This window comes from Thermobia domestica, chromosome 8 (assembly GCF_964235325.1).
Source record: "Thermobia domestica chromosome 8, izTheDome1.hap1.1, whole genome shotgun sequence".
Lineage (NCBI taxonomy): Eukaryota > Metazoa > Arthropoda > Insecta > Zygentoma > Lepismatidae > Thermobia > Thermobia domestica.
Window position 1 is genome coordinate 76,393,281 of NC_137461.1, and position 144,179 is coordinate 76,537,459.

At 34.3% G+C, this 144,179-nt stretch overlaps 1 protein-coding gene across 1 annotated transcript; it reads right to left on the reverse strand.

The window, feature by feature from the left end:
- Positions 1 to 25,514: 25,514 nt before the first annotated feature.
- LOC145692178 (methyl farnesoate epoxidase-like) lies at positions 25,515 to 92,190 on the reverse strand. The gene is made up of 7 exons (XM_081767477.1): positions 92,160 to 92,190; positions 82,979 to 83,397; positions 45,146 to 45,248; positions 41,314 to 41,497; positions 41,061 to 41,175; positions 33,860 to 33,998; positions 25,515 to 25,711 (listed from the first exon to the last, which is right to left on the reverse strand). The coding sequence occupies exons 1-7, from the start codon at positions 92,188 to 92,190 to the stop codon at positions 25,515 to 25,517; spliced, it is 1,188 nt and encodes a 395-aa protein (XP_081623603.1).
- Positions 92,191 to 144,179: the final 51,989 nt, after the last annotated feature.

Sequence of the window (144,179 nt, forward strand, 5' to 3'; positions counted from 1 at the left end):
ATCCATAAGTTAATGATTAACTCTCTTCAATGCAGTTATAAATGAACTCTTGACTCGTGGCAACTGTTCCCAGCTTGTCTGTTTATTTGAGAACATTAACTATCGCATATATTGAAGATTGCTAATATTAAATATTGATTAAATATAAACTAATTATTTGCTGAGCAGAACTATAAATTTTCATTAAAATTCAACACGTATTACAGTTTCGCCAACTAACACTTGGCTTCATCAGACACTATGTGATACAGGGTAAATGTACAATCGTATGTACAGATAATATATATATATATATATATATATATATATATATATATATATATATATATATATATATATTCGCCATAAATATATAATGGTGAAACTGTAACATATATTGAATTTTAATGAAAATATATAGTTTTGCTCAGCAAATAATTACTTTATATTTAATTATAACAAAGCAAAGCTTCTACTTATAGAAAATATCACCTTGGTTGGTAGAATTGACAGCTGATTTTTCTCTATGGCTATTATCACTTCATCAGAAATAAAATCTTGATTGCCTAGTGAAGAAAGTGCTGATAGCATATCGTCTGATGCGGAACAGAAAACTTTCTAATATGAAATCATCTATTTTACTGACAAAATGCCTTTGCTTTCACATCCGCAAAGGGAATGGAATACTGGAGGTGCAGAAGCTTTTAATGCACCTAGAACATTGAATATATGTCTAATCGAAATTATGTCTTAAATTGGGCACAAAGCATGACAACACTAGAAGTTCAGGATATCTTCGTATGCTAAGAACCAAAATATCTGTATCTTGTGCAAAAATAAACAAATTTACGCACCCCTCATTTTTACCCGTCGAAAGAGTGGAGAACTACTTCATATCTGATTCTTCTTGGGAGCTACGTTGATTGTCCAATAAGCAATGTGTAGAAGAAAATTTAATAAGAAAACGCCATGCAACTACATACTTTTTCTTCTTCATGTTTGCACAGTAAAGCATTTTCTGGGCCAAATATTCTGTCAGATCATCTTTTTACCAACATGCGAAAGTATTTTCTGCATCGTAACATTTACTATGTTTGTGGTGTGGGTGATTTTGTATTGAGTAGATATAGTTGTGTTACTTCTCTTTTGCCTTGTAGTATTCTTTATGGAATTTTCTTGATAAGTGTCGAAACAAAATGAACCTCATCGTAGCTCCAGTACTTCGTTTCAATATTTTTCATGAATACTAATGCCAGATCTTCGCAATTTTGATACCTTTGCCTTTACTTATGTCAAGTGATTGAAGTTCTGGTATATACCGTCAACCATTGCAACTGAAAACGGGATTTTATCAGCTGAACCTGCCTCAGAATGGAGTTGATTTTGTTCCGACACAGCTGTTTGGTGTGATAGATTTCAAAATCTAAATCAGCTTACTTTTCCCTAAACACAGGGTCATTGTACCGTCGCAGTTAAAAAGTGATCTCGGGACAGATGACAACTTGTAGATTCCAATCATTTCATTTAAGTCGATATCACACTCTGGCGAGCGTATCAGAAGTAGTTTAGAAAATAGTTATCTGGCTGCCTTCAGTTCTTTTGATGTTGTCGGCCTGTCTTTACTTTTATTTTTCTTAGCATTACAACATATTTTCATTTATTCTTTTTGATTGGATCCCATAAATTTATGGTACAAGTTTCAGATATCAATCTTCGATTTTTAAATCTTTGTATAGTTTATTTAGAAGGGAATGAATGTTAATGAAACCTGCTTTTATATTTTCTGAGAAAAGACTTACTTCCAATGTTTACTAAATCAGAACTATCATATCAAAAAGGATTTCCTATTCTTTTGAGCTAAATGCGTAGTTAGTTTAAGACAATATCTTCCGTGAGCATTACTGGCTTTGAATCGTAGTTATGCAGGTCCAGCTCTGCTTGCTCCACACACTCAGCAAAATGCAAAGTCTTGTTAGAAATTCGCTTAATTTCTGGTATTGTTAGGAAATACCGTTTATGTTTACTAAACCACGTCTAATCTTCAAAGCTCTATTTTCTTGTGCAAGTGCTTGATCAGCGGCTAGAGCACAACTTGAGACGTTAGTTTTATTTACAACCCAATATCCGTTTCTAAAATCTGACCATAATTCCAGATAGGATTGCTTCAATACACGTATTTCTGTAACGTAATATGCCAACATAGCGGAGTAGTTATGCAAATCCAAGGCTAAAAAGTAACCAATGATTAATTCTACACATCTAAGATGCTCTTTCCAGTCACCCATTTTTATTTATCATATTAACCCTAAAAGTGTTCAACCATAGTCATATATTCTTGTACCAATTTAAATGTTGTGTTGTTTTGTTCCTGTATACTATCAAATTTCTTAATTTTTTCATATAAATTGCTTCTTCGAACAGTATGTAATAAATTATCACAGTACTTGCCTTGACTCTTTAACCTTGTTGACAATCTCTGGGTATGGATACTTCTTCAATAACACCTTCAGATAAAAGCCATACAAAACGACAATAGTACGCTTGTATGCTCCCTTTGTTCGTCTAACATTTTGGACCTGATGATTTGCTGCACAGTATTCCCATTATACCAGTCTTCTAACATTTCTGGAAAGTCAGATCCAGATATAAATGTGCCACTAGCATGTAACAGTGTCATACATATGTGTAACTCTCCAGGTCGTAGAAAAGGAGTCGGCTAATAAACAATGAAAATAATGTTTATTTGGCTATCACTGTCACCCATTGACCATTCCACCATACAAACATATTCTTATATCTCAGATATTTTTCTGCGATCTAATTTTGTTATAACACATAATATAACGTATTTAATAAATACTTGTTCAATAATTAGTTAAATTATTAAATATCTTCTATACCCTCAGTTTTAGAGAAAATACCTACATAACAGTTTTTATAGGAATTCCTTTAAAATGAGCTACGAAGAAAAGAAAATCGGTTCATAAATAACGGAGATAATTCTTGTTTCTTGAATTGAGTTCTCCGCAATTTTGATGACGTCATCATATCTAAACGCCACGCACCAGTGAGTGACATCATCGAAATTATTCACCAGAAGGCACCTCTAAATTAAAAAAAGCACCCTCTCGTCTTATCGGCACTAAAGCTGCTACGAAGCATGTTTTTCGTACATATGCTTCCTTACTATCTATATGATCTAAGATTCTTTCTTTTTGCTGGAATATAAGCTTCAGATTCATGTGAGTATAGCTGGAAATATTGGCAAATCCAGACTACTTAAATTTTAAACCCGAATCTCAAGTGCCCTCAGAATAGTTTAGAGAATAATATAGATACCCGCCTGGTGATAGTTGCTTCATACTCGAATTTTCCAAAATAATGTATATGATAATCATTAATAAAGCAATGCACCATAACCACATTGTTGCTTCTGTGTGTATAATCTGGAATTTAAAAATCAGAAAAATAATTTTGGTGTATTTCTTATATTGTATAAAACGATATCTCATATGTGAATTCCACGGTAGAGGACAATCGTGAATGTCAGTTCTGGTGAAATTGAGTTAGTAGATGAAATAAATTTTGGGATTGGCCACGGATAGTACGTAGGTAGTTCAATTTCGGAAATATGCATCTAGTTGCCAGGGAAATGTTTGTCTTTTATGCGTCATTGCATTTCATAGAAATGCTGATTTTTTGAATTTACTCGAAAGTTAGAAAATATGACTTACAATTGTCACTCCCTGAGCTGCTACTAAAGACATCCAATACTTTAGTGCGAATGGTGAAGGTCAAATGACAATAAATGTCCAATAGTATAACGGAGAAACTTATCATTTGTAACACACACACTGACCACAAGAATGGCAAATAATTCGTGTTGTGTCGTATCGCTCAAAACCTCTTTATTAGACGGTATGAATGTCCTTAACCTCTGTTGTGTGTCACATTTTGTGTATAACAATAATGAAAACTATCTGAAAATTAAGAAAGAAATGGAACTACCTGCATTCGCTTCTTACATACAAACTAATAGACTCAATAGTGCATTTGCATATTAAACCACTAATAATATTCCAGTTACATCATTGTTCTCTTTTCTCGAAATCAAGAAGAGATAACGAGTATTTAAATTCCTATTAAATATGTTGCTTCGCAACGTCATTATCAGTCTGCTATCTTATGTCTTTTTTTCTGTTTCAAGAATAAACAGAACTAATATTAATCGAATTTAAGTGTATATGTTTATTTCTAAAGTCATTATAGGTGTGGCAGTGGCATAATTGTTCTCTATCATAAGACATAATTGTTCTCTTTCTTGAGAATGAATTGAAATAACGAGAAATTGAATTCAGATCCCTACGTTTTTGTTTCAAGAAATTATCCATCTGCCAGTACCATTATTTTTTATGTAAAAGTCAAAAGAGCTAACAAGAAATAGGATTTAGAACCTGAAAGTGATTTGTTTCCAATACCATGACCTTACAGTGAGTTGCGTTCCTTGAAACATGTGGAGAGATAAAATGAAATTGAATCTTTCGTTTAACATCACACGAATATGCCCTTTAGGGGAAGGAAGATGGACCAATAAAGCAAGTGAATTATGATAAAAATATTGGAATGAGAATGTGGGAAAAACTGGAGTACCGGGGAAAACCCATAGACACAACGTTTTCCACCACAAACTTACTTGGACAATGATCGAGCAAGAAAGCTCTCACACCAGAGGTAAAGCGCCCTATCACAAATCTGCTGTGGTGTTCATTAAAATGTTTTCCGTCATCTGAAGGTATGTGATAAGCCCTTTCAACGCTGATCAACACCATTGTTCACGTGGGTGGAATGGGCAATATTCATAATGTCGTAGAACTAAGAGAATTGAGCAAATTCTTTTGTTTAAAGTTAACTGTTACTTGTTTCATTCTTAATATATTTTAAGGTAAAAGTAGGTCATACTAGAGTAGTAAATAATTTCTAAAATTGAAATTTCCAAAAGAACCTCTCGTTGGGGTGGAAATTGTTGTAAAATTGTATTTACTGCTTTTCTGTTTTGCAAAATACATCAAATTGATAACCCACTGTTCTATGAAGATTTGCTAGATTTCAATAAATTGACATAAATAATAGATAGTGCAATATAATAATGTATTTTTAGAGGAGATTGCAAATTATAAAACACTGTATCTATTTTACAGCATGCAAAAAATATATAAAATATAATAATTTAAATCATACCTGAACGTACCTGAGTCCTTCCGTTTATTCAATAACGTGTTCATGTGTTGAGGGAGACTTAAATATACTTTCCAAGAGGAAAATTGAAACGAAGAAAACGAAGACGAGTAGTATTCCCAGTTATTAAATCGACCAGGAAAAGTCACAACTGTATACAAGACTGTTCTCGAAAATGTCAAGGACAGAATATACGAAGTTATATTATTAGTTTTTATATGTTTTAAAATAACATGCTTATTAAAAGATCCGATTGACAATGATATGATATTTTCTTTCTTATGTATGATGTGATCAATGCAGTCATTGATGCTTTTATACATCAAAAAACAACATTGTTAGAGATTTAAAAATATCGTATCTTCGTAAAAATAAAGTTTTTTTTATATAGAAACTTTCACATAATTGCAATGCACTCCTGTACTTATGGTCACGGACTCAATACCAGGTTGGATTATTTCCATCAGATACAAATAAATGTAGTGCTTGCTGAAAGTTTGATTGATAGCATTTAGATATATACGCTTGACCCTATCACCTATAATCTATATGCTGAAAATGATTCAAAGAATAAACTATAAATCATCAACTAAATACATTTGTGACTATTGAAGAGAGCTTACCAAGCTTTTAGCATTCGACTTGATTAGTGTTTGTGTGTCTGTCCTTCCGTTTACCTCCTATAACTTTATAAAACTGATCCGATTTTAATTTAAATTAATTTATTCTTTCCCTCAGCTGCACGAAATAAGTTAAAATTGTTTATGGTTGATTAAGGCCAAATCCATTCATATTATAAATTAGTGTACATTCACACAAACCATTTTCAAATATAAACTGCATACAAATATTGTGTTTTAATAAAATAGTGTATATTTTTAGATGATTTACTAAAAATCCCCACTGCTTGGAATTAGAATTCTGCATGATTTCAAAGAGGAAATTGATCACACTTCGAGGTTTACAAAATATACAATCCATGCAATATATATATAAACAAATATCTATCTTAATTCAGGATTTCGTATATTTTGAATCAGACTTACTAAAAGTCCTCTCTGTAGAAACTTATTCTTATGGAAGAATAAAGGGATGGACTAACCCTTCCCGATTAAATCACACGCAATAACATTCATAAAATCTATTTGATTTTGATAAAATATACTATAACTTATACATACTTTTTTACAAACTTTAGACCTTGAGTAAAAACGCACCAACAATGAGCAGTGAATTTAGCCCTCCTTAGGTTTTATGAAAGTTAGTACGTTAAAACAATACCTTTTTGAACAGTATAGTACGGTTTTTGTTGTTTTAGAAAAATAGGTTCCACGATACTTTTTGTAAAGTTTTCCTACTTTCATACAATTTCCTGTATTTTTCACACAATTTCTATGGCTTGGAGCTAATGACTGTAACAAATATGGTCTTACTCAAGCTTCCCTCCTACCTATGATCTAAAAAAATATATTTTCGGACAACGTTCATTTAAAAACATGATTTTTTTTTGGAATATAGAGTAAGGATTATCAATTACCTCTAGAGGATATTGGAGTGAGTCCGTGAAGATAGAATGGATGCTTCCCTGTCCTTTATTTTAAAGAAAATATCTTCCGTGAAAATTTTCTAAATATTATGTGTGCCTTCTTGATGAGAAAGAACGTGGTCATATGGTTTAGAATTTAAATTTGTAATAAAGTAAGACAGAAGGTGTGGTTCTGGAATTCACAGAATCCTGACTGTTTAGAATATTGAATATAATGAACAAATACTGCATTAATATTTCGTGACTTTTAAGTTAAAATGAAAAGGTCACTAACGAGTTTCCTCCAGATGATTCGCAGAAAGAACACGTACAAGGCATACACGAGCCAGGACGTTAATATCAAACTCCTAACAGTGTTTCCACGTTTAGAGGAAACTAAAATACACGGTTATCTACGTTTCATGGATTCTGTAAAGCTAATAATGAAATTATTCTTTGCTGGCTTATATAAAGATAACCTATGAGTATTTGTTGATTATAACGTAATTTACTTCAATGAAAGAAAGCAAAATTAGAAAATTCATTACATTACATTCATTACATTTGTACTTTCAATGAAGGACAGTTCAGTTGTTCTAAATGTCAGGGACTCAGTACCAGCAGTGGAGTCTATATTGTTCATTATCTAACTAAAAATAGACAATTATATGGGAAAGCAATGCACGACATTCAGGAAGTTGTTTTCAGTACATGTTTTGTAAACAGTAATTTACTCATTGCGTAAACAGCCATAACTTACATGCGTGTCGAGAAGCGTGATTATTATTTAAGAATAGAGTATACTCGCCAATGCTAAAAATAGTCGGAATATTCATTTTCCTTTCTCGCATTCCACAAAAGTTGGATTTTATATGAAATTTATATCTATTAAATCTGAGTACGCGTTTCATTCAGTTTCTTTTCAAAAAAATAATGGAAAATCAAAGTGTTAGTGAGCTGCATTAGAACACTATTTCTTCAAGAACCTGCCTGAACGAGAGTGCCATTCAATCCCAATAATATTTACCTTAGCTCTGGGGTGGCGTAAATTATTTAAATGCAGATAGAAACCCCTCTGAGCAACGAAATAGTTTTGAAATTGAATAGATAAAATGATGTAATTTTTTCAAATAATATTCATTAATAAATTAATTAATACTACAATAATGCTAAAGAACCCACAGAATTATATTCTAACTCCAAGTTTATTTAATTCCTTAACAACGACTAACAATGAAGAAGTTTATGATGATAACAGTGTTTGCCACAAAAAGTATTGGGAGTTTCTCGATTTCCAAGCAAGATGGATCTTTGCAATTGTCACAATATTTCCTATTTTGCCATTCATCGCTATTGAGAAAGTGTGACATAAAGGGTACCATATTTCTTACATGGGTGAATTTTAAAATTTATAAAGAGCTAAGGAAGAATGAAGGAAAGCTAGGGCCTATATAATTTATTTTTCTCTGTGTGCGTGACGCTGATCCAATATTACAAATTTGAAATGAGCGTAATTTAGGCATTTATTGTAAGTTTCGGTAACTAATAGATCGTCAAACTCTAAACCGTCTTCCACACAAAACTGCTGTAAGCGGTTGTAATATTTTTCTTCCGTTGTAGTAACATAATTCATTCTATGCAATTTACTCAAAGTGGAAATAACAGGTAGTAATACTACTTAAGCAGTGATTTTTATGAAACTGGTGAGGAAACATCTACAAGTCTTGACTAAGGGGTGCATCGTTTGGAAATCACATCCCGAATGTTCTCCACAGATAACTCACTGGAAAAAGTCACGTGAAAGGAAACAGGAAAGGAACGTTAACGTGAAAGGAACGTTAACAGAAAGCAGTATTAACAGGTTTGCATCACGATCATAAAGCTACTATCAAGAGAGAAACCTGGCATGGAGAACAAAGGTCAACGTAGTGTTGCCAGTCTGCAGCAAAAGAATAACTTTCATCTGTGTGAATTTTCACCTGTTTCCTTTCATTGGTTAAATGAGTGTCATGCAATGACAATTAATTACAAGATTTAAGAGGATTTCTAGGTAATCACATAGCAATAATGATCAAAATGTGTATGATTCGACATGGCTTACAAATCTGAGGTAAGTATTTTTTGCTTTATATCATTTTGTTTCGTCTCCTGAACTTGTTAATTCCTACATTGGATTTGAATGCTATATCACGTTTTTCCTAACCTTTACATTCAGAAGCCACTTTAACCCTTAACAGGAATGTTATTTTTTTCGCTTACAGAAAATGTGTGTCTGTGGGAGACGGACATGTATAAAGCAACATCTTTTTTTTTAAAAAAAAAAAGCATATGTGTAATGTAGATTAATTAAACTTTATATTTTGTACTTCGAGGAAAATATGATAAACAAGAATTACATATATTAATTCGGTTCTATTGGCATATAAATTAAGAAAATATTTCAATATCTACATAAAATAGTACATAAATTTAAAAAGTACAAATTTTAAGTTAGTATAATTCTACACATTACTACCATGCAAATATGCTATTTGTCCACATGTAGATACCCATCCCAAATGTGCTATTTGTCCAAAAGAGCCTGGAAATGTTTGACGGACATAGTAGCTCTAAATAGATGTGTCCGAAAGTGTCTTGAAAATGTTGAATACAAATCTTCTTATCCTGATTTACAAATAGAACAGAACATTATGAGAGCAATAAGGGCCTTTTTTTTCAGATAGGTCAGTAGATCTGTAGTTTGACTTTATTCTACTTCAATTTTCTTTTGACCTTCATCCAACTTCATTTTGAAATCTCTTGAATTATATCATCACATAAGGTAGACCAAATATCAACTTTGCTAGGACTTTTCCCCCAGATTTTTTTACATGGGTGCCTATACCAGAAATCCCTCTTACTATGTTTTGATGAAGAGCCCTTCGGTTTCTTAGTTGTTCATCTGAATTCCAATCAAACCTGTTTTTACCTCTGTATCTAAGGCTTTCATTATCACATGAAACTTGAGTAGGGCTGCTCACCATGACACTTCTGTTACTACTTGAACTCACACCTTGCACTGTATCAAAATTAGTATCGCCCTCTTTGTCAGTAGGTAATTCATGACTTTGAGGAAAAAATGAGGGGTCTTAGTAAGAATCTACTGAAGACAGTAACATAAATTCCTCCTCCACTTTCATCATGTTTGGAATTTTTGCGTGGATCTGATGTATTTACAGTTTCTTTCTTACATTTGTTTCTCGAAGTTCTATATTGTGCAAATACATAAAATCTCATACAAACAAAATAGTATTATGAAAGAGTTTTATAGCTTCTTTTTCATGGTAAAAAGTCAACCACAAAACCTTTCGAAAAAAAACTGTCTCTTCAGGAAATGTGTGTCCAATAAACACGCAAAAATATAGACGATAACGGAAATGTGTGCCTCTCAGACACCGTAGGTTTTCTAAAATCATCTATAAATGTTCACTCAGACATTATCGCCAACAATGAACTACTGCAACACACGTACAACTAAATAATAGGAAGGTACTGAGAAAACCGATACATTGAGTGAATCAGTGTTGCCAATGTAATACAAAGAAAAACCATAGGTGTCTGCCAGACACACATTTCCTGTTAAGGGTTAAAGGTATGGTTTGTTTTTTGAGAGAAGAAAACAATCAATGCGTTAATGTTGACGAAAAGCATTAGTTGGGGTAATTAGTTCTACCGTTCCATTTACTACGTTGAGTAAAAAAACTGTCAAACGTTTATATAGATGATGCGTTAACTATAATATAATTATGCAACAAGCCTTATGTCTTTTGTTAATTATGTTTATATCTTATTATGGACAGATAATGTTCTAGCAAGTTTAGGAATTTTCCTATATTCTGTGTGGTAACTTTGCTATATGCTAGTTATAGTTTTCTTTTCTTCGTGTTTGAAACAAGAAATTTGTTGGTCTATATAACAAGTATTATTCCATATGCAGTATATATAGAATGTACTGTAAATACAAGAAATATTGAGCTACATAGTGCTAGCTTAATATTTGTGAAATGTATAATTTTACATTGAATGTTGAAACCTTGCCGCATGAATATGTGTATCACCTCATCTTAAAGTGAATTGAAAATTGCACTCACCTATCTTGTATTAATACGATAAGAATAACTTCCCCATTTTCAATTAAGTAGTGTTCATATTCATTGAACGTGGACCATGTGGCTTGTAAAGTCTAGCAACTAATAACTTCAATCAGTGGCCTGGAATGTTAGTCCAGGTGTATTAGAAGTGAGATATCGTGGTGGGAATGACCTTTACTGTATGTGAGTAGAAGGCCGGCTGGATAACTGGATTTGACCATTGACCGTTAGGTCCGACCTGAGAAAGTTCCCATGGCCTAAACCGGCCTAAAGTAGTATATTGGTAGGTGTTATGACACATTCATGCTCCTGGACGACTGGTCACTGCATGGGAAAATATTGATGTGAAACGTTGTCAGTTACTAGTCGTATATGTCGGTATACACGTGTTTGAATAGTGTCATGCTCTGAGGTACTTGTATAAACAAGATGAAACATGAGGTTTCTTCTTTTTCTCGTAAAAATTGGTCGTCAAAGCTTCCCATAGTATTGTATACTTATTTATTGATTAGCCTTGTGTCCCATGTACTATAGTATAAGGTACGTGAAAATGTGGTTGAGATATCGAAACTCCTCATTTCGAATTAACATAATGTTTTTAAGTGTTTAATGCTTTCTTTCTCATCGACAATTGAATCCGGATCCTCATGTAAGAATGAAAGGCATATGCGGTAATAAGAATAGTATCGGAGTATTCTGTAGATGGTCGAGAGAAAGAGAGAGATTTCATTCATTTAATCGTAGGACGTAAAACTTATATATTTCATTTCATTTCAAATGTTGTGAATAACGATTTAAGTATATACTGTAGTTCTTTTCACCAAGTCTGAGATCTGCATGGTCAAATTTTTTAGCCAAAGCAGAAGCCTAACCCTGGTAGTGATGTCAATCGGTTTTGCTTAACTTTTGAATCGAGTTCAAAAACTTGATCATGCGAAAACTCAAACCCAGAACCTCGTGAATGCTCTCCTTGCCTAATGAAAAATTCTTGACGACCGAAATCTGCTGTCAGGTAGAGTTAGTACTCAGATACGAATCGCCTATCTTTTATGATTATACATGCTGTTGTACCAATAAGATGTTCACTACAAATTTACCCATTCGAAGATCGAACCAGGGACCCTAAACACCATAGATAAGCACACTTTATTATTGAGACACAGTGCCCCGTAAGAGAGAGAGAGAGACAGATGAAATCTTTCACTTTAAAATAACACAAATATGTTTTTCCTTTACGCTAAAGGGACGCATGATTAAGGCAAGTGAATGATGATGGAATAAAATGTGGAGCGAGAGTACATTGAGAAAACTCACGCATATCATGTTGTACACCACACATTTACTCGTACGGAGATTGAACCAGGGACAGTAACGACCAGAGATAAGCACACTTTCTCATTGAGGCACTGTGCTACAACAATATAATTATTCTGTGTTTAATATCGTTACAGTACTCAGAAAGGATCTCTAATTTTCAATCTAAGCAAACAATTGTGTCTTTCTCTTACAACATTTCTTAAGCATTATTTTACTTCAATACCAAGGCTATAATCCTGAACGAATTTTCTTCATTTCAAGCAGACAAATACCAGAATGAATCCTAGCATATACTCATCTGAGTTTCTCATGTCAAAGGGGCATATAAGCTCGTAATTACATTCCCATTAGGTGTATCGAATCTTGTATCATTCAAATCCTCTGGCATCATTGTCACCTTTAGCTAAAGAACATACTCATAGGACGTTACATCAGCATAATCTTACTTGCGAGAGATTGAACTACTTACACCATGCAATAGATATAAACGTTTTGATCTATCTTTGAGTCACCGTGCCATTCAGCTAAGAAATAAACTTGACCTACATTGGTTCCCTGCCTTCTTCTGTGAAACTCAATGGCAATGGAAATGATGCTATTCGCAAGTATATATTACATATTATATAACATTATTGCCTTTCCCCTGAATGCCGTCATTGTATTTGTCTCTTTAGCGTAAAGGGTATATTTGTTGGACGTTAAACTGAAAGATTTCAGCTCTCTCCTACGGGGCACTGTGTGTGAATGATCGAGTGTGCTTAACTCTGGTCTTTAGGGTCCTGTGTTCTATCTACTAGCGAGTAAATTTGTGGTCAACAACATCGTATCCATGAGTTTTCTCGAGGGTCTCATAACATATTTTATTACATCATCTCTCACTTGTCATAATCATGCGTCTCCTTAGCGTAAGAGGGGCATATTATTGAGCGTTATACTGAAATATTTCATTTCTCTATTAGGGGGTGCACGGTGTCTCAATGATAAAGTGTGCTTATCTCTGCTGATTATGGTCCCTGGTTCTATCTTCGAACGCGTAAATTTGTGGTGGAAAACATTGTATCCATGAGTTTTCTGGATGTACTCCCGTTTCACATTTTATTCTATCGTCATTCACTTGCTTTAATCATGTATTCTCCTTAGCGTAACGGGAAGACATATTTGTGGTATTTTTACCTGAAATATTTTATCTTTCTCTCACTCTCTTAAGGGAGCACTCTGTCTCAATAATAAAGTGTTCTATCTATGGTGTTTAAAGTCCCCGGTTCGATCTCCGAGCGAGTAAATTTGTGGTGGACAACATGGTATCCGTACAACGCCGTGTATATCCATGAAAGATAGGCGATTTTTATCTGATACTAAAAACTAGTTGACTGTGGATCTCGGTTGTCAAGAAGTCTTCAGGAGGCCAGGATAGCATTCATGAGGTTCTGGGTTTGATTTTTCGCAGGATCAAGTATTTCAACTCGATTCAAAAGTTCAGCAAAACAGATTGACATCACTACCAGGGTTAGGCTTCTGCTTTGACTCAAAAAATTGACCTTGCAGATCTCAGACTTGGTGCAAAGAACTACAGTATATACTTATATCGGTATTCACAACATTTGAAACGAAATAAAATATTTCAGTCTTACGTCCTACGTTATGCCGGCTAGGCTAAAGGAGAAGGGGATGATGAGAAATGAACGAAGTGGTTGACTCAAGAAAGTGGGTGGAAACGGAAGAATCCCAAGGAAACTCACGCATACACGGTGTTTGTACACCGGAAAATTCACTTGACGAGAGCTGGGGATGAGCCCGAGACCTTACACATCATTTAACGCTGACTCGTTATACAGAAGTTTATTTCGTATCACATTGGACATGATAATGAAAGTTTCTTTGGAGAAATTTTATTTATTTATTTCTTTATTTATTTATTGGTCACCTTTTACAGGAAAAGAATATTCCTATTTACAATAGACTTTCATAATTACAAGCTTTATAAATACTGAAACACTTAACAAAAAGGAAAAATAAAATAAACATGCAATTAGAATCACAAACATGAGAAAATACAAGTAAGATATATATATTTCTATTAATTCCTCCAATAATAAATGCAAATATACTAGTAGAACTTAGTAAAGAATATAAACCCAGCCCTTCATGAAAGAATGAACGAAAACAAATAGAGCATAACAAGAATATAAATATCCAAAATATAAATGTTGATTTCTGTCTAAAATATAAATGTTGATTAAATGTTGTATAATAAGATTTCTGTCTAAAAGCAAAAATGTTTTCATTTAATAGAAATAATCTTTTAATTTCAAAATACCATAATCAATGTCAGGTTCGAATTAAAAGTTTCTTATAATCAAAAGTTATATTTAAGAGTTTTTACATAGACTTAATAAGGCATAGCAAAATCTAAGTCGTCATTCTCCTATATCAGCTTGTCGTATAATCGACAAACTCTCGTAATAAGACAGTTTAAATGTGCCATAGTTTGAGACATGTACGAGATAAAATTTCTTAATTTTTTGATTTTATATTATAATTCACTGAACTGTCGACAATTCCGTTCATTAATTTATAGAGGAACGTTAGTTGAGAGCGCTCGTGTCTAGTTGCCAATGAATACAACCAAGAATACTCTGAAGAGTTCTGTACGATACCGTTGCTTCATAAGAATTAATATTAAAACCTTATAATACAGATATTTTAAAAATTTGGATACGTTCAACCTTGTTAATATAGATTTGTAATAAGGAGCGCAGACTATAGAAGTATAATCAAGTCTACTTCTATCAATGGTAATAAATACAGTTATTAAAGCATGAACATTGTGGAAGTCTCTGGTGTTCCTCATTACAAATTCTAAAAGCTTAAAAGCCTCATTACATACTTTCTCAATATGTACATTAAAATACATCCTATTATTGACTAAAATTCCTAAATCATTTACCTCTTAGCATCTTTCGATATTTAAGTTATTAATCTTATAGTGAAAATAAGTGGGATTTTTTTTCTTGAAAAGGTTATTACAATATATTTATTGATATTGAAATGCAGTTTATTTTAAGACTCCAGTTTTAACAGCTACTTAAATCATCTTAAAGCTTCCAAACATCATTAGATTATCTTATTTGTCTATACAGTTTTATATCATCGGTGTGCAATAAGCAATTTGAATTTTTGAGAACATATGTAAATCATTGATAAATAATACACGAAATAAAGGACCTACGTTATATCCTTGTGGCACACTTGAGTAAACATAAAATAAAGTAGATCTTTGGTTATTGAACACAACGTATTGTTTTCTCTTTAGGTAAAAGTAAATCAATAGAAGCAATTGTTCTGAAAATCTAAAACTAGACAACTTCATATTTAATATATCGTGATCTAATTCGTCGAAAGCTTTTGACAAATCTGTATCAATTGTATCAACTGAATGATTATTATTGAGAGAATCTGGTATATACTGAACGAAAGTAACACGATTTGTAACTGTTGATCTCCTGGGATAAAACCCATGCTGATAAATTGATATATATGGTTTAACATGGTTAAAAAGTTTGTTATAAAGGATGTGTTCAAAAACGTTTGCTATTGTAGGAATTAATAAGATTTTTCTATAATTTTCTATTGTTGTTTTATTTTCCTTCTTTAATATAGGGAGACTTTACTAATTTTCCAAACATCAGGATAGAGAGAAGTTTTTAATATGAGATTATGGATATAACATAGAGGTATCTTCACTACTTCCTCACATCCCTTAACAATGAACGAAGGAACTAATTTAGGACCATAGTATATAGACGATTTTAAGTTTGTAATGGCATTCACATATCTTGTTCAGTAATGGAATTGATCAATAGAAAGTAAGAAACATTTAAAATGGGAGAATAAGAAACATTATAATTTGGACGACATGAAGAGTAAACGCTTTTGTAAATTTGAGCAAAATTATAGGCAACGGCAGAATCAGAAGTAAGTATTTGATTTTTATATACCATATGACTGACTTATAAATTATTACTTTTTTGCTCTTAAGGTAATTCCAAATGCATTTAGGATTTCTCTCTAACTCGTTTTCTGATTTCTTATATAAAGTTCGTAAGTTCTTTTAATAATAGTTTTATCTCGTTTTCGTAGCCCCTTAAATTTATTCAAATTATAAACTGAAACATGCATATGTTTTCTATAGTAATTCATTCGGTCATGTCATTAGTAAAACAAAGCTCAATTTAAGCTAATTCTTATTCTTAGTTTGCTGTGGTGAAAAAGTGTGTCCAGGGTCCGAACCTATTCAATGGAGTCCGGGTTCGATTTTCGGTACTAACATAAATCTCTCTCTATCTCTTTACAAGATTATATCTTCTCCAAAAACAAAAGGGGGGTTGTTCTACGACCATCTACAGAATACTCCAATACTATTCTAATTACCGCATAGGCCGTTCATACTTAAATGAGGGTCCGGGCTCAATTCTCGATGAGAAAGAGAACATTAAACACTTAAAAACATTATGTTAATTCGCAATGAGGAGCTTCGATCAATAAATATCTCAACCACCTATCATCTACCATAGTACATAGGAATCAATGCTAATCAATATATAAGTATGCAACACTAGGGGAAGCTTCGGAGACCAATTTTTACATCATGTTTAATGTTTATACAGGCACCTAAGAGAATGATACTATTGAATACACGTCTATACCAAAACATACGCTTAGTAACTGCCAATGTTTCACATCAACATTTTTCCTTGCAGTCAACAGCTATGCAAGAGCATGAATGGGTCCTATTACCTACCAATGTTCTATTTTAGGCCGGTTCACGCCATAGAAACTTTCCCAGGCCGAGACTAAGGGTCAAAGATCAAATCCAGGTATCTGGTAGGCCTTCTACTGGAATACTTTTTCTGCTTCTATCCATGTGCTAATAAGATTAAAAATAAAATGAAAAGATATGAGCTCAGTGGTGATAGGTTGCACTAACCACCAATATTCCTTTTAGTTAAATGTAAGTTAGAACACTCATGTGTCATCATATGAGTAAAGTTTACATATATTTGTAAAACAAAATTAAAGGAAAGAAAACAACAGTTCCTGATATAAAATCCATTAGAACAAACCCATAAAAACCTATATCCAAATACCTACAGCTACCGTGAGAGATAGATGTACTTTTTGTTGGAGAAAACATTAGGGACACATTGGTAGTAACTACGTTATTGTTAAGCTATATTAAGGAATAATTTGCATTTGCTCCGAAGTTCACAACAAACATATAAAATGAATGGTTTCGTTACGTATTGTGTGTTAAATTCAGTAAAGAACACTCTTTTTAGACAGATATATTATGTTCATATCGATTTACTAATAAGCGTATTACTTAAAGTTATGCAGACTGTTGACTCACAGTGTTTTGTTCTTAAAAACGAGATCAACACATGGTTCTTAATATACTTTCTAATTGTTTACGAAACGTAGGAATATATAAAATCCAAACTTGTGATGACGCAGATGAAATGGCTGTATCTACAGCATTAAGCGTTTATGTATATTATGTAAACATAAAAGTGACAGTTGTAGGAAATAACACATATATTCTGATCATGCTTATTGTCCGATATATTAATCCGCATCCATAACCATACAATACATGGACCAGAATATATCCCAGTAGGCATCTAACCATAATGGTAATGATCATACCAAAATTGCGCCTGAATTTTGGAAAGATGATTCAAGCCTTCCTTTGTCACGTTGTTTCTGATTGCGACACCACCTCAGATATATACAGAAAACGAATATAAAAAAATACAGTTTGCTAAAAACAAAACAATAAAAAAAACAATATGAGATGCAGTGAGTGTTTCCAAGTATGCAAATGGAAAAGCGCAAGAGATTATAGCTGCAGCAGAATTATTTTCCTTGGCACGTTTTAATGTACGAGGATCACACAATTTGAACAAACTAAGCAATCATTTTTTTCCTAATGTTACAGCGCGTAAGACTCTTGGTGACAAGTGTGAATCTATTCCGTGAAACAAATGGAGAACATAAGCATGTTTTTAGTATTTATCACTAGGTACAACAGTTTCTTTATAACAAGCTTAAGGCCGGGTCTAACGTTTTGAGCTGAGATCATCAATCCCTATATAATAACACGGTGAACTTCTTTCCAAAATATTATGAAAACTATTTGTCTTATGCAGTTCAAACTTTCTCCAGATGTTAACCTAACCCAATACTACATGTTCACTTTTTTATTTTTAATCTAGCTCTTATAGTTCATTAATATTACATTTTAAAAATAAATCTGAAAACGCTGGAAATATTATAAAAATAAACACAAATTCAGGTATTGAAGAATCGCCAAGGTTTCTTTTCCTGCTCGTAAATTTGCTGATACAATCTCTCCTGATTCATTCACACCATTGTTCCTCACTGATCTTCAAAAAGTTGGTAGGGGAGGATAACAAGTTGTGAAATGAGAAAAGATTGTTCATCTAATAATGTGGAGAGTCTATATCTTCGAAGTTATGTTAGTTGACAATCTGATCATATGGTTCCGAAGAAGAAAGGGTTGCGGAAGGCAAGACTAGCTGCTGTCAGAAATGAGACAACCTTATCTCCCTACACATCTTTTTACTTGTATTTTATAACAAGCCTTGTCAAAAAGAATACACTTTCTCTATTTTCATTTTTCGACCATTTGTCTTGATTTTTGCGCGGTAAAAACGATGAGACACAATAGAGAAAACCCAAAACTAAAAGCATTATTATCTATATTTTGCTTTTCAAAATAAGGAATGTAACTTTAAAAAATAAAACTTGTAACTTTGAAAGAAATATCTGAGAAGATGAAAGAACAAATCATGGAATTTCAGGCGTGTGCCTAACAGTAATATACAAAATAAATAAATAAATATTACAATATTTCTGTGGATCTAGATCATTTGGACCCGACATTGGCATTCCAAGGATAAGCAAGTGAAATATTTTATTCACTTGATTTTGACTGAAAACCTGATTTACAGAATTGATTGAAAAGTTCGGAGGAAAAAAAACGATAACTCTAATTTTAAAACTGCGTGAGTTGGTTACAGGGTTACAGAAAACAATAATAACACTCATGTGAGCTGAATTGCTGAAAGAATTCAAGATTAAAAAGAAAAAGCATACTGAATATGCTGTTGTTTCAAACTTGAACTCTTTCGACGCTCATATGAATATTATCATAGTTTTCCCCAAATTCTTCAATTTTTAATCTATCTATCTATCTATCTATCTATCTATCTATCTATCTATATATATATATATATATATATATATATATATATATATATATGTGTGTGTGTGTGTGTGTGTGTACAGGGTGATTCAATAAGAACGTACCAGGTCTATATCGCAGCTAATACTGCACGTAGAGCATTCAAACCAAAAATTGCATTACCAAATCGTATGTGTAGAATGCAATAAAAATAGTAGCGAGACCAGTGGCGTTTCGTGAAGACCTTCAACGGGGGGCAACTTCAAAATTTGAAATAGAAAATGGTATAACTGTTGGAATCGTTCGAAAGGACATTAAATGTCATGCAACTTTTAGAGGACAAACTTTGTCATATCCTTTCCCAGTTAGCCCATAAAATATTCACTTGGAAAATAATAATATTTATAATAAATAAATGACTAGGCAGAACATAATAAGTGATTTTATTAATTTTGAAAGAGGAAAAGAAAAAATCTTTAAGCAGTTAGTTTCCGGCTTATTAAATATAACACTTGCGTCGAAGAGAGATGTTCACAGTTTGCTCATCATATAATTTAATTAGATAAAAGTGCAGAACAAGAATGGAGTACCACTTTGTTTATTTATTGGAAAATTTATGTGTAAAATCTCTTAATTCAGAAACGAAGAATTTATTTATGTAGGCGAATAACGTGTAACTCATGTAACTGAGATACAGCGCTAAACGGTTTGCCCCATCACCATGATATTGTTCTATCTAAACAATGCAATGAACATAAGTATTTAGTAATATTATGAAGGTTAATTTACATTTATGCACTAATAATTATAACAAATATATTCTGATCAGTGGCATATTTAGGGAGGCTATCGAACTCGAAGCCCCTCCGAAATAATTTCGTTATTATTTTTTGCATTATATGCGCAACCCAAATGCATCATACTGATTCTCAAGCCCCCCCCCCCGAAACAAGATAATAAATTTGCCACCGGTTTTGATAATATTTGAATAGGTATTATAAGCAGTAATACTATATAGGAAGTTCAAACATGAATTATCACAGAAATAAGAACACGTAAGATCTTAATAACTGTAGTCGAACGAAGTTTCAAAAAGTTGACCTCTTGAATGAAAATGTCATAGATACTTGTTAATTGCATTTGAAACTAACATCTCTACATGTGCATTGGCAGTTTACACTGGAAAATATTCCACTGTGGCGCAAGAAAATAAAAACTGGATATTGTATATTTTTACTTTTTTAAATTCGAGACGAGGCAAGAAACACAATTATCGTATCGTTTTCGAGACGAGAAATTCCTCCAATCCTGTGGGCAACAATAATTCACCCAAGTCTTGGATCTCAAACACTGTTTTAGTGTCACATGATTCATTTGTAAAAAAAATTATAAAATAATGGTACGAAAACAATGAAGAGCATTTATCTACGTTTAAAATATACAAGTCATTACACAATTTACTCCAATAATAAGTAAGGTTAAATGTTGTTATATCACAGTATTCGTGGACCAATCCTGATGCAGGACGGTTGTGATAACTTCCAGTTGAAATTAAGAAAAACAATTAAGGTTTTTTTTTTACATAAATTAACAAAATGGAAGAACAAAGTTTTGATACACGAGCGAAAGAAGCCTTCGAGGATCGGGACAAGACAAGACCTATTAAATTTAGTAGACGAAACGAGAAAACCTTGTTTCTCGCCTCGTTTCATAGAGAACACTATTTGAACGAAATATATATCACTCTTTCTTGTAGCGTCTACCTGGCAGATGTTGGTACATTTCTTTGCATGAATAATACATGTTATAGCATATCAATCTGCAAGCATATAATCAATCTTTACGCTATTATTGGGAAATAGAACACTGTAGAATGCATTAGGTTATTATTTAGAAATGAAATGAAATCTTTGAGTTTTACGTCCCACACTTATGTCGGCCAGGCTAAAGGACACTATCAGAATGAATGAAATGGTTGAATGAAGAAAGTTTGAGCAAACAGAAAATCAACGAGAAAATCCATACACATGGTGTTTGGCCACCACAGTTTTCGAAAATCGATTGAGCATCTGAAGAAAAATACCATCTTCACCTGCATCTCACTATTGAAACAGGAAATGGTAAAACAATTTCACTCTTCCGGTTTCCAGCTCCATATAGCCAATCGGGGCTATGCGGATAATGTATGTGTTTTGTTTCGGGAGACCCGAGTTGAATTCCCGGCGGGAGCTCATATGGTTAGGCTTTCACGTTAAGCTGTAGGTCCATGCCTTATATAGCCTTGTTGCTGAATAAGACGCTAAATTGAAATCAAACCAAAACCAAATCCATAGCTCCATAGAGCAAAATCGGTAAGTGATACCAAGTTCTTTTATATATATATGTTCTCTCACGATTTTCTTCTGTCCCATCAGGAGAATATCAGCAGCATGATGTACTCTCCACATATGGTCTACCCGACTTCCACATTTCCTTGCCTTTCTTTTGGTATAAAATGGCCTTTCCGCTCCATCTGACATTTCGTTTTCTAAAATAAGTATTAATTAATACATTTAAACTGTATTCGTCAGTTAATCTGTGTGTGTCAAACACAGCAGCGGTCTATTTCTCAAACCCACTAGTCTTGTAATGTTTTTTGACAGCCCATCAAACATCATGAAGTAGAAATACTAGAATAATAGTAACATTTATTTCTAAGTACGATTGCTGACACCTATAATTTGCCGTGTATAAGCAAGTATAAAATATTTGATTTTGATTAGTGTCACACGTGTATTACAAGACTAACTAGTTGTTTTCGAACGTAGGCCCCTGTAGTCTCGTTTGATTAAAAAGAAAAATGGGTTCTAAATGCCACTCAAAATGCAGATACATAAATAAAATATATGTAGTAAAAGAATAGTAGAGATTTACTCATTTCAAGATTTGTTAGACAATTTTGATACGAATATACCTAACACATAGTAAGTACTAGCATTTAGTATATCGTCCGTTTTTTCTAACAATAAGACTTCTTATTATGTTATATAACTAAGATATAATTAATTGAAACTATTTATTATTGAAATTATTTTGCAGTTCGCTATTTATCATAATATAGTATATCTTCTAATTTCTATGCAAACTTTTGTCAGTCAAATAAGCGAGTTTGCTATTCAGTTCACTATACAGTTCAAAACAATTTTTACAAGCTGAACACTTCCTTCACTTGAAAGCAACACAGAGAGCTCTTCTGAAACTTCCATACGTCGTTCGTTCCAATATGCCTTTACAGGTAACGATTCGCCGAGATGTTTACGCAGAATCAATGAAATCTTTATGATCTATGAAGAGAAAGAAAACTGACTTTGCTCTTATCTGCTGTCAATCTGCATTCCATTGGAGCTCACGCACGTGACCTAGCGGGGGGCAGAGAATGAAAGAAACTACCTGCTTAGCCTCCTATCTGCTATTCTGCGTTGTTGCCACATAAAGACCGTAAGTTAAACAGCTTTTAAATCCAAGAAAATTAATATTTAAATAGCGCGCTTTAATATTACCCAACCAAAAAAGTAAAAGTGAACATGCAATATTAATACTAACAAACATTTGGACGAATTTTGAAATGTATAAAATAAATAGTTTTCATAATATTTTGGAAAGAAATATGCCATGTTATTATATAGGGAAATCCCATCGCATTTCGAGTGTTGGACACATCCTTAATCCTAATGACCAGAAGAGGTAAATGTTCCGAACACTTCATTGCCAAAGGCTATGACTCCACCCTCTATGTTAGAATAGTTGTACTTATAATGACTCGAGGGCGTGAGTGCACGAGGGAGAGGACAATCTTCGAGGGCGAGGAGCAATTTCCAGCACAAGGGCGAGATCGAACGACGACGATGGACAACTTAATTCGGTAGGGCGAAAGCCAAATGTCACTGCGAGGGCGAGGGTGAACGAGGGCGAAGGGTAAACTGTCACTGCGAGGGCGAGGGTGCAGAAGACCGAGGACTAATTCCCAACATGAGGGTGATCGCGAGCGAGCATTATAGACAACTGCCTTCGTGAGGGCGAGGGTGAACGAGGGCGAGGACCAACTGTCACTTCGAGGGCGAGTAATAATTTCCTTCGCGAGAACGAGTGTACACGAGGGAGCAGGACAAGCATCCTTAACAACAACTATTTTAAATTTTTCTGTTTGAGCATTTTTGGAGGAATATAATATTTAAAATAAAATTTACCATGTCCCCTAGGTGAAAAGTTGATGTCATAGCATGGTTACAGATTGGTCATATTCTCACTTTTATTTAATTGCAGTAGACAATTGAGGAGTTTGAAGCAATATTAGCGTAAGTCTGTAACAAACATTTGGAGAAAAACGACGTTGAAAATTTAAGTAGTGTTTTTTCCTTACATAAAACAATGTAATATGCAGCATTTTATTCCGATATTGAATTGATGCTACCCAAAGTCAAGTATTACATGATCAAATACATCCATCCATGCATACACACGGGTACATATATGGGGCAATATAGTATAGGAAATATATATGCAAGTTAGTTGCAAAATTGGGGTCCCGCCATAGTTTATAGTTTTCTCAAACGGGCCCTGCACCTTCTAAGTCAATTAGATTACCTTTTTCCCTTACTTTGAAGCAAGGACAAGTTTCCTGTACGAGGGCAAGGGTGAGGAGGAGCCGATGGCCAACAGTCACTTTCAGGGCGAGAGTGAGTAAGATCGGAGTAAAATGAACATCTAGGGTCTCATCTGCTAACTGATTTGTCTTCATTAAATATGTACAGCGAGTAGAAAGGTGCTATTTATTTCTAATGATGATGATGATGAATAACATACATATCACAGCTAGCAGATTATGAATAATAAGGACTATAATATATATCACGTATCGCAGAGAATATAATTGCTTACGTAATGGCACATCATTACGCCAAAGGTATTACATTTGTACTTGTAAATTATTAATTGTAGCTTTGGAAAATTCAAGATTACGAATAAAACTCCAACTGATCAAAGTAGTATATATATTTTAAGATTATATATACTGCTTTGGTCAGTTGGAGTTTTATTAATTACCTCTGTATCGTATCAAAGAGCAACTAGCATGAAAATAGTGTTTGCCACTGTATTTCACTATGGCGGTTAAAGCTGCCTCAGGAAACTACATTTTTCACTCAACAATTTGTAGTTGTAAAAGTGTGTTAGGAGATGTTGATAAAAGTGTGTTGTAGATATAAGCAGGACACTAATATATCTTCATTACGCTGAATGCCTAATAGATCTTCATTACTCTACTATATTGTACGAACAAGAGAAGAGAACTGGTATTGCTTTGTAGTTAATTAAACGACCCGTACCTCTTATCTTGGCATAGGATTAGACATTTTACATATTTTGTACATTATTTTCACACTAACATTCTAATACTCCATATACAAAAGAAATATTTCAATTTCTAGTTTCTGTAATTCTCGGCATCAGTGGTATACGAACAGTAACTGTTATTACGTATATTCTGCAAGCAATTATCAAAATTTTAACGTATTAATATGTGGGGTCTATCTTTGCTGTGAGAGAATATCAGAATGTTGAAAGGTAACGCTATAATTTTCGGCGGCGGCTATTTAATAGCATCGAAACTACGAACTTATCTACAGTCTTTTTGGAAGTTGTAAGGGATGGATCAACGAATGGACAACCGCAGTAATTTTCAGCTTTATATAAATTATTTCAACATTTGGTCCAAATTAAAGCTTATTTCATTGAGTTCTTAACTTAAAAGCTCTGAGACTTACAAATACATTAGCATAGCTCTTAACTACGATACAACGCAGTTTTTTAGTATTTATCAACGTATTTCTGTGGATTTGTTGCAATGAATGTTACACTAAACTATCAGGAAATAAAACATAAATACGTGAAAATTATATATTGAAATGTATATGTTGTTATTACAAATTTTTTGATTATTTCAAATATAAAATCATATTATTACAAAGTTTTGTAACGTCACCATTTTGCTAAGAATAACTGCACCTATGTTCTTAGTACTCAATTAAAGTTTTGTAGCATATTTATTTTCTTCAATAATTACAGAAAATGGTTTCGGTTTAAGAGTAATTCCATAAATGGGTTCTGTTGAATGTGGAGTTTGTTTTGGTGGAAATGAGAAAGAAAATTTCTGTAGCATCGCTGTAGTAAATTGGAAGAGAATCATCTTCGCTACCTGTTCGCCCAAGCATCGCCTTCGTCCTGAAAATAAAATACAACACATTAGGAAGAATGTTAATTCTTCCTCAGGTGACCTTAACATGATTTTCTTACAATTGTAGTACATTTACATTGGAAGGAATTTGTGGTTAATTGTATTGGAGGACAACATTATTTAGAATTCCATGTGATGGCGGGAGTTAAATCTTTCTAGTAAGACACTTTAATATTAAATAATAACTGTAATCTTGACGATAGGCAATAATTGATTTTTATTAGTTGTGGTTGAATATAGGCTGGACCCTTTAATATTTTTATTGAAACGCGGGATTAACTTCAAACGTTTATCACTAATATCTAAATAACTGCATAATTCTAGTTTTTCAAATTTTAATCATAACAGTGACCTTCATTCATTTATACAGTTCTTAGTCGCGATTTGCATATGGGTAATTGCTTTTTCTTAACCAGTTATGCACTAACATGACCATATGTTGACAGTAAGCAGAATTCAATCTTTCAAAGTCAAGGTACTATTCATATGTTGTTATTGTTCTCTTACCTACTTATCTTCCGAGGACATAAGCGTTTCACACTGCACATTGTGCAGAGTCACCTAGTAGCAATAGTTAGAAGTTTTAATTATTTTTTCCTCACCCAAAATATAAGTGCCTAACAAATATATTATATTATTCTTACCTCTCAACATTCGTAGTTATATCTTACGTTGGAAACAAAATTTTTAATCCACTATGCCTAATTAATTATTTCATTCATATTACTGTAACATAAACCTTTTTACTTAACGTGACAATGCAGTTTCGCTAGGCATTTACAAGTGCATTTATTTAGTACGCTAGCCTTTGTTACACTCGTGTTTCTAAAGCTTCACAGTGCCTCATGAACATTTTATCAAACCAGTATACCCAGTATACCTTTATTTGGTTTCATTAGAAATCTTCTATAATGAGTACACACACACACACACATTATATATATATATATATATATATATATATATATATATATATATATATATATATATATATATATATATATATATATCGGGGAAACCATATAGTCGTTGGCACTCTGACAATTATTGGCACTTTCCTTAGTTTTTTCTCTTCACTAAGGAAAAATGGATACGTGTTGGTAAAAAATTCCTATAGCTGGCAGCTCTGATTTTCTCTGCCCGCGTTCCCTTTGTTTGTTTTGCCGGGAACCTTTCAGTTGGAGTCAAGCTCTAGTCGACAGTGGAAGCTATTTGGATTTTTCAATTTTGCAGGTAATTCTTATACTTTTTGTTAAGGATATCTATCAGCTTAAGAGAAATGTAATTAGTTTGCTATTGTTTAAAATGTTTTAATATTTTTTGCACGAGAGGAATTGGGTCTACTAATCATTCCAGTGGTACATTTTCAACCGATTTGTTTTTCCTTCGAATGAATGCATGGGGTGCCAATAACTGTACGAATGAAAATATAAAATGTCAGTTATTGACACTAGAGTGCCAATCACTGTCTCTGATGCTGAAGAATAAAATAGCTTGAAAACTGTCCGATAATGCTTTCCATCTCCACATCTATTCTTGGTCAAAATTTTGGTTTCCTACTCTAATAAGTAACAGTTATTGGCACAGTGCCAAGAACTGTAATAAATGATCATGTCAATGACTGTAGGGATTTGCAGCAGAATAGGTTCTGGTAATGAAATATGTCTAATATGCCTATTGAAATTATTTCTTCGTGTAGTCTAGTTCAGGGGCGGACTGGCAAAGTTTGGCCCACTCGGCTGAGTTACAGAGTTAGCCCACCATCAAAATTTATTATAATAGTTTGAACTTTGAGTTACAGCAAGAAAGTATTTTTCAAAACCCAGCTAGTCGGCCATGAAGTGCGCGTGGTCAGACACAAGCATAGTTATTAACAATGGCGAGCTAGCCTAAGTCAATGTGAATAACGGAGTAAAGAAACTCCGGTAAAGGAAAGTCTGCTGTAAGATTCAAAACGTTAGTCCCAAACGTCTGGACGGTTATGGACATTGTTGGTTTTAGTAACATGGGCATTTAGTTTCTACTTTTTTTAATGGTAGGGCCTAGATCAATGTCAAATTATTTCATATAAAATTAATTACAAAACGTTTTCTTATTGTTGCAAAAATCGGCACACAATGCCATGAATTGGAAGAAAAAGATATGCACTGTAACTGAGAAGTGCTTCCCCTAAGTAATATCAAAAGGTGTAGGAATAAAGACAGCATCGAAGGTATGACGTTCCTCGGTCTACATTACAATTCCATCTGAGAAATCAAGATGTGAAATCATCTTCCGGACCACTACCCATTTTAGAATAGGAAGAACCATTGTTCGTGAAATTGTTAATAAAATGTGCTGAAAAGAGTTTTCCCAGACAGAAACATGATATTGTTAAAAATGTTCAAGACTTTCTCGTGAAACATCCTCGTCCTAATCCGTTTCCAAATAACATGCCAGGAAATGCATGGTATAGATCGTTCTTTCAAAGAAATCGTAAGGTTGCGGAAAGAACGTGCGAATCTGTTACAAGTGCGAGTGCTTGTGTAACAGAAAACGACATAAGGTCATGGTTTCATAATATACAGAAGTATTTTGAAGCCAATAACCTAACAGATGTTCTGCAGGATGCAACATGTGTTTACAACGGTGATGAAACTAACTTTTTGCTTTGGCCGAAAACTGGGAAGGTGTTAGCGGAAAGCGAAGTAAGTAATGTGTACGATGCAGACACGCAGAAATGCAAAATAGTCTTTAATAGTTATATTTACTTTCAGTGCTGCAGGTGACGTAACACCCCCAATGATAGTTTTCCCTTATGTTCGTGTGCCTAATGATGTGGCTCTATCTGTGCCTACAGGATAGGGTATCGGTCGCCGTGAGAATGGGTGAATGAAAGCCGAAGTATTTTATGGATATATAGGTAATGTGTTGTATCCGTAATTAAAATCGAAAAATGTCAAGTTCACGATTATATATTTTGTAGACGGTCATAAAACTCATCTTACTTACCAACTTAGCGAACTTTGCTGCAAGCTTCAAATTGAACTCATTGCTCTGTACCCCAATTCTACAAGAATATTGCAACCTGCTGACGTTGCCGTATTTACACCATTGAAGGATGGGTGGAAGCAAGTGGTACGAGAGTGGCAACTTTATAATCAAATGCAGTCTCTGACGAAAGCTAAATTTGCTCCTCTGTTGAAACAATCAGTTGACACTTATATTTCGCCATCTATTATACAAAATGGATTTAGGGCATGCGGTTTACACCCGTTTGATCCCAACGACACAGATTACACTAGATGCGTTTCAAAACCAATACAAACAGTTCAAGAAATACGCGGTGGTAATGAGCAAACTAAAGATGTAGTATTAACGAGAACCGAGTTTGAAAGTATAGTAGGAACTGATGTAATGAGAAGACTTCAGGAAGTTGACAATGAACAAATCCTTTTAAATAAGAACGAAGAATTCCATGTACTGTATCGCTTATTTCAACATTTTATAGATAATAGTAGGTCTAAGTCTTCAGTAGAGAGATGTATTAATCTTCAGTCGGGGCAGGCGAACAATCAGCAAGGTTCACCTGTATCATCTGCATGTATCCAACTCAATGATTTCAACCACTGAGATACTGCTAGTGATGCTCGTACTCTTTGTGAAGTAAACCCTAGTACACCCACCAATGGTAGTACTACAGATGCAAATGCTTTACAAAAAGGTTCCGGCTCAACTCCAAAAAAGTTAAAGACCGAACACCCGCTGCTGCAAGATGTTTTAGTATGGCCAAAAACTCCTAAGAGAAAGGGGAAACGAAATGTAGAAAGACTGCCGTTTGTAACAACGTCTCATAAATATCAAGCATTTTGCACGACAAAAATGAAGAAAGCAATGAGCTGAACAAGAAAAGATCAGAAAGCAAACAAGGAAGATGTCTGAGAGAAAGGAATAAGAGTTAAAACGCAGAGGAAAAGCATCTACAAAGAAATCAAAGCATGAGGTCTATCTCGATTGTTCAACTCAGATAAGCGGTCCTTCAACTTCTAACCTTGACCAAGTCAAAGGACTGACTGAATCATTACAAAATGGAACGCTCACAAGGATGCTGAACTTCGATTCGTCATCAGCTGCGAGAATCAACGTAATATCCAGCAAACACTGTTTTCAGCCATTCTTTTCGGGAAGGATGGATCTTGAATGCGAGTTCTGCCACAGCAAATATCACAGTCGTTCCATTCCATAGTACCATAAGGAACACACACCAGAAGACATAGAAGATGGATTTGTGTGTCACGGGTGCTATGTTCTACAGGATGACAGTGAATGTGGTCTTATATGAGGACGAGATTAATGGAACGGATTGACATAAATCATTGAAACATACAATTTTGCTTGTACATTTCCCATTTTTTTAAATTTTAAAAATATGTTGTGCATTCCCCGGTTTCAATTTGCTTTTACTTCATAATGTTCAAGGTCTAAAATGTCTATTTCTTGTCTATTAATACATATAATAATTGATATTACTTCCAGTCAGGCCTACAAGCCTTATTTCTGTCAATCGTATCTTCTACTGTATGCTTTATAATGGTGCCAACAACTGTCGTCATTGGGTGCCAATAACTGTTTTTGAGTGCCAATAACTGTAAGATCATTGTCACATTACAAAATATATTTTTATTGCCAAACTTTACATTTGTATTGTAATTTCACAACATATTATTCAATTAGAGATTCCCAGAAAGTATATATTAAAAAATCGCCAGTACATGTTATAAAATAAGTCTGTTATAAAGTTATGAATGAAAACAAATCATTAAAGTGCCAATAACTGTATGGTTTCCCCTATATATATATATATATATATAGATAGATAGGTATCTTTTGAATGCATTTTTTATAATTTGTTTACCACCATACGTAATTTACTATTTCATTTGAATATCATTGAGAATGATGCAATTGCTATATCACGAGAAAAGTGTCTTCTGAATCGGACTTTAGGGTTGTACAAAATGTAATAAAATAAAGGAACCTCGACGAACTCATCACAACAAATGATGGCAATGGCGAAAGTTTAGCAGTAATAAATGGAAATGTTAGTAGTAACTATTTCTACGACTGTCCATTGAGTAATTTTCTCTCCAAAATTCATCATCTATAACAATACATGGGTATACAGTGCAAACTTCTAAAGGTAATGCGGGTAAGGGCAGTTGTAGAATACAATAAATTTATGAGCGGAACCGGTTAAATGGACTCAAATATTGTACACTACAGAATTGATACGTGTGGGAAGAGTAGTGCTTGCCAACATTTACGTCACTTACATACTCCACTGTAAAGAATGTTTGGGACTGTCATAAAATTGTTAGATAGATTCATCGCAGAACTAACTATGCGATGAGACATTAACCAACTTAATATGCAAAATACCTCATCTTAGCAAAGAGCTCTGACTTCCGAAATTGATATCCATGTATTAAGTGATGCTAGATACGATGGAATATTCGATTTTTCAGAGGCTATTAAAGATTGAAAAAGAAAATGTGCTACAAGGATTTCTCCCAATGTTGACCGAGCACGATGAAAACATGCTAAATTGGTTCTGTGTTCCGTGTTCTCTTTCCTATCATACATCATGAAGCATTTTGAAAGTAAGAAATATTTAGAAAAATACACTTAGAAAAATGTTTCTACTTATGAAATAAGTATCACTGGTGAGATAAATCACAAAATGTGGCAGTACATCTTACATTATAATAAAGAATAAAGCAGAATTTAAATACCCGATGAAAAATATTTCTATACTTGTAGTCATAAATGACAAACGTGACCATAGGTCACATATTGTTACACCAAAAGTAATGTCAGTCACAGATTTAAGTTTAAAAACAGTGTTCTTTAAAACAAAAATCCAGATAAATTTATGCTTGCCTTAAAGTGTATCACTTAGCTACTTCCTGAATATTAGTATATTCTTCAATACACATATAATATGTATGTAAGCATTCTATTAAATCGTACTACCATATCAAAGAAAAGATTTTCAAACTATTATATTTGTCAATTTATCAGTATTTGTACTATTTAATGATAAAATATTTCATAAACGTATTGTAAACAAGGAGAATTCCTTTTCGTACTAAGTTAACTTCAATTACAGTAGAAATTATTATAAGAAGGTAGTTATAATATTTTCTCACAAGTGCTCCATCTAATAAATGTATATCCAGGAACCATCTGATACTAGATAAATATATGAAAATTTAAAGCCCAATGCATTCTCGATAGAAGTTTGAAAGTAACTTACTGCTTGTCAGAAAGACATGATTATTAAGTTTAGCATCTTATAAACTTATATTGTGAATAGCAATAATTCTCGCGTGCGCTTGTATTTCTTACAGGCATTTTTCTTCAAATGGTTAAAGAATAATTAAGGACAACCTTTAACTACAAATCCACTAAACTTAGTAACGAAAACAGTTTTTACGTGAAATATTGAGGTGTAATATAATCATAAGCACATTACCGCAAGTAAGCCAATATTTTTCGTCCAATTCATAAAAATCTCTAGTCCATTTTTTCTTAAATGTGATTTTTTCATTGCTTGTGATTCGTTAATGCCTCCTAACTTTAAACTTTCTAATTTAAAATACATAGGAAGGTAAGCACACATTTCCAGAATGTCACTTCTCTACCTGAATAACTCCAATATGGTGGATTAACATTAAACAGAAACAAAACATCCTCTTTTCAGTTTGAAACATACACATGAAAAGTTCTTCCGTTCCAAAGCTCCTAGTTTTCGTATGCTCAATTTAAATTGTACAATTTTCTATAAAGCAAAGCTTTCTTAATTATGTTTCTAGGAACAACAATTTCTGGCAACCTTGATGAACATTTTGTATATAAACTTGTCTTACGTTAACACAGGATTGCTGGGAAAATATAACAAACACAATTTCTTCCTGTGAACGTGGTATATAACACGTAACCGTATTAAAAAGTGAAATTCTCTTTTCGAATACTAGTTTTCACCTCCTATCCTATTGATATATTGAAAATGGAAATTTCTACTTAGTATTGCAAACCAAAAAAAGTGTAATGGAGAAAGAAGAGAGTGACGTACGGTATGGAAAGGGAGTCCACCTAGCTCCAGAAAGTACGACAAGAAAGTGTGAGGAATCCTAAAAAATGGAAAATGAATTTGGCTAGGAAAGCAAGATATTCTTCCAAAGCTTTATCTCCATAAATTTTAAGTGTAGAAATTAGGATTGTAGAAAAAGCTTGATTTCCCCAAATTCATGTAAATTGGACGAGAGTGTACTTGTAATTATGTAACACATGTAACAGCTGACTTTTGTCAAAAGTGACAAGCAACATAAAAGGAGACACTGCATAACTACATAATTCTTATTTATATTCAGTATCTTTCTTAGAATTTCGGGCTTTTACATGCTTCGATTCTGTAGTTACAATAGGTTAGGAAAAGTAAGCATTAGCGCATAAAACGCTGTTCGACATATGTATGCTGTACTAATTTTCCATCTTAAATTTCGACTGATAATATGTTAATCGAAATATATTAAGGACTTCAGTGGTTAGATTCATATAAAATTAATAAATAATAATTATATCTATCTGGTTCGGGTTAGTTTTCTTTGACTTAATCAAAACAGAAATAGCGCACACTACGGAGCAAAGCTTAATGTTCCAATCAGAATATCGATGTGTAAAAGTTTCATCACATTGCTTAACTCTTATTGTCAAACGACGCATTGTAATATAGGTTAGAGTTCCATATCATTATATACAAAGATCTTAGGATAGGATTGAACCTGAGTAGGTCCCTACATCATATGACGAGACATTTTGCTTTAAACTAACCTTATATTATTAAATTGAAATTATTCTATTACATACACATACCAAAATTCCTTTCTTTAGTTTACTTCTATAGTATTAATACTATTAAATCCGTCGCTCTTATTGGGACACCCTATATCAGCCAGGTACATACATTTCTTGACAAAAGTTTAATATTGTTTTAATATTATTAGTTTATTTCTTAGAGTAACAATTAGTAGCACGTTTGTTTAGTACTATGTCTTCAATTATTTCCGTTTTTTTAAATAAAATCACTACTTTACCTCCACCATATGGTAAACCACAGTCAGAATTGATAAGTTCACCATCGTGAAGAAATCGTTCTGGTTTAAAATCATCTGGATTGGTCCACGTTTCTTCGTCTCTATTTACTGCAAACATATTGAGCCAGATAGTTGTTCCCTGAAATTGATAATGGTTCTGTTTAAAATAACGCTACATTATGTTGCAATGTATAAGGGTTGATACGTATGATCCTTAGTCAACGCTAGGCTTTTCAAAATTAAGCCAAGAAAAGTTCTCTAGTTTGCCATTTAACTTCACTTTCAGCACCGAAGATACATCAGACGTTCACTTATAATTTAAAGGGTAATCCGAACTCCATGCATTCTCCTTTGAAATATAACCCTGGATAACCCTGGTATTTTGCGCTGTGGATCGCTTACTAAATATGTTGCTACAATGAAGCTTAACGTTCGATATAGTGCCGTGCGGAACTAGCGATAATTTTAGTTTTGTGCACTATTACTGTGTTGAAACCAAATAAAGTTACAACAAGTATCACGAGCTATATACCCATTGCTACTGCTATGCTGATACGAAAGATTGTTGAACCAATGATAAATGATCCCAGTATGATATTTGGAAATTTTTAATCTTTAGAGCAATTAATAATGTTGATTTCATCATTTCACGTATACTTACATACTTGTTTACCTTGCTAACCTGATTGAAAAAGTTTTTTTCTTTTCTTTTCTTTTTCTTTTTTTTTACAGTCAATACTTTATTATATTCTTCGATCAGAATATTTTTTTGTGACACAGCCTTATATTAAACATTTTAAAAATCTTGATAACTTAGGTTTTGGTGCACATTGCACATTTCATAAAGAACATTTGGTCAAACTTTTTAGCGGTGCATGTGAACTCTAGTGTCTTCAAGTTATTTTCTGAAGAATACTATGTCTCCCAAGTCTGTGTTTAGTTTCACATTGGCTGCTGTAATTGCGAACAATGTTCTGTCTGAAAAGAGAGATCCTCTCTGTATCTCGAATTGTGTATATGATCTTGTTATTTATTTCCTCTCCAGATAATGTGGTGTACTACTCGAGTGCTTTAGCTGACATTATATCGTATTTTTCGCTGATCCTATTAAACAGATTTACTGTATTATGGTAAAAATACTATGTTTATATACTTGAGCCGCTAATTAATTTGACTCATTGATCCGAACATTTCTCTTTGTCGCACTTGTCTCTTATTAATTGGCAAGGTTTGATTTATGAGTTTGCGTTTCGATTATTGCTTCAGTAAAACGTACTTTTAACTCAAAGCTTTAAATTTAATTCGTGTATTTTGCCTGAAGTAAGAACCTAAATATTTCTGTACAGCTTGTTATACGGGAGAGCCAGGAAATGGCTTTACCATTGTTTTATTTTCGGTGTTGCTTAGGCCTCCTGGCGGGAAAGTCTCTACATTTATTACATTTAGAGTCAGCACTTCCTTTGATTAGTTGTAAATTAAGGGAAAATTTGATGACAGTTATGATTCCTACTACTGGAGGTACCAGAGGCTTTATGTTTGGTGGGGGCCGCAGTGGCTCAGTAGTTGAGCTTTCACCTCTGGTGCATGGGGTCCCAGATTCAAACCCTGCTCCCACGAAGAGAACTTTGTGGTGATCAAACATCGTGTACATGGGTTACCCCGGGGTTCTATCGTTTCCTCCCACTTTCCCGTTCCACCATTCCTTTCTCAGCATCACCGTCTCTTTTAGCCTAGCCGGCATAAACGTTGAGGGTAAAACTCAAATTTTTCTTTTTTAGTTTTTATGTTTGCTGGATCACATTACGAACTGCTGGATTCTTGAGTCTCCACAGTCTATCTATATACAGAATCGAATCATTAGCCATATCCAGTACCTGTGATCGTCTTTATGACCAGTTATAGCTAGGCGGGATATAATGTATTCTTGCATACCTTCCCATTAGTTGTTCAGACAGAGAAATCTTCTCTAACTATTGATATCCTATATTTCAATAGAAAAACATTCTAGTCAAATGTAGGTGAAGGGAGGTGGTTTTATTTCGTGTAATAAATTTGAGCGCAGAATTCAAGTTTTTACAATTTTACTACAGTTGCTGGATATTCTCACAGAATGCTCTATAACACCAACCAGTGTCTAATGCTCTCCTGAGCTGCCTTTCTTTGTTACTTGTTCAGGCAATACTCCACAAAAATCTTAATATAAATTTCAGACATAAAACTATAATGTCAGGAACGGCTTTATCTTGCTTCAGTATGCAATATTATTTACTCTGGTCGATACCAGGAGACTAGTAGTTAAGATGTGAGATATAGTAAACTGTGTTACTTCAAACATCAAATCGTAATTTCACTCAAAAATAAAAAATAAACATAAGACTGCAACCACTCGTTTATGAGTAGTGTTTCAGTGGGAAATCTATTACTTTTTTTTTAGTTTTATGCAATTTTAGAATGAACTATTACTGTAATGTCAGTAAACCTGGTACGGCATGTTCTCACTGAACATACTGGCTATCGTTAACGCCATTTGCCATGAACTGCTTTGGCCTTTGTAGGTACATTGCCATTACCCCTGAACGATATCCAACTATGAGTTGTCGGACACCGGGCTATTATTGTCCGAGAGTACTGTGTTTCTGCGTTTTCCATGAATCATCCGTACCTACTGCGTGCCTAAAGTTTTACTCGTGCATTTTCACAACAACTATTCTCTTGGATAAAACTTATCTACGGACACAACTCTCTCTGTCATGTTCATAACACTTAATGAAGACGGTAACTCTCCGAGACAGCACCTTGGCCGTGTATGCGCATTGAGGCCCTTGAAGGACTATCTGTTTTTTTTTTTTAAAAAAAAAGAAATTAAGTTCCAGTCGTTGTCACGTAACTCCAGTGTGATGCTCAGTTTTCTATATAGCTCCACGTCTTTTGCACTTATATTCTGTGATGTTTGACCCTGTTTCGGTCAGAGATATGACTTTCTTTCCCAGGACTTTCTGTCAGCAGGAAGTACCAATGTTCTTTAATTGCTGTTTAGCATCTTCTTTCATCGTTGTTCTTGGTTTTGTTTAACTAACTAATGGACTTCAGATTCACAGACACTTCCATATGACTCGAAGCTCCTACATTTCCAGCGTTATTTTTAAAATACTGCTTCTTTTGTTCTTCACTGGTTGAAGAGATCATCTTCATCATAGGTATTCTGCCTTTATTGGCAGGTCACTTGCCGCAGCTGAGAAGCTTCCATGCTCCACGATCCTCCGCTAACCTTTTCGTCTTCGCGTATGATCTTTCTGTTTTAATATCATCCATTAATTGTAGTCTCTTTCGCCCCCTCCCTCTCTTTCCCGCCACCATACCCTCTAGGACGTCCCTCATGATACAATCTCTTCTTAGGCAATGTCCCAACCAGTTTCTCTTCCTCTTCCTAATAATATCTAAAAGTGTTCTTTTCTCATCCACCATTTCTAACACTCTCTCATTCGTTTTCCGCTCGACCCATTTAACTCTTTCCATTCTTCTCCACACCCACATTTCGAAGGCTTCCAGTCGATTTTCGTCACCCTTACGCAATGTCCACGTTTCCGCCCCATACAGCACAACACTCCACACGAAGCATTTTATGAATCTTTTTCTCAACTCTTTGTTCAAGGTCTCACAAAACAGACTTTTCTTTCTTTTAAAGGCTTCTTTCGCCATTCCTATTCCTGCTTTTATTTCACGTTCGCATTTCATGTCATTACTAAGAACACTACCCAGGTATCGAAAACTATTCACTTGTTCTATTTTCTCCCCTCCTACTTTTATATTTGACACAGACCCCTTCGTTCCAATCACCATGGCTTTTGTCTTTCTAACATTTATTTTCATCCCATATTCTTCAAAGCCTCTTCTCATTTTTTCTAACATTTTATTGATTTTCTTTTCAGATTCTGCAGCAAGGGCCATATCGTCTGCAAATCTTATGCATCTAATCATTCTACCTCCTACCGAAATGCCATCATCATCATGTAGGCTCTTTTTTACTATCTCTTCTAGATAGACATTAAATAGTGTTGGCGAGAGGCAGCATCCTGGTCGAACTCCCCTTCCAATTGTACTCTCTTCCGTCAGTTCTTCCTCTATTCTAACACTTACTTGTTGGTTCATGTATAAGTTTCTTATGAGTCTTCTATCTTTCCATTCCAACCCTATCTTTGTTAGAACTCCCAACAAAAATTCCCAATTCACGCGGTCAAAAGTCTTTTCTAGATCAATAAATACAACATACACCTCTTTCCCTTTTCCTATAAATCTTTCACAGATCACCCTTAATAATCCAATAGCATCTCTTGTGCCCTTGCCTCTTCTGAACCCGAACTGCTCTTCCTCAGCATATGTATTTGTTCTTCCATATAACCTTCTGTTCAGTATTCGGAGCAGAATTTTAGCTGCATGAGATATGAGACTAATAGTTCTATAATCCTCACATCTCTTTGGGTTCGATTTCTTAGCCATCGGTATCATGATCGATTTCAGAAAGTCTCTTGGCCATTCTCCTGTTTCATATATTTCATTGCATAGTCGCCACAATTCTTTCTTTCCCTTGTCTCCTATATTTTTAATGAATTCAATTGGTATGGTATCTATTCCTGTTGCCTTTCCATTCCTAATCTCAGATATAGCCTTTTCAAACTCATCCCGAAGAATACTAAATCCTTTATCATCCTCGCCTACTTCATTTTCCACTTCAACATTTAGGCTACACGGTCTATCCCTACTCTCATATAAGTCTTCAACGTATTCTTTCCACCTTCCTATGACCTCATTTCTCTCGCTGACTATCTTCCCATTCTTATTTTCTACTGCCATCATGATACTCCCTTGTTTCCTCCGAAATTCCATAGATTTCACCTCCTTGTACATTTCCTCATATTTCCCAACTCTTTCTAATTCTTCTATGTCCTCGCATTTTATTTTGTAAAACTCTTCCCTCGCTTTGTCTGTTCCTATTCGTAATTCATTATTTAACTTTCTGTACATATTTCTGCCCTCTTCTGTATCAACCTGTTTCCACATATTCCTCTCCCTCATTTTCTGCAACATCTGCTCTTTAACCCATGATTTCTTAGCAGTTTTGTGTTCGCGGTAGCCTACTGCTTCTTCTGCAGCCTGTTGTAAGCAACGTTTAATATGTTCCCACCGTGCGTTACTACCTGCGCCTATCCTTTCCTCGTTTGAACATTTTTTTCCGAACAGTTGAAGAGAAGGGGAATTCAAAATTAGTTCTTTTTCACACTTGGTTTCAGTTCAATTCATGCACCGTTTTATTTCGCCGATGTCCATTACAGCAATGCACATTCTGTGTTGTTTGGCTGTCTTCTTTGATCTTAAATCATTTTGTTTCTTATGCATTCTGTTTCATTTTATACAGAGTTTTATTATTTGTTCCGTTCACTGTCTATGCAGACGTAATGGCTAACCGATGGACGTGTATTATATTCGTCACCAGGAATTCAGCTGCAATCCATCCATCCATCCAATTGTAAATTCCATAATGCCACATTGTTGCTATTGTTTTCATTGTTTCACCATGATGTACCACTTGCACGTATTCCCATTTGCAAACCGAAAATTTAATGGAAGATGGTGGCTGGGATGGATAACATGTGTCAGAGAAACAGTACTTGATCCAACATGTTTTTCATATGCTCACATTCATGTTCACTTACACCTAAAGAAACTAAAGCAATTGTATGCCCGAGCGTTACGGTAGTGCGTGATTGAATTCCGGGTATATGAAGGCCCATAACCATGCAAATTACCTATAGGAACCGCTAAAATTAGTACAGTGCACAATGGACCGCGGAAAACTTTGATTTTCAATTTTACACCTATCTCGAAGAAGCACTTCGTGTATGTACACTCATGTCCAATATGGTTGTCGCATATCTATAACTGTCTTCTTGTAAGAATATAATTTGATAAGGAATTTGCAAGGTACTTTCAATACCGATATTATGTGTATAATCGGGAAATATATATTTGTGGTAAATTTCACAGAAAAAGAATTATAAATACGAAAATTAGAATTAGTAAAACAAAAGTTTGCTAAATGAAAGTTTTATTTTTGTTTTATTGTTATTATTTACTACTCTTTTAACATGAAATTTGCCACATACGTGTCTTTGCCGATTATACACATACTAACATTACAAGAAATATCGGGAAATTCGTTATCAAATTATATTCCTACAATAACATATTTGTAGACATTCGCCAATAATTTTGGACATGAGTGTACCTTTTCAGTATCATTTGTTATTAAACAGAATGTAAATATGGAAAAATCTGATTTCCAAGTTCAAATTTCCAAGAAATTTATGTTTTTTTTTTAAATCTCAATATATTTTCAGTTCTACTGTGTGGTTATGGAAGTCACAGCTTCAATTGCAGACCCTACTGCCATAATACTCTAAGACACTACTGCCTGTCAGTCAGTACGCACAAGAAAATGAGCAAGTGCTCTCTGCGGGCAGAGAATAATGATTCTGCTAAGCAGACGCCAATTAGAGGTCACATTGAGGACACTAAATTTTAGCAGACGTCATCGAAACGTGGACCCAGCGTCAAAATAACATTGTGCAATTACGCCTGCGTGTTGAGTTTGGTTTCGATCTGGTGGTGTTATTGCGTGGATTGCCATTTTATTATCGGGCTGTACGGTTGCATAGTATCTGTAATTACAACACACTTATTATAGTGAGCAATCATACAATATTAGATCCCGGTTTTTATATTTGCAACAAACAACTTTCTTTCAGGCTAAAATAGAGGGCCAGATAGAATACTGTTCTCGCTTTATATTTTTTGATGTTATAATGCGACAATTATATATTTTGTGACAATTTTGTTATTAGTTTCTCCACGCTCCTCTATCTGTTTGTAACATTTCTTCCCTCGTAACACTACATAGCTAACAGGTCCGATGTTACTAAAGTTCACACATAAGCTACCTAAATGAAATTGCATACATTCCTACATCACTTTCTGCAATAGAAATACAGTGATTATGACTTACTTTCTCCAGTATTTGTAGCTGTTTTCTGAACTTCTACAATCAGTTGTACATTCCGTCTACTGAAGTTTATGTCGCGTAGTTATGTATATCCTAGCACTACCCGATTATTCCTAACTCTTACGAAAGTAATTAATCACTTACTTTCGGTATTTTGTAGCTTTCCAATACAAAATCCTCCAGAACCGTTCTTGGAAGAATTGGTATCACGGGCATTATTCTCTGTACTTCAAGGATAGTAGCAGCTGTATAAGGCATCCTAAGATAAACAGAAAAGATTATTAGTATAGATTTAAGAATATGTTGCAATTAATAAATAGCCAATATGAATAATGAATTGACTTTTATTCGTTCAGCATTTATTGGAGATAAATATTGAAATGAATATGTTGGTTACCTCTTGGCATGAAGATCAAAAGATGGTGCATTATTCATTCCAATGACATCAGATATTTCTTTCTGCACAATTCTCTGAACCTCAGGATGCAATGTTAGATAAAACACAATGAAGCTTAAGGTATTACTAGCAGTGTCCAAACCAGCCAGCACCAAAGATTTAATCATATCACTGGAGCCATCCACTGTAAAAATGACAATTCGAGTTCAAGTAGTAAAAGGTAATAAAAACTCAATTATTTTGTTTGTCCAATTGTCAACACTTTGTCAAACTATCAACTATCAATATTAGTGGTTTTAGCTGTTCACATTGTAAACTTGAGAAAAAGAAATACTTTTAGGTCTTAATTTTGATCTACATAGAGGCACAATTTTTAAATACCTAATTTGTAAGTGAAATATATTAGTGAGCATATGTTCTTTATAAAAGTGAAATATTCAACAGACAGCATAAAATATTACAAAGAAATGGATATAATTGTTGATATGTGATGAAATTTCACTTACTAAGTATTTATTAAATATACAGAATGCTATTCGTATGACACTACATTACCGTAATTGTTTAACAAAATTTTAATGTCTTTGGAGGGCTCGTTTTATCTCAAAAAACATGGGAGCAAACCAGAAAGTGGGAAAGGCTATTTTAAATCAAGTTTCCCCGGTTATATAATTTTAATAATTTTCTAACCAAAACTGAAAATTAAATTTTAGGAGGGTGGAATGCACTTAGAATGGCATTGCACTAGAGTAATAGGACCTAATTATCAAAATAATTTTGGCAATATACATTGACTCTCACTTATAGAATTACATTTTTCCTCGGAGAGTGTGTCGGCTTGGCACAGCAACAGTACAATACATTTAAAATTCCGGAGACCTCCAAAATTTTGCCTTGTTTGAATAAAACTATCAAGTAAAATAGAAGCTTCGTTCTGTATTAAGTTAATAATTGGTTATAATTATATTCTCTTTGACGAATAAAATATACAAAATAATTTACAGACATTTTGTCTGTTAAAAGATTTCTTATAATCATATAATCTACGCTTTTGAACAACTTAGCATTTTATTCAAAGGAAATGAATCATTTGCTAACCTATGTTCGTCTTTCAGAGATGTGAATGTCACTATACTTTTCTCTACTGATACGGACATATTATGTAACTGAATGATGTTTCACTTCACTTTCTCATATCTGCCATTGGTTTTGCTGTTTTACTAGACTTTATCATAAGTCCCATTGGTTTTCCTGGCAAGTCTAGTTCTTTACTCGTAACTCAATGTGATTACTTCTAGTTTACGTTACTCGAGAAACATAATAAATTCATTTTCCCTTTTAATTGTCTAATATGTGTTAATTGAAAATCTCTGATAAAAAGGAAGGTCTCTCTCATAGAGATTCATTTCAGTTTGTTGTGTTCTTGATTGTTGAAAGAACAGCGTTTATTTCGAAATCATTATATTAGTGGAAAATGAATATTAATATGAATGCAGAAATTGTAAAATAATATACCGGTATTACAATGTACCATTATTACAAATTACCTTCATCAACACTTTTTCTCACAACAAGATACTTAATTTGATAGAAAATTAATTTATTATAATCATTCAAATTATCACTTTATTCATCTTCATCGTTGAATAGAATTAAAGATAAACGTCAAAATCAATTTGCTAGACATTATATCACGTATTAACATTTAAAGTACATATTTTTAATAACAGGTTAGGAGGAGAGCTTCTATATACAACGTAAAATTGTGTTATTGTGAACAGAAGTGCATTCATAATTTCAATTTCCCAATGTTTCCGTAAGTACTATTTTCTTTCAACGATATTCCTTGTAAGAGTCTTAACAATGAAAGAAAATAGCTATTGTAATTTAGATATTTTACTTCTTTATTGACCATAAATATTGAAGTTCAATATTTCAGTATTCTTTCCACAAATTGAAATTTTCAATTATTTCGAATATTAAACTGAACAGATGCATTTTTGATAACACATAATTTAAAATATATACATTTTCCTGCACAAACTGATTTATATTAACTAACTTGTTGAATTAGAAATGTGATAAAAGATATAATTTATCATTATGTAAGAAATATTCTTTGTCATTAACCTCCACGTCAAGTGTGAATATTTTTTATACTATTAATGAACCTTCAGCATTTTATTATGTACGTTCCGCTGTTCCTACCGAAGAGGGAGTCTCATAGATGCAACTACTGGCGCAATCACCAGCGTTCTTGCGCTGGCTGCGATTCCGATAAATAAAAGTGATTCTCAGTATTTGAATTATAAGTCCTTTCATTTGTTAGGTACGTAAGACATGGAATTAACTGATGCTAATATGTATTCAATAAACCACTTTGCATCCTTACATACGTTTTATTTTTAACTTAAAAAATTACTGATTAGGTAAATTCATTCTTCAAAGAGCTACAATGGCTGTAAATGCAATAATGATCTAAATTGCACTACGCCTTTATTTTTTGTTAGGTGATTTCCATGATAGGAACACAGTATCAGCTGCCAATGACTATTTTTTAAGTCCTCGCTATTGATCTACTTATTGCTCGAAATCATTCATAATTTCAACTTGTGATTGGAAAGCTTTTCCAACCTCAGTGTGTGAGTCGAAACTCAGTAGCGTCTTTCAAACAACAAGTTTATAATTTACTGATATCAGAACAGAGTTGATTATCATCACACGAAAAAGAGCTAATAGAGAAGCTTCATATAATTATACAAAATTTAAAGTACGTTTTGTAACACGTATGCATGTATATATTATGCTTATATATCAAAGTGTAGCACAGTAAATAATGTTATATATTTAATATTCACGTGTGTGTGTGCGTTTATGACTAAGTGAGCGTTAGTTTCTATAAAACATTTTATTTACTATCTAACTTTTCTTATCGTAAAGTATTTCCCCAGAATTTTACATAATGTTATTTTGGTAGACAATGCTCCTTATTGACCTAATCTCAACATGTAAAACAAATACAAATAAAAAATAATGAATTGCTATTTTTAAATTCAAATCATTGTATTTCGTTTCATTCAGATGTTAAACTTTGGAAGCAATTTGCTAATTTAAAAGTATTCTGACTAGTTAATTCATAATTAAACTGCACTGATACGAATTTATATCAAAATGTATAATGTTAGGGATTTTAGAATAAGCACGGTTTTGTAGTCTACTGGAGAGAAGTCTAACGTTTTAATCGAATAACTAGTTTGAGATAATGAAAAAATAATGAAATATTTCAGATAATTTAGAACCAGTACTCTTACAACAACTTTCAATTTCCAAAATGTGAGTAAAAGAAGGACTCTTTCTAATCATGATAATATAAGTATTATCATATAATTAAGATATTTATTAAGTTTTAAACTTATATTTACTCTCAATTAAACAATCAATATTTTGGAAATGGTCGTGAACTTATACAGTTTTGCTTAGCAACTTTGGGGAATTTCTGGCTCAGAAAATATTTACGTTAGAAGGTGGTAAGAAACAAAATATGTGGTTACTCTGCATTCAATTTTCATGGCGTATTTAAACTAAAGAATGTTTCCAATTAGCTTCTTAATTTCGTAAAACTGACGGACGATTAAGATTTTCGTTGTGCAATACTTTTAGAACGAAAATAGTTGTCTAATAAATGAAATCATAAAACTTTGTCAGAAATTCATTCGGAAGACTGCTAATGATTACTTACATTTAATAGAAATATGCCAATTACCAGCTCGTCATTAAAATACCTAAGTAATATATCATTTTTTTCTCTAAAATCACCCACGTAGACACTTACTGGTTAGACTAGAATCCTCCTTTTGCATTTCCTGTAGTAAATAATCAATAAGATCTTGCAACCTATTGCTATCGTGGTTCCCAGTATGTTTTTGAAACAAATCCTGTAATTAAAAATGTTTATTTTACAATATGACTCTAGAGGTTGTGTGATTTGTATCTTTTACATTTTCAAACTTGTGCTATTGGGAAACATAAAAACCGACTAGGACGTTCATACTTTCTTAACGTTAGAAGTCATAGCCATTTTATTATATCGTGCGTCACATATAATGTTTATGAATATATTTAGAGCCGTTAGCAGTTAGTTCAATGAATTTGTAAATTAAGTATTCCAAATTATTTCCCATGTATACGTAACACTTATAAGTGAGTTAATATTTTTGTATATGCAAAATAAGTTAACTATCATGTATATTAATGTTAAGATTAATGTCACTAAAAGTAAATTATGGTTGTCAGAAATAATAGCTTTGTACTATAATTAAGCATGTGGGCTCCGAAGATGATGAAGTGGAGTTCCTTTACATGAATATAACATTATTAGTTCATATAAAACCGGGATATTTACATCTCAATAAAATATGTACGAGGAAATAACACTACTTTTGGGGTGGGGGAAAGATGAGCAAAATATTCCCTCATATGAAGCTAATAAACGTAGAGTGCTAAGTTCAAAACTAATAAAATAATAATATTCTATTCATCTACAGGGTCTTCACTTTTAGTTTATCATCATATGAAAGTGGGATATGTATATCTCAATAAAATGTGTACGAAGTATGAACACTAATTTTTCGGATAATGATGAGCAAAATTTTCCCTTATATCAGGCTAAAAAACGTACAGTGCCAAGTTCAAAACTAATAAACTGATAATTTTATATTCGTCTACTGGGTTTTCACTTTCAGTTTATCACCATGCAAAAGTGAGATAAGAATATCTCATTAAAATGTGTACGAGGAAAGAACACTAGTTTTTTGGATGATGATAAACAAAATATTCCCTCATATCAAGCAGAAAAACGTACATTGCCAAGTTCCAAACTAATAAACTAATAATTCTGAATTTATCTACAGGGTCCCCATTTTCAGTTTTTCATCATATAAAAGTGGGATATGTATATGTCATTAAGCTATATGCAAGGAAAAAACATTAATTTTTCTGGGAAAGATGATCAAAATGTTCCGTCATATAAAGATAATAACCTTACAGTGCCAAGTTCAAAACTAATAAGCTGATAATTTTAGATTCATCTACAGGCTAGCAACTTTCAGTTTTTCACTATATACAAGTGAGATATGCATATCTCATTAAAATATATGCGAGGGAAAAATACTAATTTTCCTGGGAAAGATCATCAATTTATTCCCTCAGATAAAGCCAAAAAAATCCAGTGCCGAGTTCAAAATTTATCAATTAATAATTTTACGTTCATCTACACATACCCCACTTTCAGTTTATTACCATATAGAAGTGGGATATGCATATCTCATTAACATATGTACGAGCAAATAAGATTAATTTTTCAGATAATGAAGTGCAAGATACCCACTCACATCAAGCTGAAAAACGTACAGTACCAAGTTCAAAACTAAAAAACTACAAGTTCAATATATAATGATAATTTAATATTCATCTACGCGGTCCCAACTTTCAGTTTATCACCATATAAAAGTGGGCTATGTACATCTCAATAAAATATGTACGACGAATAAACACTAGTTTTGGGGGAAAACATCAGCAAAATATTCCTTCATATGAAGCTAAAAAAAGTAGAGTGTCAAGTTCAAGACTAATAAAATAATAGTTTTCTATTCATATACATGGTCAAGTTCGTCGACATATAAAAGTAGGCTATACATATCTCATTAAAATATATACGAGAAAAGGAGACTAATTTTGGAGAAAAAGATCAGGATAAAAATTCCTCATATCTAACTAATAAGCGTACAGTGCCAAGTTCAAAACTAATAAACTAATAATTGTATATTCATTTACACAGACACCACTTTCAGTTTATCACCATACAAAAGTAGGATATGTATATCTCATTAAAATATGAACGAGGAAAAATATTAATTTTTCGCAAACGATAAGGAAAATAAACCTTCATACCAAGCTGAAAGACGTACAGTGCCAAGTTCAAAACTAATAAACTGATAGTATTATATTCATCTACAGGGTCTCCACTTTTGGGCTATCACCATATGAGAGTGGAATATGTATATCTCATTAAATTATGTACGAGAAAATAACCAACATTTGACGAATAATGATGAGCAAAATATTCCCTTATATCTTGCTAAGAAACATACAGTGACAAAATCAAAACTAATGAACTAATAATTTTATATTCGCCTAAAGGGATTCAACTTTCAGTTTATCACAATATAAAAGTGAGCTATGTATATATAATTAAAATATATACGAGGAAAGAGACTAATTTTCTAAAAAAAAGCAGGAAAATATTACCTCATATCCAACTAATAGACGTACAGGGGCAAGTTAAAAACTAACAAACTAATAATTTTATATTCATCTATAGGGTCTTCACTTTTAGTTTATCATCATATGAAAGTGGGATATGTATATCTCAATAATTTGTGTACGAGGTATGAACACTAATTTTTCGGACAATGATGAGCAAAATATTCCCTCATATCAAGCTAAAGAACGTACAATGCCAAGTTCAAAACTAATAAGTTAACAGTTTAAATTCATCCACAGGGTCCCCAATTTCAGTGTATCATCATATAGTAAAACTTTGTATATTTTTTGTCTCATATATAATAATGAGGTAGAGCTGTTAATAAAAAGAGCGTTCGGTATCGACTCCCACTACCAGTATTTTATTATAAAAAGTTCCTCTATCAAAATATTTTTACAAAATACTATACCAATTGATTTCTCTATATTAGGGTGAGTAAAGGTGGTCTTTGACTGTAAAGTCGCAGACAGGATCTCCAACAGAGCCCCGTAGGAGGCTAAGAGGAGTGGAATTAAGGAACCAATGCTCCGTAGCAAGCAGAGGCAGGTTAAGTTGCCAATAGAGCCCCGTAGCAGGCTAAGCGGCTGAGGTTTGGATTCCCAGACTGAGCTCCATAGCACGCTAAGCCAGGAGATAGGATAGGCATAGTCCCGTAGCAGACTAGAGGCCTGGGCTTAGGTTACTTCAAGAGTCCCGTAACAGACTAAAGGAAGGTAACCAGAAAACCGGTACTGAGCTGGATTCTTCTGTCCAATTTAAGCGTCCCTTGGGTGGCGGTGGCGCTGCTGCTTCAATTTCGTCTTCTGCTCTGTGGGAGGGGCTAAACGTCGTCTGCAGGTGATTGCAGGTCCCCCTGGTGGAAGTTCTTCTTGATGATGCACGTTGGGGTGTTTACAAACATTTGATGTGTGGATTCGTTTGTAAACAACTTCACAGGGGATATTACACCCCCTGGCTTGTTTAGAAATAAGCGGAAGGGTGGTTCTTGTTTATGTGATAGTTAGCAATACTGAGAAATCACTCACAAAAAATCACTAAGCACTAAACACTTGTGGTACTGAAATAAATGAAAATCACTTTTCGGAGCAGTAATGTGGTAGGAGAATAAAGCACTTAAAAGGTGGTCCCTATATACAGGCAGGATCCGTATATGGTACATGATACTTCATTTCCCTCGAGATAGGGCTGTTTTTGGCTTGGCGTTAATAAATATATACTAATTGACTTATAGTAACTGGAGTTGGAGTCTGTCTTAGCGGTTGCTCCTTAGTTGTATTATTGGTATTAAATGTTTCCAATGGAATAGGAGATGAAATTTATATGCGGGTCGTTCGAGATTTGTTTAGTAACGAGCAAAGACGACGATATAATATGTATAAAATAATAAAAGTTAGAAGTACTAAAAAAGCTACTATTGGCACTGAGATATAAAGGTAATTTATATTAGAAAGTTCGTGATTCGAACGGCGTGATTTCTTGGTCACCCTGTATAAGGTGCAAAAGTTTATAAAATATATGCACTAAAGATATGTATTTCAATAAAATAATCTAATTTTAAATGCCAATGACGATGATAATGATAGTCCTGAATTCCAGATCACCCTGTATAACGTAATTGTGGTCCTGGCTTTTGGAACTTCCTGTATAATATTCAAGTTGCATAATGTCGGTGACAATATGTAGTTCATAGTGGAAAAAGGAAATATATATAAAAGAATTGTAATATATAGATTAGTTGTCCTTGTAAAGATCATTTGCCTTTTAAATGCGGAAATGCAGATGTCAGCATTCTTTTCTTCAGCCTTTAAATAAACGAATCAGCTTTTTATGAAGTGAAGAGGAAATGGATGTTTGTACCGTTATGAAAAGTGTCTTTATCTGCTGAAGTCGTATCTTTGTATTTCTTTTTTCCTAGTGGTGAGTACTATATTTTTTTCGCTCGTGTAGAAAATAACAAAGAGGTTATTTATTCTTGTTCTATATAATGTCTGTCTTCATAAAATGGCTTAATAGGGTCTACTGAAATTTCTTGTATTTTCTTCCGAAAATAATTTGGAAACTCTATCTTATAAAGGTTAGGATTGAGTCTATCCAGGATTTGAACGGGTCGCATGTAGGAAGCTAAAAAAATTTCCGGCACTCCGATTTGCCGATTAGGAAAGTAGACCATTACTTTTTCTCCCTTTTCAAATTCAGTTTGTCGGTATCTTCTGTCGAAATACATTTTTTTCTTATTATAGCTAGCAATCAAGTTATTCTGTACACTCTCTCGTATTTTATTCAAATGTCCCTTGTTGACACATAATTTTGGAGATGACGCTAACGCAATATCAGAGACGGTCTTAGGTTCATATCCATACATGAGGGAAAAAGGAGAATATTTAGTTCCGGCTTGCACAAATGTATTAATGCCGAATGTAATATATGGTATCAGCTTCTGCCAAAGATTTTGGTTTTCTTGCACGAAAAATTTAAGTGCATTCTGTATTGTCTTGTGGAATGTTTCCACTATGCATAGTTATTTATGGTCGTATGCGGGGCAAAATTTAAATTCAAAGTTATAGCATTTTGCCAAATTTTCCAGCCTCTTGGCGCTATGTACTGGATGTCTATCCAGGTATAAATATGAAAAAGGTCCAAATTTATGTATGATGTCATATATGAGAAATTGTTCAATTTCTTCCGCTGTTATGTTGTCCACAACCTTGGTCACACAATATCTTGTGGACATTTCTATAGCCACTAATATGTGTTTAAATTGTCCATTTCCCACTGTTATTTTTCCAATAGAATCATAGTGCCAAGCTGTTGCGATCGGGTTAGGTGGGCGATGAAGTAATTGACCCGCTGGTTTAACTGGTAATTTCTTGAATTTCTGACATAAAATGCATGTCTTAATTCTTTTGGCAATGTAAGCTTTCATATTAGGAAAGTAGTATTTCCAAAGCGCCGAATGATATGTTTTAGTATATCCAAAGTGTGGTGCCATGGGGTATTGTGTAAGGCATGAAACCACTTACTTAATAAAGATTTCGGCACACAAATTAAATATAGTAGTCCTAGTTGGGGATGCTTCTTTGTTCTGTATAATATCCCGTCTTCTAAAGAAAAATATTTTGCGGCCCGAAGAGTAGACAACTTATTAGGTTCCTTATTTTCCAAAACAGTGATAATGTCAGAGAATGAAGGATCTTTCCTTTGTTCTTCTGCTAAATTTGGTAGTATTATAGGTTGTTCAATTTGGTGAGTAGTGTCTAAAGAATGGGATGCAAATACTTTAGCATCTTCTGTGTCCGAGAAGTTGTCAACTTCTTGCTTTTCTTCCTGTTTAATTTCTTGTTTATCTTCTAAACGACTAAAGATGTCCGCTGGGAGTAATTGACTTTTAATGTGTTGTATTTTGAAATTGTAGTCTGCTAAGAATATTCGGTAGCGACTAAATTTTCCAACTTTTCCAACTTTCCGCCTGTGTTGTGAGAGATGTCAAGCATTTGGTGTCTATAAATAATTTAAATCTATTTAGTAGGAAGTATCTAAATTTTCTCAAAACATAAATTAAGGCGTACAGCTTTTTTTGCCAAGTGGATGTTTTCCTTTCACTTGGTGTAAAACGAGTTCTTGTTTCGTTTTATGGTTATAACATGCTAATAAGCCTCCTGCGGAGATAGAGGGAGCGTCAGTATACACGCCTACTTCCAATGTGGGATCGAAGTGAAACAAATATGGCGCGTGTATGATGTCCATCTTAAGTTTCTCAAATAATTCGTCATGCTGAGAGGTCCATTGAAATTTTGAATTCTTGTCTAAAAGGCACTGAAATGTTGCTATTTTTTCCGAAAAATTTTTTATATGTGCTTTTAAATAAGAACATAATCCTAAAAAGCTTTTCAGAGTTCTTTTAGTAGTTTGTTTCTTAAAGTTTCGAATCTTGTTAGCGATATTGGGTGATATCTTGATTTCTTTCCCACTAACTGTGAAGCCTAAAACGTCCAATTTTGTGTATAACAAGTGGGTCTCTTTGGACTGGCACAAAAATCATGCTTTCGTAATCTTTTAAAAAGTAATTCTAAATTCAATAAGTGTTGTTTCCAATTTTTACTTCCTATGACAAAATCATCAGCAAAGGCAGTTATACGGGGTGGTAGGCCCTCTAAAAGCATGCGTACAGCTATACTGAGTCCGGCGGCGAAACTTGAGTGACCCGTTGTACAGCTCTGGAATTTATATGCCTTTCTAGTATGGTTGACCTCAAAAGTCATGTATTTTTGGCTTTTGGGATGCAACAATAGCTGAAAATACGAAGATTTTATGTCAATGGTGGATATACAGGCTTTTCCTCTTAAAACGTGTAGAATATCCTCCGTATATTGAAATGGAATACTTAGGTAATGTGGGAACTTATTGCAAGCTTGGAGGTTCATAACTAGCCGGAATTCCGAAGTCCCGGGCTTTTTCACAATGATCAATGGTGATGAAAACGAACTATCGTTAGTTTCCTTGATAATATAAGCGTCTAAGAGTTGCTTAATTTGTAAATCAATTTGACGTCTTACTGCTAATGAAACCGGAGGAGATCTTTGATGAAGGATGCTCTTTTGTCTATCCTTATTTTATGTATATAACCTCGGAAATATCCAATATCTGTTGGTTTGTACTAAAAAACATCTCTATATTTAAAGAGTAAATCTTGTACGGCTTTATTTTTTCTTCTGATAAATCCGGGTTAATGTCAAACAAATTAATAAAAAATAATTTTCTTTCTTCTAATCGATCCTGAATTTCTTTTTCTGATCTGTAAGAAGCTTCGTCATCATGGTCACTACCTGGACAATTACCCTGTAAATCTGTTTCTTGATGGTTCTCTTCTACGTATGCTACAGGTGTGTTCTTTGCAAGTGTTACCAGCCTGTTTCTAGGATTCGATATTAATAGAGTGAAGTTATTTTTAGGTACTTTGGTAGGCAATGTTTGCAGACCATGCCTGTCAAATAAATTCTCTAATGGAAAAATGAAAAATGTTTGCGTTTCTTCTGCTGATTTTTAATACTAATAGGTAAAAATAAATGTGTCCTGGCAGGTAGAGTGACTTTTCTGGTTGTAAAAACATCAGACGATTTGCATTGCCTAATCGTATTCATGGCACTAGACGATAGTTTTTCCTGAGTATTAATCTCCCTTGGATACTGTGGAGGTCTAGGTTTTTTGTACACTGAGAGTGTATGATTTTGCAAATCGATCTTTGCTTGCAATCGGTTTAAAATATCCTCGCCTAATAAAGGTAGAAAATCTCCATGTTGTAAGATTCTGAAGTAATGTGAGAATGTCGTTAAGCCCAATCTAAATTTAATTAAAGCTATGTATCGTAGATTTATAATAGAATTCTCAATTCCTCTCAAATTATTTGTGAAAGGGATTAATTTTGTATTAGGAGGAATGGCTAATCTAGGCCAGAGAGACAACTAACTTCCAGTATCAATAATTACAGGATATTTTTCTCTATTGACCGATACATTAACTAATAATCTATGGTCTTGATTTAACATGTTAACACTTCCTCTTCTTTCCGACAAAAGAGGCACTGCATATAACGATTCGTTCCCTATCATCTGATGTTCATCTTATATATGTTTTCGGCTCCCAGAACATTTTCTTGTTGGGGTCTGTCCTGGGGCCCGTATATACGTTTGCCTGTTGTTGTATATTTTTAAAACATACGCTGGAGGTATGTCCTCTCTTATAGCACGTTCCATATACCGTGATAGTTTCCGGTCTAGGAATATCATTATTGTTAATATTATTGTTTTTAGGACCATTCTTTCTCCCATTTTTCTGATGGTTCTGATTATTATTTGTGTTTTTCGATTTATGATTATTACGGCCGCCTTTTCTAAATTGTGAGGCTTTCATAGCATTCTGGGCCACCAAAAAGATAGTACGACCATCTGGTTTACTAATTTAGAAAAGTCTAACGATTTAGTTGTATTAGAATTACCAGAAGTGCTAGGCGCCGGGGGGTCAGGCGGGGGATTCTGGTTCACGGTTTGGTGGGAGGAACTTGTAGGTATTTGATTTTGTGGTGTAGCTTGTAATTGAGGTACAGAAGGTGCGGAGAACATAGGAGGAGGTTGTTAATATTGACTCCAATTATACGCTGGATTATATAACGGAAATGTGATTTTTTGTTGTTGCTGGTGAACAGGAAAGGAAGCGCCAGCGATCGGTCTCGAATGTAAATTGCTGATTGGTGTATTTTGTTCGCACAACGAGTAAATGGCATGTTGTAGTTCAAAATGATCACGCTTCTTCATGAAGTCATTCGCTTTTTCTAAATTATGTAAGTGAGTCTGTAGAGCCTGAACGGTTGTAAAGGATTCTAATGCTATTTTTATAACAAATTTTTCTACAAACCTAACGATAAATAATTGATTTTCTGTTCCTCGGTGGACTGAGGTAAAATTTGCCTAATTACTCTTAATTTCCTAAGAAAGTAAGCATCTATTGGTTCACTTTCCCCTTGCTGAACCTGGAAAATTTCAAATTCTGTCTTATACGCTGGAAGTTTCGCCCTGCTCAAATCTATTAATTTGTCTTTTAATTGATCATAATTTACTGTGTCCAATTGATTCTGAGCTTTTAATTGCAAAACCAAATCCAGAGCGACATCCTGCAAATACATAGGTAACAGCTCTTTCTTCTTCTGTTCGTTCCACGAATGTAATAGTGCAGGATGGTCAATGAGCATAAAGAACATATCGGGATCCTCCGTCACGTGACCCGAGTAGTTAGTAAGATCACGAATTCTGCTCCATATTAAAAATGTTTTCTGGAAAAGTGTTTTTACTAGTTCTAATTTGAGGCATAAACAAATTCAGTTCACTAAAAAAATAACACTTAAAAATTCACATACCTTCCAAAGAAAAAAGTCCACTTTCAGTTAATAAAAATACTGTTTGGTAGGGGGTATTCAGAGCTCATTCTGAGCAGGTCAAGCCCCTACCTTGTAAAACTTTGTATATTTTTGTCTCATATATAAGGAAGAGGTAGAGCTGTTAATAAAAACTTCACATGGGATATTACAATATAAATGTGGTCTATGTACATATCAATAAAATATGTAGAAGGAAAGAACACTAGTTTTTCTAGGAAGATGAACAAAATATTCCTTATATAAAGCTACTAAACGTAAAGTGCCAAGTTCAAAACTAATAAAATAATATTTTTATATTCATCTATAGGGACCAAAGTTTCAGTTTGACACCATATTAAAGCGAACTATGTACATTTCTTAAAATATGTACGAGAAAAAATCTAATTTTTAGGATAATGATGAGCAAAATATTCCCTCATATCAAGCTGAAAAACGTACAGTGCCAAGTTCAAAATTAATGAGGTGATAATTTTATATTCATCTACAGTGTCCCAATTTTCATTTTTTCATTTTATAGAAGTGCGCTATGGATATGTGATTAAAATATATACGAGGAAAGAACACTGATTTTTCAGGCAAAGATGATCAAAATATTCCCTCATATAAAGTTAAAAAACTTACAGAGTCAAGTTCAAAATTAATAAACTAATACTTTTACATTGATCTACACGTATCCCACTTTGAGTTTATCGCCATATATATGTTATATATGTGTATCTTACTAAGATATGTACGAGGAAAGAACAAGAATTTTTGGGATAATGGGGTTATTCCCTCATATAAAGATAATAACCCTATAGTGCCAGTTACAAAAGTAAAAAAATGATAATGTTCTATTCATATACATGGTCCCCACTTTCAGTTTGTCAACATATAAATGTGGGCTATGCATATCATATTAAAATATATACAAGTAATGGAGGCAAATTTTCCCGAAAAATAAACAAGAAAATATTTCCTCATAGCCAACTAATAAACGTACAGTGCCAAGTTAAAAACTAATAAAATAATATTATTTTATATTCATCTACAGCGTACCCACATTCAGTTTATCACTCTAAAAAAGTGGGCTATGTATATCTTAACAAAATATGTACGAAGAAAGAACATTAGTTTATGGGGAAAGTTGCGCAAAATATTCCGTTATATGAAGCTAATAAACGTACAGTACAAAGTTCAAAAGTAATAAAACAATCATTTTACATTTATCTACGGACTCACATTCAGTTTGTCGACATATAAACGTGGGTTATGTATTTTGATTATAATATATACGAGGAAAAGAGACTAATTTTCCCGAAAAAAAAATCATCAAAATATTCCCTCATATCCAACTAATAAACGTACAGTGTCAAGTTCAAAACTAATAAACTAGTAATTTTATATTCATCTACAGGGACTCCAATTTCAGTTTATCTTATTATAAAAGTGGGCTACGTGCATCTCATTAAACAATGTACGACCAAAGAATAATAATTATTCGGATAATGATGAGCAAAATATTCCCTTATATAAAGATAATAAACGTACTCTCCAAGTTCAAAACTAATAAACTGATAATTTTATGTTCATCTACAATGTTCCCACTTTCTCTTTTTCACCATATAAAGGTGGGATATGTATATCTCATTAAAATATATACGAGAAAAGAATACTAAGTTTCCTGTGAAAGATGATCAAAATATTCTCTCATATAAACTTACTAAACGTAGAGTGCCAAGTTCAAAACTAATAAACTAATAATTTTATATTCATCTGCATGGTCTCCAATTTCATTTGATTACCATATAAAAGTGGGATATGTATATCTTAATAAAATATGTACCAGGAAAGAAGACATTTTTTTCTCGAAAAAACTCAGCAAAACATTCCCTCATATCCAACTAATAAACGTACAGAGCCAAGTTAAAAACTAAAAAAATAATGATATTTTTATATTCATCTACACCGTACCCATATGCTGTTTATCACTATGTCAAAGTGGGCTATGCATATCTTAATAAAATATGTAGAAAAAAAGAACAAAAGTTTATAGGGGAAAATTGCGCAAAATATCCCTTTATATGAAGCTAATAAATGTACAGTCCAAAGTTCAAAAGTAACAAAAATTATTTTATATATATCTACATTGTCCCCACATTCAGTTTGTCACCTTATTAAAATGGGCTATGTATATCTTATTAAAATATATACGACTAAAATAATTTCATCTCATTAAAATATAACACTAATTTTCTCGAAAAAAATCAACAAAATATTCCCTCTTATCTAACTAGTTAACGTACAGTGTCAAGTTCAAGAATAATAAACTGATAATTTTATATTCATCCATAGTGTCCCCACTTGTAGTTTTTCACCATATAAAAGTGTTATATGTATATTTCATGTAGATATATATTAGGAAAAAACAATAATTTTTCGGACAGTGATCAGCAAAATATTCCCTCATATCAAGCTAAAAAGAGTAGAGTGCGAAGCTCAAAACTAATAAACTGATAATTTTATATTCGTCTGCAGTGGCCCACTTTCAGTTTCTCACCATATTAAAGTGGAATATGTATACCTCATTAACATATGCACGACGAAAGAACAATATTTTTTTTTGTTTAATGATGAGCAAAATATTCCTTCACATCAAGGTAAAAAAGCGTACAGTGCCAAGTTATAAACTAATAAACTAACAATTTTATATTCATCTACAACGTCCGCACCTTTAGTTTATTACCATATAAAAGTGGCGTATGCGTATCTCATTAATATATGAAAGAGATAAGAACACTAATTTTTCGGATAATGATGAGCGAAATATTTACTCTTATAAATATAATAAACGTACAGTGCCGACTTCAAAACTAATAAACTGATAATTTTATATTCATCTAGAGGGACCCCACTTTTCGTTGATAACCACAGTGACGTTGGATAGGTAAATAATTTTAAAATATGTACGAGGAGAGAACGCTAATTTTTCGGATAATGATGAGCAAAATATTCCCTCATATCAAGCTAAAAAAACGTACAGTGCCAAGTTCAAAACTAACGAGATAATAATTTTTTATTCATATACAGTTATCCCACTTGCAGTTTATTACCATATAAAAGTCGGATATATATATCTCATTAAAATATGTACGAGTAAAGAACAGTATTTTTTCGGATAATGATGAGCAAATTATTCCCTCATATAAAGATAATAAATGTATAGTGCCAAGTTGAAAACTAATAAACTAATAATTTTATGTTCAACTACAGGGACACCACTTTCAGTTGATCACAGTATAAATGTGGGATATGTATATAATTCAAATGTTTACGAGGAAAGAAGGCTAATTTTCCCGAAAAAAATCAGAAATATTCCCTCATATTCAGCTAATAATCGTACAGTGCTAAGCTCAAAACTAGTAAACTAATAATTTTATATTCATCTACAGGGTCCCCACGTTCAGTTTGTCACCATGTAGAGGTGGGCTTTTTATGTCCTGTTAAAATATGTACGAAGAAAGAACACTAATTTTTCGGGGAAAGATGAGCAGAATATTCCCTCATATAAATCTAATGAACGTATTCTGTTGTGTTTTTTTTTGTGTTCTCAACAACTCTCAGATTTTGTCGTACATGAGAGTATGTTGAAAATGCAATCTGGGTTACATTGGTTTGTATATTATGAAAAACGCCATTTAAATACTTGAAATTTAAAGTTCATGATTTTTTTTTCATATACTGGATTTTGAGGTAGGCTATTTAAAAATGATTGAATTACATTTTGTTTTGTCTTATTAATGTTATTATTATTATTATTATTGTTAAATACTCTGCCTGTCGTTATTTTCTGGGACTATTAGGAGTTTTGTGTTTCTCTGTGCGTGTTTCTGGATGTGTGTGTGTGTTTCCTCAGGTACGAGTCTTGAAATGTTTTCTTCTCCTTTGTTGATCTTTAGCTACCTCTTTCAACTCCCAATACTTTCTTCCGTTTTTCAAATCATCGACCAGTGGCAATCTTCTTTCTATTCTTCTCATTTCTATAACAATTTGTTTTAAAACGAATTTTTCTTTGTTGATCTGATAACAACAAAATAAAAGGTTTTCTGTACCTTTTTAATTATAAAAACATGCACAAAATGCTCAAATGAAGCTAAAAATTAATGACAATCGGGACTGGTAAAGTACTGGTACACAGTTATAATATGGTAAAATTGAGTCATTAGGTTTTAGCTATTAACTTAAACACGTCCAAGAATCAGATTCATCGCATATTACTATTGACAGCCACATACAGGTAGTATCATGGTTAGTAATTCTTTACTTTTGTTAGTATTACCAACACTATCGTTAGTCCATCATTTCTACGCTTGAAATTGAGTTTTGCTGATTGACAAGGTTAACCTACAATTTCGAATTTTCGACAAAAAAAGGAAATGAGAATTTACCTATAAGAAAAGAAATCCAAAATGGAAACATTTATAATAATAATAATAATAATAATAATAATAATATTTATTATTATTATTATTATTATTATTATTATTATTATTATTATTATTATCATTGTTCTAGTGACCAACAATTCTGTTCTGGAAAATGATATTCCTATCAGAACAAAATGTCCAAACTCAAAATATTCAGTTTCTCCGTGGCAATGCGGTTAGCGTTGATAAAGACAATGAAAGATATTTGGGGCATCTAGCGAGAAACATGATTTTACACAGAAATGAGTACAATTTGTAAAGTTGAATTTAATTTCTTAAATATAATCGGAAGAATTTAATTGGTTTTGAGTCTGAAAATTCTCTTCAGCATCACTTTTAAAGTGGAAGAAAAATAATTTTTGTGGGGCAGTGCCACCTTCTAGCCCTTCTGTTTCTACAGGCCTGTTTCAAACAACCCGAGACTCAAGAACATTTCGAGAGTATCGAACACTTAGAGAGTTTCAAATATTTCTATAGTCTCGAACACTTCTAGTGTCTCGAACAGTTTGAGTCGAGAACAATTCAAGTGTATTGAAATATTTCGAGAATATCAAACACTTCAAATGTATTGAAAATTTTGAAAGTCTCGAACACTTAGAGAGTGTCAAATATTTCCAATATCTAACACCTAAGTGTCTCGAATATGTAAAATCCTGAATATTTCAAGTTTATTGAAAATTTCGCGATTCTCGAGCACTTAGTGTTTAAAACATTTACATAGAGTCGAATACTTCAAGTATCTCGAACATTTCGAGTCTCGAACACTTCAAGTATCTCCAACATTTCAATAATCTCGTACACTTAGAGTGTCTCGAACATTTCGATAGTCTCGAACTATTAGAGTGTCTAAAAGATTTTCATAATCTCGAACAGTTCAAGTGTCTCCAACATTTCGAGTCTCGGACACTTCTAGTGTATTAAGAATTCGAGAATCCCGAACACTTCGAGTGTCTCGAACATATCGAGAGTCTCGAACACTTTGAGTGTCTCAAACATTTCCAGGGTATTGCAAATTTCTAGAATCTGGAGCACTTCAAGTGTCTCCAACATTTACAGAGTCTCGAACACTTAGAGTGTCTCAAATATTTCCAATATCGAACACTTCAAGTGTCTCGAATATGTAGAATCCTGAACATTTCAAGTGTATTTAACCTTTCTAGAGTCTAGAACACTTAGTGTCTAAAACATTAACATAGTATCGAATACTTAAAGAATCTCGAACACTTCAAATGTCTCCAACCGTAATACGCTGCTATTGTATAGGTACACCTCAGCGCATTATTTAGTATCTGTATAAGAGAAATTTGGACACTAGTCTGTATCCTCAGATACTAAAATTAAAATATACATGAAATCTAAATTTTTCAAATCGTTATTTGGTAAACTGATATAAACTATATAGTAAAGAGTTAATATGGATTATAGTAAAATGTGTCGTTAAAATATATTTACCAAATGAAATTCAACTTTTGAATTCTACTCATTTCTGTGTAAAATCATATGTTTCTCGTTAGACGCCCCAAATATCTTTGATTGCCTTTATCAATTTGAAGACTTTCAAAGAGTAACCTATTATTGCTACCATGACAAGCATCCAATGATACCAGGTGCACTTGAAAACAACAGTATAATAGTCCATAATATTAGTTGTAAATATTAATAAACTGCAGTGTCCCGCATATTTTGGAAGGTAGAAAATTTAGTGCAAAAGTTGAATAAAACATATATTTCTTTTTTGAATTGATATAACCTAAAATTGATTTAATATAATTTTGTTGTAATGCTAAAAAATAGATACTTCCATTTTCAATATTAATATGAAACAAAGTATCTCGCAAAGAGCTTGTATTACGCTCCCAAAAATGAAACAAAAAATTACAGTCGCGATAATTTAAAAGTAAACACATATTCTGTAAATAATAAATAAATGTACAATTTTATGGAGTTCTTTGATGTCTCTGTCATTGCCCCTCAGTCTTCATTTCTTCACTCCCTAATATAGCATGCTGGCAACGTTCCCGGTTTGAAAGCAGCAAATACTATAAGCGTCAAGTTAGTCGGAACACATTCAGAATTTTTCAATCTAACTATGTGAATCATTCCTGCAGGGGAGTAGCCAGCAGGTTTATGTAGGAGGGGCCCGCCGATTTTGAAGAGGGCAGCTACAATGTACAAAAAGAACGTGTTGCAGTTCGTATTTTTGAGGCCTGAAAAAAACGGAAAACATTTGTTTCCTTTTGGAAAAATGAAAACACTGCTTTTTACCTTTTTCTCCTCCTCCTTCTTCTTCTTCTTCTTATTATTATTATTATTTATTTATTTATTTATTTATTTTTACTTTTTCTCCATAAATTTTATTCAAGGGAGTGTTTATCATGTTTAACCATGAAATACTGCTTCAGACAAAACATTATATCTTTGTGGATAACTATTTCAATTTAAGCCCTTGTAAACAAAACCTATTTATAAAGGTAACCAAGGAAGTTATATCGCTTTCTCATCCACCACCTTCGTACATCGATATGTCACCTAAGGGCTAAGACTCATCTAAAAGATAAAAAATAGTCCCCATCAGCATCGATGCTCTTCTGCTAACGATCTGGGAGGCCATGGATCTCATCGCGGTAGAATTTTGTGGTTCGTGAAGCGAAGGTATCAAGTGCATTTTGCATCTCTACTAGGGATTTGAACTGACGTCCTTTAGGGTGACTGTCCAAAGAATGGAAGAAGTAATAAACGGACCTTACAATGTCCGTGAAGTATGGCGAATACATTACTGTTTCCCATCCAAAGCGTAGAATGATGTCCCGGGTCATCCTAGCTACGTGGGGCTTAGCGTTGTCCTGTAACAGGAGGATCCAGATCAGCCGTGATGGCTTCAGATTTGGAGTTTTTCTTGAACACGGCTCAACTGCTGACAGAACACAGGTGCATTGATGCTTTTACCATCTGGTAGCAGCTCCCGATGCACGATGCCGCGAGCAGTTCACCAAATAGAGAGGAGGAACTTCTGGTGCGGTCAGGACAGTGCGGCAGGAGGGCAGTACTAGTTTCGGCTGTTTTGGAAGCTGTTCATTGGGCGCTAACTAATGATGACAGTACGATGGAGGTTCTTACAGGACCCACTTCTTATCACATGTGAAACCTTGTCCACAAAAAGCTCCTTCTTCAGACGAAAGAGCAAAGAAACACAGGTGTCTGCTCGCTTTGCCTTCTGGCCCGGAGTTAAAACTTGTCACAACCATCGACAAAACTTGTAGTGTTTCCCAAGTTGATGGAGGTGCTGCCGAATTTTTTCTCCACTCATCCTGAGTTGTAGTCCCAATTCCTCACATGTCTGAGCATTGTTAGTTTCAATTGGTGTCTGGAGATCTTAATTTTGCACATGTGTTGGTCTTCCGCCGCGCGGTGCGTCTTCGACTGTTTCGTCACCATCTTTAAACTTCTTAAGCCACCACTGCACTGTATACGTAGTCACGACACCCTCGCCAAAGGCCTGGCATATCTTCCGCCCCGCTGCACAGTGTGTGATCCCAGTTTGAACTCGTACAGCATACACGCCCTTATGACGCTCTTGTTTACCTTTATATTTACCTTATTAAAACGTTTGTCTTCAAACTGTCAAATATAAAGCGCAGTGAATTGTGTAATCTGCAGTCACAAAAAAGTATACTATACAATTTTCCGATCGGTATAGGGAAAATATATACTATACTATTTTTCGATCGGTGTATTAAAATAGTATTTTTCCATACTTTTTACCGTAAATTATTAATTATATGTAGACTTCGTTTTTTCTAAATTGCTGAAGCTAGGTAATCTTACGATGATGTTTCAAAAGTTGTTCATTTGGGGGGGGGGGGGGCAGGAAACCATTTGGTGGGGCTTCACCCCCGCTGCTAGGTAATTAACACCGTTATTAATGTTTCAAATGTACCGGCCATTATGACGTGGAGTTGGCTCGGATAAAATCTTAAAATTTCCTAATCTGACTACAAAAACCGTTCCTACTGAAAACTGCCCAAACATAAACGTTACTGCTAAATAAATAACGCCTGTTATTGATGTTCCAAATGTTCCGGTCAACTTGATGTGAAGTTGGTCGGAACTTAATCTTTACCTTTTAAAGTTTCGTTATCTGAATGTGTGAATCGTTTGAGTTGAGTTATTTTGAGTTTAACGCCCCGTTCAGCAGCGAGGCAATACCAGACCTGGACCTACTGATTAACGTGAAATCCGAACCACATGAGCTCGCGCCAAGAATCGAACCCGGGCCTCCCACGCCAAAGGCGTCTACGCTATCCGTATAGCCACGGAGGACCTGTGTGAATACTTTGAGTTTGGATATTTTGTTCTGATAGGAATAGCATATTCCACCAGAACAGAATTGTTGGTCACTACAATAATAATAATAATAGTAATAATAATAATAATAATAATAATAATAATAATAATAATAATAATAATAATAATATATGTTCCACTATGGCTTTCTTTTCTTATAGGTTAATTATCATTTGCTTCTTTTTTTCGAAAATTTGAAATTGTGGGTTAACCTTGTCTTTCAACACCACTCAACTTCAATGAAGCACTAACGTTACGATTTGTAATACTAAGAAAAAGTAAAGTACTACTAACCATGATACTATCTGCAAGTTATTGTTAATACTAATATGCGATGAATCTGCTTCTTGGACGTGTTTAAGTAAATTTCTAAAATCTAATGTCTCAATTTTCTCATATTATAACTGTGTCCATACCAGTACTTTAACAGTCTCTATTGTCATTAGTTGTTAGTTTCATTTGAGCGTTTCGTACATTTTTTTATATTTTTAACACATACAAAAACCGTTTTATTTCTGTTGTTATCAGATAAACAAAGAAAAATTCGATTTAAAACAAATTGTTAGGAAGAGAAGACGCTTTTAATCTACATCCTTTGTAGGGAGACTAATTAGATTAGACACATCTAGCGAAGAAACTGTCTCCTTAACGCCATATAGGGAAAGATGGAAGGAATGAGAGGAATAGGAAGAAGATTGCCACTGGTTGATGATTTCAGAAACGGAAGAATGTGTTGGGAGTTGAAAGAGGTAGCTGAAGATCAACAAAGGAAGAGGAAATATTTCAAGACCCGTAACTGAGGAAACACACACACACATCAAGAAAGACACACAGAGAAACACAAAATTCCTACTAGTCCCAGAAAATAACGAAAGGCAGAATATTTAACAATAATAATAATAATAACATTAATAAAACAAAATAAAGTGTAATTCATTCACTTTTAAATAGCCTACTTTAAAATACAGTATATGAAAAAAAGTTTCATGAACCTTAAATTTCACGTATTTAAATGGCGTTTTTCTTAATATACCAACCAGTGTAACCCAGATTGCATATTCAACATATTTTAATGTACGACAAAATGTAAGAGTGTTTAGAGCACGACACAATTAAAACTATTAGACTTCCAAACTATGCTACACATAAGTGTCTGAGGTGTTCTAGAACGGCTATGTCCGTACGTCTGTCAACAGGTATCAAAGCAGAAACGGTAATGCCTATCATCTATAGAAATAACTTTAGGGTTTACAGACAATATATCACCTCCATCTCTATGTTTTTAGGAAAACCGGAAGTGGATACAAGTTCCTAACTACTTCCGATTTCAATATTTATTTTCACAGAACAAAAACGGTAAGAGACCTACTAAAGCTCGAAGTTGCAGATGTCACTTAGTCTAATGTCGTATAGGTCTTGTGCCGCGTTCCCTAGTTAGTTGGCACAGTCGAAAGTTATGTAACTTGGTTGAGAAGCAAAACCACAACCATACGCATAGACCCCAAGATTAGTCGGTATAGTATCAAAGTATTGACTATTTCAAAGTCTAGCATATCATGAAAGCTATAGAAATAGTTTTTGGATATATTAAAACATGTCTGAACCAACATCAATATAGTTTGTATATAGTGCTTTGCAACATTAACTTACTTATATATGTCGTATCTTAAATGAAGGTTGTACACTTGTGACGCGTGTATGCCGTATCTACATTATTTTAGTTCTTCATTGAAATTCAGCTGTGTGAAGACACGTACATAGTCTACATAGCCCACTCTTATATTGCTGATAAACTGAAAGACCTGTAGATGAATATAAAATTATTAGTTTATTAGTTTGAAACTTGGCACTGAACATTTTAGCTTTATATGAGGGAATATTTTGCTCATCTTTCCCCGAAAAAATGTGTTATTTGTCGTACATAATTTAATGATATTTAAACAGCCCATATTTATATGGTGAAAAACTGCGAGTGGCGACTCTGTAGATGAATATAAAATTATTAGTTTATTACTTTTCAACTTGGCACTGTACGTTTTTTTTTCTTGATATGATGGAATATTTTGCTCATTATTATCCGAAAAATTATTGTTCTTTCCTCGTACATATCTTAAAGAGATACACATACCCCACATTTTTATGGTGAAAAACTGAAAGTGGAGACCATGCACATGAATATAAAATTACCAGCTTAATACTTTTGATTTGGCACTGTACGTTTTTAGCTTAATATGAGGGGATGTTTTGCTCATCATTATCCGAGAAATTATTGTTCTTTAGTCATATATATCTAAATGAGGTATACATATCCGACTTTAACATGGTGAAAAACTGAAATTAAATAAAAACTCAGTAGATGAATATAAAATTATCAGTTTATTAGTTTTGTACTTGTCACTCTATATTTCAGCTTGATATGAGGGAATATTTTGCTAATCATAATCCGAAAAATTACTTTTTTTCTCGTACATATTATAACGAGATATAAGTATCCCATTCTTGTACTGCAATAAACTGAAGATGGGTTCCCTGAAAATCGATATATAATTATTAGTTTATTAGTTTTGAACTTTGCACTATACGTTTATTAGCTGGATATGAGGAAATATTTTGCTGATTTTTTCGGGAATATTAGTGTTATTTCCTCGTATATATTTTAAAAAGATATACACAGCCCACTCTTGTATGGTGATCAACTGAAAGTGTGGACGCTGCAGATGAATATAAAATTATTAGTTTATTAGTTTTGAACATGTCACTGTACGTTTTTTTAGCTTGATATGAGGGAATATTTTGCTCATATTTATCCAATAATTTAGTGTTCTTTCCTCGTACATATCTAAATGAGATATTCATATCCCAGTTTTATATGGTGATGAACTGAAAGTGCAGACCCTGCAAATGAATACAAAATTATCAGTTTATTAGTTTTGAACTTGCCACTGTGCGGTTTTTAGCTTGATATGAGGGAATATTTTCTAACCATTATCCGAAAAATTAATGTTGTTTCCTCGTTGATATCTAAATTTCATATACATATCCCAGTTTTATATGGCAATAAAGAGAAATTGTGGTTCCCCTAGATGAATATAAAATTATTAGTTTATTAATTTTGAACTTTACCCTGTACGTTTATTAGCTGAATACGAGGGAATATTTTGCTCTTTTTTTTCGAGAAAATTATTGTTCTTTCCGTGAACATATTTTAATGAAACAGCCCAATTTTATATGTTGACAAACTGAAAGTGGGGACATTGTAGATAATATAAAATTATTATTTTATTAGTTTTGAACTTTCCACTTTACGTTTATTAGCTTCATATGAGGGAATATTTTGCACATCTTTCTCCCCAAAAGTAGTGTTTTTTCGTCTTACATATTTTATTGAGATATACATAGCCCCTTTTAAGATGGTGATAAACTGAATGACGGGTCCCTGTAGATGAAAACAATATTATTAATTTATTAGTTTTTACCTAGGCACTGTACGTTTATTAGCTTTTTATGATGGAATATTTTGATCATCTTTCCCAGAAAAATTACTGTTCCTTTCTCGTATATATCTTAATGAGATATACATATTACACTTGTATATGGTGAAAAACTGAAAGTGGGTACCCTGTAGAAGGATATAAATTTAGTAGTTTATTAGCTTTTAATTATCACTGTTCGTTTTTCAGCTTGATATGAACTAATATTTTGCACATCATTATCCAAAAGATTAGTGTTCTTTATACGTATATATTTTAATGAAATATACATATCCCACTTTTACATGCTGATAAATTTTAAGTGGATTCTCTATAGATGAATATAAAATTATTAGTTTATTAGTTTTGAACTTGGCACTGTAGTTTCTTAGTTGGATATGAGAGAATATTTTGCTGATTTTTTCGAGAAAATTACTCTCATTTCCTCATATATATTTTTATGAGATATACATAGCAAACTTTTATATGTTGACAAACTAAGAGTAGATGAATATAAAATGATTATTTTATTAGTTTTGAACTTGTCACTCTGCGTTTATTAGCTTCATATGAGCAAATACTTTGCTCAACTTTCCCTGAAAAAAATAGTGTTATTTCCTCGTATATATTTTAATGAGATATTTTAATGAGATGAGCCCACTTTTATAAGGTGAAAGTTGGGACCCTGTTGATGAATGAAAATTATCACTTTATTAGTTTTGAACTTGAAACTGTACGTTTTTCACCTTAATATGAAGGAATACTTTGTTTATCACTATGCAAGAAATTAGTGTTCTTCCTCGTACATATTTTAATGCGATATACATATTTCACTTTTGTACGATGATAAACTTAATGTGGGTTCTAAGTAAATGAATATAAAATGTTTATTTTATTAGTTTTGAACTTAGCACTGTACGTTTATTAGTTGGATAAGAGAGAGAATATATTGCTGTTTTTTTTTTCGGGAAAATTAGTCAAATTTCCTCGTATATATTTTAATGATATATACATAGCCCACTTTTATAATGTGATAAGCTGAAAATGGGAACCCTGTATATGCATATAAAATTATTAGTTCATTAGTTTTGAACTTGGCATTGTTCGTTTTTTAGCTTGATATGAGAAAATATTTTGCTCGTCATTATCCGAAAAATTATTATTCTTTCCTCGTACATATCATAATGAGATATACATATCCCAAATGTATATGGTGATAAACCTAAAGTGGGGTTCCTGAAGATCAATATAAAATTATTAGTTTATTAGTTTTGAACTTGGCACTGTTCGTTTAAAAGCTTTATATGAGGGAATAATTTGATCATCTTTCGCTCAAAAATTAGTATTTTTTCCCCGTATATGTTTTAATTAGATATACATAGCCCACTTTTATATGTTGAAAAACTGAAAGTTGGTACCCTGTAGATCAACATAAAATAATCAGTTTATTAGTTTTGGACTTCGCATTGTGCGTTTATTATCTTTATATGAGGGAATATTTTGCTGATCATTATCTGGAAATTATTGTTCTTTCCTCTTAAATACCTTAATGAGATATACATACCTTACAATTATGTTGAAAAACTGAAAGTGGGGCCCCTGTAGATGAATATAAAATTATTAGTTTATTATGTTTCAACTTGACACTGTACGTTTCTTAGTTGCATATGAGGGAATATTTTGCATTTTTTTTCGAGGAAATTAGTCTCTTTGACTCGTATATATCTTAATGAGATATACACAGCCCTCTTTTATATGTTGAGAAACTGGAAGTGGGGACCCTGTAGATGAATATAAAATTATTATTTTATTAGTTTTCATCTTGGCACTGTGTGTTTATTAGCTTCATATAAGGTTATATTTTGCTCATCTTTCCCCCCAAAATTAGTGTTCTTTTCTCGTACATATTTTATTGAGATATACATAGCCCACTTTTATATGGCGATAAACTGAGAGTGGGGACCCAGTAGATGAATATATAAAGTTATTCGTTCATTAGATTTGAATTTGCACTGTACGTTTTTTAGGTTGATATGAGGGAATATTTGCTCATCATTATCTAAAAAATTATTGTTGTTTCCTCGTACATATCTTAATGAGATATAAATATCCAATTTTTATGCGGTGAAAAACTGACAGTGGGGACCCTGTAAATGAATATAAAATTATCAGTTAATTAGTTTTGAACTTGGCACTTTACGTTTATTAGCTTTATATGAGGGAATATTTTGATCATCTTTCCCAGAAAAAGTAGTGTTGTTTCCTCGTATATATTTTAATAAGATATACATATCCCACTTTTATATGGTGATTAACTGAAAGTGGGGTGCCTGTAGATGAACATAAAATTATTATTGATTAGTTTTTTTACCTTTTTCTGAAGGCAGTATTTTGCTGTTAATTTCTGAAAAAATAGTCGCTTTTCTCATATATATATATATATATATATATATATATATATATATATAAATTAAATTATATAGTTCACATGTGTGCATATTATGTACATATAAACTTAAAAACATAAGTCGACTTTGCACTAGAAATAGCGTGATTGTTTTTGATAATATAAATTTAAAATATATAGTGGCAACCTTGTGAATTTGCGTTTTCTCTGCGGACAAATGTCTGTTAAAATCACCGGGGTAAACTCGTGCATGTTGCGAAACTATACAAAGCTACCAAGAAACAGGCAATGGTTCAAGTTCCGTCGCGTCAATTAATTTTCATCAAGAAATTTTATTACTTCAGTAATTCTTATTGTAATTTAATTGTTGCTGCTGATTATCATTATTACTATTATTTAGTGTTGTTTAAATCGTCCCAAACAATCCTTAGTTAACATATTCTGTTTACGTAAGTTATTGTGACGTAAAATAAAACGGGACTTGTGGCAAAATGTCATCTACCCTTGAAAGAGCAGTTAACACCCAATTATTGGACTCGACCTCACACGGGAATCTCCCATAAGTTGTCGCCAAAATCTAATTGCCGCATAACCCATCAGATAGAGCATCATGAGATATGAACATAAGCAAAATTTAAGGTGCTATGGACCAGAAGGATAGGAGCTAGAGGGCTTCAAAATTTGAGTATCCAAAAGAATTATGTCTTAAATTTATGTTTAAAGTAAGTATCTTGAAAACCATTAAAGCAATCAAAACACAATTTGCACAATATAAAAATAACAAAATGTCGTTTCAAAGACCAGAAGCAGTGTTGCCATAGATGAAGCAGTGTTGCCAAGTCAGCATATATATTTTGTTTGAAATAGCACCATACACAAGTGTACACATATTTAAAATGTAATATTATCACTAAGCATAATAGTGAAGTGTAGTGGTACTGTGTTGCGCACAATTGGAGCTACATGTACTCAAATGTACAATATAGATATCTGATATGTGGGATCAAGCTTTTGATTAATGGCATCAAGCTTGACAATATCAAATTTTTTCAGATATTTTTATGCAATTAGAAATGTTAGAAACCCCCTTGGTGTTGCTAGGGTTAATGGCAACACTTGTTAAAGTGCCTTAGAAAATGATGGTTCATCATCTCTAAATATATATTTTTTTTTATTTTGAAGAATGTACTCGAAATGGCAAATTGATAATTTTCGTAGTAACATTTTATCTGGAGGAAATGTCCGCCTTAGTCCACATACGGAATGGCACTGATTATTCTAATAACAATATCCGGACCTATAAAACACTATTTACAGAATCAACTAATCCAATATTTCAGATAGAGATTCCTTTAGTGTCAATCTAGAAGTCAAATAAATTAGATTCTTACTGACATGTGAGTCTCCAGTTAGTGTATCAAGAATACCGGCGAACTTGGTAGATGCACTAATATTTTACAGCTGAGCGAAAGTAAGAACATAGATCTACTTTTTGCATGACCGTGTTAGTTTGGTTGAACTTTTTAAACATAAGCCAACGCCAATTATTTTCAACAAAGTCGGGTGTCAAAGTACTAATTATGATTTTATAATTACATCATTAAATAATTCGCGGAGTCTACTGAAACCTGTCAACAACACCAAGTTCGCGAACTACTGACTTAAACTGAATCAAAGGCAGGACCAATAACTGTTGGGTTGAAACGTGAAAGCGAACGAGAGAAAGATGAAAATCTCACTGGACTTTTAACTATTTGAAATAAAGTCTGTGCACTTAAGAGAAAGACTGAGAAACACTGTAAAAATTGAATACTTTTCCCATGGAGGATGAATCTATCCATATACACGAGACCATAATCTATTATACAGTATACATGCCATTACAAACTACCCCTTTGCGTTCTGTGTACGGGCAACCATTACAATATAATATGGGTGTACTTAGTTCGACAGAAAAAAATATCATTCACAAATTTTTCGATCTATAACACTATACAGTGACACGTCTACATCAAGTGAAGAATGCTTTGTGTGGCTTGGCATTTTATTAATTAATATTGAAACCTGAAGAGGTAGTAGATATCACCATGTCCGGTTGTAGTAGGGAGACTGGAGTTCAGACGAAATATATTTTTGGACCATTTTTACTTTATAGGACCACCGTTAAAACCGAAAATTGTCGATCTTCTGTCACAGGAAATCGCTTTTTGCTATCTAATGCGGTTATCATTCTATCATTATCAATGTTAAACAAAACAATATGGTGTATATCTGAACCTTTCAGCTTAAATAGGTGGTTAAACAGAAGTAATTTACTATTGCCAAAGCACTAAATCGATTAAAAGATTCTTCTTGCTATCTCTTTCACTTTTGTTCTGTGTAGTTCAATACTGAAACTTAAAGTGGTATTGGCAGTGGCAGATTAAGCTTCGTCGGCGCCCTAGGCACAAACTTAATGTGCACCCTTCTCAAAAGAAAAAATAATATTTGCAGTATTTTCAGGATACTATAAAACTAGTGAACATACTGAAATAAAAAGCGAAGGATAAAAATCAATAATAAAAGTAATAGGCATAGTACAAACAATTCGTTTTATATATATATGTGCTATACCTAAAATTACGTAGTGTATTGAGAAATGAAATTCATAAATGAAGCTGATTTCGCCTCACTTTGGTTGCTGGAAGCTTGTGTATAATTTCTTCAAAGCTGATGTGTCCATCACTCAAGATGTCTGCTTCGATGTGGAGAATAGATAACCCGTTCAGTATTTTATTACACATGGTTGAACAGAGATAAGTCTTCAGTCTTTTTAGATCCGAAAGCGAACGTTCATCTGGAAAGTTTGTTACAGCAGTACACAAAAATATTCTTAATGCAATATCCACATTTGGAAACAGACTGCAACTTTTGTTTCCGTATAAATACTAACATTTCTGCTGGTGAGTCACAGATTCCTCTTGTTTTCAGAAGTCCCGCAAAATATACACATTCATTTGGACATGTTGATTCTAGATCTATTTCATATGCAGCCTGGAGGTTAACTGCGCGTTCAGAAATGACCCAAAGAAGAACTTCCAGAAACCATGAAGTTGTCAGACTTTATTTTATAGCTTTCCTTTCTTCGAATTAATTCAACGTGCAATTTGCCAAAAATAGAAAGAAACATCTCAACTTTAAAGTTTGCTTTTCCTGTTGGAACAACCTCAGTGTCTCTTACTTCATCGGCTTGAATGTTACGTTTTCTAAACCTTTTATAACTCGTAATCTCTATCAGTTTTCTCCATGAATTTTTTGCTCACAAGAGTCGAACATGTCACGAAGAGAACTTATAAAGTTCAAAAGTGATTCAAATAAATCATGTACTATTGTCAAATTTATGTTGACACTTCGTAATTTCACGGTGACACTCTGGGATCTTTGCAGTATATTATTCCAAAAAGTGATCATGAAAACTGTTTCCAGAATGTATAGTTGATTCAAGAGGGATAAGGCATCAATTAGAAATAGAGGTTTCGCAAAAAGATCATCGCTTACATGAGTAAGGGTCTGAATTACACTATCCCCGTTTTCATATATACATGTACAAGCTTCCTCTCGTGCTGACCAACGTGCCTGTGATCAAGAGTTTAGTGTCTTCGTTCCTGGATACATGAAAGAAGCCAGTAAATTCCAGCGTTTTCTTGAACTAAAAAAATGTAAATATTTTGAAGCATAGTGAAAAACGAACATGCTTCCCTGCAACTGTTTGCTGCACTACTTCCGACCAAATTCAAAGAATGAGCTGCGCAGGGCACATTATGCGCTTTAGAATTTATTCCTTTAATTCGAGTCTGTAAACATGTATATGCCCCAGACATATCGCTGGCATTGTCGTACACTGATCCCTGCAATTCGTAAGGTCAATAGAATGTCTGGTGAAAATATCTATTACAGCTTCGGCTATGTTTTCGGACTTGTGACTTCGATTTACAAACACGTTTACCCTCTTCATTCAGTTAACACAAAAGCTAACTGATCAGTATCCGAAATATCTGGAGTTGAATCAACTATTATGGAGAAATATTTGCTTTGTTTTGTCATAAATAAATTCTTTTCTCACTCTATCAGCAAGCAGTTCAATCACTTCATCACAAATTATAGAAGACAAGTATGATCTTTCCCCGGCTTTCCATTAGGGTTCAATGTGTTACACAAGGAATGCAACTAACTCGGCAATACGCTCTAAAAACATCATGTATTGCCCGCTGTGCAGATAATTGAATTTTTTTCGTGATCACGTAAGGGAAGCCCACGACTTGTCACCTTCTTTATGACACACAAAACTCTTCTTGAGACACTGACCCAGTAAATATGTTCTGTCTCAATATGTGATTGAAAATTATTCTCCAAGTTCCCAACAGATTTCTGCCTTATTAAGAGTGCCACTCGCAGTTTTTGTGTTCTTCAGATTTTGTGTGATGCTAGAATATTTGAAACGCTTTTTCCAGTCTGATATGCCGTGAGTTGCGATGATTGTCTTGCCTTTGAACAACCTACATGATGCAGTATAAACGGTGGGTGCTACACGAAATACCAAATAATTCCACAAAATTGATTAGCCATTTACAAGAAATAAAGCACTCTTATTTAAAAATTTTGTCTTACCTGCTATGAATCTCTGCGACTTAGAAAAGTCGTTTTCAGTATTCTCATTAATTCCACGTCTTAGAAGAATGTTAATTGTAGACTCATTCAGACACTACTCGGCAGGATCGTCACTAACGAAATTTGCAATTTCATTCTCACAATCACTATCTTCTAGGAACTTAGGAGACAGTAATGTAAGTGCACTTTCTTCCTCCGCTAAACCCACAATATTATCAACACTTTTTGCTTCACAGTTCACCGTATGTAACCGCTTTCACTTCAGTTACTGAACTGCTTCCGGAAATCACTTGTTCATTTTGCCTAAAAAATGTATCCACTGTACCAAGCTTTCTCTGTAAGGTTTCTCTTTTGCGCTTTTCGTTTGCAAGTTTAGGATAAGCCGCCCCACTTAATTTTGTTAACTTCATGCTGCTGGATTAACAAAAAAATACCAAATCGCAAACGCACTAGCAACCAACTGAATGCACCAGAAAATACAGTAAGACAAAAACTAGTTGCATTGAATTAGATATCTGCGTTATTATTTATTGCAAAGCACAAATACTACCCCCGTGAAGTTGGCGACCAAAAGTTAAATAAATCGATATTCTTTTAGAGTTCTGAGTAGCACTCAAAGAGTTCTAGAGTTCTTGCTAGGTTAGACCAATAGTTCTGGGTAAATAAAGATTTTATAGCGATTTTAATATTTCGGTGCTAATTTCAAGCAACACCAAAAATCTGAAAATGTCTTTATTTTTTTAGAGTTCTCAGTAGCACTCAAAGAGTTCTAGAGTTCTTGCTAGGTTAGATCAATAGTTCTGGGTAAAGAAAGATTTTTTAGCGATTTCAAAGTTTCGGTGCTAACTTCAAGCAACACCAAAAATCTTAAAATCTATATATATTTTTTTAGAGTTCTGACTAAACTCAAACAGTTCTAGAGTTCCTGATAGGTTAGACCAATAGTTCTGGGTAAATAAAGATTTTATAGCGATTTTAAAGTTTCGGTACTAACTTCACTCAACGCCAAAAAATCATAAAATGTCTATATTTTTTAGAGTTCTGAGTAGCACTCAAAGAGTTCTAGAGTTCTTGCTAGGTTAGATCAATAGTTCTGGGTAAATAAAGATTTTATAGTTATTTTAAAGTTTCGGTACTACCTTCCCGCAAAACCAAAAATCATAAAATGTCTATTTTTTAGAGTTCTGAGTAGCACTCAAAGAGTTCTAGAGTTCCTGATAGATTACACCAATAGTTCTGGGTAAATAGAGATTTTTGTTGCGATTTTAAAGTTTCAGTGCTAAATTCACGTAAAACTAAAAATTTCAAAATGTCTATATTTTTTAGAGTTCTGAGTAGCACTCAAAGAGTTCTAGGGTTCTTGCTACGTTAGACCAATAGTTCTAGGAAAATAAAGATTTTATCGCGACTTTAAAGTTTCGCTGCTAACTTCACGTAAAACCAAAAATTTTAAAATATCTATATTTTTTAGAGTTCTGAGTAGCACTCAAAGAGTTCCAGAGATCTTGCTAGGTTAGACCACTAGTTCTGGGCAAATAAAGATTTTATAATGATTTGAAGTTTCGCTGCTACCTTCACGCAACCCCAAAAATTTCAAAATGTCTATATTTTTTAGAGTTCTGAGTAGCGGTCAAAGAATTCTAGAATTGCTGCTAGGTTAGACCAATAGTTCTGGGTAAAGAAAGATTTTATATCGATTTTAAAGTTTAGGTGCTACCTTCACGCAAAACCAATAATCATAAAATATCTATATTTTTTAGAGTTCTGAGTAGCACTAAAAGAGTTCTAGAGTTCCTGCTAGGTTAGACCAATAGTTCTGGGTAAATAAAGATTTTTAAAGATTTTAAAGTTTCCGTGCTATCTTCACGCAAAACAAAAATCATAAAATGTCTATAGTTCTTAGAGTTCTCAGTAGCACTCAAATAGTTCTAGAGTTCCAGCAAGGTTAGACCAATAGCTCTGGGTAAATGAAGATTCTATATCGATTTTAATGTTTCGGTGCTATCTTCACGCTAAACCAAAAATCTTAAAATGGTTATATTTTCTTAGACCTCTGAATATCACTCAAAGATTTCTAGAGTTCCTCCTAGGTTAGACCAATAGATCTGGGTAAATAAATATTTTATAATGATTTAAAGTTTCGCTGCTACCTTCACGCAAAACCAAAAATCATAAAATGTTTATATTTTTTAGAGTTCTGAGTAGCAGACCAATAGTTCTGGGTAAATAAAGATTTTATAGCGATTTTAAAGTTTCGGTGCTAACTTCACGCAAATCCAAAAAACTTAAAATCTCTATAATTTTTAGAGTTCTGACTAGCACTCAAAGAGTTCTAGACTTCTTGATAGGTTAGACCAATAGTTCTGGGTAAATAAAGATTTTATAGCGATTTTAAAGTTTCGGTGCTAACTTCACGCAAATCCAAAAAACTTAAAATCTCTATAATTTTTAGAGTTCTGACTAGCACTCAAAGAGTTCTAGACTTCTTGATAGGTTAGACCAATAGTTCTAAGTAAATAAAGGTTTTATAGCGATTTTAAAGTTTCGGTGCTACATTCACGCAAAACCAAAAATCATAACATGTCTATATTTTTTACATTTCTGAGTAGCCCTCAAAGAGTTCTAGAGTTCCTGAGAGATTACACCAATAGTTCTAGGTAAATAGAGATTTTATAGCGATTTTACTCGTCTGCGTATAACAAAAGTAGCTCCGAATAGATTAATAACACAGATCAAAAACAATCACTATTGCAGCCCATGCGAAAGATACACTGACTCACCTAACAACAGTCTCAAAAATGACCATCTGTATTTTCTTTCGCTCTGTCTTATTTATGTTTTTTAAAAGACTGACATTGTACAGGAAATGCGACTATGCGAGTTTCAAACAAACAGTCTAATTTGTCGTCTGGCCATTGGTTTCACAAGGGTGGTGAGAGATCGACGAAGAAACCAGCGAGGTTGCTTGGACGGCTTGCATTATTGTCATTGTAGACGATAATAGTTACAGCACGGATTAAAAAGCAAAGTGATTGACGCCTCAATCCGAATCTGAAGAAGGTAGAGCAGACGAAACATTTCTCGATAACTTATAAATACAATACACCAAGGTTTCTTTCGTATGAAGCAAAAGTGTTGCAAAGCATTGATTTGAAACATTGATTTCAAAGGTCTAAATTGTTACTGTGTACGTAAGACATTTTTTTTATATTCTGTAGAAAAGATTTGTCACCCCAAGGCACGTGCCTACTGGGGCTATTAGGTAACCCGCCACTGGGTAGTGGACTACTACTGCTTCTGCTTTTAATACAAAGGTAAGTGTATAGATGAAACATACTCTTGGTATGGTTAATCGAATACAGAATACAGCTTCTCCATATAAATAAATTACCATTTTGCTTTAAAGTGATGAATGCAAAATGTGATAATTGCTTATTTCTAATTCTGACGGATTGGATATTGCATTTGTAACCGGATTCTATTCCTAACTTTTGATCCCCTAACATACTAAACGAATTTCGTGAAGATCCATTAAGTAATTCTGGAGATATTTTCCAGGTGAACTGACACAGGACGAGGAAAATATGTAATGGAGTTTGGGGAAACCAATCTTAGGAGCAATATTTTTCCTCACTTGTAGTACTTTGGTCTACAAAACAAAAAGTGTTTTCTGTTTCTACCCTGATAACGATTAAACAATTTAGAGAGGGAGTTATCCGTGTTTTCGGTAAATCGTTGGATACCAAGGCAATAAGTTGGCTACTTTCAATAGCATGACTTTCTTCTGACGAAAGAAACCCTCAAATGAATCATAAAACCGAAACTGTAAATTAAGAGCAGCGGATTTTTAAAAAATAAATATGACACCGACTCTAACTTGGAGAAGGGTCAAGTTTAAAGTCCCACCAAAAAGAGAAAAAAGGGACGGCTATCTTTAAAAAATAAGAGTATCACCGTACATGACTTTAACACTTACCAGAATCGAAACAGACACGAACGCAAACGTATACGGAACGCTCTACAGAATCCCTACGGCTTGCGCCTCATGATCCGAAGCCGAACGCCCGAGACCATTTGGTTACTGCCACCAGGATGTGGAAACAAAGTGTGGAGATATGTTTCATTTGTATTAATTGCAATTAATAGCGCGGGAAATCCATAAAATAATATCTTTTTCCCATGATTTTCATGAGTTGAAAAGCCAGTGTTTGTTGTTTGAGTAAAGGAAATTTTCTGTATTTGCAAAGATATTAATATGCTTTGCAACAAGCACTACATTAAATAATGGAATTGGACCTGAATATTTCAAAATGCAAACAACAAATTGTGTTGTGAATGCTTCACTACTTTTTTCCTTCTAATAAATTTGGTTTCTAGTCTTTCGAGATCTCTGTAGCTAAACTCACAATTTTAATGGACTTAGAAAAATGTAGGTGTGCAATTTTATTTGAAGAAGTGTATAGTAGAATAGATCGAAAAAAATCAAAGTTGTGCAATCAAATAGCACTAGTTGCCAAAGTTGTGTATTGACTAGTATAACACTCGTGCATTTTTTTCATAATTTTTGAACTTCATCTTCATTACCCGCAAGAACCTTAAATGTTTTCAATTTTTATTGTATATTCTAAGTCATATTCAAGGACATTTAGATGGCCCAACAGTGGGTCCTCAAAAATTGTAGAGAACTATAGAGAAATGTTTAATCAATTGTGGGGACTGTCCCCTCTAATAATATGGTTTGAGATGTGTTTATTGGGGAGAAATGTGATAAGAGGTGTCCGATTCCCACCAAGGACAGTGACATGCAATTGATGTTCCCCAGAATAAGTCTCAAATATGCCCACTTTCCAATGTAGAAGGAAATTCTGCTCCCCTGATTCTCCAGAGCATCGTTTTTCACCTTCATAAATATTTTGAACATCGCTAAAAAAAAAGGTGGATATTACTCGTCAGTCCTAAGGTTGAAGCCAGATATGCGCCGGTGATTGTAGGGATTTACCAATCGTTAATTTTCAAGCGATGTAAAAAGACGTCAGGAACCTTATCACAGACCAAAACTTAGCACCATGTGGGATATTTGCAAAGCAATCTCTGCTGGTGAGTTTACACCGAACTTTGTATGAAGAAGTTCGGGAAATTTATTCTATGCCAGATGGATAACTACTGCCAACCAGGGCCATAACTTGTAGGGGGCAAGGGGCAACTACCCACCAGGGAAGCTCATAGTTCTTCGAGGGGGGCCCATTTTAAGACAAATTTTCTTACTCCATATACGACACGAACGTGAAATTATAAACAAAGCTTCAAACAGGTTCACTACTTTAGACCTACATAAACAAAACATCACACAAAAGATACATAAATCAAAAATGCGTCGTGGGCCCATTTCAGTAAAAATATCTACTATTAGGGGCTCTAGAAATAATCTTTATTTTTATGGCTCTGAAATTTGTCAATATTGTCCTCTTAATTAATTTCTTTCTTAATTAATTTCTAGCTATGCGTACAATCCTTGACACAAGGTCGAGAATCTCAAACCAAACACCTCCTGTACGTAAATTCAATATTCCAGCAATACACTTTAGTGCTCAGGATTACACTTACCTAATCAACTGAAAAGAAATCGAAGTAACCGAGCCACCCCTGACTTGCTATTTGTTGGAGGAGGATCTGCAGAAATATGTAACGGAATTTTCATCTGTCCTCCTGTCTATTTTCCATTTGCCATGTCATACCCAACTAATCGAGAAGTGCGTTAAAACTGTTACGAAGCTTCGTCTGAAGTGTATAACCTTCGCGTGAAGGGTGTTTTAGCTCGGGATGGATTTATCAGAGTAATACTTTTGGATAGGTCAATTATGCCTACATTCGAAACAAAATCGGGATATAAACCAAAGAGTTACAGAGATAATTTCCAAAGGTTAGGTGGATGGGCGGTACTCTACATGCAGCCACCTCCTCGAGATGAGTTCTGGGAAGCAGCAAAAAGCTGCATTTTAAAAATAAATTCAATGCAAAATTGTTCAGTTTACGTAATATATCTTAATATTATGCTCAATGTATTTTTAGATATTAGTGTGAAACCTAATTTTAAAACTTGTTGGAGGTAACGAAGACAAACAAAAATTATTTTTAAAATCAACGAAATTATACTAGTCACGCGCAAGGCTTAACGTCTAGCTTATATTATCTGTCAATTCTCGAACATTGTCAGTGTCTTCAATGAATTTTGAGATTTACCGTATACATTCCAAACCTTTAAGGTCCTGTAGGCAATAAGATAAAGGACGAAAATTATTTTAATACCATTGGTGTTATGGTAGTAAACAGAACTCTTCTTTAAAATAGTGTGAGGCGATTTGGCGGATTTTAAAACTTTTATAATATTTTAAGTAAAATTTCGAACGTTACTATAACAACTGCAAAATTTCAGGCTCTTGCGGGGTATGAAGATGCAAATTATTTTTAAAATCATGAACCGTGTAGTTAATCTAGTCATTATGCAACTTTTGTCACCTAGTTCGATTTCATTGGACAGCTGTAAAAAGAATAATATTTTCAAACAAATATGAAATTTTAATAGAAAGTGCAAAATTTTAAGGCTTTTTCGGGGAATGAAGATGAAGTTAAAAAATTATTTTAAAAATCATGAATGTTATAGTAGTCAATACACAACTTTTGACGTCTAGTGCTATTTTGTTGGACTACTTTTGATAATCGACCTCCTCCTTAGTGTATAGTAATTATGTACGTTTAACAACAACGTCATAAAAGATAATTTCTGAAACAAAAGTACACTTTGAAGTGCCAATATCTAAACGTTTTGCTCATATTTAAAACAATGTGTTTTAATAAACTGAATAAGAAAAAGAATTCAGCTAATTAACAAATTGTCAATGCATTTACTTTAATAACGAAATCGAATATATGTATATTTATTGCGATAAAGAAATCATTTGTTTACTTTTGTTGCCTAAATATATATTAATATACTATATAAGCAGCATAGACCTAACCAGAGATGGTCATCCTCCCTCATTTTGCCCACATGAGGGCCGCCCTCACCCTCACCTCACCCTCATTTTAGTAGTTGATGGTGAGGGCGTTGGAGGGTGAGGGTGATAGTAATTGAAGGTGAGTGTGAGAGCGTCAATGGAGGGTGAGTGTGAGGGCGTCCATAGAGTGTATGTCTGAGGGAGGGTGAGTGTGAGGGTGTCAATGGAGGGTGAGTGTGAGGGAGGGTAAGGGTGTCAGTTGAGGATGAGTGTGAGGGAGATGAGGGTGAGGGAGGTGAGGATGAGGGAGGTGAGGGCGTCAATTTCTTTATATTCAAGTGTGCAACCGGGACATAGAGCCCGGTTCCTTCATTTTCACCAAGCATCCTTTTCCTTTGCTCACTAGAGCTCGGTTTCTCCTTTACACCAACGTTTGTGTGAAAAGATTTATATATACATTCATATATATATATATATATATATATATATATATATATATATATATATATATATATATATATATATCGTCCTTTTTTCTTTCCCTTTTTCCTTCTGTTTTTCGTTATTATTGTTATTTTACGCTTATTCTTATTATTGTTATTGTTATTCTTTGAATAGTTTGGTTTATGTCGGTCTGGCCACGCGTGTGGTTGTTTCCGTATAAATGTGGTTATTGTTTCTTTCTTTCGTTATTTTGTTGTTGTTCTTTTCGTTTTCTTTATTATTTTTCGTTTTTCCTGTCTCGGTACTTTTTTCAGTTGTTATTGTTGTTTCACTTGCTTTTAATTCTTGAACCCTCTTTGGTGAAATACTTCGAACGTCACTACGAATGCGTCACTGCGATATGTAGTTGGACTGCTTGTCAATGGCAGAGAGTGTCATCCTCCCTCATTTTGCCCTCATGAAGGCCGACCTCACCCTTACCTCACCCTCATTTTAGTAGTTGAGGGTGACTGCGTTGGAGGGTGAGGGCGATAAAGTAATTGAAGGTGAGTGTGCGGACGTCAATGGAGGGTGAGTGTGAGGGAAGGTGAGGGGAGTGTGTCAATGGAGGGTGAATGTGAGGGAGGATGAGGGGATGCCGTCAATGGAGGGTGTGTGTGAGGGAGGGTGAAGGGAGGGCGTCAATCGAGGGTGAGTGTGATGAATGGTGAGGGTGAGGGGCGTCATTTGAGGGTGAGGGTGAGAGAGGGTTAGGAAAAATGACCATCTCTGGACCTAACTTCTATTCCTGATGATTGCTCATATACTTTTCCAGTTAATTGCCCTACGTAAGTAACATAGTATAACCAGGGGCGTCATTTCAGACTTCGCTGGAGGGGGTAAGAGCACCACCATCGTAAGACTTTCGCGTTTTGGGACTTTTAAGTGGCATTTTGTTTGATCATAGATTATCTCACCTGTGTCCGTTATAATGTCAAAGCCTATCAGCCTACGGGACTCCTGATTCTCCCTTTCACTAAGTATTCTTGAGCAACAATAGAAAAAATGCATCTTTATATAGTTTAACGCACCCTCGATTTTCCGTAAAGGTTTAATTGAAAGTAACATATTGATGATTATCAATAATAGAAGTGAGCTGTTTTATACACCAAAGAAGCATTATATCGTTAAAATATTCAAATGAATAGCTGGAAAAGACAGAAACTGCAATTAAAATCACCAAAAGAATGGCTGTCCCACTTTAACTTATTCCTTTTACTTAGTCATTGTAAATCAGTTTAGTCATTGTAAATAAGAATGATTAAAATTTCCTAAAAAGATTCTTTGGAAAACCGCAGTAAACTATCCAATTTATAGAAATTCAGTAAAATCCACGTAAATTAAGTATATAGCAAACGCTAATTAAAAGAATATACGCTAGAACTTATTTTCCTATTCTAATTCTATTACGTGTGTGTGTGATGACACCAGAAATTTTAACTAGCAGGAGAATTTATTATTCACATTAAACATTATAGACAATAAGGTATTATAGGAACTGAATGTGAGTGTAACAGTACTTAAGATACGTTTGTAATATATTAAAATGAAAGCCAACTAGAGATATGCAAAAATGAAAACTAGAAACCTTGTAAGCATTTACCTGAATATAGCTATTAAGTAGCTGTTTAATTTGTATTTGATGAGTGTAGGAAGTAAATTCAGGTGCAACAAACCGAACTGATGGAAATGCATTAAGAATGAATACTGATTTCAAAAGTGCTGTTTCATATTCTTCAAGCAAATGTAATATCTTCAGTAAAAGTGGATCATTGTAACTAAACGTATGCCCTGCTATAATATTCCACAGACAATTGATAACTGGTGCCTTAAATATGCGATCCATCGATACTCCTTTGCAGTCTGATTCCAGAATTGTTTGCTCTAACATTGCCGTTAAACGGTAACATTCATCCGTAATAGCTGAGTTCATAGCATTCTTTCCGAACCCCAAATTCCTCAGCGATCTCAAACATAATCTTCTCTGTTCCAACCATGAAGACCAACTTCCAAGCATTATTCCTGAAATGAAGAAAAATATTTAATAATTGCTGAAAAATGTTAGAAAATTCATTTATACGGACAATATGATTGAACTTAGGTGTGAAGAAATTGTGAACAAAGTGTTGAAAATATATACCTTAACATTATATATACACTTCTACACACCGTAGATATATTCTTATCTTTCAGCTTTGGCTTCTACTTCTGATGCATGATGCCATTGTTTCGATCCCAGCACAACAACAAATGAACTTCGCAGTGGACAAACAATGTGTGCGGGGGTTTTCTCGAGGTTCTCCCGTTTCGTCTTGCTCTCTTCATTCCAACATTTCCTTCATTTCTCATCATCACCGTATCCTTGAGCCTAGCCGACGTAAACGTAGGACGTAAAAGAATTTCATTGAATTATTTCAACTTGCCTCTTATGGCCTTTATGTGTCCATCGCCATAAATTGATTCTTTACCAAAGTAATTCATGGGAAGAATTACTTCAATTGAATATTATTAAATTTAGCCTGAAGCGACCTCAAATTTGGATGCATTTACAATATGAAATATGAGATAAAATTACTTTAAAGATTAAAAATACAATTGTATGTTAATAACGTACTTACTAAGATGGTAGTAACTACCAAATGGTCAACGATATGATAGAACTAGAGTCAGATGTATGCTTATGTTGAACTTTTACCGCAAAACGATACCTACAATTATCCTTTTCCTATCACAAGTCTTGAATCTATAACCAAGACGTTCTCCGTGATCACAGTATACAGTAGTAGAAGCAGTTCTCCCTTATTTTCATGCAAGGTAAGATATCACTACTTTTAGCCTTTCATATCTTACAAGGAATCCTTGCCACATACTTTACACTGTAAGTGTATTCAAAGTTCGAAGGCGCTTGGGGACTATGTAATATTGTTAAATAGACACAACATTTCTCGTGGGCGTTTTTGGTCTTATATTGCAGGTTTAAGATCAAAATTTATAACGGAAATCTAAAAATAAGGAACATTATAATATACAAGGTGTTTGAAAACAACACCAACAACATTTGGGAGTTGATTCCTGACACCAAGATAAGGCAAAGAGTATAGACATACCTGAGTGTAAAAATGCTTCCTTTGGGACTTCTATGCTGCTGAAAACTTGAAAAAAGGAACATTAAAGGTCCATAGCTCCAAAACTATGAGCCCACCGTTGTCGGGTCAAGACTTCACTTAGGAACTAATATGTGATCTATCCAAATATCCATGTTTCATAACCCTTTGGTACTTCCGCAACAATTTTTACAGGAGTAGTTGGTGTGTACTTTAAATTATATGCCCGTAGCCAAACTCCCTTTAGAGTGTGAAACTTGAATTTTTGGATAGCGCACGTAATAGTTTCCTCAGGGTAGGTTTGACCCGATTGCTGTAGATTCAATAGTTTTGGGCTTTGGACCTTTCGATTTTGTCACTTTTTCATGTTTTCGGCAACTTATAAAGCCGAGAGGAAGCATTTGTTCACCTAGATTGGTCTATACTTTCTGTCTTATCTTGGTGTCATGAATTACCTCCAAAACTTTGTCGGTGTTGTTTTGAAACACCCTGTGTGTGTATATAAAGGGTGTTAATGAACTATATCAAGAAAGTGCAAGGGGTGAGTCCTCACATCAAAATAATTCAAAGACTTCCTATGGACCCTTAGGCGAAAGTGCATAGATAGTTTCAGAGGCTCTCCAAACTCGCGTGAAAGTTAAATTTAAAGAGACCCTATTTCGAATTTTATAAATCGTAGAGCGGTGGTCCTTATCAGAGTGAAAGAAGTCACGAAAACACAATCCAAAAATGCATATCTAATTAATGTTCAATGGGTGTGCAGAATATTCCCTGCAGGGTGAAATTACCAGGCATGTAATCAACTGAATTTTAAGATATGCTCTGACCTTACGTTTGGTCCAAGGTAGGCAAACGATAATCCTTGACAGCACCGACACGAAATAATTTGCCGCGGAAGTGTTAAGAATCATCAACAGAACGGTCTCTCATTCTCGGGGAAAAGTATGCTGCGATGCTCCGTTTCACATATATGAGTGGACAAAACGTGAAATATATCGTGACGAAATACATTGCATCATATGTTATTCCGAACACAAAAACACATGGAGCTGCCGGTGCCTAAAATTTCCGACTTCCGTCCAAAGCACTGGAAGTCGATTTTTGTCAGGGCTTACCTCCTGGTTACTTTGGACCTTCCTTGAACTCAGGGTATATCTGAATACTTTTTTGACAGCATCTTTGAGAATTATACAATGTACAGAATACCCAGCACACCGATTAAAAATTGATGTAATCTGCATTTTTGGATTATGTATGCGTCACTTCCAGCTAAGGAACACCATCCATAGTTACTGCGATTCGAAATAGGACATGTTTAAATTAAGCTTTCTGTCGATGTTGGACAGCCCTCGCTCTGACACTCTGCATTTTTCGCAATAGGTCCATATGAACATTTTCTCTTTGTTTTGATGTGAGAAATCACCTCTTACAGTTTGCCGGTATAATTCATTAACATAAACACACAAACACACACACACACACAGACACAAACATATATATATATATATATATATATATATATATATATATATATATATATATATATATATATATATATTGTCAATAGCTTTCGAATAGGCCTACCTCAAAGCGCTTTGGAATTTTCTCTTGGTTAGTACGTTCAATTTACTGTTAGATTTTGAAACATGCCGTGTTATCTATTTCGTAACTTGGTTCAAAGAGAATGTGATGACTTATTAAGTTCAAATGCCAGATCACTGCTGCTTGCAACAGTATAGATGAATGCCCAAAAAATTATTTTATAATATCTAATTTTCATTTACCAACTTCAGTAGTAATAAATGGGCTTATAATGATATCTTATATATGCATATAACCAGCTCCACCCAAATTCCCATTCAATTGTCAAAAGCCTTGAGCCATACAACATTCGAAAATTTGGGAAGCCAGGTCTCGTTTGTGTAACATGTGTGTTCTTTGCATTGCATTTGTAGGATACAAAGATAAATTTTAGAAAGTAAAAATCCACCATATTCATCGTAAAAATATAAGCAGCCATGAAACATAATTTTGCCTCATACAATAAATATGGAAACAAAAAGCACTATGACCTGTTAGAATATTCCAGCTCTATTATTGGTGGTACATATTATTGTTGTGGGTAATTTTGAGTACGTGATAGAGGTGGTTAAAAATGAAACTTGCACTTATTTATTAAAAATGTTATGTACCGTGTGCGAATATATAACACTTCAGGTATTCTATATATGTTTTTCTCTTTTGCTTTATTTCACAGAACGTTCTAGTTTGGAAACAATGACCTAATGCGTGCTGTTTTAATAAGTTCTATGTGACGTTACCATTATTTTTTGTGACCATAACAGTAAGGGTTCTGAGACACAGTTGTATAATGAAATGAAATCTTTGAGTTGTACGTCCCATGGTTATGCCGGTTAGGCTAAAGAACACGGTGATGATGAGCAACGAGTGAAATGGTGGAATAAAGAAAGTGGGAGGTAACGGGAGAACGGCTAGGAAACCCACGCACACGCTCTTTGTCCAAAGCAAACTTCATTCGGCGGGGGCTGGGATCAAACCATGGACCCCAAGTACCAGAGATGAACGCTCTACCACTTCATAGGACATTACAATGCCCAAAGATAGGCATTGGGTACGGCGTGACCTTCATTCGTGCTTTCTCCCTTTCAGATTAAATTTTACCGGTGCCTCTAAATTAAATCCTGTTTATTTAAAACCTTTAATTGTTTACCTTTTTAGCAATATTTTTAACCCACTAATCAATTCAAACTCTATTCCATATTAATCCATTCTAACTCTAATTAACTAACTCTAGGGCCTACGGAACCCAGAGGTACAATGCCGCGTTCACAAAAGCTCTCCACGGATTTCTATCCTTAGTCAACTTGTCAGAGTTTCCACTTTCTATTCCTATCTCTGCGAGATCCATCTTAATATTGTCCTCCCATCTGCGCCTAGGTCTTCCTAATGGTCGTTTTCCGATTGCTCTTTCAGTCAAGACTTTGAAAGCGTTTCTACTTTCTTCCATTCTAGCTATATGACCCGCCCATCTAAGCCTCTTAGACTTGACGATCCTAACAATGCAGGGTAAACCATATAAATTATGTAGTTTCCCGTTATGAAGTTTCAGCCATTCTCCATCCCCGTTCCTCTTGGGTCCGAATATTCGTCTCAGGATCTTGTTCTCAAATACTTTCAGTCTATGTTCTTCCCTCAGAGTAAGCGACCATGTTTCGAAACCATATAGAGCAACATGCATTATTATCGCTTTATATATTTTAAGCTCTACATTCCTTGACAGAATACGCGACGACAAAAGATTTTGAATTGAATAATAACATGAATTCAATGTTTTTAGTCAACATTTAATTTATTCGTGAATACGATTTTTATCTGTTTATATTGATTTTAGTTATTTGGAAATATCCGCTCTACCGTAAGTATTATTTAATATTATAACGCACCGAACGTACTTAAATGTATTTCGTTTTCTCTGCATTAACTTCTAAATATATTTCTCTGCAAGCGTTTAATAAGACTCTGTATTTCTTTCTATTGCTCTCATATCATCTCCTATTAAAGTTGCATCGTCAGCGTATGCCATAACCTGGTGAAGACCGTTCAACTCAACCCGTCCTTGAATTTCTTTCAAAGTTGAATAATAATAACGACAACGCATCTCCTCATACTGCCAACTCACGCATTATCAGACAATATTAAAAATTAGAGTGTATGAAGAGGATTAAAGCTAGTAATAGTGCTTGTATAGTAAGCAGGGTTGTAGGACTCCTGTGAAAAGCTTTCTCAGGAAAAGGCAACAAGACAAGAAAAAAATTTTATAAACTATTTCAATTTAACGTCCTGCAAATGTATTGCTTGGACTTAAATTGTGGTAGGTAATGGGACTACATTCAGAAAACCCATTGACACCATGTTTTCCACCACAAACTTACTTGGGCCGGGATCGAAGCATGAATATCACGTACCACAGGTAAGTGGACTACTACTAAGAAAAAAGAAATAATATATATTCATTATAATAGAATTAACGAGATTGGTATACACTGTTTTAAATGTCTAAATCCCACTCGGTTAATGGGATATAGATTATACGATTTAAGGTGGTCGTCCGCACAGTCGACTTTTTTTATTCCAAGAGTTGCATAATTAACTTGTAAGATGAACGGAATGACAGATTTAGATAACTTACGGAAGTTCCTTACATATTAAAGAGAAGAATATAACAGAATTTACAGCCGAAGAAGTTTTTTATTCGCAGAAAAGAACATATTTGTTGTAGAGATAGGTAAACAAACGTGTTGAATATTGGTTAAGTAATAAAAAAAGTAGAACAGTTTTGCTTTAACCATTTAATATGTGATGAAAACTGCTTGATAGGATAGGAATGGTAAAAATAGGTTTATGGTTCCAAAATGTATTTACCAGATGATCGAGGGCAATCAGAAGTTTAACTTTTACGTCAGTTTCTTGGGAGTTGGAGGCAAGCTAGTAGAAAGCCTAGCAAGGATGTAAAATGTCTTGAAAATATGAAAGAAACCTATTCTCTTTGTTTCAACGAAACTTGTTTAGTTATTGCGAAACGGATTACAAAGTAAGGGAAAATGTTCTCGTGAGTTGAAGGACATTAGTCGACGAAAGTCAGCAAAGCTTTGTCTTTCGCGCTGAGAACGTTTACTGAATTTTATGTTGGCCGTTATAATGAAATATCTTAAAGTAAAGCCACGTATCGAAAGGAGTAACTGATAGTTTTGACTGTACAAAAGTACAATATACGATGAAGCCAGAGCAAACTAGGCAAGAAATAGCCACACTACCTTTGTAGAGTTGAAACCTAAACCCAACTGTATCTTTACGACCACAGAGGAGATCGTGCCGTATGTAGTTGTGCCTTCATTAACATACCAGTCCAACGAATTATTGTTGCAGAACAAGTGATAATATGGAATAAAATAAGAAATTAGGCTTGAGGTACGCATCGTTAAATCCAAACGTTGGAATATGGTACTTTGAAGGAGTCGTGTTAAAAAAGTACCAGAACGTTAATAGTGATTGCATATTAAGAATAATTCACGTGAACATAATAACACCTTGTAGATATATTTTGTAAAATTAACTATATTAAACATTGGCATTGAGTGACCGTTTTTAAAAATAGATTAATACACAAAATTTACAGACAAAATTTACAAACAAAATTATTGTTTAGATATTTATGTGACTATATACCTATTCCTGTGAGAATGTGGTTCGACATGAAAAAGGGATTAGCAGTTCGTTAATACTTTTAACAGTAATTGAATTGCATACTAACAGATCTCGAGTTTGTCGTCTTTTGAGACACTGAGGGTATAGATTCAGCAACTTCAGAGTTAGTAGATCAAGTTTAACTTCAACTGCTCACTTGTACCTGTAAGTTGTCGACGCTGTGAAACTTGACGCTGATGCGGATGTTCTTTAAAACTGAAGTAGTGATCGGTAAGTAAGAAACAAAATGTACTTTTGTTTCAGAAATTATCTTTTTTGACGTTGTTGTTAAACTACATAATTACTATACACTAAGGAGGAGGTCGATTATCAAAAGAAGTCCAACAAAATAGCACTAGACGTCAAAAGTTGTGTATTGACTACTATAACATTCATGATTTTTTAAATAATTTTTTAAACTTCATCTTCATTGCCCGAAAAAAGCCTTAAAATTTTGCACTTTCTATTAAAATTTGATATTTGTTTGAAAATATTATTTTTTTACAGCTGTCCAATGAATTGAACTAGGTGACAAAAGTTGCATAATGACTAGATTAACTACACCGTTCATGATTTTAAAAATAATTTGCATCTTCATTCCCCGCAAGAGCCTGAAATTTTGCAGTTGTTATAGTAACGTTCGAAATTTTACTTAAAATATTATAAAAGTTTTAAAATCCGTCAAACCGCCTCACACTATTTTAAAGGAGAGTTGTGCTTACTAACATAACACCAATGGTATTAAAATAATTTTCGTCCTTTATCTTATTGCCTGCAGGACCTTAAAGGTTTGGAATATATACGGTGAATCTCAAAATTCATTGAAGACACTGACAATGTTCGAGAATTGACAGATAATACCTGCTAGACGTTAAGCCTTGCGCGTGACTAGTATAATTTCGTTGATTTTAAAAATAATTTTTGTTTGTCTTCGTTACCTCCAACAAGTTTTAAAATTAGGTTTCACACTAATATCTAAAAATACATTGAGCATAATATTAAGATATATTACGTAAACTGAACAATTTTGCATTGAATTTATTTTTAAAATGCAGCTTTTTGCTGCTTCCCAGAACTCATTTCGAGGAGGTGGCTGCATGTAGAGTACCGCCCATCCACCTAACCTTTGGAAATTATCTCTGTAACTCTTTGGTTTATATCCAGATTTTGTTTCGAATGTAGGCATAATTGACCTATCCAAAAGTATTACTCTGATAAATCCATCCCGAGCTAAAACACCCTTCACTCGAAGGTTATACACTTCAGACGAAGCTTCGTAACAGTTTTAACGCACTTCTCGATTAGTTGGGTATGACATGGCAAATGGAAAATAGACAGGAGGACAGATGAAAATTCCGTTACATATTTCTGCAGATCCTCCTCCAACAAATAGCAAGTCAGGGGTGGCTCGGTTACTTCGATTTCTTTTCAGTTGATTAAGTAAGTGTAATCCTGAGCACTAAAGTGTATTGCTGGAATATTGAATTTACGTACAGGAGGTGTTTGGTTTGAGATTCTCGACCTTGTGTCAAGGATTGTACGCATAGCTAGTTTTCGAATATGATTTCTATCACCGGCGAGCATAGATACCAATAAATTCTCCGGATACGCAAAGAAACCATTAATATGAATTTCCTAGCTCCAATGAGCTTTAGTTCATTGTTTAAATACCGTGATAAGCTATAGTAAATTCACAGGAGCATCCTTGATAGCAGGATTACTTTTGATGTAAAACCACATCGGAGCATACATTTCCCATGATGAGTGTAACCAGCTCTTTCAAGTTCGAAGATGGGCTAGTAGTGCTTATGTACATTCTAAGCACTCTGTTTGCAGCAGCGCTGAAACTTAGATGTTTTCTGGGGGGAGGATTAGTACGCGTATTTGGGCCCCTAGAAAAGTTTCTCTAATTTTTGTGTCCCGTCCTTCTATCTTTCTTTTACTATTCATGGGCCCCCGGAGTCTGTAGGCCCTCCCGCATGGCAAAGTCTGCGGGGCCGTTTGTTACGCCTGTGGACCCGTTCTATACATAAGAAATTAATTAAGAGGACATAATTGACAAATTTCAAAGCCATAAAAATAAAGATTATTTCTAGAGCCCCTAATAGTAGATATTTTTACTGAAATGGGCCCACGACGCATTTTTGTTTTATCTATCTTTTGTGTGATGTTTTGTTTATGTAGGTCTAAAGTAGTGAACCTGTTTGATGCTTTGTTTATAATTTCACGTTCGTGTCGTATATGGAGTAAGAAAATTTTGTCTTAGAATGGGCCCCCCTCGAACAACTATGAGCTTCCCTGGTGGGTAGTTGACCCTTGCCCCCCACAAGTTATGATCCTGGTTGGCAGTAGTTATCCATCTGGCATAGAATAAATTTCCCGAACTTCTTCATACAAAGTTCGGTGAAAACTCACCAGCAGAGATTGCTTTGCAAATATCCCACATGGTGCTAAGTTTTGGTCTGTGATAAGGTTCCTGACGTCTTTTTACATAGCTTGAAAATTAACGTTTGGTAAATCCCCACAATCACCGCCGCATATCTGGCTTCAACATTAGGACTGACGAGTAATATCCACCTTTTTTTAGCGATGTTCAAAATATTTATGAAGGTGAAAAACGATGCTCTGGAGAATCAGGGAAGCAGAATTGCCTTCTACAGTGGAAACTGGGCATATTTGCGTTTATTGTCTAGTTTGCTCTGGCTTCATCGTATATTGTACTTTTGTATAGTCAAAACTATCAGTTAATCCTTTCGATACGTTGCTTTACTTTAAGATATTTCATTATAACGGCCAACATAAAATTCAGTAAACGTTCTCAGCGTGAAAGACAAAGCTTTGCTGACTTTCGTCGACTAATGTCCTTCAACTCACGAGAACATTTTCCCTTACGTTGTAATCCGTTCCTCAAAACTAAACAAGTTTCGTTGAAACAAAAAGAATAGGTTTCTTTCATATTTTCAAGACATTTTACATCCTTACCAGGCTTTCTACTAGCTTGCCTCCAACTCCCAAGAAACTGGCGTAAAAGTTAAACTTCTGATTGCCCTCGATCATCTGGTAAATACATTTTGGAACCATAAACCTATTTTTACCATTCCTATCCTATCAAGCAGTTTTCATCACATATTAAAAGGTTAAAGCAAAACTGCTCTACTTTTTTTATTACTTAACCAATATTCAACACGTTTGTTTACCTATCTCTACAACAAATATGTTCTTTTCTGCGAATAAAAAACTTCTTCGGCTGTAAATTCTGTTATATTCTTCTCTTTAATATGTAAGGAACTTCCGTAAGTTATCTAAATCTGTCATTCCGTTCATCTTACAAGTTAATTATGCAACTCTTGGAATAAAAAAAGTCGACTGTGCGGACGACCACCTTAAATCGTATAATCTATATCCCATTAACCGAGTGGGATTTAGATATTTAAAACAGTGTATACCAATCTCGTTAATTCTATTATAATGAATATATATTATTTCTTTTTTCTTAGTAGTAGTCCACTTACCTGTGGTACGTGATATTCATGCTTCGATCCCGGCCCAAGTAAGTTTGTGGTGGAAAACATGGTGTCAATGGGTTTTCTGAATGTAGTCCCATTACCTACCACAATTTAAGTCCAAGCGATACATTTGCAGGACGTTAAATTGAAAGAGTTCATTAAATTTTTTTCTTGTCTTGTTGCCTTTTCCTGAGAAAGCTTTTCACAGGAGTCCTACAACCCTGCTTACTATACAAGCACTATTACTAGCTTTAATCCTCTTCATACACTCTAATTTTTAATATTGTCTGATAATGCGTTTACGTGAGTTGGCAGTATACGGTTTGAAATGTAGTACTATCGTGTTAGTTTGGTTAAAGCAAAAAAAAAACTATTAGTATATGTACTTGATTTATTCAAATCATTACTTAGCCATGGTTTCCAAATTGGAAAGTGAATAAATAATTTCTGTATACCTGACCTATACATATTAATTTACAGATTAAATTATAGCATATATCATATACTAAATGCATACAGAACGTCTATATTATATATGCGCACACTAGATTCATTTATATTAAAGTGGAAATATAATTGCAAAATGAGAATGAAATGCATCGCTCAGGTAAACTTAGTTGTATTCTCATAATGTAGTACATGCCTGCCAGATAAACAAGTTCTCATCAGATGTAGATGAGTGTTTGACTTTATAGATCCCAGTTTGTGGTCGAAATTCGACAGAGTGCAATAAGACACGAAAAATATTGGGAATATAACTGAAATGACTTCAAGGAAGTTCTTACATCAGTTCTGGGAATAAACCAATATCGCATGGGCATATTCGCTTGACATATGGCGGGCACTTCATTATCTCCGAATCCTATCGTCATAAGAGAGCCTGTAACGCATGGGCAGTAGGGCATCTGACCTTTCTTGAAGTAAAATATGTCCAGATTGCAGAAGATATTGTCATTTGTATCGCAATTATGCATGCAAATGTTGATTTAGGAACGAGTCATAGTAAATAATATATCGGGTATACCCTGGTGGTACTTGATGTGAGAAGGCCAAAGAACGTTTGAGACTGGCATCAGCTCATTGAGGTCATATAACAATACTATCACGACTTTAACATTTGTTGCATCTTGTTTGACATTTTTGAAAGTGGGGGCACTGGCTGGCTCAATTTACTAGACTGGCGATCTTAGGATCTCCTCCCATAATTCCTGAATCAGGATTTAGGATTTAAATTTCTGGGTTCTCCGCATCTTTTGGCAATTTAGCCTATCCCATTTAAGGAATTACGTTCCTCGGCGAGCACACTCTCCGGGGAAAATGAAGGAAGGAAACGGCCTGGCACCTTTAAGTTATGTACCATCCTAGCATTTGCCTGGTGTGAATGAATAAAACCCAGGAAAACCTCATTCAAGGTGGCTAGACTGAAAAAGCTGTTACACCATTTCGACCGAGTTCCCCACCGGGAATAGAACCCAGCACCTCTCGCACCGAAGGCGAATACGCTACTCGGGGCCGATTCCTGAATCCAAATACTACGATGCAGAAAACAAAAACAAACTTGAATAGGTATAAACGTGTATGTTTCCATACTCTGTATGTGCCACTTTTGCACCTCCATCAGGACACTAGATAAAGTTCGTCTGCAATTGTAGGAATACCCTGATCAAGTGCTAGCATGTAGTGCATTGACACAAATGAAATTTCAGGTCATTGGCCAGTTTACCAGGCGGCTATTGCGTATCAGTTTCGGGAAATGTTGTTGATTAAAAGGATTTAAAATATAGCCCCCTCCATGTTATTTGTATGCCACACTTGCACCTCGATACGAATACTCCAGCCCATTTTCCTACAGTGCGATAAAACACAGTCAGTTTGACTGCTTCGAAATTAACTTTGGTTGCATATTTTACCAAGCGAAAGGATAATTGGACTTTAGAGATGCACACCTTCATAACATACATTTGTTAACCTTTAGATACACTTGGTGGGTCAAATTGACCCGGTACCTGTTTCTTTTGTTTTTCTAAACGAGTCAATGATGTTTTTATAAAACCAGTCTTTGTGACATCTGATATTCATCTTTTGTCTACTATACCTGATATTTAGTTTTTTAGTATCACCAAATATGGAGTGGGGGAAAACTGATTTCTCTCTTTGCTCCGTAATTACATTTGGTGGGTCAAATTGACCCGTGATTTAGTTTGTTTTATTTTCAGTGATATATTTCACTTTCGAACACTTGTATTTTCTAAAGCAACATAAGGTCAAAAATGCGGAAATGAAGAGACGAAAAAGAAGAAGAAGAAGAAGAAAATATTTTTCTGTGAATTTGATTTATTGAAAATTGTTGTCAGCTTGTGTATTAGTACGTCTATTTGTGAGGTGAAATTTAGACTGCGAAAATGAGCGGACTCTCAGATGAGGCTATAAGAGATGAACTTCTGCTAGATGCAAGTGTGGATGACGATAATGACACGGAAGATACTGGACAGCTACAGGCAGAAAGAGTTACTGTTATTCCCGACAGTAATGAAGAGGATTCCTATAATGAAAGTGAATCTACGGACGACAGTGAAAGTGAAACTACTAACGATGTGCCCATTCCCTCTTGTAGTCATGATATAAACGGTAGATATATTTCTAAAGACGGTACTATTTGGAACACGAATCCCCGTACTTTAAGTCAAACCCTTGTACATCATGTTGTAAGACATAATCCTGGACCTGTCAAAAACATTCATCGCACTTCACCTAAAGCTGCGTTTGATATGTTCTTTTCACCAGACTTGTTGGAAGAAATTAGACTGTGTACAAATCTAGAAGGCAAACGCGTTGCTCGAGAAAAAAGAACTACCTGGAAAGAAGTTGATATGGTGGAACTTACTGCTTTTCTTGGATTACTTCTTCTTGCTGGCCTAGAAAGAAATTGGGATGTACCGGTAAAAGAATTGTTTCTTGACATGTATGCAAATCCACTTTATCGAGCTACCATGTCGGTAAACATATTCTTGAATATACTGCGAGTAATGAGATTTGATGACAAGCGTACACGGGATACTAGGCTAAAAACTGACCGCCTTGCTGCCATAAGTTTCGTATGGGATATGTTCATGAAGAATTGCTCCGAAGCTATGATTCCAGACATTTATCTAACCATTGATGAACAGTTGCTGCCATACAGAGGTCGATGTAGTTTTATTCAGTATATGCCCCAAAAGCCAGGGAAATACGGAATCAAAATATTCTGGATGTGTTCTGCTAAATCTGGTTATGCGTACATTGGAATGGTGTACATAGGTCGCAAACCTGGGCAGCAAGTACAAACTAACCTATCACAATATGTTGTTCTAAATCTATCTGAATCTTTGAAGAACTTTCCAGGGAGAAATATTACAACAGACAATTATTTCACAAGTTTATCTCTTGCTAAAGAGTTGTTACGTAATAAGATTACTTTAGTTGGAACAATTAGGAAACACAGGAGGGAAGTGCCTACAATTATGCTACCAGCTAAAAATCGACAAATTTATTCGTCTGAATTTGTTTTCATTCCACAAGCGACAATGGTTAGTTTTGTAACGAAGAAAAATAAAGCTGTTATTTTATTATCTTTTATGCATGGAGATGCTTCAATAGATTCTGAAAGTGCAAAAAAAGCCAGAAATAATAACATTTTATAACAAAACCAAGGGTGGTGTCGATACTATGGATAAATTGGTACGCACATACACAACAAAGAGGCAAACCAGGCGGTGGCCTATGACCTTGTTTTTCAACATGCTAGATGTCGGAGGAAATAACGCATATATAACGTACATAGCTTGCAATCCTGACTACGAAGGAAATGCTACTGACCGCCGCAGAAAATTCCTGAAAGAGCTTGTGCATGACATGTTGGAACCTCAGATGGAAAGGCGTGTGCTGATTCCTGACTTGAAGAGGAGTGTAGTGGATGCTTTGAAAAGATGTGGTATAACACGAGGACCACAAGAAGACCGTGCCGGAATTTCAAGGAAAAGGAAGCGATGCTCAGTTTGTCCTACGTCAGCGGATAAGAAAACATCTACTGTCTGCTATAAATGTCAAAGTTTCATCTGCACAGTTCATACTGTGTCTTTGTGTGAAGAATGTGGGTAGGGTGAGAATGTAGAGTAGTTCTGTAGTTAAAGTACTTTATTACTTGTTGCTAATAATTTCTAATAGCATTAAAATTCACCTCTGTGCAACATGTTACGATATGAATAATGAAATATTATTCTGAATTGCAATCAATAGTGTATTTTTACTACAATAGCATGCCTATGAACAAGTAGACATTTCCGTGTGTACATAATCTCTTGTACAACCTTCAAGCACATTACGACCGTGTGAGAAAATAGCGATGAAGCAAACAAATTCTGAATAAAAATTCCAAGTTCTTTGATTACAATAGTAAACCTGTGAACAGGTACACATATGCCTTGTACAAATAAGTTCTTGTACACATAAGCCCTTGTACAAACTTCAAGCAGATTAGAACCATGTGAGAAACTAGGGATATAGCAAACATCATTTCCGAAGCAAAATCTCCAATTTCCTAAAGATTAAACATCAAAAAGAGCACCGGGTCATTTTGACTCACCAAGTGTAATTACGTATGAAAAATGCCAAGTGAATCTAAGGGTTAAAGAAACGAAAGTATCCATCACCCATATTATCTTAAATACCAAATTCAGGATAAATTCTTTCATTCTTTTATTTTTGAATGTTATTACATATGCAAGACTACTGGATAGGGTCACTAAATCTCAGATATAAATATGGAAAACCTAACCACACTTACCAATTTTATTTTTGAAAGGAAAAATCATAATTTTGGAGTCAGTGCAGCCCAATGTTATTGTGAAGTTTTATCTTATATTTGCCAAGATTAATCCATGACCCTTGGTCAATGAGCGACGACTGCTGTTTAAGAGTTTCCACTACAGCGAAATTATACTACCACTAATTTTAGAGATTTTCTGTAGTATCTTCAAAACAAATATCAAAATTTGATGCAGAAACGTAATGAACTTAACTTACTACAGAATATTATATTACATGTGATACCGTTGGCAAACTAATCTGCTTTCGGTTTGCAACTCTAGATAGATTTAGCATTTCTTGCTCGTTCTGTACTTAGTTTCATACCAAAAACAGATAGGTGAATTGTGGTAAAATTATCACATGCAAAATCATATTGACTAGTTCACTACGTTTCCGATTTTCGAATATTTTTATTTGTTTTGAAGATATTACAGAAAAACTCTAAAATTAGCGGTAGCTTAATTTCGTTGTAGTGAAGACCCTTAAATGAATGCCATCCTATATTACTGTTTGTGTTTTCCTTTTCCATTGTTACTTTAATGTTTATGTTTGGTAGTTTATGAATGTTTACTACAGCTATGTCGATTGAAATGCATTCGAGTTTCTAGATTTTTCATGATTTTCCAATGACTAATATGTATTCCAATTTCAAACCTGTTGATTGTAAATGGCCTTAAATTTTCGTTTAATTCTAATCAGCTGACAACTCTTGCTAATATATATTTTTTTCCTTACCTGTTAATCCGTTCTGGCTTACTTTACTCTATATATAAATATCGTTGGCTTTCCTGTTAATGGAAATAATAGTAAAACACTGCAAATATATCTCTGTGTGCTTTATGCTAATTATAACAATAAACAATTATTATTATAAATGTCACGTTTAAGTTGTTGCTACATGCCCAATGCGAATACATGTCAATTACTGCTTCATCATTCATTTCCTATCTGATTCTAATATATGTTTTCGTATGTTAAATTTGGTATAATTGAAGTATTTAAAACAATTCTGACGATTAATTGCAATTTGTAAACTGCTCTCGGTCAATTCAATTATTTCAAAATTTGATACGTGTATAAAACCATTTTATTTAAATAAAATGCATGGAAGAAGTGAATATTTTTCAAATATTCTATTAGCAAGATTGAGTTCATACACAGATGAAATCATTGTAAATAATCAGTGCGGGTTTAGACAAAATTGATCAACTATCGTTCAAAAATTTACAATTGGCCAAAAACTCAGAAAGAAGTGGGAATACAATACCCAGGTACATCAAATATTTATTCATTTTAGAACGTCAGCACATTCCTTTGACGTCAGACGTAGCTGTATGCAGAATGTGATCTATGAATTTGATTTGTCAGGATGACGTCAGGAACTGTGATGAAATCATGAATTCAAACGTCAGCACATTTCTTTCCAATGACGTTAGCGAAAACTATTAACCAGCAAATACAGTGTCATTCCACGAAATCATTTGAGGAAGTGCGTTTCAGAAGCAAAGATGTGTACTTCTAACGATAAAGAATTCATCTTCGCAAGCTATTATAAAATTAATATATTTCAAACAAAACATGTGATGATTGGTATCAGTGCTAGAACATTTGAACCCGTATTTCGATTGGGCAAAGCAGAACAATTTGGTGTAGAACTGAACTTTGAAGAATGGCAAATATTATGTTCACAAATCGACCAAATGAATGATTATTTTCATGAGCTAAATGTGACCATAGTCTAATAATTAGGCTTAAATCATGAAGTGGTGCTGCGTACAGTCCTTGAAGAGAAGATGGTGCTGTTACGTAAAAAGAGTACATTGCATGTCCCTCGCAACATGGTGTATCTAACGCAAACGGTATAGAGAAAATTCATCAACGTATTCCAGTGTGTGAAACATGCAGTGGAAGTGTGCAACAAAACAAGTATATTCCTGAAAAAGTACTATTTTGAAAAATGTGTCATGCATATTGTACAACATGTATCTAGATGTTGTGATGGTTGTCAACATCGTTCGTGGGTGCATACCTGTATTGATAAACAGTTTATTTGTGATTAAATGGACATTCAGTTCCCACCAATTGATATTGCAATAGACCTTAAAAGACTTCAACTGGAATTAAAATTATACGATAAAGATAAGCAAGTACAAGAAGTTCAATATACAGTGTATCGACAATATCCAGATTCTATATCTGGTAGGGATGTATGTGGAGTGTAATAAAATGATCCATTTCAATGATTTGTGTTGTTTCATTTCAAGTACAGCCCCATGTTCTGACATGTACTATTGCATCATGAAAAAACACTGTTGTCAAAGGTTTTTGTTCTAAACATTTCCGGTTCTTTACTAATGAGTGCACAAACTTAAAAATGTCAAACTAAAATTTTCCAAACAATAATTTCAAACAAAAAATTTACAAACAAAAATTTCGAACAAAAATCTTTGAAACAAAATTTAGAGAAAAAAAATTGAAAAAAATAAAAAAAATTCAAACGAAAAAATCAAACAAAATTTTGAAAAGAAAAAAATTCAAACAAAATTTTGAAACAAAATATTTCAAACAAAAAAATTGGAAACGAAAAATTACAAACAAAAAATTTTAAACAAAATTTAAAAAAAATTCAAACAAAAATTTGAAATCAAGAATTTTCAAACAAAAATTTCAAACTAAACATTTTACGTTTCACGGTTAACCGTCAAACTTTATTCGGTTTTCAACTATTCGATTAACAAATAAACTGTTTTGATCATATTTATCAGTGAGTACAAAATGTTGAACGAAACCAAGATTTTTAAATGTTAAACATAACAAAACTGAATGCAGCAATGATTTGAAAATCATCAACCAATCAGATTGCACGAAAGATAGTGATCAGCCAATCAAATTGCATTAACAATAACTTTGCTAGTGTCAGATTACATCACCTTATGATTAAATTTCAAACTGTTGTAGCATGTATTGCCTTTCGTCTATGAGTCGTAAGATTCAATAAGGTTAGCTATCAGATTTCTAAAGTTCAAGGTCAAATCAATCACCACCAACGACCTTAGACTATGAGCTATGACTAAAGTTCAATGTATTGTTTCAAATTTCGCGCCTTATGTTAAAATTATGCTTATCACCATTCCCAAATTTAAAGAATACTTCTCTTGATATACTTCTAAGTCTTAGAGTTAATCATTAAATTATATGTTCAATAAGGTCAATAATGTCCGTCAATTGTTTACCTGAGTAGAACCAACTGTTTTCTGGGTACTCAAACTTAAGAAGTACTACAACAAAGGAAACGAATCAGTGTACACTACCTCATCAAGGACAATCACGTGGTACAACGTCTTGCTTACGTTTATATTTGGCGGGAATAATCAAAACCAATGACGTAATTTCATTTGACAATTCTCAAATTATCTTACAAAATTTCAATATACCAATGTCCTGGACTCCTAATCCCATCATAGGTCAATAACTGATCACGTGATCATACTCATATTTGACAATGATTTACCCAATGAATGAGATACTATCCAATTTTAAGAACACTTAGGAATTATTGATATAACAATAAGAAATGTACCGCCTCCCAAAATTTAAGATTGGTACACAAATACACCTGTGTCTTATGAAAAAGTAATAAATCCTGTACTCATTTAATAATAAGGCCGGTCAATATCCTTTAAAGTTTGAATATTTGGTCATAAGAGGAACACCAACATCTACAATGGGTCCTAGAAAACGTTTACCGAATTTTGTTATTTGATAATTCCCAAATTTAAAAGGGAACATAAACATATAAAGGTAAAAAAAAACATCTGTACATACCCATATAACGTGTTAAATACTATCAAAGGGGACAATAACCTCCGAAATTTGATTTTTGGTAGTTCTTTACCCATGAAAGGGAACGATTTGGACCATCCAAATTTATAGTGGTACATATTGAAGTCCTGTACTATGATACCAAATGCTTATATTAAACAATTTCTAAAACCGAGTGGATGAGCCAAGATACCCCTCCCACATTTTTAAAGGGGAGCGCAAACGTACCTATGTGTTATGATAAGTAATGGACACCTATTCATAACCCTATAACCATATAAGGTAATAGGACCTCATAAAAAGGGAGAAATTAGGCCAAAAACCAAACACATGGTACAACATATTGCTTATGTTTATATTTTAGCAATTTTTACCCATGAAAGGGAACAAGATGGACCATCGAAATTTATCATGATACATGTTGAGGCATGTACTATGATACCGAATCCCCTCCCGGGGTGCATCAATGTACCCATGTCTTATAATAGGAAGTGGGCCAATATATACATGACCATATAACCATATAAGGTAATAGGAAATCATCCAAAGGGATAAATTGAGCCAAAACCAAACACGTTGTTGAACTAAAATTTAGCAATTTCGTACCCATGAAAGGAAACGAGGTGAACCACCCAAATTTATACTAATCTATATTAGGGTCCTATACTATAATACCAAACATGTAAAAGGGACAATTTCCAAAATTAAAGGGGTGTGCCAAAGTACCCCTCCCAAAAAATTTAAACGGGAGCACAAATGTGCCTATGTCTTATAATAGGAAATGAATTCCTATACGTGACCATATAAAGATATAAGGTAATAGGACCTCATCCAATGGAATAAATTAGGTAAAAAACGAAACACGTGGTACAACGTATTGCTTACGTTTATAATTTGTCAATTTTGTACCACTAAAAGGGAACGAAGTTATATTAATATATATTAGGGTCCTATACTATCATACCAAATATATAAAATTGGCAATTTCCAAAATTTAAGGGGTGGGCCAAAGTACTCCTCCCAAATTTTTCAAGGGGTACATTAATATACAAATGTTTTATGAAAGGTAATGAACCCCGGTATACGCCCATATAACCATATAGGATAATAACACCTCATCAAAGGCGATAAATTTAGTCAAAGGACCAAACACGTGGTTGTACTAAAATTTTGTAATTTTGTACCCATGAAAGGGAACGAGGTGGACAATCCAAATTTATAGTGATACATACTAGGATTCTATACTATTATACCAAATGTTTAAATTGGGCAATTTCTAAAAATGAAGGGGTGGGCCAAGGTACCCCTCCCAAATTTTTAAAGGGGTGCACCAATATACCCATGCCTTATGAAAAGTAATAGACTCCTGTATATCCCCATATAAACATATAAGGTAATAGGACGTCATCCAAGGGGATAACTTAGGTCAAAACCAAACGCGTGGTACTACGTATTGCTTAGGTTTATATTTTGGCAATTTTGTACCCCTAAAAGGGAACGAGGTGGACCATCCAAATTTATCATAATACATATTAGGGTCCTGTAGTATAATACCAAATGTTTAAATTGGGCATTTTCGAAAATTTAGGAGTTTGCCAAGGTACCCCTCCCAAATTTTTCAAGGGGTGCATTAATATACCCATGTCTTCTGAAAGGGAATGGACCCCTTTACATGACCATATAACTATATAAGGTAATAACACCTCATCAAAGGGGAAAAATCGACCCAAAACCAAACACATGGTATAACGTATTGCTTACGTTTATATTTTGGCAATTTTGAACCCCTAGAAGGGAACGAGGTGTACCACTCAAATTTATCATAATACATATTAGGGTCCTATACTATAATACCCAATGTTTAGATTGGTCAACTTCCAAAATTTAAGGGGTGGACCAAGATACCCCTGCCAAATTTTTGAAGGGGTGCATTTATATATCCATGTCTTGTGAAAGGTAATCGACACCTGTATACGCCCATATAACCATATAATGTAATAATACCTCATCAAACGGGATAAATTAGGTCAAAAGCCTCCGAAGTTTGAATTTTTGGCCATTTTTTACCCATGAAACTGAACGACATAGACACCCAATACTGATAAAAGTACATACTATGGTCCTAGGCTACCATATCCAATTTTTGGATTTGGCAATTTCCAAACTTTAAGGTGGGTGGTCTTATGTACCCCTGCCAAAATTTTAGGGGTGGGCCTGGTTCCTCTGCCAAAATCTAGAAGGGGTGGTCCTAAGTACCCGTAGGTCATTGACTCCGGGCCAAGGTCATTGACCTTTGACCCCGGTCATAAAAGAGAGTGAGGATGAGTCATTCGTGCATAATGGGGCCACTACTGTGGTTATGTCTTCTGTCTGCCATTGCACCATCTGTTCGAGATAATTACATTCTTCTATTTACCCGTAGATGTCAATAAAGGAAACAAAGTCTGTGCAGAGATAATCAAATCATTTAAACATTACATGGTGTGAAAATGATGTCGCCGGTTATTAATTTAATAATTTTTCCTAGATGAGTCATACAGTACTTTTACTTCTTAAAAAGCTCTATGTGATGAATAAGAATATACTGAACAATTTTTCTTATGATAAATTAAAGTTTTTTTTCTGAAACATATAAAAAATATATTATTTTAGGTACATACTCGTATAGGGTGAGCTTTTCTTCTCATGAAATGTAGTTCATTGAAAACAGTGGAATCTCTGTTATTTCTTTGGAATGTAAATTTATAATTCCAATACCATATGAAATTTTACCTACTTCAATCTGCTAAGATAATCATTTATTAGATTTTATTCCACCAATTACCATTTTGTGTAGTTTCAAATTTAAAGTGTTGTATAATATAAAATCCTACCTTCTTCTTTGTTAAAGCTATACCGAAACATTGGGAGCATTTCACGTCCTTCTGTTTTCTTATTTGTGAGTACTTCTTGCACTAATTGTTTCTTGCTCACAATAATTTGAACAAATCCCATTTGATTGAATGTAAATACAGATCCATGTTTAGTACATGCATGCGTCTGTGCTATAATCCAGGAACGGAATTTTACGCAAAGATAAAATCCATACAAACTATTTCCAAGGAATGGAATAGACATTGGAGCTAGGGAAAAGATAAAGAAAAGAAAATAATTTATTATTATTCAAATATTGCACTTTTAAATTGGTTTGTAATATTTTTTAAAGTGGAATAAGAATCCAAATAAATTTAAACATATTTAGAAAAGCAAGACTAATATTGATATGTGTCAGCTTGAACAATATTTTAACATTACCGCGATTACTGCTCATGAGAAAGTCGAGATAATTGAACAAAAGTACTTGAATTTCTATTTAAAACAATGTACGAATTACTACTTAATTTAGTTTTTATTACTAGTTTATAATATACGTATATGTTAAGAGACTGGTATCTTTACGAATGAATATGCAAAGAGCATCAATAAATTTGTAGGTTGGAAATAGCATTAAAGCAATAGTTAGTACAGACGTATTATGGAACGTGCCTTCAGAGTCAAATCTTAGGCTATAAATCCCGTTGTTGTGTGGCGTTTATTTCAAAAACCGCCGTAGCTGTCATTCCTTTCCTAAAGCTGCTCTATCGATCTAAGGAAGAATCTAAACTAGGATGACATATCTGGAAACTTAATACTGCAGAGTAAATGTTTTCATCAAAATAAGTATCTCAATCGTCAAGTCGGGATGAGGATGGCGGGTTTACTAAGAGCTCTTAATGACATAAGTACAAACTTAGTGCCACAGCATCTGCTACGTTACAACCACTTTTGAGATTTTCGTTTGAGATGTATGATATTGTTTATTTATTAAACAAAGCATCATGAATACATGGTGGCTGTCTAGTGTTTTAAACGGAATTTCATATTGTCCCCGCCATCTTAATGACAGACATTAAGTCAACTCTAATGATTGAGTCCTGTCTCAACACGTGGTCAAGCTCTCTACTCTCGGAAGAATAGCATGTCCGAGGAACAATATTCCTAAAAGCTTTCGTAGCACTGGAGTAACTTGGTTTCATGGACGACTTATATCCAAATTTCAAAAAGATGATACAAAACACACAAAACCTTCGTCTCATAACAACTGCTCCACAAGGATATGACATTCACTGAATGTGACGAAACAATATAACTCTATAATGATTCGAACTATCAACTTCATTTTATTCGCATTTATATCGTGACAGTTACTTACAGTTATATTGTAGAGAACAACTTTTAGCTGTGCTTGGAAATGAATCGTATGTATGGAACCGTTGGTCAGGCCTAAGACTTCTAGCTAGCTATTGGAGAATGAGTGATGGTATGTATGATGGAAATTGTTATATTTTTAGTTCATTTCGTTTATTGTAGAAATGAATAGTATGGATAAGACAATAGGTAGTGTAAAAATTGGTACTGGTATTAAGGCTACCAATCTATACAACAAGAGAAACTGGGCCTATGCTTCGAAACTTTTGTTAGAAGAATCTTTGATTTCTTCTCTTCCGGACGCTCTGGTGTTAAATGCCGTAATTTTTTTGTCTAGATTGAAAATAAAGCTCATTTGAGAGTTTCTTTACATAGATTAGCTATTAGCGTTGCCACGTATTTCTATCATGTTTCGTTGCCAGCTATCGATACGGCTTCATAACAAAACTCGCAATACTAGGGGTAACAACACCTAATGGGAAGGTTTGAATGTTTAATGGACGAGGTAATTAAGCTATCGGATATTGAGCTCCATAGAAATATGGGGAATACAGTTATATATTATATTCATTTTAAATTAGAGAATTGCGAAGCATATTTGTATATCAGTGCGCGGATAGGTACAGTACATGAAGTTTCTAATGAAAAGGAAACTAATATATGTCATATATGATTACTTTATAGGAAGTTCAATGTAAAAATGGACTTCGGTCATTCAAAAAATGTTTCCCATGATAATATGTAATATGATTCCGAACTTTTAGCTTTAAAGAGGAAGTTAAATGCAAAGCTATTTGCAACAAACTATCCCAGTTATGGATTTCTGAATATTAGTGACACTCCTATCATGTACTGGATTGCAGTATTGTGTATTTTTCATCGTCTATAAGTTATTTGGCGTTTGCTAAAGAACTGAATTATGCTATTTTCAACTGTCGTTTATATAAACTTACCTTTCTTAAAATATGTTTCCACATGAATGAAAAGTTTAGTAAATAATCAATGCAGTGGAAACTTGAACTGTCTATTGCAGTTCTTTTGGTAAATTTCAGCTTCATTGTATTTGAATTAGGTGATATTCTTCCCCGTTGCCTCACCATTTCAGAACAAACCACAGAAAATGGAGCATGTAGCGGCTGCTCTAAAAGAGTTACCTTACCCATATAACTGCCCAAAGCTTATCTCTATACGGTACAGAAACACAGCGTATCATATGTCTTAAAAAAGAAATAGACCATCTTCAAGTTCTATCAAGTACATATACAATTAGCATACAAAAAAGTCATAACATTTTACAAAGATAAATGTATAAAAGATATTTATTTAAACAAAAATCACAACATTGTATACTGAATGATTCAAGCCTGTAAGGGACAAGATCATCGAGTAGCTAAATATTACAACGCGGTCCAGTCTCATGTACCAGCAGCACACAAGTAGCATTGTGTGATGGCAGAATGTATTCTTTGGGGAAATCTACTCACTAAGATTTTTGCATTGTTTATAATTGCATTAATTACTAAATATAATCAAAAAAGTCAATGCTTGTTTCAAAAATAATAATTATATTTCAATAGTATCTTAATTCAAAGCTGTAACCTTCACTTACTAAGCAATCATGAAATATGCGGATCGTTAAATTACAACAGTTTAATAACTAGCAATTGACTGTAAAGTGTGATTGTTGTTTGCTATTTTTTCGAGTTAATTTTTAATTTTCACCTTCGAAAGAGAACCGCATTTTATCCTAACTTGATTCCTTAAAGTACTATTTTTTCAAAAACTACATATTATAAGCGGAAGCCAAAATCAATATATTAATATTCGGCATTAACTAATTATTACAATTAATATAAACGAATAAGAAAAACACTATTTCAACTTAAAGGAAATTCTTGCTTAAATACATACAAAAATATGGAAGTATTTAGAAAATAAGATGTCGTTCTATCCATATTCATTAGAGAATAGCGTATTGATTTCAATCCAACAGACGTAACAATCGAATGCTTATAAACAGGACTTCGAAACAGATACTAACATTAAAAATTGAGGATACGAATTTCATAGAGGATTGGTCAACCAATTAAAATTTACATTATTGTACATAAAATACAGGCGAAGGAATAAAAGGACAATGAAGTTCTAGCACCAATGTAAGGCTTCAATAATGCATGAAACTTACAGACTTAGATCAATAAATCCAGTTTTTTTCTCAAAATCTACTTACTTCAGGATTCATTGAATTTGTTATGGTCCAAACCATTTTCGGGATAGACATTTGGTAATGTTATGAGCTAAAGAAAGTTTGTTTTGGAGTTTAATTAACTTTTTATTGCTCACCTGTAAGTGGTACGCACTCTTTCCTTCTCAACATCCCTTTTATGAGGTGCATCTGCTCATAGACTGTTATCTTTTCTTTGAATATCAAGATCCTGTACATTCCATTTTACATGCAATAGATCTATGCAATTATAGTTATAAACTAAATTGAAAGGACTATATTTTTCTCCTCGTAAATACGGCTGTAAATTCAGTATTCTATCTCCTGTAAGTTAGTATCCCACTGGTCTTACTTCCGACTAAAGTGATAAACATCGTTATACCATCCTTGGTCCATTCCACTGGTTCAGACCTTCAAAGGTGTCACGCCCAAGTCCAGGTAATACTTCAAATACCACCGCTACTCCGGAATTCTTGAATTGCGATTATTTGTCTCTATTGAATACATGTAACACCCGTGTTGACAAGTCAATTGATGTGATTACGCAACCTACTAGTCCTTCGTCTATGTTCCATAATGCAACGCATTCTAGTAATACTGCTGCCTCTTATTATGGCTTCTATGACCTAGAAATGAATGCCCTAAACATTCCTTCGTTCGTAACTGTCAATGATAGAGTATGAACTAAAAGTGACGGTTTATCGGATTTTGATACATACTCCTGTGGGTGTTAATAGATAATAATGTGGGTGTTAGTATCTTCCCATCATACGTTATAGCATATGCTGCAGTTAAGGGTAAGGCTATATATCAGAGTTTAATGACTATTAGAGATTATATTACAATATGACAAGATTATGAGATTCCCACAGCTATTTTTAATTCAGATTATCAGAATGCGTTTGATAATATTGAGCATTCCTGTTTATGGAGAGTTTTGAAAGGTTTTGGTTTTAATGCTCGCATTATACAATACTTTAAATTCTTCTATAAAGACGCTGCGACAAAATTAAATATTAATGATCATCTCACCGTTCCAAACAAAGTAGTTCGTAGTATTCGACAAGGGGACCCTAAAAGCTTACGATTTGTTTACTTTGGCAATTACACACTTCTTGTATGATGTAAACCGCAAGGTTCAGGTTTTTTATGTTATTACACGCCCTGTGTGTGGATATGCTGATGATGTCAATGTTTTCCTACATTCTGTTCATGACTATAACCATTTCATGCAAAGCGTTGCTAATTATCAACAAGTGTCTGGATCTATATTGAATACAAGAAATCAACCGGTCTCATAATATATAATTCTGAGGAGTTTAATAAAATTCAGGACATTGCATATCAATCTAGGTTTAAAGTACTAGGAATATGATTTATGAGTAAGCTTGTTGAAACAGTAAGATATAATTATGACCTTGTCATTAATAAAACCAGGCATTTAAATATCTTGCAGAAATGTAGATCGCTGTGTTGTCTAGTACTCTACTTCTCAATGTTTATATTTTGAGTAAACTGCGGTATGTAGCTAACGTCTTTGCCTTGCCTTATACAGATGGCAAAAAGCTACAAAGTGTTTGTGGCTTATTTTTGTGGTACAATTGTGTGTTTCGTATTCGCTATAATGACGTGTGTTTATCGGTAGCGAACGGAGGCATTAACATGACTCATGTGCTGTTCAAGGCTGAGAGTTTGTTTGATCGACGTAACTTGACTACCTTAGTTGAAGATGTACCTTCTCCCACTAGACACTTGCTGCGATATTTATTGGATACGATCTGTCCACCCTGCCCCTGGCGATCGCTTCCCTCCCTGCAAGTTGCTTTTACTCAAGTAGTGCCTTGTGTGCCTATATCTATAAATGCCATCGAACTCCCGATGTTTTCACTTTAACCAACAGGCAATTGTGAAAGTCCTACAACAGCTATCACCATGTAAATTAATAGAAAGGGAACCAGAATACAATTGGCATATCATATTTCGTAATACACGCTCAAAATATTTAACAGCAGAAAATTAATACTTTTGTACATAGTTCTGAATGACATTGTAGACCCGAAAGTAAAACGAAACAAATGTGGGTTTTGTGCCGACATAATATGTCCTTTCTGTTGTGCCACTGTTTCCTTGAGTCAAGGATTAACAACTTGTGTGAACAGCAAACAAATCTGGTACCAATTGCGGCGATTCTTGGGTTTTATTATGTTTCACCCTAGTCCGTCAATTAAGGTAAATCTCCTCTTGCGACCGGAATATTGTTCTTATCCCAATTCTGTTATCTGGCTCATAGCCCAAACAAATTACGTATGTACTCTCTATGGAAACTGCAGATAATCCTTTGTTTTATATTGATTATCTTAAAGCTAATTACGACAAAATGAGCTTCCTTATGAAGACGTGTACTTTTGCTCGTTTTCTCGACAACACCATATATGCTTAATAAACTTGTATTCATTTGTTATCCGAATGAGTTTTTTAGTAATTTGTAATACTAATGTGTAAATGCTACTTAAGTTCTAAAAAAGGGAATGAAAAAACTGTACAACTTGAATCTATGTTAAATGATCAGTTCTTTTTCTTTTCTTTTCCTTTTAGTAATATAGTGCATTAGCTGTATATATTTATATTGTTCTGGAGTTGTATTAATGACCGTATGTATTCAAGTCTATTAGCTAATAAAAAAAGTTGTTAAAAACGGTTGAGTGAATAGTCTGTCAATTATAAGTTTATGTTTTATTTTAAATTGTGTTCCTATTTTCATCACAGGACTGAGAACATTTCTTTCAATGAAGCTTCTACAACTACTTAGCTTTCAAATTCGATTATATTATATATATCAATCGATTGTATGAATTGCAAATCTAAAATAAATAGTTGAAAACAAAATATTAAGTTTGTTCAATATTCCATTATTATCCTTTTATTTGTAATGAAAATCTATTTATAAGCAATGATGATTTCAGAAGATTATTCCCAGGATTGTTAATATATGAAGGACGGAAAACAGTTAAAATACTATTAGTTCACTTTGAGCATGATCGAAGATATGGTCCCGAAAAGGGGAATTTTTCAGGTCGATAGTCTCAAATTCTCCCTCAGGTCACCCCTGAAATCATCACTCTTTCAAATAATTTCGTAAGAAACAGGATGTTACATTTATTTCTCATTCCACGTTTTCAAATGACAAAATAATAACCTAAAGGAAATTATAGTACTAAAAGAATAAAGAATTATATAATTAATGAAGTAAACATTATCGTGTAAGTTATCGATTTCTAGTCGGATTAAAACTGGAATATTGGAGTGGGTTTAACTTTAAAGTAAATCCTATCTCTGTATAATTCTTACTGGAAAGGCATTTTACTACAATTATCTAATTAATATTTCTAATAACATATCTTTATTGTAATATTTTTACTATTCAATGTTGTATACACTTCAGTTCCCAAAGTAAGCTCTCGCAAATGTATGGCGGACTAGTATCAAGTATGTATTATCAAGTAAATTATCATTTAGTTTAGTAAATGCTGCATTTTAAACTTTGTACTTTAATTACTACTACTACTAGTAATAATAATAATAATAATAATAAAATCATAGGTGTATATGTATCAGAATATCTGGCTTAGACAATAAATGAATTCCACGTGGTGTATATTCGAAATTCTGTTTACTTGAATCCGATAGAAGTACGAAGAGAAACTTCGAGAACAGGTAAGAGAAAAATCTTACTTTGATGGAACTCGAATCTACCTTTAAGAGCGATCTACGCGCAAGAGCTTTAGACCACTTTTTAATTTTTTAAGTAAACTGATTCACCAAATTTATCTAAGTAACTTTTCTTTATTTTGGAATCGGTATACACATTTTACTGTTATTTCCTGTAACCTTGAACGACAGGTACATGAACATAAAAACATTGAAGACAATTAAAATTCCGAATTTTACCCACGGGAACCCGTTCACCAAAGCCAAACATGCTAGCCACTATACCGACAGGGAGAACAATACAATTTGTAGTGTCTGAAGTTTAAGCCCATTTCACCCTGATGTAACATGTCTATTGATCATATGTTTATGTACACCGTATTTGTCAGTTTGAAGAATGGTGTATGTTTATTGAAATAGGTTCTATTACGTATTCGTCTATATACACAACATAAATTATCAGAATTATTAATGATTCTTCATGGAAAGTCACAGTAGAAACATAAGAATCCACTTTACTGAATTCAGTCAGAATTACAACTTTTAACAAAATGTTACAATGTCTCAATGAAAAGCAGTGGATTCCAATCTGGGGGCGCTGCTTCCTCCTGGGTAGGCGTGAAGAGCGAGTGAGGAGGCGAAAGCTACTGGATGAAACGAATTCTCAAATGAATAAAGCACCACTTATAATGACACCATTAAGATAAGCTTGACTATTTCAGAAAATACTACTGCACTAAGAGGATATGCAAAGTTCTTGCTGGTAATAAATATAAATTCCTGAGAATATTATTATTATTATTAGACTTCCACTTCTTGGCCAAGGTGTGAAACATTCACTACCATCTTCATACCGCTAAATCTATTTTATTCTCTCTTTTTTCGTTACAGCTCAGAACCCAAGAGATCTGAATGAGAGTTTGTCCCACTGTTATTCGACCTATAATTTCACCTCTCTAATTCTCTCTATTCTTCTCCACTCCCACATTTCGAAAGCTTTAAACTGTTTTTCATCATGTTTGCGTAATATCCACATTTCTGCCTTAACAATACTGTAAAATACAGCACAGGCAGGATTTTATGAGCATTGTTTCAACTCTTTATTCACTGTATCTTAAAATTGAATTTTCTTCATCTTAAAGTCATCTTTCGTTATTCCTATCCTTTTTATATTACACTTTGAATGTCATATCATCACGAATAACACAACTCACAAGTAACACTTCCCAAGTATAACACTCCGATTTTTGTAAAATTTGGCAAGTAGATACTACATAAAAATAAATGAACACGTGCTTTTTTATTTTCTGCGGAAAACGGTTTTAGGGGCAAAAGCACCTACCCAAAAAATTGAAATTTGACGCCCGAAAAGCAGAAAGAAGTGGACCAAAGTGAATGAAATTGTGCACAAGTATTTTGACGCTGAGTTCAAAAATATGGTTACATTGCTCTTCATTGAAGGAATTGAAAAAGATTATTTTGTTTAATATGCAATTTAAAAGACATTTGTTTCTCTCTTGACTTGCCACAAGCCAGCAACAGATTAAAGAAATACGTAAAAACTTCTGATGGTAGCTAATCTTGCTTTTGCTGCGCAATTCTGTAGGAAGTTTACTTGTCGAAGGTTACGCATAGTCATCCTACAGGATACATAATCATGATTTTGGCAACGTGACACCGCATTAATATGTTGAAATTGGTTAAATAGTTAAGAATCTATAGATACATCTAGAAATCATGCTATTAAATTCTTCCGGCTGTGACACTACACGTGTGTACATTTATGTCACGCCACGTATCTTGGGTGCGGCAGTCTCTAAGAGCCAATCAGAATACCAAAGAGCAATAAGTTTCCATATGTGTTGTTTTATATTACCATTTTAGTTATGTAATAAACTTACTTTTTATAAATGATGTTGTCATTCCCCTAGAATAATTCACTTTTTCCCATGAAAATTATGGTGTAATTTAAGTATACTTCTTTTGTGACACCCGCTAAGATACAGCGTGAGCAATTCTCATTAAAATGTGGAAATTAACGAGCTAAGTAAAGAAAAAAGTCTGGAAATGGTCACAAATGGGGACTCGTCCAAAACTTTTCTTCTCTTTTCATTTTTCGGGCCGAAAAATTTTGTGGTGCTGCTATGACATCTTTCCTTTTCTATGCTGTGTCTTATGTTTATGTTTTGGTATTTTGTTCATAGTACAATAATTTAATTGAATTATGTAAGTTGTCGCATTACTGCAATTGTGTTATTGTGTATTCTAATGGCAATTAGTGATCTGATTATATTGCTCATAGTGAAATACCTACCATTATTTTTTCTAAATAAATGTTAAAACAGTAATTCGAAATGTCTTTCCATTGGTTCTCCTTTTTCAAACCTAAGAAATCCCCACCAAAATTTCATGCTTGGTATATTGCAAAACCGGGTGAAGCAAGGTGCAAATATTGCAGAAAAACTCTTGCTCAGAAAGCCGCGCTCACCCAGGCCTTGCGCTGCGAAGTATGTCCCCTGGCAAAAGAAGCAACAGATCTGCCCGTGCAGTAAGCCAGTTTCCCAGTAGCCAGTTCGCCTACTTTACTTGAACCGCGGATGTACCATCCACAGCAGTATAGTTTACCAGATCCTGTGGATTGGAAACCGATAACACAGACGCAGCGTTGTAAAGAAAATTTAGCTAAGTTTGAAGAAATTTGTAATAAAATGCCATCCTTGACTCGTTTGGACAGTACACAATTTAAACCAGTGGTTGCGAAACGCAGAATTTTCCTTAAGCCAGAACAAATGAATAACCTTTCTAATGAAGGTGCAGTTAGTTCCTCTGAAGAATCTCCTGGCATTATGACGAGTGACGAGTGATATACCACCTCACGTGGAAAAACCCTTGGAAGGTAACCTTCCAGAAAATTCAACACCAGAATCAAGTAAATATGATTCCGATGATGGAATTCAACAATTGGCAAAGTAGGAGCTCTATCAGAAAAAGACTGCACGTGACGTACTAACACCAAGTCCTATCTCATATGACTCTGGCGAAGAACTTGAAAAGTTTATAAGTGAAGAACCTTGTATTGAAAATTTAAGTTTTCCTAAATATCCGCAAATTGCTTCTCACCCTCCTCAAGTGAAATATTCCCCCACTGCTGATAACGCACTTGCACTATTGTTATATAAGAATATTAGGCAAGAACTTTTAGATAATTACATAGTGAAGACTCCCTCAGAGGATTCATTACCCTTGGATGTGAATAAGGCAATAAATGTTAATTTACCCTCTCTGAAAGGACCTTAATTAGAAAATAGAAAAATCCTGATGAATCAAGTGCACGGGAAGAAACAGAAGATCGAGTAGCCAGTGTCCCAGTATTGAAGTTGCCAAAACTTAAAGGAAGCTCAAAAGAATCGGTTACTAAATTCCTTTATGAATATCAGACCATAGCTCGTGCCCTCAATTGGCTTGACCAGGAGCAGTGTATATATCTAGCGGTCTGTCTTGAAAACTCGGCCCTTGATTGGTTCTTACATCATAAGGATGACATCCAACAGTTGCAATTTCGAGAATTAAAGCAAATGATTTCTCGAGCATTTCCTGACGAATTATATAAAGGACAGCTTGAACAGGAATTAATGAGAAAACGACTTCCTCCTCGTTTTCCTCCTGATAACTTCGCGTATACTTTAATACGAGACTGGAAGTTCGTAAGACCTGAAATGGGGGGAGAGACTTGTTACACCTATTGTATAAAGCGTTGCCTTCAAATTATGTCCAGGCCTTAGTATTAAAGGAAGTATCGACAATAGATCAAGCTATTCATGTGTTGCGTTTATTGTTTTGAGCTGACATTTATATTGAATCTCATCGGGAAATGAAGAAAAATGTAGAGAATTAAGACCACATCATGTAACACCTTATATGGGTTTTAAAAACAATTCGTTTGTTAAAAGAATGTGGACATATAAACGTGAAATCGGGAGAGATGGTTGGCCAATTGAAGTGAAAAGAGCTCGAACGAATTTGTGTGATCAAAGATTGCCCACAATTCCAATTCGAATTTTTAATAAAAAAAGTAGATGCATTATTAGACACTGGTTCGCAAATAAATGTTTTGGATGAAGAAATGATTCCTCAAAATTTTCCAATTGCTAAGCGAATGCGTGCCACTATTCGTTTGCGCACATTAGGGGATAAGTTAACTCAACCACTCCCAGTGGTTCGGTTAAGTTTCCAAGTTGGAACCTATTATCGAAGATCGCGTCGTTTATGGTTAAACGTAGCATTAGTCAAACAGTCTCAATTAGACGAGAAAATGGTTCTAGGAATAGATTTCATTCAGCGTTAAACGTACGGTATAGGTTTACAGTCTATAATTATTAACGGCAATCAAAGACATCCTAACATGAAGTTTTATGTTCAGTATTTGTCAAGCCGCAAGGAACAAACAGTATTAAATTTGTCAAATGTTCAGTTTTACAACAAAAAGGGTAACCCTCGGACAAATAGAAATGTTAGCTCAGCATCGGTGCCCCGTACGAACGCTTAAGTGACTCAAAATTGTTTAGAACTTAATGATTCAGGTTCCTCTTCTGAATATGTTATTCTAGACTCACAACCAGAGAACGAATGTCCTATCTTGAAAATCAATAGTATTGAAACTCACTAATTGCGTTATCTAATTAAAATAGGTGAGTGCATGCAAATACCTGCTGGAAAAGTTGGATTAGTAAACGCTAAGCCAAGTTATTCTATTGTTGGATATTATTATGTGTTACCGAATGACGTTTTACATCGATCACATCATGTTTAGTATCTCCCACAATTTTTGTGGAATAAAACGGGTTTGGTAAACTGCCTGTATTCAATCTGAGTAAACGAGATGTGACTGTACCTGACTCTCAAATCGTAGGACGTTTAGAGAAATGTGTTCCTACACCAGAGGTAAGAGTGAACACGGTTAAAGCCAGCCCACTCTCCGCTGAGAAAGTCGAAAATTCGAAATCTAAACAACAACACGATATTGGCAAGGAAATTGACATTGCCCTGACCTTTCCTCTGAAGATCGAGTCGCAAATCGAGAAGACCTGAAATGTTATATGCTATCCATACATCATGTCTAGAAAGCGGACATCTTGGAAAGAGCAAAGTGTTTTCTCGTGTCAAAGAGCGATTTTATTGGCCTCGGATGGGAGCTGATATTAAAAGTTTTATCAAAACTTGTCGTGAATGTCAAGGACGCAGGGACTCAACCACTACATCATTAAGGATGCATGAACCAATTAAACCAATAGCTCATTTCCATACCTTAAACTTGGAAGTATTTGGACCACTGCCCCCCTCTAATGGTTATAAGTATGTCATCACCGCTGTCGATATGTTTTCAATCTATGTAGTGGCACAACCATTAAAAATAATAACAGCCAAGAATGTTGCAAAGCTTTTATTAGAGGATATTATTTGTTATTATGGTCCACCCCGCCATATATTGACAGACCTTGGTTCTAAGTTCCACACACAAGTAACTAGCGAAATTATGACCGTACTAGGCATACATAAGAAGTTTAGTATAAATTACTATCCTAGAACAAATTCACTAATGGAGAAATATGATCAAGCTTTAGCAAACTATTTGAAGAAATATGTGTCTTCTTCTCCAAAATATTGGTCTCTATTTGTTAGATCTGCTTGTTACTCTTATAATACTACGAAACACGAACACCATCCTTGTTCTCCTTTTGAATTGGTGTTTGGTAGAAAGGCTGAATTAGGTATCGAAATCGAGACTCCATGCCGAACCCCGTATGGAAAACTCGTGAAAAAGAATCTTGGTCGTATAAAGAAATTAGCACAAAAGGCCTTAATTAGACAGCAGTAAAAACAAAAAGCCAAAATTGATAAGCGTAGGAAAGCCCATACGTAAAAAGAAAATGATTTGACCTCATTACAAATTTGGTAACTAAGCCGGGGTTATTCTTAAGCTAAATGCATGCAACGTGCATCATGAAGAAAGTTAATGTTGAACGAACGAAGTTATATTGTCCAAGTTCTCTAGTTCCAACCTGGTCGAAATTGTTCGATCATTTCATAGTTAAAAAAATGTTTTAGTTATCGCAATAGGCCTAGGAACTTCTAAAGTGAAATTCAATGTTGATGCAGGCTTTCTGAAAGAAATGTTATATTAATACCTAAATAAATAAATAAGTAAGTAAATGGGTACCCAATCAATTAAAGTGAATATTTATATGTATAGAAGAAATAAATAGAGAAAAGAGTATTTCATGGAAGTACAAAATGGTTTTAAAATCCATGCATGGTCGGAAACCCTGCTACAAAAAAGAGACAAAAGAGAATAAGAAGAAAATATATACAACTAAGGAAACAACTTTATTCCTTGCGTAGGTATTATATTCCTGGTGTTGACAGACAGACCGATGACCAGACAGACAGACCAACAAAAAGAAAAACACCAACAGAAAGAAAAGAGAGAAGTGGTTAGAAAAACAAAAGTTACTTTTATTTCCTAAAGGTAAAACTTCCGTTAGAAGGATTGGGAATCGCAATAATGATAATGTGATTAGAAAGAGAGAATAATAATTAAAAAAACAGGATACGCCTTTGTATTTTGTAGGTACAGATAGGCTTTTGCCTTTGCAGCCTTATTTGTGCTTAGTGAACCACTTGGCTTGATTGGCAAGATGGAAGAAAATATCTCATGATAGTTTTTCCAACTATTTTGCAGTTCAAAGAGTATGTAATAAACTAGATTTAACATGAGTGAAAACGATAAATGTTAGAAGGTTTGGACTCCGCGCGTAGGAAAATATCTTACTCTTGAGCCAGGTCGTGTGTAAATGAAGTTGATTGACTAAAGCTGAATGGATCTGCTAAGGTTTAAGCAGGTTTACCTGCCCTCCTTGATGCTCCCTTGGAGCTCCATAATGTGAAATATAATCAACCCAAGTTAAAATCAATCGACAGAGTGTACTGATAAATCATGGAGGACAATTATTCTATAATAATACAGGCCGTGGTATAAGAGGTCATTATAATAATAGAGGCCAGCCGTGATAGGCAGATTACCAATAAGGATAGAACTCTCAAAATATAGACAAAACTCAAAAATAAGCGTGCATTGGTATTTTTTATATTATTCATTGTACAGGGTGTCCGAGAAGTCCTTCTCTGATTACAGAAATTGATAACTCAGGCTAGATAGAACTATGAAACTGGTGTTGAATTGTTTACAAACTATAAAAGTTTTGGTCACATCAGTACACAGATGTGATGGTATTCTCAGCGAAGAAGAATGGCCCGATAATTCGATCGTGCAATAACGCGCACCGAACATTCACCTTTGGACTGCCTCTGGTGAACTCCCTGACCTCCCTGGGGGGTTCTGAACCCCAAATGCGTACATTATGGCGATTCACTATTCCACTGACAAAGATTGTCGCTTCGTCGGAAAAGGCAATTCGTCTGACATAACCATTATCGTCCTCAATACGTGATAGCATTTCGACCGCAAAGTCATATTGACGTGTACCGTCGTCGGGCAACAAGGCCTGAACGAGTTGTACTTTGTAAGCACGAAACAATAAACGTTTGTGTAAAATGTCTTGGATAGAGCTTTTTGCCATCTCTAATTCACGTGAGGCCCTCTAATTCACCGATTTCTTAGGACATCTCAGAAAAGACTGCCGCACAGCCTCCACCGTGTCTGCTGAGGTTCTTGGTCGACCAGACATCGGAAGGTCAGCAACCGACCCTGTGTTCTTGAACTTCTCATACCAGGCTTTAATGCTCTTGACATCAGGTGGAGTCCTCCCAAATGTTGTCTGGAACTGTCTCTGCACCGTTGTTGGTGATAGTGGCTCATGGTACCACAGAACACACTGTGCCTTCTCCTAGTTGGTTGGCACGGCTTCTTGGGCTTCTTACTTACGTACTACAAACCTAAAACAAACAAAATTGGGACTTGGTAAAACAGAACAAACCTAACACACACAAAAACGTTTATAGTTTGTAAATAATTCAACACCAGTTTCATATTTCTATCTTATTTCTAGCCTGAGTTATCAATTTCTGTAATCAGGGAAGGACTTCTCGGACACCCTGTATTCCTTTTAATATTATTTCTTTCTTTTTACTGTTTAAATTTCTGCGCAGGTAATTAGTAGTTAGAAGAGATAGCTAAGGAAACAAACATATATAAAAGGGACTGATATACCTGTGTCCCCCTCTTTATTTTCTTTTTTGGGTTGGCATGAATGTAGGTATAGTACTCTGTTACGAAGCAAGGACGCCTTCTTCCTCTTTGCCTTTTATTTATTTGCGGTCTATTTCCGGCCTGATCCAGCAACGTTCTGTACTTTTTTGTTTAAGGTCTCTCTCTCTGAGCAAGTATATGTTTTGTAATATATTTCATACTTGTTAAATAAAATATTGCGATATACTTCATATTTGTCAAATCAGACATTGTTTCTTTTCTCAACGATCTTACTTCATAACACTTTATGTAATAGTGTTTTCTTGAGTAGTTCTGCATTCTGGAAGTAAATTATCTACTTCCTTACTCAACTGTTATCAGCACACACTCTCAGCACAACAATCTTTATCTATAATTTGTATGCAATGAAGTGCACTACTTTAAAAAGAAGAAGGTTCTAAAATATAAAAATCACCATCATTACTAACTGAGATTAATGTTCTACTATTGGAATTAGGTCAAGTTGAATGGCAACAGCCTTACTCAAAAAGTTTTCATGTAATAATAATAATAATAACACTGCTCTACAAAATGAAACTTTTTGAAAGCTGTTTTTGATTTGACACCTGATTTTATATAATTTGAGGTTGCTAATTACGAAAATGAAATTAGTTTTCCCCCATCTGGTCAGGTTTTTTCACAAATCCGAAAACATGATTTTGTAAATTGTGCTATTTACACAGCAACGCTGCTAATATAGAGTAACATTATGACTATATATTTCTAACAAAGGAACATTATTTTGCGTCAGAACTAATCTGAACATCGATATTCTAAATAACTAACGTCATCAGTGACGTAACTATGGAGGCAAACAGGGCTTGTGCCCCGGGTGCCGGATTGGGAGGGCCCAAATTGGGCAAATATTTGGGGGAGCGTTTTGGTTTTTTGTATGTCAGGGGGCGCTAAGGCGCGTTTTTGCCTCAATCGACAACTAGCTTATTTACGTCGCTGAAGGTCATTGATAAACAGTTTACCTAACTTTTGTCTCTGTTTTTTCACTTGCAAGCTCCTAAAACTAGACTTCCTTTTGTGAGTAGTTTGTGAATCTTTACGTACCAACGTTCCAACAGTAATCCGCCAACATTGTTGTTATCCAACGTCCCTGATATTGGAATTCAATTGCTTTGATGTCCTGGTGACATCTTTCATAATGTTCTTCACTTTAATCACCGAAGTTAGAAGGAAAACTGTCTAAATGTGAATGCAAAAAAATAAATCTTAAGACTCATTTTGTGCCCTAAACATTTAAACTTCTGGAGCATATTAGACACAATGTACTTGTACTTTTCGTCTATGTTGTTTCCAAGAAAATTATGACACACGTCCGCGAATGCACTCCATGCCTACTTTTCAACACTTGTCATACAATGTTCAAAGTCTGAGTTCTTAAACAACTTTCTGATCTGAGGACAAATTTCTGATGAATCTTTTAACTTAGCACTTGTAAGTTGTGGGAATTTTGTCACTAGATACTGGAAGCATTGACCATCTTTATTCAGAGCCTTGACAAATTGTTTCATTAGGCCCCGTTTAATATGCAAATGTGATAATATGACTTATGAACGATCTACGAGGCTGATGTTTTTCAAATTTATACTTCCTATATTGCAGCTTTCGCTGACAATCAATTTGAGTCCAGTGTTTATTGCGTTCTCTGCTGTTCCGTTCGCAAAATGTGGCATGGATATTTGGTGAAGCCTTACTGCTGTCCAAGAAGCATACATATCACCTTCAGATCGCCGTACAATAACCAATGATGATCCTCCTATTTATTTATTTTTTTAAACATTTCTGTATTTTCGTAAATCTTCTTTAAATGTACAGAATGAATAATGGGTATACAGAGAATTGTTGGTTGCTGTTATGAAGAAACAGACCGTTCAAACTTCTCTTGTTGGAATCAATGAATAGCATTCATTCCTCTGCATTATAGTTCTCGCAATCACAGCTTACACAGCTCTGTTATTGCGTTCCCAACGTGTAACGCGTTGTGATATCATTCAATGCTACCAGATACAGTACATATTTTTTCAATGTTAGCAGAATAAGTAACTGCACGTCTTTTATTACAAATTCAAAGATAATCAGAAGGCTATGGCATCGAAAGTATATTTTTATATTTGTAATTATAATCAATACTTCTTCCGAAATATACATTTATGCGGTTATTTTCCTCTCCTCCTCCCCTCTATTTTAAGAAACCTGTACGTGATAGAGCAAAACTAACAACATTTTTGGATTTCTCAGGTCAAAAGTATTATGGCAACTTTAATAGTTTCCAAACAGCAAAATCATTGTATAGCAGTGTAATAATAATATTAGTAATAATAATAATAATAATAATAATAATAATAATAATAATAATAATAATAATAATAATAATAATAATAATAATAATAAAGGGTAACTAAATTGTATCGTACAAATCAATAGTCATGAGCATTCTATAATCTGGAAACAATAATAAGGTTAAGAATTATTTAACATCCATTAATAGAAATAGTTCATCCATTAATAGGCATAGTTAATAGGCATTAATAGGCACACTATGTTCAGTAACGTTTAGATTAGCTTATTAATTAGTATATTACTCATATATTCCAATAGTATATTGCATACATATGTTATCACACATATTGATATAACTCCCTTGAGTACACTACTGAATATGAAGTTATGACAAATAAAACCACACTCAACATCACATACCATGTACATGGAACATGCATAAATCTTTTGCGTTATATGTAGCTGAGAATATAATAAGAAAAGCAAAAGGAAATCAGGCAAGTTTTGTTAATACTATATATTACACTGCTCATGCATTACATGCTACATTCCCTCTAATTACTAATTCTACATATATCCAGGCTTCATGCATTTCAAGTCCTGCTCCAATGTGTAGGTATTAATTGGTGACATTCTTCAGTCCTCTCTACATCCACATCCACTTGATAGGAACATGCGAGCTGAATTAACAACATTCCCCCAGGGACACCCCTGCCTAACGGAGTTGAATTAAAATCACGTTAGAGTCAGGGTTGACCCTAAAGGAAGTTATTAGTAATTAACATAGTGCCATCAACCCCATTGCAGAGTGCCAGGGTCCATCCACACACCAGACCGGGTGTTACATCATGCAAACATCTGTGGTATAGTTTAACTTTCTGCTACCGGCGCCCCGAACATTTGGCGTAAATTTTGCCAAATTGTTCCGCAAGAATTTATACCGGCCAGTGAGAGTGTTCTCTTTAATGTCATAGAATGTCGATGAGTGCCTTCTTCCTCTTCAACGTACCGATATTTTATGTTAACTGGGTATTATAAGATCTTACCCATTAGTGTTTTTATCTTAATAATTATGGTGGACAATCACCGTGTGTTTTCTCGAGATTCTCCCGTTTGTTCAACACTTACTTCATTTCATCATTTCCATTCATTACTCATCACCACCGTCTCCTTTAGCCTAACCGGCATAATCATGGGACGTAAAATTCAAGAAATTCAATTCATTTTTCATTATCTAATAAATTTTATCGCACTAATTTATATGGTACAAAATGGTATCTAACAAAAGAAAATAAAGTAATTTTCTAATAATCTAGTTCTTTTCTATACAGATAAAAGCTTGTTTTGCCACAAGTTAAACAAGTTATTTAAGATATATTCTCATTTCCAGCCGACGACAGACCCCTATTATCTCTTAATACAGATTATATTATTAAAAGGCACAGGTAGACTCTTGATTAGGTAAATAGACAAATAACACCATAAATAATTAATCCTATGAACAGGGGTTTTCCTAATATCAATTGTGGAATGATTCCTTTTATCTATTTACAACCTTTTTAAGAGACTTATATGAAAGAAAAAAAAGGGAAAGTCTATGGAAAGATTTGCATGCAAACATTTTATACTCTTCAACTTCACTATTACTTAATCATATGTAACAAATCATTACGTAAAGTTGGAGGCCCGGAATACTTTATCATCACAAAATTCCAACGACTCACTATCAGCAGAACAAGGACACACATATGAATGAACAGACAAATGCATTATTATGTGGCTACGCATGCACTTTTGAGATTATACTACCAACGTTTTCATACTCATAAAAAAATTATCAAGGGGTGAACAAGAATATAAAACAACAATATAAGAATAAAGAATAAATTATTTATCCTTCCTTACTATCTATCCATTCTATTAATTGTGTTGTGCAGTTATAGAAGTTATTATTACGTATTAAAGTATTAAAATTCATTAATGGTGATTAATAGTTATTGTTATGTATTAATGATTTGGATTTGTTAATTAGACTTTATTTAGATGTTATTTAGAGCTTATAAGATTATGAATTAATATATTTTAAATTGTCTTTTCATGAGTAACTCTTGACTACGCCTTGAGAGGCGCCTCGTTAAAAATTAACGGCCAGCACTGGAAGGGGATACTTCTAAAAAAAATGGATAAATCTTTAGAAATTTGGAACAGCTATTGGACGCACAAGTGGATGACTGTGAACTTTAAGTTCCCCTTTCAAAAATAGTATTCCTGGAGCACCTGCAGTATCACTAATTTATTATTAGTGGCAGTATACATGATGTTTGGTAGGACTAAGGAAAAGACATTAGACAATGGCTATTTACTTACCTGGTTAACGAAACTTTCGTTTTTTTGTACTCGTTTTAATACTTTCGTTTCTAATTCTACAACATTTTTTGCGCTTAATCGTTCACTTCACTAAATAAATCCACTAAATTGCACTAAATAAATGCCTTTGTTCCTTGTAACCCCACCCAAATTTTACACTGTACACCACCTACGTGACATACCTTCTGAATTCCTGGGATCGAATATTTGAAGAACAATAGTACACTTCGATACGAATCAACGTTTCCGGCCAACGCCCGACCGAATTTCAGCCGCCAATCGAATAACAGAAAACATATTTTCAACCCATATTAGGCGTTATGGATTCTTGCTAACATTAGTAAGAATTAAAAAGTTCCATCCCCACATTTTTTTACTAGTATATTGGTATCGCGCATAAACAGCTTGAAGGAATATAAATTGTAGGATTATGTAATACCCTTTCTTGGTTTAAAACTCATACTTACAGATGGAAATATTGCTGCAACTTTCTTCGCTGCATTCACACAAGTTCCTATAATAGCATTTTAATGCGTAAACAGGAAGTCAATATCGGCACTGTGGTCTATCCTAGACGCGACTCAGAATATTTCTTAAAATAATCTTCTCTCTGCTATAAATTGCATTTTTTTCTTCAACAAAAAAATAAAAAGAATTTTTATACATGCGCCTGTTCAATCATCATGGCCATAGTGGGGTAGCCCCTTGGATATGTTGATTTAAACTCTGTATTAAGGATACGGTTTACTTCTCGAATGCAAATAATCATCGGTTCGATTCCCCTTCATTACAGACCGACAATCTGAAATCCTCTTTCTTCGCTCCGTTGGATACACAAAGTACCTAATAGTGAAAGGAGAGAGGATTATTCTTTATTTTGGTGGATTACTTAAAACGAAACAGGGTTCCAATAAATTTAAAATTCATGACATGTAGACTCAAGGCAACGGCTACGAGTAAACTCAATATTGAACTATTATGCGTTTGTTTTGTCACACTTAAAATAATATAACCTATAGTAAAGAGAAAAATTCAAGATCATAATATCAACAGTTTGACGGTAGTTTCTCCTTGAATCTACATGAACTTAAATATTGGAAATTCATTATAATAAATTAACAAATAAATGGTAGTCAAACATAGTAATTCAACCCTTGTTGATATCTCGAATCCTTATGTATCCAAATCTCTACGAGCTGTGTAACTGTAGAGATCTCTATGTAAACCCCATTAATATTTGACGTTACTAATTACTCATTACTAATTACTTGGGGTGACTAAAATTGTAATCATTCATTTATCTTTGTAAACATCGAAACAAGGCTGTCTTGCTATGTAATTACCACAATTTATGTATTGGTATATCTTTTCCATTCATGTTAGAACTTTGCTCTTCAATTTGCTAATATTATTCAATTAGATGCCACAAATGTGCCAATCCCTTAATCAATGGTTCATGTTCTCTTATTTGATTCAATCACTTCATAAGCACAAGATTGAAATTAAAATATGTGTGTAATGTAATGAAATAATGCATACTCTTGTGCTCCTGAGTATATTACATTGTTACTAATTATAACAATACTCTTCTTACTCACCTGTGTAGTTTTAAATTTCTAATGGGACAATATTTCGTTGAATATGAGATGGTACACATCTCACTAGATTGTAGTATTTAACGTACGTAATCGTATTATTAAAGTACAGAATTTGCCATTAGTGAATATACTGTACTAAAGAAACTGAATTGAATCTAAGATAGTGTGCTGAACATTACAAAATCACCATTAGAATGATAAACCGAACGGTTCTCTGTTATTGTCCAGTAGTCTAATTCACTCTCTGTCATTACTTTTTCTCTGTTCTTTTGCATATATTACAATTCCAGTAAAATGTGGATGCTTGTCGTGAATGTTTTTTTGCAAGACTCTTTTAGTAATGAATCTTTAGAACTGAGGACTGTTAGTTGTTAATGAACATTATGTAGGTTGTTCTTCCGTTACATTCTTGCAATCGTAGCATTTGTGGCAATTGAGAAAATATACTTTTTATCTTAATGTATCATGTTCTATATGTAATTGGCTTTTCAACTTTAGTGTAGTATTTCATTCTAGTGACTTCTTGCAATTTAGCACATTGAAATATTGTTCATCTTTAACTTTGATATAAAACATCGGTAATGCTATATGATGTGTCAAACTAAAATATTCTTGTTAGTTGATGTTACTCATTCATAATCGCCTGTATTTCCATTTAGCTGTGTTATGTGAGGGAACACAAACACCATTTTGTTATAAACGTTCTCTGTATTATTGTTAAGAAAAGATGACATTCGAATATGCTGGCAACAGACGCATAAGTATACATAACCTATGCTTTCTTCACTTTGCAAAAAAAAAAAAAAAGTATTCAATATAACTTTTTACAAGGGTCACTCGGAAAGTAAGGATATCTTTGTTCCAGCTTCAACGCTCGCTTCTTGATGATTTTCGAGGTCGAAAATTATCAAGCAGTGGGAATGTGACGCTGAGTTCAAAAATATGGTTACATTGCTCTTTATTGAAGGAATTGAAAAAGATGATTTGATTAATATCCATTTTAAAAAACATTTTTCTCTCTTGACTTGCCACAAGCTAGCAACAGAGTAAGGAAATACGTAAAAACTTCTGATGGTGATTAATGTTGCTTTTGCTGCGCAATTTTGTAGGAAGTTTACTTCTCGAAGGTTACTCATAGTCATCCTACAGGATACATAATCATGATTTTGGCAACGTGACACCGCATTAATATGTTGAAATTGGTTAAATAGTTAAGAATCTATAGATACATCTAGAAATCATGCTATTAAATTCTTCCGGCTGTGACACTACACGTGTGTACATGTGTGTCACTCCACGTATCTTGGGTGCGGCAGTCTCTAAGAGCCAATCAGAATGCCAAAGAGCAATAAGTTTCCATATTTGTTTAGATGATAAAACGGATGAACTGACTGATACGAGGTTTGGGAGTGTCCCTCGAAAAATAATAAAAAGAGGCCTCAAGGTCTCAATTCATTCATTCGGAGCTTCGGAGATTTGAGAATCAGACCGAGACGCAAGTTGTGTGCTGACAATCATCGTCAAAGTTTTACGAGTTACAAGACCACTCTTCCAAGGTATGTACGAGCACTTATAGCGCTATTAACTACAATTAAGAGATGTTATGCAGTACTTCAAAATGATTTTTCTACCTACCGTAAAACTTTCAAGGTTAAGAACTGTTGGAGCATATTCGTATATCATCTTCCATCTCCAATAACTTAAATACCTGAATAACTTGCCTGTTAATCAATCTATATTAAGGTATCAAACTATCAAATGAACTATCAGATATCAAATTACACTTGTTGAATTATTAAATTGAATCACCATTTTAGTTATGTAATAAACGTACTTTTTATAAATAAAGTTTTCATTCCCCTAGACTAAAACAACTTTTTCCCATGAAAATCATGGTGTAATTTAAGTATACTTCTTTCGTGACACCCGCTAAGATATAGCGTGAGCAGTTCTCAATACAATGTGGAAATTAACGAGCTAAGTAAACAAAAAACGTCTGCAAATCGTCACAGTATTGTAGAGGTAAGATTGCAGAATATGTGTTTCGTATTTTCCTGAAAAGAGGAAAAAAATTGTTCAGTGTTACCGAGGCATTGAGTGGCGAATAGAGTAGACAGAAGCGAACGATATTGTGTATGTAAATTAAGGCCTTCCGTGATTCACTAGTGTATCCATCCGATTCTTTCAAATTTGGCAGATCAATAATAAGCACAAACAATATAGCGTATTTTATAGTACTTCAGTAGACGCCTTTAACCCTTAAAATGTTTTTTCCATAAACAAACACACGTGTCGATTTATTCCTATTTGCTGTTCACGTGCCAAATTTGACGCAAATGCGAATGGGACACTTGAGAATTATGAAATACATTGTTTTACATATACAATATCTACACACAATTTCATTTGCTTCGGTTTGCTCCTTTCTGCGCTATTACGGTAATACTTTCCTCGGAAGGGCCTTGGCCACAACACTGTTTCTCCGCTCGAATTAAAACAAGTTTCGTTCATTGTTTTCAAAATTGCCCCTACACGAAGTTTCGTTGAAATTCTCTACGTCCTTTAGGAACTTCTGACGTATACTTATTTGCAATTTTGATATTTCGTAATCAACGGTTTCGAAGGTCTGTGGCCCACTCAACCTTTTTTTAATCATGAAAATACGAAACACATAGTCCCTCATTTTACTACTTCAGTATCTGCAACACAGTTTCATTCACTTTGGTTATCTTCTTTTTGCCTTTCGGGCATCAAAGTTCAAAGTTTTGGGAGGGCTTTGCCCCTTAAACATTTTTTTCCGCAGAAAATAAAAAAGGTATTGGTTTATATTTTTGCGCGTTGTCGCTACACGAAGCATCGCTCAAGTTCTTCTTGTTCTTTAATCACTTCTGAAATACTGTTATTAGCATTTCTAATATTTCATTATCAACGTTTTGGAGGGGGCCGTGCCCACCCAATCGTTTTTTTGGAGAACATTTTAGGTCTGCAATATCTGGGTTCAACTTCATTCACTCCGGTGCACTTCTTCCTGACTTTCTGGAAAACTTCCAAAATTTTAGATGGGGGCTTTTGGCCCTGAAACTGTTTTCCGGAGAAAATAAAAATGTATTCGCTTATTTCATTGCGTAATGTTACTACACAAAGATTCGTTGCAATTCCTCATGATCTTTCCATTCAACTGGCATACTGTATTAGGGTTTTTATATTTCGTGACAAAAGATTTTTGAGAAGTCCGTGCCCCACCTACCCGTTTTTTTTTTCAGGAAAATACCAAACCCGTATTCTCTCATTTTACATCTAAAATATATGTGTACAATTTCGTTCACTTCGATCTACTTATTTTTATCTTTCGGGCATCAAAGTCCAGCATTACGGGTAAGGACCTTTGCCCCTAATTTTTTTTCCGAAGAAAATTAAAAATAAACATATTCGTTTATTTATGATTAATATCTACCTACCAAATTTTACCAAGTGTTCTTTCTCAGACAAAACTTGACACTTTTGTATTGTCTCGGCTCCTTCTTCTATACTTGACATCGATCACTTTGTTCCGATCACTATTAATTTTATCTTTTTGACATTGATTTTCATCCCATGTTCTTTACAAATTCTTCTCAGGTTTTCAAAATCTTATTGATTTTCTTTCTCCATTCTCCAACATTCATTCTCCAACCATATCATCTCCAAACCGTATACACCTAATCACTTTATCTCCTAACGAAATTCCATCTCCGTTATGTAGACTCCTTTTCGCTATCTCTTCTAGATATATATTAAATAATTTCGGCGAAAGATATCATCCCTGTCGAACTCTACTTCCAATTGCACTCTTCGTCCACTGTGCATTCTCAGTGAATTGCCATGACAAATATTGAATAATTTTGATACTTTATGTAATATTTATGCACAAATATCTAATAGAACTTTTATCAATAACATACATCATTCTTCAAAGTAACAAATACTGTGAAGATAAACATATATTCAATAGAATTATTACATTATGGTCAAATAGACTTCAACTTCAGATACTACAAAATACATTTCATTTGCTCTCCCTGACGGTATAGTGGCTAGCACAGCTGCATGTGGTACACGGGTCCCAAGTTTGATTTCCGTGGGAGAAAATACGGAATTTTAACTGTCTTTAATGTTTTTGTGTACGTGTTCCTGCCGTTAAAGGTTACTGGAAATAACTGTAAAGTGTGTATACCGAGTAGAAAATAGAGACACTTTACTGAGATACGTTCGGTGAATCAGTTAACTTAAAGAAGGAAAAAGTGGTCTAAAGCACTTCCGCGTAGATCACTCTTAAAGGTTAGTTCGAGGTCCATCAAACTAAGTTTTTTCTTTCTCCTGTTCTCGACATTTCTCTTTGAGTTTCTATCGGATTCGATTAAACAGAACTTCGAATAGAGACCATGTTGAACTCATTTATTGGCAAAGCCAGAAATTCTGAGAAAGATACCATTAAAATTTTATTATTAGTATTAGTATTATTATTATAGTTAAAGTACGAAGTTTAAGTGAGGCGATGCAGCATGTACGTAAACTAAATGATAATGTATTTGACAATAAGTCAATCCAGTCTACTATCCATTTCATAAAGATAGGCCCCTGACTTCGTGGTGCTGCCATGACGTTCAGTCAAAACTTATATTGCATTGTCCGTACCTCGTTGGAATTGCTGGAATATTGTCTTTCCAATACTTAAGACATAAAAATTTTCTTTGTAGTATGTAGTGAGAAAAAAATAAAAATTAATGAAAAAGTGCGTATTTTTCGTACTTTTTTGATGGATCAATGTTTATAGGACTGTATCTCAGAAAAGATATCACGTGAAATAATTTGCTGTGTACAATATGTAGATGCATCCATTAACTGTAAGTTGTGAAAAATTCAATTTTCATCACTTGATACTTTTTTGTAATTAAAACAAATGTACGACGCTCTGATCTCCTTTACCATGGTAGGTAGAGCAACGTACAAAACACTGTTTGAAAATTTGGAAATCTAGTGTTCCAAATATTTGAAACTATTAACAAAAAAAGGTTTAGTTGGTAGAGTATTTATTTAAAAAATACTTCAACATATTCTCTGCGTTAAGCGGTGAGCCATGTTGCAGCCCAATCTTTAAATTCCCCACGCTTATATGAAGATACAGCATACAGTAAGTGGAAGTGCGGCACCGCTGTCGTACAGTGTTGTTGCGTTCAGGAAGCCTGTAGCGCGAAGCCTACTTCATAAAGAATGTAATAGGAAAAAGTATTTATTATAACCTTTCACATCATCAAAATAATAATAATGCATTACACATCTCAATGTAATCAAAATAAAACGTTGAAGTAAAACATCCAAAAACTCATCTCTTAATCTATTTACTTCATTCACTTCGTAATGGGTTTGTTGACTCATCCCTGCTCCTGCTATCTTCCTGAACACTTTTAAACAATGGTTCCATTTCTACCTCAAGATCTATCAGTATACACACTTTCCAGCTTACGAACATATCAAAGGTTCAAAAGAAATGTAGCCTTGGCATTCACGTGTTCATCCAAGTTCTGCGATCAATTCCCCTGCCGAATATACAGTAACACAGAATGGGTCCTTTGTTTTTTTCAACGAAAGAAAACAATGCAATGAGTAGGTGACGAGGGCTGTATTTGCGTCTAATCACGTCGCACTGATTACGTCTTCAACACTTCCCTTCGGTTCGTAGGCGTCCAAATCTTACACACGCATATATATATATATATATATATATATATATATATATATATATATATATATATATTATATATATGGATATAGCGATAATGAAATTGCAGAACTGATGAATGACTCCGACTCAGACGGTTATGAGTTAATAATTAATAATAATGACATTGATTATTCTGTGCTCAGTGGCGTATTCGGGAGTGAACAAGATAGTAACTCTGTTTAAAGCATATAAAGCATATAATAACATATAAAGTGTTTCAGCTGTTTTTAAAGATGAAGTTTTATAGTAAAAAAAGTTGAGTTGAACGTCCTGTTCAGCAGTGAGGCTATATGAGACGTGGACCTACTGATAAACGTGGAATCCAAACTACAAGTACGTAGCATCCGCAAGGTAAAAGGAAGTTTTTAATATATAATAGCGTTTATTGCAGGGATGCAAATAACCACTCACCCGGGGAGTGTGGTTCATCGGTGCGGGCGATTATTTAATATCATATGGAAGTTAAGTAAATTGTTTTTATTAAGTGATGTGGGCTAGTAACTTTTTTCTTGGGCGAGTAAACTTTTGTTGCTTATTTGCATCCCTGGTTTATTGCCTGATATATAAAGTTGGACTTTGCGTCGGAAAGTGCTTCGAAATGTACAACTCTAAAGAGAAGTGCTGGGACTCCTAGATCTGAAAACAGATTTTCTGTGAAGTGTAAACTCAATATTACATATCAACTAAGGTTGTATCGTATAATAAAGTTTGTGCTTGTATTTGTTCCTGTGCAAGTGTATTTTGTACTGCGTGCAGTAAATGAAAACTGACAAAAAGCAACAAATTTTCGAGGACCATCACATGCAAATCCAAACAAAATAAGAATTCGCTTTCTAATTTTGAATACTTGGCACATTTTCTGTATATTATGTTAATTTCTAAGAAATTGGTTCAAAATCTGTGGAGACATAAAATTTTAAAGATATTTCTAAACAGTGCCGGGCAGTGTGCATAACAAGTTTAAATACACATTCGTCTGAGAGTGTAGGAAAATGTGGGTAGCACTCCGTATAAAGTGCGATAGCAAAGGACGCAAAGCTGAGAAAATCATAATATCATATTTGTGATTGTTTATCTTTTAAAATAAGTCAAAACAGTTTGGTTGAAAAAGTAACTTTAAGATCTTTCTAAAAGTTTTTTTTTCAGATTGGTAATACACGGCAGCAATTCAGAGATAATGATGTCCCACTTTTTACTGAATAACAAGAAAATTACTACGTGTTGAGTAATGAAATTTTCAGAACTTACAGGTAATAGATGCATCTACATATCGTGCACAGGAAATTATTTCATGTTATCTCCTTTCCGAGACATAGTCCTATAAACATTGATTTACCAGAAAAGTACAAAAAAAAAAAAAATACGCACTTTTTCATTAATTTCTATTTTTTTCTCACTACACAGTACAAGGAAAACTTTTATATTTTAAGTTTTGAAAAGACAATGTTCCAACAATTCCAACGAGGTACGACAATGTAATATAAGTTTTAACCGGGCGTCACGGCAGCACTGCCAAGTCAGGGGCCTATCTTTATGAAATGGATAGTAAGTGATGAAGCATGTGCCGCTCGAACATCTCCAAAAAAATATTTCTTTCATGAAACTTTATCCTATATCAAGGTAATACAAAATCACAATTATTTTTACACCTCATGGCGACACAGTGGCTAAAGCGATTTTCGTCTTGTTTTCGATTTTAGGTGTTTAAGTTGTTTTGAATATCTCACCATGGATTTGTCCTACCAAATTGACAATTGCTGGACGACTCCAACTCTTACAGAGCAAAATACTTTGATCTGTCAACATTTTGGCCAATGCCACTTGAAGCGGTTATAATCAGGGTCTTCACTAGAAATATGTTTGGACTTTGAAAACATGTTTGGCAAGAAAAACAACAGACGTAGAGACCTGATTTGCGTGTGCATGTAGTCCGGGGACATAAAGTAAAACAAAAATGTACAGACCTGTAGCTGCTCCCAAAGGGCTAATAAATCGTAAAATTGGGTAATTATACCGATTTAGCATATTTCACTCTATAATATCTCCAGTGGGCCTAGATAAAAAAAGTCTGAAATTTTTGTGAATCGTTGTGTGGACTGAGGAATAACGGTACACAATGTGGCGATCCGATGGTAGGATGTGGGTATGGCGAATGTCCGGTGAACGTCATCTGTCAGCGTGTGTAGTGCCAATAATAAAATTCGGTGGTGTTATGCTGTGACACTCTCACAGCGCAGTTCTACATTGATGTTTTAAGCACCTTCTTGCTTCCCACTGTTGAAGAGCAATTCGCGGTGGCGATTGCATCTTTCAACACGATCTAGCACCTGCTCCTACTGCACGGCCTGTGGCGGAGTGGTTACACGACCATATCATCCCAGTAATGGCCTGACCTGTACACAGTCCTGAATTAAATCCTATAGAACACATTTGGGATGTTTTGTAACGCGGAGTTCGTGCCAGGCCTCGTTCCAGGCCCCACATACATCGAAACCTCTCCTCAGTTCAGCACTCCGTGAAAAATGTTATGTTATTCCCCAAGAAAATTTAAAGCACCTAATTGAAAGTATGCCTACGAGAGTGGAAGCTGTCGTCGAGGCAAAAGGGTGGGCCAACATTATATTGAATTCCAGCAGTATTCATGGAGAGCGTCAAACTTGTAAGAAATTTTCAGCCAGGTTTCCGGATACTTTTCATCACAGAGTGTATAATCTAATCGAATTTGAAAGATAAGTAGTTGCCAAAGATTCATTCAAAGAAATGTTCTCAGTCCTAAAATGAAAATAAGAACACACTTTTAAAAAACGGAAACTTCTTACAGGATTTGAACACATAAACTTCTGGTTGACAGACTATTCACTCAAACCACCCGACCATTTCGCATGCCTTCACAGCGCCTCTTTTGACTTTTCTGTAAAGAGGTTTTCTGCTCTACTCTCGTTTTGGTTTATGTCTGTACAACTATGAGTTTGTGGTGGAAATTATTACGTTTCAGGTCTTGTAATGTACAAAAGTCTTTCTCGTATAAATTACATTCTATTTTACGTCCTCATAACTTATTTACAACAGGTTGGAAATGTAAAATGGTTGGGGTTGGAGTGATCATAAATATTTGCATAGTTATGAATGTGGATATGCAAACCCCATTAACGTGGGGACTTAATTATGTGAAATTTGCTACTGGTATAGTATTTCATTCACAGCAAGGGAGTTCTGTTTTTTAAACAATCTATAATGTTAATATTTTAGCGGATGCCCTCCGAGTCCTCAATTACATTTTCATTGGGGGTTGAGTTCTTTCCCCCAAATGATTCATCCATACTTTTAATTCATTTCCAGGTAGGACTACTGTTAATAGTTTCAAAACTCAGCTCAAAGCTTCGAGTTAGTTTAACGATTACTAACCATATATACCGCATAACCTATCCGTATATTATATGATATGCAGATATGTATAGTTACTATAACTAAGTAAACTTGTTTATATGATCCTCTCTTGAGTTAGTTATAAGACTAACTAATTCCCCCGACTGTTATCTTATCGGTGTCTCTGGTTTTCCTATATTTTAAAAGTGACTATGTATAATTCTACATGTGTGTCATACAAACAAAAATTATTTTGAGTACAAGTATGCAAAGAGTAACTTTTGTCATTTCATCAGCCAGCGTTTCGCCCCACTTCTGCACAAAAACACTCTTTATTATTTGTTATTTTGACAGGTGGGGGCAACTTGACGCCGCTGTGCTAGCTACTACCAAGCGTAATTACTCTTGGAGCAGGTTTTAGTTGAGTTGCCTACTTCGCGGATTTTATACCTCAAGAATTTATGTGGCCCACAATACGCTTTTCCATCTTTGTCAATATGTGGAATATTCACAGGGAAAAGTAGATAAAAAATGTTTTCAACTACATACTGAGAGGAATATTTCAAAGATTAGTTTCCATTTTATTTTTATTTTTTCATATAAAGCTTCAAACTGTAAGATTCTAATTTAATTTTATGTTATACTCGAAAACGACAATTTAGTAAAGCTGAATTTGTAAAATGATATGACATAATCTAAAATTCTTTCTTTTTACTGGACTCTATACTTCAGATTCATGTGAGTATAACTAAAAATATTCCTAGCTGCAACCTACTTAAATTTTAATCACGAAACTTAATTGTCGAGAGCCTACTTTTGAGAATAAGATAGATACTCGCCTGGTGGTAGTTGCTTCATCCTCGAATTTTCCACAAGAATGTATATCACAATAACTAATATAACAATGCACCATAACCACATTCTTGCTTCTTTGTGTATAATCTGGAATATAAAGAAAGAGATAAAATTACTTTCGTGTATTTTTTGTATTGCATAAAACTGTATTATATAGGAACGGGCTGATAGTGGTCAATTGTAAATGCCAGTTCTATCGAAATTGAGTTAGTAAATGGGATAGCTTGGAGTTCATTGAAATATTGATTTATTTTTCATTTTACTCGAAGGCTAGAAAACATGACATACCATTGTCTTTCCACGAGCTGCTCATAAAGACATCCAATACTTTAGTGCGAATGGTGAAGGTCAAACGACATTGAATATTCAATAGTGTAATGAAGTAACTTGTAATTTTCTCTCCCTAAGACGCTCGTATGGAACTCTTAATACTTTAATGTGAATCCAGAACGTCAAATCACAATGAAGATAGAACGTTGTAACGGAAAATAATAGAATGCAGAATAAATAGAACCAATATAAATGGAATTTAAGTCTATATATTTACTTGTAAAGTCATTAGCAGTGTAACAGTAGCATCATTCTGCACTATCTCGAGAATGTAAATATCTAAGATAATTCGAATTGAAGTCCATATGTTTATTCCTAAAGTCATTACAAGGCTGGCAGTAGCATAATTGTTCTCTACCTGGAGACACAATTGTTCTCTATGTTGAGAATGAATTGACTTAACGAGAGATTGAATTCAGATCTCTAAGTTGTTGTTTCGAGTAATTATCCATCTGAAAGTACTAATATTTTTTTACAGATATATAAAAATCAAAAGAATAGATTAGAAATTGGATTTATAATCTGAAAGTGATTGTTTTCCAAAACCATGACTTTACAATGAGTGGTATTCCTTGAAATATTTTCAGAGAAAAATTAAAAGTAATATTTCGTTTAACGTCCAACGATTGTGTCCTTTAGGTAAAGGAAGGCGGATGATTAAGGCAAGCGAATGATGATAAAGAAAATGTTGGAATGTAAATATGGGAGAAAACTTGTTTACTGAACAAAACACACGGACACAAAGTTTTCCACTAGAAACTTGCTTAGACAATAATCGAGGAAGGAAACTCACATACTAGAGGCAAAGTGCCCCATCACAAATCTCCTGTGGTCTTCATTGAAATGGTTGCCACATCTGAAGGAACGTGATAAGCCCTTTCAATGCTTATCTACACAATTGCTCATGTGGATGAAATGGCAACTATTCATAATGTCATAGAACACAGAGAATGGAGCAAGTTACTTTTTTAAGCTAACGGTTTTTTATTTCAATATTAATACATTTTTAAAGAAATAACATATCATACTACTCTAGGAAGTAATATAAAAATGATATCCCCAACCAAAAACTTTTTGGATGGGACTTATTGTAAATTTGTAGGTATTTCGTTTCCGTTCAAGAAAAGACATTAAATTGATAACCCACTGTTCTATGAAGACTTATTAGTTTTCAATAAAGGGTCTAGAATAATATATAGTGCAATATAATACTGTCATTTTAGATTGGATTTAAAATTATAAATACTCTACCTTATAACAGCATGCAAGAACTATATATAATACATAAATGTAAATATGATACCTAATCATACCTGAATGTAAGGGAGCACTTACGTTTGTTAAATAACGTGTTCGCGTGTTGATTGAGACTTAAATACCTTTTCTAAACGAAAATGGAAAAGAAGAGGAACAGCATTTCTCAGCTATTAAGTCCACCAGCAAAAAGTCAAAACATTTAAAGTCTTATTATACCAGACTGCGTCAGAAAATGTCAAGGTTAGACTATAAGAAATTAGTCTATATTGCTATTTCTTACGTTTAAAAACAACATGTTTATTTGAAGCTTTCGATCGACAGTAATATGATATTCGTTCTCTTATGAATTATGTGAACAATATAATCATTCATATTATATACATATACAAACAAGGTTGTTATATATTTTGCAATGTCTTATTCATACATTTTATGCCTATAGATTCTTTCACATAGTTGCCACGCTTTCTTGTGTATATGGGCACGGATTAAATTCCATATAGAATTATTTCCCTTAGAAATTATTGTTGTGTTTGTTGAATGTTTGATTAAAAGCGCTTAGTTTTATATGCTAAACTCTATCACGTATAATCTCTATACTGAAAATAATTAAAAGGATAAACGACTTCATAAACTTTTCATTATTCAAGAGGGCGTACCGAGCTTTCATCATTCAACTTTAATGGCTTTTGGGTGTCTGTCCATCTCTTTGCTTCTCTTTAACTTTACAAAACACATCTGATTTTACTTAAAATTAATTTATTCTTTCCGACAGCCTGATGAAAGAAGCTACAATTGTTTAGCCAAATCCACTAATACTATAAATTGATGTACATGCATACAAAAACATTCTGATGTAAAATACATATATATATATTTGGTTTCAATAAAAAAAGTGTTAATTTTTGTATGATTTTCTGAAATCATCACTGCTTGGAGTTAGAATCCTCCATGAATTCAAGAAGGATTCATCACACTGCAAGGTTTACAAAATATATGGTACATGAAATTTATCTTAATCCAGGAATGAATTAAGATAAATGTCATAAATTTACCTTATGACGTATAAGGACCGTAATGGACATTTTCACAATCGTTAGATCTTGAGTTAAAATCCATCGACAATGAGCGGTGAATCTAGCCCTACTTAGTTTTTATGAAAGCACAGTACGTTAAAACAGTACTTTTAAATAGTATACTGCTGTTCCTTTTTTCAAAAGAAAAAAAGAGTTCAACGATATTTTTCATAAGGTTATTCTATTTTCATACAATTTCGTGTATACTTTCTCACAAGGTCTATGGTCTGGAGTTGGCATCTGTAAAAAATGTGGTCTTACATCAGCTTCCCCCTCCCTACCTATGATCTAAAAACACATATGTTCTGGGACAACCGTTTTTCAAAAACATTATTTTGGCGGAATATAGATTAAGGATTTTAGATTGCCAATACTAGATGTTGGAGTGACTCACTGAGGGTAGAGTGGATGCTTCCTTATCCTCTATTTTAAATAAATTGTATTCCGTAAACATTTCCTAAATAATGTGAATGCTTTTCAAGAAGTAAGACGTGGTGTCATATACTGTAGTTTAGATTTTAAATTAGTGAAAAGGAAGAAAGGGATTGTGCTTCTGAAACTCACATAATTCTGACTGTTTGGGATATTGAATATCGTGAACTAATACTGCAGTAATAGCTCACGACTGCTAAATTACAATGAAACGTTCATTAACGAGCTTCCTACACACGATTCGTAAAGATAGTAAGTGGAAAAGACACGCGAGCTAAAATTTTAATACCATACTCCGAATAGTGTTTCCACTTTTAGACGAAACTAAAATATACGTCGATCCATATTTTGAAAATTGATTGGAACTATTCTTCACTGACTTATATAAAAATAACGTACTGTACGTGTATTTAAGGATTATAATATAATTTGCTTCAATGAAAAAAAAGCTACATTAAAAAAATCCCAGTCATTCAGTGTCAACTATTATATTTGTACTATGACTGAAGGCCAAACAAATTGTTCTAAATATCAGGAACTTAGTACCAGCAATTATATGGGAAAATAATACGGGGTCTATTCTGTTAAATACCCCAACTAAAAGAGACAATTATATGGGAAACTAATATATTTCTAACGCATGACATTAAGGAAATTGTTCTCAGTACATGATTTGTAAACAGTACTTTAATCACTGCGTAACAAAGCTTAACTTGCATGCATGCGAAGAGGCGTGACCCGAATTTAAGAATAGTTTCCGCTTGCGAAAGCTAAAAATAATTGGAATATTTATCCTCCTTTTTGTATAGATTTTAACATTTCAGTGTGAAGAAAACATATAAATTTAAATATTTTAGAAATATGCAGTTTCGAATTTATACATAAAATGTACAAGGTGATTCAGGGTTTGTCCGGAAAGTAAAAGGACTGAGTCGATTTTAAAAAAAATATATTGAGCCAATCGTTACAATTCTTTAAAACCTTTCAAAATAGGCTCCTTCTGTGTCGATGCAGCGCTGCCAGCACGATTTCCAAGCATTGAAGGCGTCACGGAAGTCATTCTCCGGAATAGCCTTGAGAGCCGCGGTGCAAGCTGCTTGGATCCCCTCTGTCGTCTCAAAATGCTTGCCTTTCATCGGGCGTTTCAGGCGAGGAAAGAAAAAGAAGTCCGGGGGGCACATCTGGGCTGTAGGGCGGCTGCGGAAGCGTTGGGATGCTGGCCTTGGTCAGGTAGTTGTTCACAAGAAAAGCGGTGTGAGCCGGGGCGTTGTCATGGTGCAGCTTCCAGTCGGCTCCGATGTCTGGTCGGACACAATTGACCCTTTGTTTGAGTCTCTTGAGCACTTCCACGTAAAACTTGGCGTTGACGGTTTGTCCAGGAGGAACAAATTCATGGTGAACGATGCCTTTGATGTCAAAAAAGACAATGAGCATCGTTTTCACTTTGGATTTGCTCATTCTTCCCTTTTTTGGGCGAGGAGACGCCGGCGTGTGCCACTCGGAAGATTGCCTTTTTGTCTCGGGATCATACTCAAAGATCCATGATTCGTCAACTGTGATTACGTTATTCAAATTTGTTGGTAACTTTCACACATGTTCAAATTTTCTTGGCACAATTCCAGTCACCGCAATTTCTGGTCGTCTGTGAGCACTTTTGGGATAATCTTCTCCCACACCTTGCACATGTTCAAATGCTCCGTCACAATTTCATGAACCACAGTTTTTGGTAAACTTAACATCTGGGCAATTAAACGAATACTTAGTCGACGGTCTGAGTTCAAAACTTCGCGCACACGAGTCACATTGTCGGTGTTTGTCGAAGTCGAAGGTCTTCCAGCACGGTCTTCATCGGCGACCTCTTCCCGGCCCTCCGAAAAGGCCTTGTGCCACCGAAACACACCACTACTTGATAAAGCATCATCTGTGTAAGCCTGCTTGATCATATCAAACGTCTCTGCCGCAGATTTGCCGAGTTTAACACAGAATTTAATCGCGTACCTCTGCTCTAACGAACGCTGCATTTTTGGCTTGCACCACTCACAGAAACACGTCGCGCGAAAACGCCTGTCCTTACTCTCCGTGTGCTCGGAGACAACTGACCAGCCACTCGTTCGTTAGCTGGAAACACCCTCTACCGGATCCAGTCGGTGCGCGCACGCTCCGAAGTACAGTCATGGCGGAATAAAATCAGTCCTATTACTTCCCGGACAAACACTGATTGGAACTCCGCCGAAAAACTAAAGGTGATTCCTTTTATCAAAATTATAAAAGAACTTTCATATGAAACTGGGGTCAAAAGTGCTTAGTTGCGGAGCTATATGCCGCAGATAACGGGGAAAAAAGAAATTTAGAGCGCTATAGCCCAATGATCGTGAGTGATAGAGATAAGGCAGCATAGTCCTCTCAAGGAAACCAAACCAACTCTTTACGAAAAAAAAACTAATGTGTCAATCGTGATATACATGAGAAAGGGATTCCACACAGGTGCGATCGGATTCCCAGAGAACATGTCAAAGAAACAGACGTCAAAATAAGCCACCCTAAATGAGGTTTTTCTGAGTTTTCCTCCTTCAAACCAGGCAAATGCTAGGTGGTACCTAACTTATAGGTTCCAGACCGCCTCCATCCTTCCACAATATTTACTTCCTTCCTTTTCCCTGGATAGTGTGCTCGCCGAGGGACGTTGTCCCTCAAAATCATGACGGGCTAAATGGAAATAGATGTCGAAAGCCCAGGAATCTTAATCCTAACTCCTGGACGTCAAAATAGACATGAAGGGATAAGTTTGTCAGCTGATAATCATAAATTGAGTGTGTAATGTCGAGATCTCAAACTATACGAAATGGTGTACACAGTCGTATCAGTTATGTGAGGTTTCTTAACGAACAGATTTACAACGATGAAGTGGAGGAAATGACGTGGAAGGACGACACGTCGGAAGGTGATTTCACAAGTGTAAAAAAGGAAACAAGCCCACACAAACTTACGTAGACAAAGGCAGTCTCGTCCAGCAGGAACCGGGCCAAACAGTGCCGCACACACTTGACGAAATAGAACATCTCCAGAACGAAAAGAGGTATTAACGCCGGTCCATAACAAAATGAATGAAAATGAGACATAAGGGAAACAATGCTGCGAACGGAACGGTGCAGAGGGAACTGCGCAAGGGACTCCACACAGAAAGAAGGGGAGTCACCAAATCAGAGATGGTATTGGCAGTGCAAAGTGATACAGAGGTATGTATGGTGACGTGCGGCGTAGGGATTATCTACGTGCAGTAGGGTGAGAGCTGGAAAGTATACTTTCGCTACTAAACCGTCGGGAAGCAACGGAAAATATCACCACCGTATATTGTGTATTGGCGCAAAGGTACCGCAACAATTACTGTACGCGAGAATTACGCGCAACAATTTCAACTACAGTACAGTACATTACAGGGCGAGAATCGCTATATGCCCGACTGAGTAGAGACTCGAGGGTTTTAGGACATGGACAAAAGCACACATACATAGAGGCAAACATGGACTGTATTTGCAAGGATGGTACATTATAGTTAGGGCATATATCATTGCTGGTTAACTATCGCACAAATTGATACTAAAGGTAACTGAAATCATACAACAGGCTTACTTGTAGCAACAATAAAGGAGATGCTCAAAATGACCTCGTCAACTCTGAACACAGGCCTTCATACTTTGCCGAACAGACTGGCCCACGCGCCGAGACGTTGCTGCTTCTTTCCACAAAACTCACCAGCCCCTTGGACACGTTGTTCCAACGTGTGGCCATCAGTTCCTGGAGTAGCACAAACAACAGTTTTGTGATGTTCCCGTAATTAAAAATCCAGAGAGTTTAAAACTGGAGACCGGGCATGCCGTAACACTGAAACGCCACATTCGATCCAATAGCCTGGGAATACTCTATTGTAATAGTCTCACACAGGACTAAAGAAATGTGTCGGGAAATTATCGTTCATGTACCACATACGTAGTCATAAGACACACGGCACATCCTCCAGCAGTGTGGGGAGTATCTCTCGCAAGAATTCCAGATAGATAGACCCGTTGAATCGTTGGAGTTGAACAACTTTTCCAATTTGACGGTCACCTAGAATCAATGCCCACACGTTGATATGAATCTGGTTCTGTTGGGGGGGGCAGTACCGTTCCAACTTTGTTTTCCACTGACCACGGATGACTATTATCTTAATTGCTGATACCATCCCTTTCAAAATGAGTTCCATCTGTGAAGAAAATGGAGGAAAGTTCACAGCTGTTTGCCACCAAATGGGGAACCTAAGTACAAAATACAGTCTAGGACGGAAATCCCCTAGCAATAGACCCTGTATAAGTTGCAAGTTATACGAGGTAAAATATTTTGCATGCAGGATCGACAACACCATAAAAGAGCTGACATTACACCGACGGCAAGCTCCTTGCAACTTATACCAGGATCATTGCGCTAATGAAGTAAAATATGTTCTTGTGCATGCAGAGTGCGTTT

What these genes read in the sequence shown, in the direction of transcription:
- LOC145692178 (XM_081767477.1), bottom strand. Translation starts at nt 92,190, where the DNA reads ATGTGGGATATTTGCAAAGCAATCTCTGCTG. An exon ending in GGAGGATTCTAGTCTAACCA is followed by an intron (nt 41,498 to 45,145) that starts GTAAGTGTCTAC and finishes TCATTTTTACAG; the next exon opens with TGGATGGCTCCAGTGATATG. An exon ending in TGGTTTACCATATGGTGGAG is followed by an intron (nt 25,712 to 33,859) that starts GTAAAGTAGTGA and finishes TTTTATTTTCAG; the next exon opens with GACGAAGGCGATGCTTGGGC.